This window comes from Natrix helvetica, assembly GCF_964273705.1.
Source record: "Natrix helvetica genome assembly, chromosome: 5".
NCBI classification, from domain to species: Eukaryota; Metazoa; Chordata; class Lepidosauria; order Squamata; family Natricidae; genus Natrix; species Natrix helvetica.
In genome coordinates this window covers 83,426,743-83,570,921 of record NC_138551.1, presented here as the reverse complement: position 1 = coordinate 83,570,921, position 144,179 = coordinate 83,426,743, and positions in this window count along the sequence as shown.

Here is a 144,179-nt window from a genome sequence, read left to right as displayed (position 1 = left end):
TAAATCTTAATTTTAAGCTCAATATTTATTAAGCAAAAAATATTCAGGATATGCAAGAAGAATTATCTGAAGAGAAGAAACTCCAAACATCTCTAAAACAATGTTCTAATGTTTTTATTCCAAGATACATCAGAGGTGGGTAGATCCCGGTTCGGCCCCTCCCCGACCAGGAAGCTCAGCCCAACCGCCGGGATGCTTTTGCGCATGTGCAGAAGTGTCACGCACATGCAAGCATGAGCAAAATGGTAGCGCCAGGATTTGCAACCCACCTCTGAAATGCAGGTTTGAAAATCTTGTTTGCTCTCCTTAAAATTCTATGATCAACTTAGCAAGCTAAGTGTTTCTTTCCCCAGTAAATTACAGAAGTCTATAAAGAAATAATTGTAAGATTAGCCAGCATAAAACAAAGCTGTCATTCCTAGACCTGAAGCCTTTGGATTAATTTGCTTGGATTTTGTTAAAAGATGTTCCACATTTTGACTTCAATATTGTTAAAATCCATAGATGTGCTCAGCATGTATTTCTCTCACTAGTGAAACAGGTAACCACAATATATAATAACCATCAGCTTTTGAAATTAACTTATTCAGCCATTCCTCATTTGGTGACTATCTCAGTTAGTGACCATTCTCAGTAATAAACAGCAATAAAAATTATTTTCTGATCAATGTGTATAATTTAGGTCAAATTTTGTATTCCTGACAACAAAAGCTTTCAGTAAGTGAAACTGATTAAGTTCTGGTCGGTTTCAGGCAACAGAGCAGCTGGCAGGACGGTTCTAGTTAATTAACTAAGGTCAAAGAGATTTGCTTGTTAACTTGTGATTAGCACTTTTTAAGGATCTGATTGCATTGAGGAGAAAAGCAGCTCAAGAAAAGATAATTTGTTAAGCAATCTCTCCACTATGTGAGGGCGGGGGGGGGGAAGAGGGGAGAATTGCACAGGACACTGTACAACTTTATTTAAATTAGATAGCAGCAGTCAGAGATCTTTGCACCACCAGCCCTTTCTCTCTGTCTCTGTCTCTCTCTGTTTCTCTGTAACCACTTTGCCTAACAACCAAGCCATTGGAACATGACATGGTTGCTAAATGAGGAGGGGGTGCATTTCAAGACAAACTTACCCATGCCAAAAGACGCATTTTAAAAATTGTATATCTGTCTAGTAAAATAACAGTATGGATGCCTACTTACACTAATAGGTTCAATGGGATTTACTTCTGTGCAAGCATATAGGATAGTATTCTTAACCTCACTGGGCATGTGGGATTATTTTAATAAAATGTTTTTACAATTTATTCTCCAGTTTTCTTCCCAAAAATTCAGAATTGTGTGTGGCATTTTCCTCCTCCCACTCTATTTAAACAAAATCCTTGCGAAGTGCATAAGCCTAGCACAGAGTGACTGGAAAGATGGGTAAATATTCTGTCTGGAGATCAGATTCAAAAGCCATTCAATTAAATCCTTGAACTGAACTGACTTTCCAATCTGAATTGGATTTGAATCACTGAGTTGAACTAAACGTCTCCACGCTGATTTAGATACCGGCTCAGAAACAGCTGTTACCTGGTAAATTCAGACATACAAGACAAATCCACTTAATTTGGTCCTTTGATTCTGGGTCAATTTTCTGAACTGAAGGAAGGATTTAAATTGGATTTTGAATGGCAGACCAACGTTTTAGAATTGTTAGGCGTGTGTTCCCTTGCAAGCTGTTTAGATAAGTAGGGCAAATACACGTTCAATTTCATTCAGACATGTTCATAAACTCATCTTATAGAAACCTCAGCAAAGTCAGAGTAGGAACTTGACTATTGGTTATTATTATTAGCATACGGCATTGTTACAGTAGCCAGGAGATAATCATGCTACTGCAGAGTATTTATTTGGCTTGCCAAGGTACCAGCCCTGTTATAGTAAATGCTTGTGTACTTTCCAAGGTGTGCCACAGAAGGGCGAGCTGACTCCACACCAGATAGAAAGATGAGCAGCTCTTCCTGCAGCATCACCCAAGGCCCTCTCCCTTCCCGGAGTTGCCTCACAAGTGGGTGCTGCAATTGGGAAGGTTCAGAGCCATCAAGAATCTGACTGCCTGCACAGAACACCAGCTCATCTCCCCACCGATGTAGTGCCTATTATATCTTACTTGCACAGAACATGCTTTCAAACTGCACGGTGGTCAGAAGCTGAGGTAAGGGATGGGAGCTCACCCTACCATGTAGAGCTAGGGTTCGAAACGCGAGAGCTGAGACCATCTCTATTATCATTGAGCCAGTGAGCCACAGTGCCTATTTTAACTATTATGATTTTTTGGACAAGCCCATGTAATCCTATTTGCAGAACTGTGGAGATAGGGTGCCATTGCCTTTTTCTGCACCTTTTCTTTTCATTTCCCACCAGACATTTCCTGTGCAGACAAGACTAACAGGTCTGATCCTGTTAGCTTTTTTAGATTAAGCAAAATCATGTCACCATTTAGCATTAAATTAAATGATATAAAATGTGTAATATGGTTTCCCAGGGCTGTATATTTTTCTTTTTATATAGTTTATTTATACATTTTCAATTAACATATTTAAGTGCTTTGTGTCTGGGTCAGTTGCTTACATAATAAAGTTTTCCAGCTCCTAATTTCTATTTCTACTATCTAGCCATTTATAAAACAAATCCCATATTTGAAAATACTCTGTATTGTCCTTCTCTTTTATCTTTAATGTCAGTCTATCCATTTCTGCGCCATCTAATATTTTTTAAAATTGCATTTTCTTTTCTCTGTGTGTCCTATGCTCCGAAAAATATGGTACTTTTAATATATGAATTTTGGTTCAGATTGGAGCAGTTGATGAGGAAGCCTAGTCCTTCACAGCACAGTTAAACATAAAAGCAAGCAAAGCAAAACAATCCAATGGGTGCAGGGGTGTTGAACTTTCTAAACAAAGGGAAAAAGAGGAAGGATTATTAAATTCAGAGCAAATTCTGCTACAATGTAATCTGTTAGCATTGGAATAATAGGTTTAACTAATGTTATTCTTTGCCATTTCTTTGTGGATTTGGTGAACCAATATGTCCATTTAGAGACCTGAAAAATCTATGCAATACATGAACAGTTACTGTTCATATTTAAATGATGGATTGCAAAGACTATATTCAGGAAAGATTATATTCTAAGCTTAATCCTTTGATTGTTTGGGGATAGCATTAGCCATTCACTGTATTCATTCTTAACATTTGCTAATCGGTTGAAAATAATATTGAACATTTCAGTAAACGACATTGCATTGTAGAATATTTTAGAATTTTTCTTGCAGAAAATGTAGCTACTTTTTATATGCCCTTTAAAGAAAACTCAGTCATGAATAGAAGCTTTGATCACCAATGGTTGAATATTTATTGAGTTGAAACTCTTCCAATTATGCAAGAAGTAGAAATGGCTCAAAACCAAAATGCTTAATAGATTAAAAGTGAGTAAAAATATTGTTTGTTACCACTTTCCTTCATAAATTTCCCCAAATTTGGAGATGGGACAAAAGAATTGGAGATCAAACAAACAAACAAACAAATTAAAAACATAAAGGAGAGACCTGAGAAAAGAAAGGTTTGAGCATTTCATACAATACCCTTTCACACAAACACACAAACTTGCAAAACCCTATTATTAAGTGCCAAGGAAGACATGGAGCGATGAGATCTGAAGAAAAAAAAAATAGATCTGAGAAAAATAGATCTTCAAAATCCTCTTTATCCCACCCTATTTTATATAATAAAAGCTCTTTGTTCACACCAACAGAGGGAAACATTCATTTTGATCTTCCGGATATTTATAGTAGGGGAGAAAACAGCTTGTTCTGATCTTGTGACTGGATGAAAGACAGAAGACATCTTCTGGCTCAAATCTGGTCTAGATGAAAATGTGGGTTCATTCATTTAATAACTAGCTAGAATTTAGCCTGTTTAACTGTTTACTGATATCTTACATCAACAGTGTACTGTAACTTGTTTCCTGCTACCCTATGAATTTGTGCCCTAATCTTTATTTAAACAATTTTTATTTGTTTTTTAAACAAGGACAAACAAACATTAAAAAAATCCCATCTTCCATTACAAGTTGTAGAAAGTGTGTCAGTTGGTTACAATATTTCCATGCATCTCTTCCATAGTCACCACCTGCTTTTCATATCAAATCGCATATTTTAAATTCACCTATATTCATGTATATCACAATTATTATATTTCAACCTTAATTTGACTGTAATTTTTGACGTCCTTTTATATATAATATTCAAAAACTAAAATAGGATGATATGATAACATTCCATTAAATCATCCTAAAATCATACAATCACAATACATCTTTATAACATATTCTAAATAAAGCTTTTAAACCTCCTCTCATAATCTCCATGTGTTGTTTATATAAAATTTCATATTATCAAACTAATATATCTATATGTATTGTTATCATTATTAATCATTATTTAACTGTAGCTATTGTTGCTTCATTTTATACATTCTACTAGTAAACTAAATTTTGCTTAATTTTTATTATACATTTTCATTGCATCAACCTGTATCCCTCAAGCAATAGTACGGTCTTATATCTCTTGCCATTTGTAGCATTAATGTTCTAGTTATTTTCTTAATAAATCTTATATAAACCTCCCTTGGCAACATGCTGTTCCTTTTGTATCTCACAAAAGCTTGAAACCCAACATCTGCTCTTTCCATCAGCTTATCTTTGGTTATCACGAGTGCTTCTATCAAGATTTCTCTCCTTATCTCTGTCAATTTTTCTCTCGTTTTTTCTTCTGTGCTTTGAAGTCTGGGGTAGAGTTCCAATCCATCCATCTCCCCTTTCCATATTCCGCTCTTGCCATTGCCAACCACGCTCACTTTGTTGTCAGTATCCACAGTTTTCTTATCTCTTTGCTCATTTTTTCTTCCATCTTTTGAACTCTGTCCTCCACTTTCTTCATTTGGTAAACATCCTCAGTTTCTCCATCAGATTTTTCTGTTTTGTATTCCATATTCTCCAAACTCTTTTCAACTCTCTCTGTCACAACTAATAGATTTTGAATTTCAAACATAATCATTTCCAATGTTACAGTTTCTTTTTCCTGCTGGGCCATTCTTTCAATTTTGCAGATACTGCCACTATAGGGTTCAAGGCTATTTTAATAAACTTCAAACAGGTTCATTTAGGTTCATTCATTTATTATCTTTCAAGTCAAAATGTTGTCTTCCCTCCAATAGCTAGTGATAGAACTTCCGAAAAGCACCTGTATAAACAACTTGTGCTCTTCCTATTATCACTGTCAGTAAACAAGCTGAACGAACCTTGAATCTCAAGTGATCCAAGAGAAAGAAGAAAAAACAATGTATCCAGCCTCCAGCCTCTAAGTGGCAGTGTAACTGCCTTTCCTCCTGTTGTTACAACCCTCTTTATAATCCTTCTTATTTTCTTCTTTATATTCCAAGCTTAAGAAAAAAAAAGACCTTAAATGGAGGTAAAAAACAATTCACTCAATCAAATCAAGCAATATAAAAAAAAGAAGGAGAATTTTAATCCATAGGTATAAGCAAAAGTGAAAAAAGAAGAAGAAAGAATTAATCCATTCAATTTTAAAAAATAAGGAGCCCCTGCAAAAGTTCCATCTGTGAAAAAAAGAGAAATTGGAAACTGGATAACACATTAAGTTCAATGCAGATCAATCTCACTGCCTACAGTCTTTTGTCTTCGATCTTAACTTAACTTAATTTTTTTTCTTGGGTAGTCTCTTCCTCTAATAATAAAATTTCCTCACCAATTCGACACACTTTCGCTTTCTGCTTTCTTCCCGTTCCGGAGCTGTCCCAACTTCAGCAGCTTCATTAGCTGCATTTCTGTCACCGGAAAAAAGGCTATTCCTGGATCTTTCTGGGACTTTGCGGTGTCCCTGAAATCAGCAGGAGGTGCCCTTCTCAATCACCATCTCTGCGGTACGGTTTAGGTACAAATGTACCATCCAGCGGCAGGAACTCGCCTGCGATCTCGGACCACCAAGATTGCACGTCGTGCCTTCACGACGTCAGCTCTCTTCTCAATCTGTGCCCTAATCTTAACATTTGCAGATTATTATGGAATCATAGAACATAGTATAACATAGAACTATAGAATTTGATTAGCCAAACTGATTAGAAGTTGAAAAGGGCTATTTATACTGTCATTTTCACCCTTTTTATCATTTCAATTCAAGGGAAGCTGGGCCATTCATTGTCTAGAAAGCTTCTCAGATCGTCCTTCCAAAAGTCTATATTGGAGACAAAGCAAAGAGTTGAACATGCTATCACTGCCTACTTGTTTTAAAAGCAGGCAACACAATTCTGAACTTCTTTTGTTCATTACCTTTTCTCAAACTTGGCAGTGTAATTATGAGTTGGAATACGCCATAAAAACAAGTCAGCCAATGTGAACTGTTTGGTGACTTGAACCATGTCCGACAGCTTGGAGCCTGGGTGTGGCTTAGCTTCACATGTCTGTGTATGTATTTATGTATGTATATGTGTGTGTATATATGTATATGTATATTATATGTATGTACGTATATGTGTGTGTGTGTGTAAACACACACACACACACACACACACACACACACACATATTCATAGATTTTCACGGGTGTCGGTATGCTGGTCTTGTTGTATTCGGGTCTTTTCCCATGTAAGATTGAGATTGTCTTGGCAACATTTTGGTGAGGTCTCACTCGCCATCTTCAGGCTGGGTTTTGGGCTTAAAGCTTTAAGCCCAAAACCCAGCCTGAAGAAGGCGAGTGAGATCTCACCAAAATGTTGCCAAGACAATCTCAATCTTACACAGGAAAAGACCCGAATACAACAAGACCAGCATACACACACACACACACACACACACACACACAATTTTATTGCTTCTGATGTTCTTTGCTTCTGGATTCTGTTTCTGGCTTCTGCTGCATGGGTATTGTATACATGCACCATGCTTTATATTGTTGCATATAAACAAGTTTCTTCTATAAATGAATCCTGCTGAATTATTTACTTGTGTGATGGTTAGAATGCTGCAAACGCTAACAAAACTATTTTCACATTTTTTGAAAAATATTTGTTGCAAAGAGTTTTCCTAGGGTGGACACTTGTCTTTCACACCAGATTCACTGAAAATCCTTTTTTTTTCATGCTTGCTTCCAGTATGGTTTAGAGTAAGAACTGTGCAGTGGAAAACTTGCTTCCATTGTAAATATCACAGTTGATTGACTCTCAGTCTTGTGGTGCAGAAGGAAGCATACACAGGAGTAATGAAAAAGCCCTCAAGAATGGTTACCTTACAAAGCCACAAATGCTAAACAGAATTGCTTACCAAATCAATTGTTTTCTGTGGTACATATTTAAGCATGTAAGCCTTCATTCAGGCACAAATAGAAAAAAAAACCCAAAGCAGATTGAAACTATGAAAACATTGTGAGAAATTAAACAGCATCAATCCTCTTGTAAGACATAGATAAAATAGAATATTTTTTTTAAAGGAAACCATTCTTGTTTTTAAGGTATGTTTGAGTGAGACAGAGAAAATTCTTAAACGTACATAGATGAAATAGGAGAAATCTTTTCATTATTAATTAGAACTGCAGAAAAAACAATTACTACCAACCTGCCTTCCATTGAGGACCTGTATACTTCACAAGTCAAAAAGAGGGCTGTGAAAATATTTACAGACTCCTCACATCCTGGACATAAACTGTTTCAACTCCTACCCTCAAAATGACACTATAGAGCACTGCACACCAGAACATCGAGACACAAGAACAGTTTTTTCCCGGACGCCATCACTCTGCTAAACAACTACCATATTTTTCATACTACAAGATGGACTGGTGCCTAAGAGACGCCAAGATTTTGAAGAGGTAAGTAAGAAAAAAAGTTTTTGTCCTCCCCAGCCCCCAGGAGTATTCTGCAAGCTTCAGCAGGGCAGGGAGAAGGCAAAAGCGCCCCTGTTTTTGCAAAAAACGGGTGAGAAATGGGCCATTGTTTTCAAAAACAGAGGTGTTTTTGCCTTCCCCCAGCCCTGCTGAAGCCCGCAGAGTGCTGCTGGGGGCTGGGGGAAGGCAAAAATGCCTCAGTTTTTGCAAAAAAAATGACCCGTTTTTTGCAAAAATGGGGTGCGGGTACGGGGCTTCGGGAGGCCAAAAATGGCTGTATTCGGTGTATAAGATGCACCATTTCAGCGCTCGTTTAGGGGAGGAAAGGTGCACCTTATACTCTGAAAAATACGGTAATTCCTGCAACACTGTCGAACTGTTCACTAATTACTAATCAGTAAATACTATTACTATTAATCTTCTCATCATTCCTATCACCCATCTTCTCCCACTTATGACTTCATGACTGTAACTTGTTGCTTGAATTATATTGATTGTTTCCTAGTATGATTCAATTGATTATTTGTACCCTATGACCATCATTAAGTGTTGTACCTTATGATTCATGATGAATGTATCTTTTCTTTTATGTAGAGCATATGCACCCAAGACAAATTTCTTGTGTGTCCAACCACACTTGGCCAATAAAGAATTCTAAATCTATTCTCCCCCCTCCCCCCAAAAATCTTCATAGGCTATAGGGATGGATACATGTAAGAAATCAAATGATTACCATCTTTTGTATGGAGAAAAACAGAGTAAAACATTTAAAAAAAATCATTGGATCAAACACTGCTTTTCAGCAAAAGCTTAATGGGCAAACTGCAGCGAACTGTCTGCTTTCTCAAACAAACCCAGTCGGTGCCCCCTCCAGTGTTCACATTCTCACATAATAATGGCAAGCAGAAACAACACTTGCAGACAGCTTGAAAAGGGCAGCATCTCCCACGGTTCCGAAAGTATTTCTGGGAGAAAACTCACTGATCAAAGCCAAAAACCGATGACCCTGGTAGCTCTGGTAGTCTAACTTGTCTCTACTCAAGATGAACACGATGATGAGCCCTTTACATGAAAGGTAGAAGGAGCACATGCTGGCTGCTGCTCATTCAGTATGAACTCATCAAAGGGAAGACTGGGTTAGAAAGTCTTCACCGCTCCTGCTGATTTAACAGATGCAGATTTTTCTGGGGTTCCCCCCCCCTCTTTTAATATAGAGCATAGTCAAAGAGGCACAATATTTGCATTTAGGAAAGAGATGAGAATGCTCTACTCTGTTGGAAAATACATTCTTGAATATTAAAACCCTTGTCTCCTAATCGCAGCAGTGCAATTAGATTTTAGGGTTTGGGCTTTGGTCTCTGTCCTTTTTAGATATTACATGTGCTGCCCTGTCTTCACAAAATAATAGTCCAGATGCATTTTGTGGCTGCCTGTCAGAGGTGGGTTGCTCATGGTTTTACTACCAGTTCACTTCAGACATGCGCCAGACACGCGCTGCGTGCCGGTGCATGGTTCAATGTAAATTATTCTTTGCACGTGCGCAGAACAATCTACAGTGAACTGCACACGCATGAGTGCTACTAAACAACATACCAGCAATGGCAGTGGTGACCAGGGAACTGGTTTGGGGACATGGCCAGCCTGGATCGCTGCTGGTTCTGTGACCCTGGCCAAAATGCCACTACCGGTTCGGCCAAACTGAGCCAAACCGAAAGCAACCCACCTCTGGTGTCTCTCTCTGTGTAATTGTGGTTGCCAAGATGTAAAAAAGGTGTTGATTTCAGAGAAGAGCAACAAAGATGATTAGGGGACTAGAGGCTAAAACATATGAAGAATGGCTGCTGGAATTGGGTATGTCTAGTTTAATGAATAGAAGGACTAAGGGTGACATAATAGCAGTGTTCCAATATTTCAGGGGTCAAACTATTCTCCAAAGCACCTGAGGGCAAAGAAGAGGGAGTCAAGCTATTCTCCAAAGCACCTGAGGGCAGGACAAGAAGCAATGGGTGAAAACTAATCAAGGAGAGAAGCAACTTAGAACTAAGGAGAAATTTCCTGACAGTTGGAGCAATTCATCAGTGGAACAACTTGCCTCCAGAAGTTGTAAATGCTCCAACACTGGAAGTTTTCAAGAAGAGATTGGACAACATTCGTCTGAAATGGTATAGACTCTATACTATAGAGTTTCCTGCTTGAGCAAGGGGTTGGACTAGAAGACCTACAAGGTCTCTTCCAACTTATTCTATTCTATTCTATTCATGTCATTGGATTAAATTTGTAGTCATATTGAGATGGCATGATGATCCCTCCCATTTGTTGATTCTCTATGATAAAGAAAAGGAACTCCCCATTTCTCCAGGGGCTGAAATGAAACATCATTGATCACATTGATTCTTATTAAACACTGGTCAGAGGACTGTCCTTCTGATTTTTGAAATGGCAATGTGGCTGCAGGGATGTTGAGAATAATACCTTTTGGTGGGACTTAGTGCTTTAAGTTCTAGTTCTACTCACAAGAATGAACAGAACCATTGCCAAATATTGCGGGATTGCTATTAAACTGCCAAACATCATCATGCATTGAAGCTACTGTAAAAATTGAAGGGATTAAAGAAGGCAGAGAAAAGACATTAGACCAGTGTTTCTCAAACTTTTAAGAAATGTAGATGTCAACTCCCAGAATTATCCGGATATTCTAGGAATTGAAGTCTAAATAACTTTAAGTTGCCAAGTTTTAGAAGCTGCATTAGTCCACTAAAAATATAATTGAATCTAGAGCACCACTGGCTTTTAAACATTGCCGGAACAATCTCTTTCTGTGGACAAAAATTTGTAATATATGAGAACTAGTGTACAAAAAAGTAACACAAAGATGCATTGAGGTAGAATTAGAAACAATTTGGGGGTGGTGAAAAATACTGTAGTTTTTTCCCCAGTTTGACGTTGCATTACCCAGAAAGCTTTGAGGCAACTTACATTATAGCACAGAAGAAAGCAAGTTTATTTTGGAAGACAGTTGTGGCTCTGCTTGAAGTTTGCTAGGAGACCATTCAAGGTGATAATTTTGGGGGGGGGGATTATCTCACCCCTAGGGTGAGACACAAAAGTATAAGTGGGATTGTATAAAATCTGTCCAATTCATTCTGAAGGTCAGATCTGGAGCTCCAGAAATAACTGTCTGCTTCAAGTCACTCATTTTAAACATTATTTGATTTAACCTGTCCTGGATTTAGTATGTCATTCAGAAAATGGACTTCAGTTTCCTTGGAGAAATTTTGCCATTTTGGTTTCTAAAAGCTAAAACGATGTCATTGTTTTATTTCTTCTTATGAGCCACCACCAAGTCCTTTTTGACTGTAGTAGTATATGCATTTGATACATAACTAAATCGATAAACAAATAGCTTTCTATCCAGGCTGGTTATAGAGATGTATTGTCTGCCAAATAGTACAATATGAAGACTGAATGGAGAGGCCTGGCTAGAAACCAAATTGGTATCATACAATTTTTCAGAATTCATTCAGTCCAGTAAAGTTTGTGTGTGTGTCTGTGTGTCTGTCTCTGTGTGTGTGTGTGTGTAAACACACACACTAGGAGTGACATGATAGCAGTGTTCCAATATCTTAGGGACTGCCACAAAGAAGAGGGAGTCAAGCTATTCTCCAAAGCACGTGAGGGCAGGAGAAGAAGCAATGGGTGAAAACAAACCAAAAAGAGAAGAAAACCTAGAACTGAAGAGAAATTTCCTGACAGTTAGAACAATTCATCAGTGGAACAACTTGGATCCAGAAGTTGTAAATGTTCCAACACTGGAAGTTTTTAAGAAGACGTTGGATAGCCATTTGTCTGAAATGGTGTAAGGTTTCCTGCCTAGGCAGGGGGCTGGACTAGAAGACCTCCAAGGTCCTTTCCAACTCTGTTATTCTATTCTATTCTATTCTGTTCTGTTCTGTTCTGTTCTATTCTATTCTATTCTATTCTATTCTATTCTATTCTATTCTATTCTATTCTATTCTATTCTATTCTATTCTGGTCTGGTCTGGTCTAGTCTAGTCTAGTCTAGTCTAATCTAGTCTAGTCTATGAGCAGTTCAGAATAGTTTTGAATGTTGGATTGTGCTGTAATCAGTTGCTCCCAAACCAGAGCTGGGTTGCTCCTGGTTCGGCCTGGATCAGGCAAACCAGTAGTAATGGCGGCGGAAGGCGCCGCCCACCCACCCAGACTCTTCTGTGCATGCAGCATGTGTGGGAGTGCACCCGAACCGGTAGTAAAAAAAAATGGCAACCCACCACTGTCCAAAACTATCCATGTATGCTTTGTCTTTTGACTTTTGAGCATTTCTCTCTTTTTGTCTCTCTCTCTCTCTAGTCCTTCTTTAATGACTGCAATTGGTTCCAGTGACTCAGTGATGAAGCAAAATGGCTGCTAAGTCAACATGTGAGAGGGACATGTGAAATAACTGTTTATTGCTGCCTCGTTTAGATGAAGTTCTCTGTACAGTGTCCTGTTGTCTGACCCATCTTTTTCTTTTGTTGCCAACTCACAGGGTGGAGAGATTGCTAAAACAAGCTCTCTCCTCCGGAGCCGCTTTCTCTATAGTTTAGTGCCAACCACAAGTTAACAAGCTGAACTCTCTGACCTTAATTAGTTGATTAAAACCCTCCTGTGGGCTGACAGCTGCTGCCTGAAACTGATCAGACCTTAATCAGTTTCACATCGCTGGTTTTTGTTGTCAGTTTTGTGTGCAGTGGTCAGAAAAAGATTTTTTTATTACTGTTTATTGTCATTGTATTTGGGACAGTCCCTATCTGAGGCAGTTGCAAAAATGAGGACTATCTATCCAATCTATCTGTCTGTCAGTCTGTTTGTCTGTGTGAGTGAGTTAGTGACAGAGGTTGAAGTAACCAGAATAGCAGCCCTCAAATCTTCCGCTCATCAACCTTTTCATTTATTATTATTATTTTTTTAAGCACAAATAATACAAACAATACATATACATCTGAATACAAAAAACAAACAAACCAAATTACAGTTCACCCCCACCTCCTGGAGACCATTTTCCCCTCCTTGTATTTCTTTGTCTACAACACCTAAAAGATATACAATATATTCCAATTGTGCCCTTATCCCCTCCAAAACAATATTTATTCTTGGGGTTTATTCCCTTTGCCTTCCACCAACACTGATTTTATAAAATCCCCCCCATATTTCATTCTAATTATTTGCTTTAATCATCCCTTTTTAAAATTTCATTTCTGTTGTTAATTTATCATTTATTGCCATACTCCAAATTTCATTATACCACTCATTTCTTTGAATATCCCAATTTCATCCCCAATTTTTACGTAGCCATCACTAATCCAGCTACCATTATCAAATTTACAGTAAATTCCTTTTTTTAAAATTATATCCTGTTTTTCCACCAGCAACAGTAATGCAATCTTCAGTGACATCTCTAAATTTACATTCAGCAGTGCTCTAATTTCTCCAAACACCATGCCCCATATTTTTTTTTGTGCACCATCACAATCCCACCACATATGTTTATATGTTCCAACCTCTTTATTGCACCTCCAACAAATATGTATATATTTACCATCTATTTGATTTAATTTACGTGGTGTTAGGTACCACCTCCATATCGCTTTATATCCATTTTCCTTAACTCTCACTGACATATTCCTATACACTCTTCTATTCCAAATATTTTTCCAATCATTATCTTTTCTCCCAAATCTGATTCCCCAATTAATTGTAAACCTTTTGCCTGCTCTTCTAATTCAGTTAATGTTCTATATGTTTTCCCAATTTTTCCTTTCCCTATATATTATTCACTCACTCACATTCTTTTACAATCATTTCAATTTTTGTTAACTGTCTATCTTTTCCCTTGAATCTTTCTTCTACTTTTATCCATTTCTCTAATTGTATTAAATTCAAACAATTTAATTTAATATCTGCTAAAATGTTTTTGGGTTGTGTTATATTCTTTATCTTGTTCTTCCAGTCTTCCCATTTATATATCTGATTTTCTTTTAGTTTACTAATCCATTCTTTCAATTCAATCTTAGGGAATTTCTCCATTTCCACCACCATACCATAATGCTTTACTTATTCTTTGCTCTCTTACCTCCATTACAATCCACCTATGGCAGCTTTTTTATTTGCTTTAATTCTTGATCCGAGAATTTAATTGGAATCATCCAAAACAAAAAATTAATTTTTGGTAAAACTTTCATTTTTATCGTTGCGATTCTTCCAAACCATGATAATTTTACTTTCTCATATTTATCTATTTTATCCTTTATATCTTTCTTTAACTTTTCCTAATTTATTTTCTTTAACTCTTGCATATTTTTTGGGATGTCAATACCTAAATATTTAATATTATCTACTATTTTTAATTTATATTTCCCTTTCAATACCTCCACTTCTTTTTTACTATGGTTATATAACATCATTTCTCATCAACCTTGTCATGAAGTTTCAGATTGTTCTTCAACCCCCAAACATTCATTATACGAAAATAATTGAATACATGATATTTTAATAATAGTGCTGCAAATAAGAACAACATCAAACCCTTGATTGGTCCCACTAACCCTTGGAAATTGATATTGAGGGCTTTGGGGAACCCTGAGCCAGCAGAACCAATAAACAGGATTTCAAGAAGAGATTTTCCAGTTGAGAACATACACAAAGTTTCTAAATCTAAGGAAGAAGTTTGCACTATTATATGAGTTCATGACTGTGAGAGAGTCTCTAAGTTAGGGTGTAGTTAGTAAAATCTCATCTGAAGGGGGAAAAAAGCTCTTGAGATCTTATTAGCTGAAGAAAACTCTCTTATGTTTTAGGAATAGTAACCCCAAATAATTGGCATATGTGTATATTTAAGCTATCTCAAGTTGTTATTTGTAAAAAGAGATATTTTAATTCTGTTAAATTATACACCTCATAGGATTGTCTCTAATGGTAACATCAATTCCATGCTTACACTATAGAGTTCTATAAGGTGTAGACATTGTTTTCGTGATAATGATTTAGAATTGTATAAACATGGTGTTTATTTGGGATTTTTTTCTTTTCTTTTAAGAAAATCACCTTCAGCTAGAAATGTCTTAGTCCCGATTTTCGGGACCTTCTGACTATCTGGATGTTATCCAGAGGTACAAATGATGGCATACATCTGCCAAAAAAGTTGGATGTCTTTGAAGAATGACTTAAAGATAAACCTCTCCTTGTGAGAAAGAAGGGATGTTACTTGCCAATGGACAATCCACAATTGTTAATTATCTCCCACCCCTGTTTTCAATATTGCAGATCTACATCCACACACCTCTATAGGATATGTGTGATGATCCAGGGCAAGGCATGGAGGCAACACAGCCAGCTGATAGTTCAAACTCCCCTCCCCTCCAACTTCCCCCCAAACGCTCCCACATTTATGGCAAAGCGCTCACGCACACCTCCAGCACCCTTTGGTTGCCAGTAGTCCAGCAAAACACTGTTAGCACAATGACTTCAAGTCAAGAAGTCCAGCGAGAGAAAAGAACAAGACAGTAATAAGACAAGATGTCCAGCAAACTCCAGATGTTGGCAATGACACACAAAACTCCATGAATTCAATGCTTGTTCCCGACAAGTGCCTCTCCCCGCAGTATCTCCTTAAGTCTCAGTCCCCAGGTGTACCTTGTGAAGAGGCCCGGGGCATTCTCCTCCTGAGTCATTGGGTTGGCCTGCGCTGCTCCCGCCTCCTCTCCACTCTCTGTGCTTGGGGATCAGGAGGGGGCGGTACTTGCTTGTCACCACATCTCCACTGCCTGTTCTCTCTTCCCACTTCTCTCAGTCACCCTGCCCCCATTCCTCCTTGCTGGCAAGCTGTCCCAAGCCCGAGAGATCCGGGGCTGCCACATCCTGCTCCTCCCTGCATTCCTCCAAAGTCGATAAAGCTACCCACCTTGATCTCAGCTCTAGCTTCTGCTCCTCTGTGGACTCAGGCTCCAATGGGGCCATGACAATATGTTAAAAGTCAAGCCCCTTGGGGCAATCACAATATGTTTTACTATTTTTTAGAGAAAGCTTTGAAATGTTCAAAAGTCATGTGTCAAATGAATAAGGGAATTGTTAGAAAATAAGTGACAACCAATTCAAACATTTAATGTAACTTATATAATAAATTGTCAATGAGGCCTGATTTTGGCTACACATTTTTATCAAAGAGCTGACATTTCTGCAACTCTAGGCTGCTATCTAGTGGTTTTCTGGATTTCTATAGACCATATATGATTTATTGCTTATTCTAACTCTTCCTGAAGAGATGGAGATCCTTTCACCAGGAGTGTTGCCAATAATTACTTCATTGAATTAGCCCTAGTGAATACAGCACTCCTAGGACCAACGTTGCCGATTATATAGCCAGTTACAGATTAGTTTTGCTTGATTCTGATATATTGGGAAATGAGCTATCATTATTAGTGTTCTGGTTGCCTAGTAACATCAGCTGAACACAAGAAGCCTTTATCCATTATTCTAAGCTATTGTAAAGTTGCTTCCAATTTCAGATGTTGAAGGACATCATTTACAAGAGACTTTTGGCAGATATGGCAGAAGAAAACATGAAGCAGTAGTCTTATGTTCATGAAGAGCCTCTTAATAAGACAGATTGTACCCTATCTACTAAGCTAACCGCTACTGGGACATATTGTGGCTGAAAACTACAAACGAAGCTTGGCTTTTTCATGGAGTCAAAAAAAGGAGAAGGAAAGAAACAGGCAACTAACAATTAATGACTGAGTGCACTTTTTTGAAAGAAGGTTTCAACTTTCAGATCTCATTAGAGATATTACCCAACATGATTTTGCCCTGTCCTGTTGGGACCTTTAGAGAAAGTCCCACTCTGGCAAGAGGAAAGACAGATATGGATTAGAAGACAGGCCTTCTCTCTAGATCAGGACTGTCAAACCTGTGGCCCATGGGCCAGATGTATCACATGCTGGCCACACCCATGCCTGGTGTCAGGCCTGCAGTTACAATACATCATGTGACAATGCCATGAGTTTGACACCCTACTGTAGATGCTTCCATCACTCCAACTAGAGGTACATATGGCTTCTCCTCTTCTGGCATTCTAGAAGACACTAAAAACTACTATTTCAACCATACTTGGGTTCTTAGCCATAATGGACAAATTACCTTGTCATTTATGCTTGTCTTTCTAACTTAAGTAAGGAGAAGATTATCTCTTGATATTCTGTTTTATTTTAGGGTTCAGTACACCACCAAGAGTTGGAATGATTAGGGCAGCATAGACATACTATGTAATCAATCAATCAACAACAACAATTGGGAGCTAACTGCAGAACTTATATTCACTACTAGAAGTAGAGATGAGAATCCAAGTTGCCTGATTTATCAATGATCCATTGTAATACATATTTGTTAGACTCTGATTAATCTGCTAGCATTATTTGTATATTTTATATTTTATTTATTACATTTATTATGCCACCCATCTTGCAGTCACACTACTCTGGGTAATTTGCACTTCTCCCAAATCTGAAATTACTGAAACAAAGTCTGGTGATTCTGTCTTCACACTTGTGGAAGGAAAAGCACCATGGTGAGTTAATATGCCTTCCTTTTGCAATTTGAAAAAAAGACTGTCATTGCAATGCAGGACATGGGAAAAATGAATTCTCATCTCTATGACCAGAGAAAATTGTGGGAACATTTTTATTTTTAAATGGACTTTGCCAAACCAAAAAAAAAAACAAAAAACCTGTTCACACAAAACCAAATCCCTTTAATTTATGGTCGGTAGTCTTTCTGTATTTTCACCTAATCAAATCCTGAATAAAGCTTCTATTAAATCTATCCATGTTGATTTACTATCTGGTAACTCTCTGGCTAGCTATGAACTCATTGTAATAGCTTCATAGGATGAAAATAATAGGATGATGATCTACGTAGAATTATTGGAAGAAACTCTCATCTCTTGCTGTAATGGGGTAGATGCAATGAGTCAAACATGTAATATGTATCTCCTGTTTCAAGTGGAAGCAACTGAGAAGACATTTGGTCCCCCTGCTTCAGTTGATTGGCTGATTAAAGTGCTTAGAATTGTTTACTGATAAGGAATCAGATATTGCCAATTCCCAACCATCCAAAATGAGCTTTACTGTAGTGTAGCATAGTATACCTTAGATAGTTTAGTACGCTGTGTTGCAAAGTATATTATAGATAGTATAGTATTATAAATCCTCTAACAACTTTTATGCTCTGCTCAAATTCCTAAAGATGGTTGTGATTTCTGAAGCTTCTTTCAATGGAATTCTCCCTTCTTTCTCATTATGACAAATATACCATATTTCTGGGAATATAAGACACATTTCCTGCCCCCCCCCCCCAAAAAAAGTGGGTGGAAATGTCTATGCATCTTATACTCCGAATATTGCAGCAGGGGGAAGGGGGTGCTGCACCGATCAGCTCTTCTACAATGGGCCGCGGAAGCTGCAGCAAATGGGCCGTAGTGGCAGCAGTGAACGGGCTGTGGTGGCAGTGATGAATGGATCGCAGTGACAGTGAATGGGTCGGGGCTGCAGTAAATGGGCGGTGGTGAATGGGAGGCAGTGAATGGGTGGTGGCAGTGAACAGGCGGTTTTGTTTGTATGTGACTCCAACTTTGGTGCTGTCTGTTAAGTGACAATTGTAGTTTTGGTACATTTCAAAGCTCTGGCTATTTATTGGTCCTTCCTTCCTTCCTTCCTCCCTCCCTCCCTTGCCTAGGTCCTTGTATAATGTGTTCGAAACATGGTCATTTGAGCCAGGTCTTTTGTACTTCGAATGACAACTCTGGGTTAAGTTGACTTGAGTTATTTAATGATCCATTTGCTTATTTATTTATTTTTTTGGCTGCCCTGGGTATTTTCAGAAGCCTTCTCCAACAACAATGTTTTTTTCCCCCAAAAAAGCCTCAATACTCTTTCAGCTTCTTCAGAATCCAGCTTTCACTTCCAGAGAAAGTGTCATAGAGAACAACCACTGTCTGCACAGTTCGGATCTTTGTAGATATAAATACATCACAGCATCTGAGTTTCTTTCCCAAGGCCATCATTGGCAGCCTACCAAGTGTCAATCTGCAGCATATTTCTTGACTGCTGTTTCCTTTACTGTTAATAGTCAATCCTAAAAGGCAGAAGCTATCCATGCTTCGGCGTCCTCACCGTCAGTTCTAAGAGTGGCTTCCACCGTTAGAATGATAGAAGTTGTCGTCTTTATATTTAACCTTATCCTATTTTTTTTAATTGTACACCTTGACTTTCTTTACTAAGAGCTTCTAGATCGTTCAAACTTTCAGGTATCAAGGGAATGTCTATCAGATAACGATAGATATAATCTAACGTACAATTCCCCATAGTGATAAAAAACATAACTGCTTAAATTATATGGGTTAGTGGATGTGGGAAAAATTAACCACTTAAATTAAAACAAATTATCGTTGGATGCACACGGGCCACATAATGTCACTTGAAAAAACAAGGGTCATTAGTGTATACTTATCATGATTAAAAACTGGTTGGCTCTACTCTTTCCATGCTAAGTTGAAAAGTAGAGAGTAATTAGCAAGAGCAGGCTCTGCCAAGTTCCCAGGAACATACTGAGCCATAAGATAAAAGATTTTAGAAAATATTAGGAGCAGCAAATAGGTTAAAATTGCAGGCAGCACTGGGTGAAAAAATGGGAAAGTAAAGGGAAGGTATTTCAGAACAATTGCTTTCCACTGGCTGTAACCTATTCCTTGACCCAAATTTCCATTTGAATATTTAGGGAAAAAAAACCACCCAAAGATTGTTCTGACCTAGGCTTCCTGAGATAGTAAAAATCACATGCTTAGTCCCCAAACCCTCTTTTTATTGAAACAGCTGTGAATTATGTTCATTCACAGCCCGTAATGATTCACAAACAGTCTGTAAAGAGTCCGACAGATCTCTGCCACAGTCTTTTAGGGTAATGCTGATAAGCACCCACCTTTATCTCCCTTGATAAAGAGAGACCTGCCAGAGACCTAATTGCCAATTAGTTTTGCAAGGCCAAATGGAGCACAGAATCCAATGGAGCTTCTCAGAGTTTGAACCAACCAGAATGAACAAAGTTGTTCCTTGCAAAGGCTCATGTCTGTTTGCTCCCCTTTTATGTCTTATGGGAGGGGCCAATCAGGGACGTGCGGTCAGGGGAGGCAGGGGAGGCAGAGCCTCACCTCTCTTCGTGAAATAATAGTATATAATATTACAGTCGCTTTCATGCCTTCATCATCCGGCAGCGCGGACAACATTTCTGCCTCCGCCCTCCGCAGCTCCCGGGCGCGCCCAGCGGAGGTAGCCAGAATGGCGCCGAGGCAGTCCGGCGGGCGAGCGACCGAGGATCAGGCTGCCTCACTTGCTCTTTCGTCCGCCTGGACTGCCTCGGCGTCTCTGTGGCTACATCCGTCCGGCTGCGCCCGGGAGCTGCGGAGGGCAGAGGCAGAAATGTTGTCGGCGCTGCCGGGCGGATGTAGCCACGGCAACGCCGAGGCGGTCCAGGCGGACGAAAGAGCGAGCGAGGCAGCCTGATCCTCAGTTGCTCGCCCGCCGGACTGCCTCGGCGCCATTCTGGCTACCTCCGTCCAGGCACGCCCGGGAGCTGCAGAGGGCGGAGGCAGAAATGTTGTTGGCGCTCCCGGATGACGAAGGCACGAAAGCAACTGGGGAACGACGAGAACCTTCCTGCCTCTGCTGGATTTCACGCGCTCCTCGCGATTGCAATATGCAGTCGCGGGGAGCGCGCAAAGTCCAGCAGAGGCAGGAAGGTTCTTGGCGTTCCCCTGTCGCTTTCGAGGACTGTGGAGCACGAGCCGGTGGAGCATGCTCAGGGAGGCGGGGAATGGGATCACCTGTGCTGGAGGCTGAGGCAGCCTGAGCCTCCAGCACACGTGGTCCCATTCCCCGCCTTCCTGATGACATCACCAGCCTCACCAGCCATAAACCTCACCGCACGTCACTGAGGCCAATCATCTCCAAGCCTTACTCCCCAGTTGCCCTTTTTGTCTTAAATGTTCTTATCTTCTGGAAGCTCTGTGCATGCACACAGTGGAAACAGGCTCATGCTGTTCTTCTGCCTCACTGATGTCAAACTCTGGAGGCAGCACATAACTACCAGATGCCCTGGCCTCTTCTCTGCCTCCGTCCAAGCCTTCCCCAGACTCCAGGACTGGCCCATGTTCCTGCCCAACCTCCTCACTGTCTGACTCTGCTACCAGCTCTACAGGCCACCAGCAGACCACAACAAAGATATAATGTCCTATATTTTACAAACTAATCTGTACCCTCACTCCCTTATCTTGTAGATACAGTGTGCGTACACAAAATTTCCATTCCCTCCCCACTTCAGGGGAGGTTTACTGCAAAATCCCCATTCCCTCTCGATCAGCTGAGACTCGGGAGGCAGAGAATAGATGGGGGCGGGACCAGTCAGAGGTGCTATTTACTGGTTCTCCAAACTACTCAAAATTACCACTACTGATTCTCCAGAACTGGTCAGAACCTGCTGAATACCACCTCTGCTCTCAATGCATCAGCAAAGAACATGGAACACTAACACTGCTGTCTATTGTCATTTCTTTGCAATAATTCTTTGGCCCTTGAAGAGTAGCAAGGATTGTTGCTAAAAGAAATCAAATACTATCCAAGCTGCTCGTATGTATGAAAGTTATATACCTAAAAACCTCCTAAAATTCTGACACTTCTGACAATTTTTCTTATAATAAATAAGAATAAAAATACCTTATTATAAAACAAGCTGCACTCAGCATTTTTATTAATTCATTCCTGAAGGCACATTTACTGTGGGAGATGCTTCCTTAAGGTTGTTCTGTACCTGAAGCTGGAGGGAGGTGAGGACGTCAACTCTTTGGAATTGCCTGAACTAAATTTTGCTTTCATTTTAAGTTTTTATGTGTTCTTGGCATTCTATCCTTTAATTTGTGGTAAGAGCTGCATTGTTGCAATGGTTAGGAGGCAGTATCGCAGGCTAATTCTGCCGATTGTCAGCAGTTCAATTTTTCAATCCGCTGGAGGTTGATTCAGCCTTCCATCCTTCCAAGGTGGGTAAAATGAGGACCCAGATTGGTGGGGTCAAGAGGCTGACTCTATAAACTGCTTAGAGAGGGCTGTAAAGCCCTGTGAAGTGGTATAAGTCTAAGTGCTATTGCCATTGTGATAGCTTTCCTATCACTATGCTTAATATGCATGTTTTATTTTATGTTTACTTTTAAATCTGCTTGCTTGAATTAATTATAAAGCTTATACTTTCTTATTCCCTGGCATGCTCGTTCTTTCTGGATCCAAAAGAACTAATTGCCTGGCCACCTGGTCATTGTTCTGACACTTGAAAAAACAGCAATCCATTAATAAATCTCTGCATTTTACAGCCAGGGTTTTGGGAACGGTAATAATTTGGGATGACCTTTCTTAACATGTGAAGATATGGCAAATAGGGAAAAGGATCACATTCTGGGTGAAATCCAGCAGGTTCTGACAGGTTCCAGAGAACCGGTAGCGGAAATTTTGAGTAGTTCAGAGAAACAGCAAATGCCACCTCTGGCTGGCCCCAGAGTGGGGTGGGAATGGAGATTTTGTAGGATCCATCCCCTGGAGTGGGGTGGGAATGGAGATTTTGCAGTACCCTTCCCCTGCCATGCCCACCAAGCCACACCACGCCCACCAAGTCACGCCCACAGAACCAGTAGTAAAAAAATTGGATTTCACTACTGATCACATTGCATGTGGCATCTTCCTTGAAACAAAGTTTACCTCACCCATAAATAGGAAGTCACAAGGCAAATTTTGGTTTCCCCAGGTCTCGTGCAACTGATTAAGTTCACTGCATATTATATTGTGATGAAGTTATTCAGATTGTGGCTGTAGTTAACCAATGGCCATTCCTCTGCTTTCCTAAAATTCTAATGTGGGTTGAGCTTGACCTTACATGCCGAATGTGTCTCTTTGATTATACACTATAGTTACTTGAGCTCCAATTAATGTGTCGGAACAAAGGCTGTGTGAATTACTAATGGCAGGTTTGCAAAACTGAGTGAGACACTTTGCCAGACACTTTTGGCTTCCTTTTATACTTGTGGTTTTCCATGCAATTCATTTAGAGACTCCATTTAGACTCAATACTCTTAATAAATAGGGCAATTAAAAAGTGCACACTTCAGCAAAATGAAGACAAAATTAAGCATATCTTTAAAAAGCAACATTCCAGGTCTTACTAAGTACAGCGTTTGATGCTACTCAAAAGAAATAAGAATACCCATAGGTTCTACATTCAGCCTTCTTTCCAAATTATATTTTGTAAGGTGACCTGGAAATGCGGGCAAAAAATCAGAATATAAAATGTAAAAATAAATAAAATTTGCAGACGTATACAGTTTTTCCATCTTACATGCCTCATTCCTCTGTAAAAGCTAACAGATGAGTTCTCTTAAATACAGCACACACACACACACACACACACACAGACAAATACACACTTTCCTTTATTTTTAAATATGGAATATTTATTTAGAAAGACTGATATCTGATGTTTTTATTTTGGCCCATTTTATTGACTGTTTGTTGCAAATATGTTTTGAGATTTTGCTCAAAACAGGTTTATTGCCTGTCTAATTCACAATGAATGGAATTCATCAATCTATATATATAAATGTCAAATACCACTCAATCATCATAAAATCTCCAGAACCATAAAGCCTACAAACTTGAAATTTGGCACATATGCTGTTCTTGGATTCTAGGTACTCACTAAGAAAGGAGTTTTTGAAATGACCATCAGATCCTTAGTATTTCTTTTACAGTAATTAACATGCTCTGATGCTAAGGAGTACTGCTCCCTCTCCCCACCTGAAAAGCACTCTGTTCCAACTGCCAGTTGCCTCACGTTCCGTTACCTCAGTTCAAACTGCCAGACATTCCACTCCTTTACCTCACCAAAGTGTCTATACCTTCCACCTATGGAACTGTGTGTGTGATGTATTTAAGAGAACTCCTTTACCTCACCAAAGTGTAGCTCACCAAAATGTCTACGCCTTCCACCTGTGGAACTGCTTCCAAACTCAAGGCGACGGGAGCGATATTCCCTTATGGGTTTCAATCACTGACTACCACTGAGCAAATGGATTGAACCGGAGTGAACTGGATTTCTCCTTCATTGCCCAATCACATAGTTTCGTCGTGAAGCATGAGTACTCAGCTAGTTTGATATATTTTAATCTGAATGTTCAACTGAAGCCTTGGGAGGCAATAAAAATGTGTGAGAAATTAACAAGCTTGGTTTGACTGAAATAAACACTTACAGTACGAACCTCTCATAAAGACCCACACTATCCCTGTTTGTGAAAACCAGGCATAGGTCTGCAAATGTGCAGAATATAGTTCTTTTAAAACAAGATTCATGGGTTTCATTTCTTATTTCTCGTTCTTGAAACTTTTGCTCTACAGGAACCATTATCAAACTCACCAAAGCTCAGCTGATCAATATTGTGAATATGGGAACCACGGACAATAAAACCTTAGGAAACAATCAAGTAAAGTGTTGTTGTTTTAAACTGTATCTTGCACAAGAAAATTGTAGTTATTGATTCTGTCTTTTTTTAAAATGGAACCGTGAAGGCCTTCATTTCTAGCATTGAGGTTCTATAGATCTTAAGACATGCAGGGTTCATAATGTGCTTTTTTGCTACTTTTTTGGCCTGTTTAATCAATTTCTACAAATAAATGACACTATACTTTTAATTGAATGGTTTCATTTTTTTTTCTTCCCAGCTTAATATGCAGATTCAAATAAGGTTACTCTGTGGATTATAAACTTTCTGGAAGTGTATGATTCAGGTTACATTTCAAGAATGGGAAAACAAACACGCAGAAGTTAAGAAGAATTAATAGGAGAAATTCTGTACCCTATATAACCATAATTGTGAGAGTTTATAATTCTTTGTTTAAACTACAGGCTGATTCTGTAAGTGGGATGAAATAGATTTATATTTGCTCCAGTGATATGGGCCAGAACTACAACGATTTGTCCATATATAAAGCTTAGCTTTTGTTGCTATTGTTATTATTATTTCATTTAGATTTAAGCTCTCTTTCACTTGTAAAGTATAGGTATGAAACAAATGAATTTAACTAATATTACTGCATCTTTGAGTAGAATAATAGCAATAGCATTAGCATTTAGACTTACCATGTATACCAGTGGTGGGATTCAATTTTTTTTTACTACCAGTTCTGTGGGCATGGCTTGATGGGCGTGGCATGGCCTGATAGGCATGGCTTGGTGGGCGTGGCAGGGGAAGGATCAGCTGGGACTCAGGAGGCAGAGAATAGATGGGGGCGGGGCCAGTCAGAGGTGGTATTCACCGGTTCTCCGAACTACTCAAAATTTCCGCTACCGGTTCTCCAGAACTGGTCAGAACCTCTGATGTATACTTACAGCCCTCTCTAAGTGGTTTACAGAGTCAGCATATTGCTTTTTTGACATGGCCTTCGCAGAAGCAAGAAACAGACTCCTCGCAAAGAAAACCCCTCTTTAATTACACCTTGGGAATTAACTGCATTCACCAACAGAAAGTCCAGGCAAGAGTTCTGCAAAGAGTTAACTGAAGCAATATTCCTTATCAGCTCATTATGATAAATGCAAGGCCGTGAGCTCCCAGCTGAGAGGCTGCAAATTAAGTCAGAGAAATAGACAAACCTCAGTTCTGGCAAGGCAGACTTCGTCCCATGAAACACACAGGGAGTAAACTTTCTAGAAATGTGAATGGTTGTCTGCTACAACCAAACCACTCCCCTTTCCTCCTATTTATTCCCCAGCTAGGGAGGGACCAGCCAGTGTCCATGTTTGCTTTACTTCCTGAGTTGACTCATTGTCCTCTGTTGCTCACCTCTCCTATCTGCTCTGTGCATTTGCGCATCTGGAACAGGCCCCAGCTGTTCCTCCTTCTCACTCATCACTGATCCTAAAGGCAGCTGCCTTTCAGGCTGGGAAATGCCCTGGCTCTAGCTCTGTGTCTGATGCTGAGCATCTATCAGAACCTTCCCCAGGCTCCAGAACTGGCACAAGTTCTTCCTCATTATCCGATTTTGCCACCAGCTCCACTGGCAGCTGGCGGGCCACAACAATTGCCCCCAACAATCTGGGTACTCATTTTTACTGATTTCGGAAGGATGGAAGGCTGAGTTAACCTTGAGCCTGATGAGATTCGAACTGCCAAATTGCAGGTATCCTGGCAGTCGGCAGAAGTAGCCTGCAGTACCACAGTCTAACCACTGCTCCACCACGGCTAAGCAGACTGCTGTCCAATATACAAATATAGGTGACTGGGTATTTTATCAAAGGGAGTTAAGGTTTAGGAGTGGCTAGTCTGATGGTTGGGGAAAATTTGTGAGATTTTGAGTAAGCTATTTCCAAAGTTTGGAGACTGTGACACCCTTCCAGCAGATTTAATTTGGCAGATGTTGATAAATAAAAAATGAGCAAACAAAAAGGAACTTTAGCTAGAAGCTTTGAAAAGAGGATGCCAAAGCTAGAAAGATTCATTTTTGAATATGTCTATACTGTGGAAAGTAGAAATGCTTCAGAATCTAATCTGGGTCAGTCACTGGGACTAGAAGTTTAGTCTTCTGAGCTTTCAGACTTATGCTGGAGATGATGCTGAGGAACTTCTCTCTACCAGAATGTTTTCCTCTATCAAATACCGGTAGAGAGAATTTTCCAAGGATGGGTTCCAGCACAGGTGTGAAAGTTCAGAGGCTAAACCTCTAGTCCCAGTGACTGACCCAGATTGGATCTTGCAACACTATACTGGGACACGTACAGTCTATTTCAGTGGTGGGTTCTGGATCCTGTTGCAACTGGTATGGTGCAATGTGAGCCGGCGTCCTCCACATGAACGTGCATAGCGCATGCATTCATCCTTACCTCCTGTGATGTTCTGTGACATCTCCATGATGCTCCAGCTGCTCAGCGGATGCTCCGTGCACGGAAGCCCTGATGAGCTCAAATACAGGCAAGGATGGCAGGTGGGTGGGTGGGCCCTCTGGAGCACCATACCGGAACGGTGCCCGGTGCTCCCAGCAGTCACCAGTACACCCGTACCAGGGTGTATCAGTCATAACCCACCAATACTGTCTATTTTTCATGATACTTTGTATCTCTCTCTCTCTCTCTCTCTCTCTCGCACGCTTTCTGTTTGTCCGTCTGTCTCCCTTTCTCTGTGTCTCCATCTCTAGCTATGACAATGGTATCATCAATCTTCCGTGTAGCGTAAACTGAGATCTTTTTTTCTTTCTCATAAATACAAAAATAATTTTTTACTTCCTGTGAAATGAGATTATGATGCAGGATATTCCTGTGCTGCATGTGTGAATTAATGTGTACACTTAGCACATCAGTTTTATGACAGTCTTTTATGACAATTAGAAGGATCTGCATGGTTAAAAAACAATTGAAAACAGAAGATTTTGGTACATAGTTGCTATCATGGAACATCTCTCCACTTCTGGACTGATGAGCTTTGCTTAAAGATTCAGGATATTTCTAAGAGTAAGTAAATGGTAGCTCCAGAATATAATTCCTGAATCCAAAGCTTACCATGTTATCTAGAATTCCAGGATTTTGTAACTGCTAACTGCAGAGACTGAAGAGAAACATAGAAGAGACAATCCAAGACAATCTAGAGCATGGGTGTCAAACTGACGTCGTCATGGCATCATCACGTGACTATTGGGACTTCCCCCCCTTCGCTAATTTGGGCATGGGTGTGGCCAGAGTGTGATACATCTGGCCCGTGGCCCAGGAGTTTGACAGCCCTTGTCTAGAGCAAAGGGACTTCTAGAAGACTGGCACTCTGACAAATTAGTCATCAATAGAGACAAAGACATAAACAATATCTACAAAAAGACCAAAACGCCTCCCACTAGCAGACCAACAATCAAGAAGCAAATATTAACCCAATAAAGGAACTACCAAACAAGGTAATGGTAAACAGCCCAAGTAAAGAACTTCCAAGGTCATTCCCACCAACATTGACAAGGCAAGTCACTAGAATATAAACTGAGAGTAAACACACTCCTTACTAGCACTGAAGATGTTACCTAGTTTGGGTAATGAATCTTTGCAAGAAAAAAACCAAGTTCAGAGAGCACTAAGGACCCCTCAAGTCTAGAGCTGTTTGACTATGTGAGATAAAACATAGAATAACAGAGTTGGAAGGGACTTGGAGGCCTTCTAGTCTCCTGTTCTATCAGGAGACCCTATACCAGTGATGGCTAACCTTTTTGCCATCGCATTCCAAAAGTGGGGGAGCACAGGGGGGTAATGTGCATGAGTGCCCACATCCATAATTCTATATTGACTTCTGGGAGAGGGGGCGGTCTAGAAGCACAAATAAATAAATAATAAATAAATAAATATATGAATTCTAATTCAAAGCCTCCTGAAGCCTCCGGAGAGTGAAAAATGACCAAAAATGAAGGTTGAAATCAGCTGGCCAGCATGCTCATGCACACTGGAGCTGAAAAGGCAATGCCCCGGGTGCCCTAAGAAATGGCTCCACATGCCACCTGTGGCACACTTGCCATAGGTTCACCATCATGGCCCTATACAATTTTGGATAAATGGCTGTCCAGTCTTTTCTTAAAAGTCTCCATTGATGGAGCATCCACAATTTCTGAAGGCAAGTCATTCATTGTTCTCGCCGTTAAGAAATTTCTCCTTAGTTGTAGGTTCTTAGTTCTTGATGAAACACTCCTTTGTACTGTATCTTTCAAATGCACGACACTTTGCAAGATTCTTCAATCTGCAGTGAAGAACTTTAGGAAAACTACTTAGAGAGTGAGTGATACAACAGGGCTGGCTCAGAGATATATGGCACCTCTAGGCCATATTACTGACTGTGCCACCAATGCAAAGGTTCACATTTTAAAAATCATTTTGAAAGATGGGCAGCACTGATGCACCCAAGGCTGGAGAAACAGTGTTGGACGTAGTTTAAAATAAAATGCAAAAGAGGAAATACGAAAGTTACTCTGTTCTTCAACCCAAAACTGTCTGGTGCTTTAAGGCAGGGGCTATATTTTGTGCTAGCTCGAACTAGGGAGGTAGTTTTCAAGGGGAAGCAAAGTTTAACCAATTAAGAAGGAAGAGTGGAGGCTAAATGTTAAATAAAACATCCAGGCAGATGAATTTACATGTAAGGTAGCCAAAAGTAATTCTAACATTTCTGCCTAATTAGCCTGGATAAAAAAGCAAAGCTGAGAATTCTGTATTTTTCACATGAATATTTAAAAATTCTGATCAGCCAGGCAAATGCTCTACTGAAAATAACTCCAGCCGTCTCAACACTTGGTGCAAAAGCAAACTGTCAGTGGCCCTCCTCAACTGACAATGATTAGTGGAAATAACACTATCATTAGGAAAAGGGGCTGCTCTTTTCTGTTTATTTTCTTTGTTTGTGGAAAACTCCAGGCAGATGAATTATTTACGCCCTGAGTTACCTTTCAAGCAACAGGTAGCTAGAAGCCTGTATTACAGGATAATTAGAAGCCTATGAAGGAAACTCTGGGATGAAATAATCAATGGTGTCAGATCATGTTTTTGGTACTGGCTGAAGCTGGAGAAATGACCAACGAAGCCATCGCTTTCCAAAGAACATGATTAGGAAGTGAATTAGCAGCTATCTGAACATACAGACGAAGAGAAATCAGAGGTGGGTTGCTCCCAGTTTTACTACTGGTTCGCTTTCTGCTTGCTTTGGGCGCTGTGCACGCTTGTGCAGTTCAATGTCAATTGTTCTTTGCGCATGCACAGAGCAATTTACAGTGAACTGTGCACAAGTGTGCAGTACTCAACAACATGCCACCAACAGCAGTGGTGACCGAGAACCAGTTCGGGGACATGGCCAGCCTGGGTCACTGACGGTTCTGTTACCCAGACCAAACTACCACTACCGGTTCAGCTTAACCGGGCCGAACCGGGAGTAACCCACCTCTGAGAGAGATCTCTTCTTGTTAATGGCATGTGAAGTGAAATGATGCTCTACTTTAATTAAGTTGCTCCAGCTCTCTAAAATAAGCTCCTCCCTACGATTTGGAGCTTTCTCTAGGAAAGCCATTAAGACTTGATGTGCCCAGTAATATGTCTTCCAAATGCTGGAAATGTAATTAGACCCTAGTCACTTAGTATCATATGTGGTGGACTTATATGAAAGTGAGAAAATATTGGAAGAAAATTCACACATGGTTGGAAAAGATGATTAAACAACATATAGACCTGAAACCCAAAATATTTCTGTTGGGTATAATGCCTGAGGGTTATGACAAAGGGTCCACTTATCTAGTTTTGCATGTATTGACTACAGCAAGGATTGTATTTGCAAAATATTGGAAAAACGAGAACACTCAATCAGATAAGGATATAATTCAGAAAATCTAAGATTGTGCTGAGATGGACAGACAAACTTTAAAAATAAAGGACAAAGAAGACACAGAATATTATTTGATAGGGAATAGATTTTATGAGTGGTTAGAGACAAGAGGCAGAAATTAGATGAAGAAAGATCACTGCTATGTATGAATTAAATATAAAGATGATTCATAATTATAAATACGCCAATATAATCAACAGAGGTATAAATAAGCCAAGATATAAAAAGAAATTTAGCTAAAATTACTCTCTTACATTACTACTATTATTACCAGTATATGTATATTATTATTTTTCTTTACTTCTCTCCTGTAAATGATATACCCTGACAATGCACTGTATTCAGTGGTGGGATTCAGCGAGTTCCCACCTATCTGGGGGAACCGGTTGTTAACTTCCTAAGCAGTTCGGAGAACCAGTTGTTGGAAGAAATCTCATTTTGGTTTTTTTCCACTTTACAGGGCTAATCCTGTAAGGAAAGCATGAAGGAAATATTCTGGTGGTGTTTCTAGCCTAATCTTTATTGCCCTACTTACAGAAACTGCCTCTCCGGTTAACCCTTATTACATTGTAACAGCTAAGGTGAAGTGCCCATCGACGTGAGTGATGTTGAGTTGGCCATGCCCACCCAGTCACATGACCACCAAGACCAGGCCTACCCATCTTGTCATTAGGGCAGAGAACCAGCTGTTAAATTATTTGAATCCCACCACTGATAGTATTCAAAATGTTTATGAATAAAATAATAATAAATAAATAAATAAATAAATAAAAACTTGATATGTCCAGGAGATTCATGGAGAATGTGGATCTTAGCATGAGTGCTTGAACTGTGGCTTTAGTTTCCATTTCATTCCAAATCTGAGTTTCATTTTAATGAGCCGGATTGGAGGTTGTGTCACATCTTATTTATTATGCTTGAGTCTGGCCTTTTTTTTTTTATAATGTTGATGATTAAAAAAAAATTGGGCAATAAGTACATCGAGATTGATATTCTTGGGCAGGTACATGACAGCGGGAAGAGAAACTGCAAACCTGCCAAGTCAGTGTTCCACTCCAATAAAAGAAGAAGGTATAATAATCTTCACTGACATTAAAGGACAACTGGTATCCAAATCATAACATTCAGGATTTATGACTGAACCCCCTGATTTAACACTTGAGTTCACACAGGATAAGAAGTAGATGTCAAAGCTGACTTGAGACACAGAACGGTTGTGTTTAGTGGGTTTGGGTTTTTTTGGTTGTTTCCTCTTTACCTCGCACACATGAGAAAGAAAAACCCAACAATAAAACCTGCTAGGAATTCTGGGTGTATGAGATGAAAGAAGAGAAGTTTTTGTTTATTAAAAGAAGTCCCATCCCTACTTGATTTGCATGATCTGATGGGCTCTTGAGGACAGTGTAGAATGACATAGCAATAGCACTTAGACATATATCACTTCACAGTGCTTTACTGCCCTCTCCAAGCAGTTTACAGAGTCTGTATATTGCCTGCAACAATCTGGGTCCTCATTTTACTGACCTTGGAAGGATGGAAGCCTGAGTCAACCATGATTGGATCAGGATTGAACTGCTGGCCGAGTTAGCCTGCAATACTGCATTCCAACTACTGCACCACCACCATATCATCTCCTTCCATTGTAGGGGAGAATTTATTGTATCAAAATAATATGTCCACTTCTTTTCTAAATGTTCTCTCTCTTTTGAGATCTCTTTTTGTAAATTTTATTTATTCCATCATCTCATTTTTGGGTATTCTTACAAATTTGCATCTTGTGTTCTAGCTGTGCTTGCGTAATTCTCTGAGTTTATTCTTAGTACTTTCTAGGTCTCTTATTACATATCTTATAGGTTTCTAGGGATCTACTATTGAGCCTTTATGAAGAAAGTCAGAAAAATCAACATGGTGGCCATGACTGTATAAACCAGTGTTTCTCAAACTTGGCGACTTTAAGTCCTGTGGACTTCAACTCCCAGAATTCCCCAGCCAGCTATGCTGGCTGGGGGATTCTGGGAGTTGAAGTCCACAGGACTTAAAGTCGCCAAGTTTGAGAAACACTGGTATAAACGAACCCCTTTTTATATCCATCTTCACCAGTGGTGGGATTCAAAATTTGTTACTACCGGTTCTGTGGGCATGGCTTGGTGAGCATGGCTTGGTGGGTGTGGCAGGGAAAGGATACTGCAAAATCTCCATTCCCACCCCACTCCGGGGGAAGGTTACTGCAAAATCCCAATTCCCTTCTGATCAGCTGTGACTTGGGAGGCAAAGAATTGATGGGAACAGGGTTAGTCAGAGGTGGTATTTACCAGTTCTCTGAACTACTCAAAATTTCTGCTACCGGTTCTCTAGAACTAGTGAGAACCTACTGAATACCACCTCTGATCTTCACACACACATTCACAAGAAGTATGGCTTTATTGCACAGCCATAGCTGCCATCCTGACTTTTTGGAGTACGACTATCTGTGGATGCCCTTGTTTACTATACTTGTACCTATACTTGTACCTATTCTTCCTCTCCCTTCCCCCTGCTTTAGGAATAGGCTTGAATTACTTATCCTGTGTTAATTTAGGACTTGGCTAGCACTGTGCTTGGCTGGTCTCCCAGCTGTGGAGTCTGGAGAAACTAAGCTCCCTCTCTACACACCCCCAGTTTTGGCTGCTGTTTTCAAGGCTTTGGGGGGCCAGGTGTCTATTGCCTCTGGCTTGAATTGCTGCAGAGACTTTGGTGTCTTTCCATTTCTGGCTGGGAGGGAGATAAAGTTTGTTCCTGGCATGGTCTCCCACTTGGCTGTTGGCATGCTGGACAAGTTGGCATGGCTGTGGAGCTCTGTCTTTCCATGCACTGGCAGCTGTTCATGCTTCTGAACTGGCTCTTCCTTTTTCCTTGTCTCCAGTCAACTACTGCACACTGGCTGTGGTCCCTTGGAGTCATCACGTTGGTTTGTGTTGGCCAAATTGTTCTCTATGCCATCCGTCTGGTAAACTCACATGATTCGTTTTTGTCACCATGTATGCATCTGAACTAGATTGTATTGTTTCTCTGTGTCATATAATATATTTATTTATTTATTTATTAATCCAATTTATAGGCCGCTCCCTCTCCACCAAGGGACTCGGGGCGGCGTACAATTCATTACACAACAAATAAATAACGAGGAGGAGATATACAAAAAACATTGTACAATACATAATAAATAAATAATCAATTAGTTAAGAACAACATAATGCAATTAAAAACAATTAAAATACCCAAAGTCAAACTTAATTTAAAATTTAAAAATTATCCAGGGGGATTAGAAAATATAGTTATAATTCAGGCCAGGCTGGCTAGTTGGAACAGGTGGGTCTTGAGTTTCGTGCGGAAGGAGCGGAGATCGGTAGCTGTCCTAATGTCGGGGGGGAGGTCATTCCAGATATATGTGAGTATATGCATATTTATTTATTCATTCATTCATTCATTCATGCTTATGCAATGCATACCAGTGCAAAAGCTCCTTCCAACACACCAGGGGTGGTATTCAGCAGGTTCTGGCCAGTTCTGGATAACCAGTAGCGGAAATTTTGAGCAGTTTGGAGAACTGGTAAATACCACCTCTGACTGCCCCTCTCTCCATCTATTCTCTGCCTCCTGAGTCCCTGCTGATCAGGAAGAAATGGAGATTTTGCAGTAACCTTCCTCCGGAATGGGGAGGTAATGGAGATTTTACAGTATCCTTTCCCTGCCAGGCTCACCAAGCTACGTCCACAGAACTGGTAGTAAAAAAAAATTGAATCCCACCACTGCAACACACCCAACTTTGATTGTACAGAGGCTTCATCACACCTGGACTACAGATGTGGCTAATTCAGCTCCTTCAAAAACCTTGAAGGAAAAAAGAAAAGAAAATGAGAGATTAGAGGAAGGAATGACTCATGCAGATTTTGTGAGGTAAGGATTTGTGAAGTCATACTGATCTGTTAAGGTGTGCAAATTTCCCAAGAGAGCAGTGGGAAAGTAACTTTGTTCTTATCCAACACCAGGCCTCTCCGATTGCATGCTTAAAGTGCAGTGAAATCTTCATGATCTAAGGTAGGGGCAGGATATTTTTTTTTCTTTCATTGCTTCCTTCCTTCCTTCCCTCCCTCTATCCGGCCTCCTCCTCCTCCTCTTCTTCCTCCTCCCCTCCCAAATATTTTCAAAGGGGGAAAAAAGCAAGAAAGTGCCTTTGGAAAAACACACCTTTGAGACAATGGGATCTTGGAAATTTTTGAAAAGTGGCAGAAGTAAGCGTGGGAGCAATGTGCAGAGAGCAAATTGCTCATCTCTGATATAGCATATACTTATATCATAGCTAACACATCTTCTTCACTTGGTAAGATTGTTAGAATCCTGTTTCATATGACCACCAAATCAGGAAGCTTTTAAGTAGAAGAGGGTTGTTGGTTTTTTTTTTTTGGAAATGTCTCTCAATACTATGGAGAATCCACCACCCAATTATTTTGGGATGAGCCGTGGCATCCATTCCATTTATTTATTACAGCTCAGAGATTGTATTAGGTGGAGAAAGTGACCAAACATGACTACTTGCTTATTGCACACTCCTGCCTTTGCTTATTTGATTCTCTTTCCCTCTCCCTTGAAATGTTATATGGTCCTCTACTTGAGCAAAGGGTTGTGTTAGAAGATCTCCAAGACCCCTTCAACTCTTGTTCTTCTGTACTTCTATTCCTCTTTTTATCCCTTCTCATGGCTTTCTTTTCTAATGAAGTGGTAGTCAAATTCAGCAGATAGAAAAATTGGGTAACCATACCTATTTCAGGGATGGCGAGTGCCCAAACTGGAATGTGCATGCATGCATGCACATGTGCGTATGCCGGAGCCTGGGAAATCTGAAGATCAGCTGGTTGGTGTGCATACGCAGGCTGGCCAGCTGGTCTTTGGATTTCTGCCATGCACATGCATCATGGCCAGCTGGTCTTTGCGCACATCAGAGCACCAGAAACCCAAAGACCAGCTGGCCGGTGTGCTCATGCCTGCTTTTGGGGTATTTTCAGGCCATTTTCCAGCGCCCTGGCACCCGTAAAGACCAGCTGGCACACATGTGTGCACCCAGAAACCAGAAGAGCACCTGATGACGGCGCACATGCCCACAGAGAGGGCTCTGTGTGTCGTCTCTGGCATGCATGCCATAAGTTCACCATCACAGTCCTATTTGCTCTGAGCGGAACCTTCTGGATTCAATGAGATTGATCTGTGGCCAGCCCTATTAAAGACTGCCGTGTTCTTTATTTGTCTGAGCATTCCACAATGCTCAGTTGCTGCTATCCTGCAACAAAACCATAAAATAGAGTAACATTAAATCACAACCAACGATATTCAATTAAAAAGCCGACAGCAGCATCCTTCAGAACATAAATTAGGACATATACCTATTCACAAAGGTATCCTGGCAGACTTTTTTTCTGAGTTTAACTGTGAAATGCAACTTAGAGAAGGGGAGATTGGAAAGTGTGTGTGTGTGTGTGTGTGTGTGTGTGTGTGTGTGTGTGTGTGTGTGCGTGTGTAAGAGAAATTGCTCTTGTCCTTCATCACCCTATTTATTTTAGCCACTTACTTCACTTCAGGAGGTGATTGTCTCTCCGGGAATGCTTCCTTGGCAGGTAACTTTCTTTCAAGTAAAGGACCAATCCAGTGGTGAGATTCAAATTTTTTTTACTACTGGTTCTATGGGTGTGGCTTGGTGGGCATGATATGACTTGGTGGGTGTGGCTTGGTGGGCATGGTAGGTTAATGCAAAATCCCCATTCCCTCCGATCAGCTGGGACTTGGGAAGCAGAGAATGGATGGGAGTAGGGCCAATACTTGTCAGAATCTGCTGAATACCACCTCTGGACCAATCACATATAAAAATGGGGAAATAATCACCTAAACAAATTTATGTTAATTTTCCCTGGAAAATAGCTCTGTTTTCAGCATTCAGAATAAGGCCAAAAAGCATGAGTTCTAGCCCAAAAGTTACCCATTCCTCAGAAAAAGAGTCTGTTGCTTATCCTAGTTTTATAACACATTCATGAGTTCGCTACAGGTTTCCAAGGTGGATTTCAAAGGCTCTCATTAAAGTGAAGAAAAAAAATATATTAAGCATATGCCTCAGTAGATAATGTTATAACTTATATGTGTTTAAATTTATCTTATCAAAAATATATTATACTGTATTTAGTTTTATACATTGGCATAAGTGAATTTGATTTAGTGGGACTTGCTTCGGATGAGTTGTGTATATGATCGTGCAGGTAATCTAATATATTCTTTGATTATCTTACTGCAAAGATATTTGCAGCCTGGATTATGGATGCCTTCGGTGGCAGTAAAAATTCATTATAGCTGCAGGTACCCTAAGAAAGCTGACTTTTTATATATACCTTCACACATCCTTTCCCAATTTGCCTGCAAGTGAAAAAAAAGTTTAGGGTTAGCATTCTTTTCTTCTCCCAAAAGGGACTTGGCACACATTCCCACACTTTTTTGAATTCTCTAATTGAGAGTAAAATTTTAAGTTGGCAAAAGATTTTCCATGGAAATCTCATTAACATTAATTTAAAAAAAAAATCTGCATAGAAGGAGATTCTATCCGGTAAGGAGAAAATTTGCTTCTTGCTTTGATGTCTGCGTTTCAAATTGGTTCCTTTGCAACTGAAAGTTGCTTAATTCTAGCATGAGAAATGGTTACTCCTATGGGAAGAAAACAACTTCAGTTGTGTTAGGTTTCCCCCACCCACCCAATGTTAGAAAATTTATTTTCAGTTTTGGATCTTTAAGGATAAAAAATATTTCTTTTCCCAAACATTTAGTAGCATAAAAAGTACATTAAGAGTGTGTTGTCTATTAATAGGCAATTGCTAGCAAAGATCTAGGTATAGTGCAGCATGTACAAAACTAGAATTCCAAATCTAGACTTCATTGTCTCAACTTTCTAAGACAAAGAAAAGTTTCACCAAAATATCCTGCTAAGTAGAATTTGATCCTGAGTCATGTGTCCCCTTGGGATTATTGCCCAATATCTTCCAAGAGAGGCCATCAAAGTAGTATTTTAATATGGCAGATTGGGAAAATAGTTAAATATGTCAAGAAGAATCTTCCTAATGCATCTTTATTTTCATTTGGTTTTATTCATAATCATAACCTCTTCCCATTATTTCTTTGCTTTGTATTCATTTTAAGAAAGGGCAGAACACATTTCATTAAATTTATAGAATATTAGTATATTAACAAAATCAAGTTCTTTTTTTTTAACCATCAGCAGTATTTAATTTTTATTTTTCCATGGTTTCTGTTAGAGATGTAACACTAAGCTTGGCTTGACAATGTATATAAACTATGATTATTACAAATGTTACTGTTACTTTAAATGTTAGAGAAATGTAATTGGCTTGTTACCTCAAGCAGCCATAAGAGGGAGCCAGAATGGTTGTTAGATCTCTCTCTCTGTTTTGTTAGAAGCTGGTTGGTGTATACTGAGGTATTGTGGTTTGCTACTGTTTAGCTATATTTTGTGTGCTAGACTGACTATTTGATAACTGAATTACCGAAGCGTGTATGACTTGGACTGTTAACCGGACTCTGAATACTTCTATATTTCTACATAGTAAACTACTATATTTTTATACTATTCAGTGTCTCTGTATGCTGGTTTGTGTGTGTTATTCCATATCACTCTCATTATGCTTCTCTGCGTACTCACTCTCCCAACGGGGAGCTTAATTGCTTAACAGTTTCTATGCTATAACTCTAGCTCCATAATTTCTTTTATTTTTTTGCCTTCCCATTTCTTTTGTTTTCCTTTTAAAACTGTCCTTGTTTATCATTTTTTTTTATTTTATTCCTCCTTTTAGCTAGTCCCACCTATTGGCCCCTAGAAGTTAGGGTCTTGCTCATTTAAACCAAAGTACAAGTTTAACTCTCTAATTTTATCATTAATGTGTTGTTTCTGCAGCTAGAAATAGTTAAGAGTCTATATTTTGATTACTGCTTCTATAATACCTGGACACATTGATGCATCAACTTGGTCCTCTTTTAAACTTTCAGTAGACAGAAATTGAATTTAATATTGTATGTGATTTAAAATTTAGAATTATCAATGAAGGTCTCTTTGTAGGATTAAGAATTATATTAGTCTCGACTTCCGGTTCCGGCGGCTACGGCGACGGGCAAGAACTTTGCCCGCTCCCGCTCTTCGGTGGGCTTCCCCCGTCTTCGGGGGGGCACAGGACGCCCCGGAGAGGCGCCCTGCCGAAGGAGCAGCTCGCAGAAGGCTCTGGCACCAGCGGCGGCTGGTGGGGGCTTTTCCGCTTTGCTCCAGGCACCGGGGAGCAGTTTTGGAGGGCGCGCCTGCGTCTCGCCCCATGCTGATTGGAGAACGTAAAACTGAAGGAAGCAGCGGCGGTGCGGTGAGATGCTTCCTCTCTTCATCCCCTTACTTTTAAGTTGATGGACTTTTCAGTACTTTAAAAGTTAATCTTTCGGATTTATTCTTGGAGGAGCGGCTAGAGGGGAGGGGGATTTCCCCCCCCCTTGGACAAGCGGCTTGTAAAAATTCTGCTCTCGCCCCCAGGGGAAGGAGGAGGGGGGAGAGCCAACTAAGGATGCCTCACCCCAGTAAAAGTGTTTTTCATGGGACTTAGTTCCAGAACTTATTGATGACCTGAGAACTTTTTGAACTTTTAAAATTTTTCCTATGCCTCTGAGCCCAAAGCTGGCAGGGCAAGATGGCACACTTCCGTTGTCTTTATGAACTGTGAAACCTGACTCCACCTTTAAAATTCAGGCTTCCGGTCTTTGTCTCCGTGTCACCCAGAGGAATCTCTTGTGGATTGTTATTTCCTGAACTCTTTGGAGAAAAAACTTTCATCTATTGCTAGATTGACTAAAGAAACTCCCACCTGTTTGGATCCTCTGCCTTCTGGACTCATCTGCCTGCTCTACTTCTCCAGCTGCCCAGTCTCTACACTGACTGATCTCTTTGTTTCATAAACCATGTCTCCAAAAAGACCACCCCCTGGAAAACCTGGCTTTGCTACTTCTGCACCGACATCTGCAACATCAAGCCCTGCCACACAGTCAAAGATTACAGAACTGATGCAACCTAAGAGTACAGAGATGGATTTGCAACAGATGCTCCAGCAACTCATACAGGGCCAGGAAGAAATTAAGAAACAATTAAAAGAAATGAAGGAAGAAATTAAAGAGAACCAAGTTCAAATTTATAAGAACTCACAGAGACTGGACCTGGTGGAGGGTGGGGTGGCGGAGGCGAGAGGGGGGGTAGAGGCTTTACAGAAGGGAAACAAAGAACTTGACATCCAACGAATGAAAACAGAGTTTGAGAGAATGTCCTTTTATCTTAGATTTCAAAATGTAATAGAAGCAGATGGGGAAAATGTAAGGGACATTATTACTAATATTTTAGCTGAATACATACATAAAGATAAACAGCAGATGGAATGGGAGATAGATCTGGTCTATAGAGTGAATTCAGCTTATGCCAGAACACACAATGTACCCAGGGAGGTTCATATTAAATTCCTTAGGAAAAGCACAAGAGATGAAATTCTGGGTGTACAAAGGGGGCAAACATTGACATATCATGACAGGGAGATAACCATCCTGAAGCAGATCCCCCAAAAAATTAGGGAGAAAAGGAAAAATTATTCGCAATTGGCGAATAAACTATACCAGAAGGGGGTGTGGTTTAGATGGTTGATGCCTGAAGGGATGCTGATATTCTGGGAGGAGACAAGAATTAGAATCAATACACCCATAGGGGCTCAGGCCTTTATGGAAAAAAATAAAGCGAACCTAGAAAAAACAGAAGACACCACAATGGTCACACAGGACACGGGAGGGGCCGGAGCTCTGCCAGCGGGGGGTGAAGGGGCAACACCGAGAAAGCTCAGATCACAAAAATGAATAAGAAAACCACAATGTTATAAACAGACCGAAAGTTATAATGAAATTATATCTAGACTTTATATCATAACTACATAAATTGATTGAAAATTATTTTTTCTAGAATTAATATGCTGATTTTTTTATGATTATGTATTAATGTTTTATATTTAGATGTATTCTATGAGTTTGGAGGGAGGGGGCGTCTGCCACACTTGCAACTGCCAAAATTTGTAACCATTCCACTTACCCTTTTCCTTATAAATGTTTTAAAAAAACCAATAAAACTTTTTGAAAAAAAAAAGAATTATATTAGTCTCTAAATAGTCATTAACCATTTCATCCAAAACACCAGCAAATGTTTTATTTTCTGAATATTCTTTTCTTAAATACTGACTAGACTTTATCCATTTTGCAAATCAATGTCATATTTTGTATTGTACTTAAAATAATATTAGTAATAATATTACAGTGTGGATTATTGTTTAATTTGTCAGACAAATATGTGCTTTGTTGTATATTAGATGCTGATTCTCTCTTTTCAAACCTAATTTATAGGAATTGCACATTTGCAGTTTCTTTCAATTGTTATTAAGGTGGTTTGCTAATTCCTTCTTTGTGCATGCTTTTTAATCTTCTCAGTTTACACAACAACTTTGATTTTCTCAAACAGTTCCCTATTCAAGTATTAACCTAGCCTGACTCTACTTTGTGAGATTAACCAAGGTATTCACAAGTTCTAGGGCCCTTTGATCATATCTTGTAGTCCTTTCTGAACTTAACTTTATTCAATTTCAATTTCAATTGAACATAATTTGCACACACATTTTAGATCAGTGATGGCGAACCTTTTTTTGCGTCATGTGCCAAAAGTGGGGGGAGCACAGGGGGGTCATGCACAGGCGTGCCACACATGTGCATGCTTCCCACCTCTGCACACATGTGTCTGTGATTAGCACTTCTCCCACTTTTGGGGGGCTTTTTGTGCCCTCCCCAGGCTCCAGAGGCTTTCTAGGGTGAAAATAGCCTCCCCATCCCCCAGAGGCCCTCCGGAGGCTTCAGGGACTTCCCTGAAGCCTCTGGAGCATGAAAAACCAGCCCTACAGGCAAACCAGAAGTTCAGGAACAGACCTCCGGTTTGCTGGTAGGGACATTTTTCACACTCCAGAGGCTTCAGGAGGCTTCCCTGAAGGCTCAGGAGGGCGAAAAACAGCCCTATGGCCAAACTGGAAATCACTTCCAGTTTGGCTGTGGTGCCATTTTTTGCACTCCCGAGCCTTCAGTAGCCTTCAGGAGGCTTCCCTCAATGCTCCGGAGGGTGAAAAATGGCCTTATGGCCAAATTGGAAGTCACTTTCTGTTTGCTCATAGGGTCGTTTTTTTCCCTCCAGAGCAAAAACTCAGGAGAGCAATGTATGTATGTATGTATGTATGTATGTATGTATGTATGTATGTATGTATAGAGAGAGAGTTATAGTTATAGTTGTAGTTATAGTTGTTATAGTTATAGTTATAGTTATAGTTATAGTTATAGTTATAGTTATAGTTATAGTTATAGTTATAGTTACAGTTACAGTTACAGTTACAGTTACAGTTACAGTTACAGTTACAGTTACAGTTATAGTTATAGTTATAGTTATAGTTAGTTATAGTTATAGTTATAGTTATAGTTACAGTTATAGTTACAGTTATAGTTACAGTTATAGTTATAGTTATATCCTGTTTCCCTGAAAATAAGACCTCCTGGATAATAAACCCAATTGGGCTTTTGAATGCATGCACTAAAATAAGCTCCCTCCCCCGAAAATAAGCCCTCCCTGAAAAGATTGCAACACTGTAGTAGCCATGAGGTGACCACACTCACCACCTCCTGCACCTCAAAAATAACAAGACCTCCCTGAAAATAAGGCCAAGTGCTTATTTTGGAGGTCAAAAGAAAATAAGACCATGTTTTATTTTCAGGGAAACACGGTATATAAAAGATGAACCTGTTGCTCTTCAGACTCAGGGGTAGAATCTGTCTCTATGCTATAAAAATGCTGGTAGTACACCCAATGGTGATCAGGTTTAATGTTTGTTAATAACTGTAATTGCCATTGTGACCAGGAAGCTTTTATTGTTCTCTTGGGTGGCCACTCTTCAGAAACCTCTAAATTCTTATTAACACCTACAGCTGTTAGAATCTATCCGGTTCTTTCCTCATGCTATTAACTGTTAGCTCCTAATTGTTTTAGCATTTTAACAGAAAAACAGAGTTGGAAGGAACCTTGGAGGCCTTATAGTCCAACTCCCTGATCAAACAGGAGACTTTATACCACATTCTCGTAATTTGAAAAAAAAAATATTGCATTCTGATGTTTTTGTTGTGTTTGATCATGGACTGTAAATCATTTTTGGCTGGTCATACATATGGTTCAATAAGCTGACTAGCAAATTGTAAAGAATGAATTTATTATTTGCTTGGAGGCAATATTCTGTTCTTTGAAACATCTGGAACATAATTTTTCAACAATTCAGAAATAATTGTTGTAATGTATTAACCTCTAAGCCACAACCTTTCCTCCCTTGGAGGTTAATACAACTGCCTAATATGTAAAAACAGCCCAAGTTTGAATCCCAGCAAGGGTATGGCTAGCTGATGAGAGCTAAATAGCTTGAAATAGATCTATACTAGTCTCCCTTTATTTATTTATCAGCAAAAATTTAACACAAAATGGTGTGTTGTGTAAGCAAAATGGTGGGTTCTGGAGTGGGGCTGAATGACGAAAGGGAAGCAGTATGCTTCCTCCCATATTTGGGCACACCAGGTGCTTTGACAAAAAGAAAAAAAATCCTTAATTACTCCCCTGGCTCAGCTAATAAGGGAGAAGAGCTTGTAGCTTAGAGGTTAATACGTATAATTGCCTAATATGTAAAAACAGGCAAAGTTCGAATCCCAGCAAGGGTATGGCTAGCTGATGAGAGCTAAATAGCTTGAAATAGATCTATACTAGTCTTCCTTCATTTATTTACCAGCAAAAATGTAATATATATAATAAAAATTATAAGCATATGTTGCAAATTATATATTTGCAAAATATGCTTATATTTTTTTTTGAAAAAAATGAAGAAATTATGGGACTAAAAACGCTCAAACCATATTTCTTGGATTAATAAGAATCACCTACCATTTCTCCTATCTATTTGCACTTTATTCCACTTCCAATTTATTGGAATAAAAGCAGAACTTCTAAGAATATATTTATTCTTAATATACATTTTGGCTATTATTAAAATCAATTTCATTAATTTTTTCCCATTTTTTCATTTTTTAATAGAGAAAATTAAAATACAAATTTGAAAGAAGAAAAATTGACATTTTACAAGAACAAAACAAAATTAATGTCATTAAAAATGTCGATTAAAAAGACAACCAAGTTGATTTGTTATCCATCTAGCTATTATAATATTTAACAGGTTAATCAACAAATATTTAACAGGTTAATCAACAAATATTTAACAGGTTAATCAACAACAAAATTAAACTTCAGAGGATTGTTATCCTCTGTAAACAATCTGTTATTGTAATTAGCTTGTAGAAAGTCTACAACAGTTTACTATCTACCATAAATCACCCCAATTGTTATCCCTAATCCATCCAGGATCAAATATCCTTGTTTAACTCTTAATAAGAAAACTATTTCTTAGAAGTTTTGCTGTGAAGCAAAGCAAGTATCGTGCCCCTTAATTGCAGAACATGATCAAGGAAACAAGATTCATACAAGACTGTCTAAATGAGTTTTAAACACTAAACATTACACATTAAAGTTTAGCATCTTGAGAACTGAGAAAGCAACTTTTCACCTCTTCTTGTTTTAGTGAGCTCATTATGATGGCGCCTCTGAATCTCATTGTCTCAGAATGTTTGCACAACAGATTTAAATGGGCTCTCCTCTCTGCTGATTGTGTTTAAGTAGGCTCGTCTTTCTTTCTCGCCCTCGGCACAGTTTCACAATAGCAGAGCTTCTCAGTGCTTTAATGGACAACCCTCACCCACTCTCCAGTTTGAGCAACTCAACACCAGCCTTGACTGACTGCTAAATCTAGTTGAATCCAGCCATCTGTTAAAAACCATATGCACCACATCAGTGTTGTAATGGTTGTGGATGGTTTCCTGCCAGGCAGAAACATTGAGAAATGGGGAGGGCAACAGAAGTAATGAGAACATCACCATTTGGTGGCAAATCAAACATAATCATTAGATGGAGAATAGAGAATGTTATTTCCCGAGGACTTGAAGATAGCTGAAGATTTTAATTCAGCAGCAGGAGAGTCTCTCTGTCATCTGACAGACAGCAATTCTGGCTATTCCCTCATTCCGTGCTGCTATAATCATGATTAGGGGACTAATCATGATTATCAGAGGCTAAAACATATGAAGAACGGCTGCGGGAACAGGGTATGTCTACTAGGGTATGTCTAGTTTAATGAAAAGAAGGACTAGGGGAGACATGATAGCAATGTTCCAATATCTCAGGGGCTGCCACAAACAAGAGGGAGCGAAGCTATTCTCCAAAGCATCCGAGGACAGGACAAGAATCAGTGGGTGGAAACTAATCAAGGAGAGGAGTAACTTAGAACTAAGGAGAAATTTCCTGACCATTAGAACAGTTAATCAGTGGAAAAACTTGCCTCCAGAATTTGTGAATGCTCCAACACTGGAAGTTTTTAAAGAAGAGATTGGATAACCATGTGTCTAAAGTGGTATAGGGTTTCCTGCCTAAGCAGGGGGTTGGACTAGAAGACCTCCACGGTCCCTTCCAACTCTGTTATTCTATATTCCTATTTCTCTCCTACAGAATTTTACTCAATCACCTGAGGATGCACACATGATCCACAGAAGGACATTTGACAATCATGGTATTTTCAAGTGGCAGGGAAATCAGGAGATCCAGGAAGTTCAAAGGGGTATAAAGATTTATTGTAAGCTTAAGCTCTCTACAAGAATCTGAACTACTAGTGGTCAAAGCAATTTGGCAGTAGATAAAGAATTCATGGTGGGCTGGACTGAGATCTCTTGTGGGCATGAAGGAACTCATGACTGATGATGCATTTGACCCCTCTCTCAGGCTCATCCTACAGCTCATCTCCTACAGCTATTAGTTTCTAAAGTGGTGTATGATTGTTATTGTTGTCAATCATGCTTTTCTGCAATAAAGTAATTTGACTTTGGGGGTGTATGTTCTTAAGCTTTTTTAGACTTTGGGATCAATGTGCGTGAAGATCTAGAAAAAAATATAACAAGAGACATCACATAATGGGAGTATTCTGGGAGGAAATTTCATGCATAATTCAGTGAAATTCTGGTATATTTTTATTCCTTTTGCTTTACTCCAGAATGGAAAATGTTATGTTTTCAGCTGCAGCAAGGACAAGTTTAAAAAGCAGATCAGCTTCTGACACAACCTAGCGAAGTTCAGATTTATAATTGCATTAAAGAACTGTTCAGAGATCGGTAATTCCAGATAGGCATCGCAGCATCAGCTAAATCAGAACATTTAGAAGCTGGTTCACCTAGCAGGTTTCAGTTGATGCATTGGCTTTAGTATTTTAATAAGAGAGTGATATTTCATATTTTAAATCTCTCTGTGTGTCAGTTAATTCAACCAATATTTGTCACCATTTATCACTATTTAAATGGCATGTCTTCAACCCATGTTTTGTGTGTTTGTGTGTGTTCAGGCCAGATCCTGAAGTTGAAACTCAAATACTTTGGCCATCTAATGAGAAGAAAGGACTCACTGGAGAAGAGTCTACTGCTGGGAAAGATGGAAGGCAAAAGAAGAAGAGAATGAGGTGGCTGGATGGAGCACTGAAGCAGTAGGCGTGAGTCCTAATGGACTCCAGAGGATGGTAAAGGACAGGAAGCCCTGGAGGAGTGTTGTCCATGAGGTTGTGATGGGTCAGACTTGACTTCAAAACTAACAACAACAACAGCCACTATGTAGGATAGGTAGAAGAGTGGCAAAATGTGATCATCCTCTTCATCCTCTTCTCAGTTCTTAATCTCTCAACAAAAATTCCAACTACAATTTCAACTGGGGAACCTGTTGGTATTCTAGTCCTAGCCAAATCCAAAAAGTGCTTCAGAATTCCTGGAAGTGTGAAATTCAGACAGAGATAAACCCCATCTACTGTACATATCATTTAAAAGATACAAACAAAAGTCAAGAAAGGAAACTAATACATCAAAGAAGAATTTCTAGATAAGCCGGAAATAGCATTAGATAACAACCAAAAAGTAATATTCAAGGAACTGAAGAAGCTTCTTGGATGAGGACTGAAATGTTTTCCAAGAAAAAAAGCAACTACGTCCAGTTGCCTTTTGGAAAAAAGCACATTTGCATGACCTGGATGACTGAGAATCTTCATAGACAATAATCAAGGAAGCATTAAGGAAGGAGCCACATCCCAACCAAGACTGTCAGGGCAAGCTGCTATATGTAAACAGTCAGCAAACTCCATCTCCTATGGAGTCGCATGACATAACGTAGACAGATAATGAATTGTTGGCGGAAAAAATAACCAATCTTAAGGTAAAAGTAAAGGTTCCCCTCACACATATATGCTAGTCGTTCCCAAATCTTACCAATTTATCTAATTGTATTTAAATTTAAATTGTATTTAAATCTAACCAATCTTAGAAGACAGCAAGAATCTAAGAGATTTCCAGTTTGAGGAGAGGAGAGGTAGATATAGGAGTACCAACAATAATGGGCATTTATGGTGATTCTCAGTCATCCGGGTCATGGTTATCCCCAAAGTGCTTTTTCAAGAGGTAAGTGGACTTTTTGGGTTTTCTTTGAAGACGTTTCACTTCTCATTAAAGAAGCCTCTTCAGCTTCTTCAGCTCTGAGCTGAAGAAGCTTCTTGGATGAAAAGCAAAATGTCTTCAAAGAAAAATCAAAAAGCCCAGTTGCCTTTTGAAAAAGCACATTTGGGATACAATAATGGGCAGAGTCTAAAAAGACCTGCTTCGTATGTTATTTGACAAGGGCTGCAATTGAGAAAGTATCTCATATGAGAAGAGATTTTTAAGAAGTGATTTTCAATTGAAGTAATTTGATGTAGCATAGAAAGGAATATTTTAATGTCCTACTTACAATTATATTAAAAGGAGGTCAACTGCATACAAATAGCTCCCTGATAGAAAGAGTGATGGATAAGACCATCAATTTGCATCCTTTTCTCTTGAGTTCACCCATAAACCCATTCCATTATATTTTTAAATTGATCTGCATTTTTAAAAGTACCCATATTAAGCTCAGAATTTCATGATTGCTTACTTACACCTTTTTTACATGCATTTTATCTCAAATGTGGTTTTGTAAGTGATTTTTTTTTCCTAAATCAAGAACTACCTCATAATCTGCAGGGCATATTAAAAACAAGGCACAATCTAATCAGTTAAAATGTGGAATTGGCAAATACCAAATCCTTCAATCATCTCTAATTGGAACAGAGATGGCCATTTATGTTCTTAGCAGCAGGAGTTCTGAAGATATTTTTAAAACTGACATGTATAAATGTTTATTTGCAAATAGTGTGATTGAAATTGTTTGGATATATGGCCAGATAAATGTGATTGAAAGTGCCCGTATTCTATTGGCACGGTACCAATCTACTGGGCCCAATTTATGAGCAAAGTTGCAAGCTATGAAGGGATGCTTAACAATAGAGTCTTTTAGCCCATTTCTGCTGCAAACAACTTGGACTTAATTACAGCAAGCCCTTGGACTGCATAGCTTTTATTGATTTAACACAGCTCTCAGCTGTTTAAAATGATCATATTTACGTATGAAGAGAGAGAGCTACCACCTTTAAATCTTTAACTCTAGTGTATGCTTATCTTTGTATTTTGAGAAGGATTTAAATGAATGGCTCCTCTTAATGCAGGAATGGAACAAAACATCAGATAATATCAAAGTAATATGGGCATATTTGCCCTCCTCTAAGAAGGTTGTGACTTTTTCAAGTACAATGTGGGGATACAGTAGTTTGGCATATAATTTTTCACATTTCTGTACATCTCCCTCAAAGTGATTACCATATTAACATGGATTTTAATTTAAGAAATTGAGATTCAAATCCACATTTGACCACAGATCTCATAGGTGACTAAGACTAGTTCCCTATTTTCAGCTAACTCTACTTCACTGGGTTATTTTATGATTAAACTAACTGATAACCCGGTGTGGTTCGGGTATTTATTTATAGAAGGAAAATGTCTGTACCAAATATAATTTGTAATGTTGGTTTTTCCCTGTTACCAGAGGGAGCTCCCTTCTGGAGTACTGTGAAGCCGTTACCATGGCAACTCCACTGCACTGTACAGTAGAAGCCATTTTACAGCAGTACAGAAGAAATCATTTTAAGGCACAACAGGTAAGATACCCCTAAAACACTGAAGGGTTTTAGGGGTGTCTTACCCCCACAGTATTTTTTTTGCAGAGAGTAAGTCATCTGCGTACCAAGTTTGGTTGAAATTGCTCGAGTCGTTCCATTATGCTGGAATACACTCACACGCACGCACGTGCACACACACACACACACACACACTTTACCTCTCCTCTCCTCTCCTCCCCACCCCTCCCTTTTTCCTTTTTGTAGATGGTCTAAATGAGAAAGAGAGAGAGAGAGAGAGGGAGGGAGAGGGAGAGAGAACCTGGAGCTCCCTTGCAGCTTAGAGAGGAAGACAATAGAAAGGAATCTAAAGTACCCCAGGATCATAGGCCTTATACTTAAATGTTGAAATATGACTCCTAGTGTGCACTGATAGTCTTTAATGATCATGTTCCGGTGGTCCTATTCCACCAATCATTTACTTAAGGCTAAGTTCAATTATTTATATTCTTCTGGCCAGGGATAGATTACTAGCACCCTTCTTACCATCTGAAAGTAACCCCATCAATCATTAGTATGTGTTCAATCTCTGCCTGCAGTGGTATTCTTACCGACTCCAATCGCTACTGGAAAGCCATTTATCAAAGTGAAAACATTCTCTTTCAGCAAAGAAGGTATGCAGGCTTACTAAACACTGGAGCACCCAGGACAAAGTAAAGAGTAATTATTTATATGTGAACTATCACATCACATAATTAAATTCTGGAGAACTGTTTTCACATTAATATTCAACAATGAATGAGGTCTTTCATTACTCAGGGAAATTGCAGGTCAGGTTAATCACTAATCATGAGTGCATTGGAAATGAAGTTGGTAATGCAGCTTTGCTTGTTGCGTGGCTTAATTTGATAGTTTTAAATTCACCACATTTAGTCATTGCTTTCTAATTTCTCAAAACACTTAGGGCCATGATTCTTACTAAAAAGCAATTTAAATATAATGGGTACATATTTGTATATAATGCAAATTTGCTTTAAAGGGATTGGAAAAGGAGAATACTTCCATTAGTTCAAATTTGTCTGACAAAAGCAGCATTAATCCCATTGAGCTTCTGAAGAAGACACTTGTGGGCTTTGTAGGGTTCTTTATCTTGCAGAGGTAAATCTAGAAAAGCAAAAATCAGAAGCTTCTTGTTACCAATCTCAAAGTAGGATTTGATGAGACTTAGATGATTCCCTTTCCTAAATGTTAATTCCTGCTGTCTCTAAGCAATCCAAATTCATAATTGGAACATTAAAAAAATAAGTAGAAGTCAATTGGTTTATTGATTATCTACCATCAAGTCCTTGCCAACTCTTAGTAGCTACCTAGTTACTTGCTGTTGTTAGTTGCAAAGTCATGTTCGACCCATTGCGACCCCATGGACAACATTCCTCCAGGTCTTCTGTCCTCTACCATCCTCTGGAGTCCATTTAAGCTCATACCTCCTGCTTCGGTGACTCCATTCAGCCACTTCATTCTTTGTCATCCCCTTCTTCTTTTACCCTCAATCTTTCCCAGCATTAGGCTCTTCTCCAGTGCTTCCTTCTCATTAGGTGGCAAAGTATTTGAGTTTCAACTTCAGGATCTGGCCTTCCATGGAGCAGTCAGGGTTGATCTCCTCTAGACTGAGTGGTTTGACTGCCTTGCAGTTCAATGGACTTGCAGGAGTCTTCTCCAGCACCATAGTTCAAAGGCCTCAATTCTTTGGCTCTCAGTCTTTCTTATGGTCCAATTTTCACAGCCATACATTGCAACTGGGAAAACATAGCCTTGACTATATACACTTTTGTTGGCAGGGAGGTGTCTCTAGTATGCTGTTTAGATTTGCCACTGTATCCTAATTACTAGACTACAGAATAACAAGTTGGTAGGGACTTTGGAGGTCTTCTAGTCCAACCCACTGTTCAAGCAGGAGACCCTATACCATTCTGGATAAATGACTGTCCAATCTAATAATAATAATAATAATAATAATAATAATAATAATAATAATAATAATAATAATAATAATAATAATAATAATAATAATAATAATAAATATTTATTTCTTAGCCGCACCCTCTCCCGAAGGACTCGGGGCGGCGTACAATGAAACATATGAAATAAATATGGACAAAACAAACATATAACAGAGACATATACCGAGACATACACAAGGAGGAGGTCGGCTGATAAATAAAACAATTAAAATACAGTATTTAAAAACCCCTAGATAATTAAATATAATTAAAATACCCAGTAAAAGCCCGTCAGGAGCGATATGGTTAGATCAAAGTTGAGCCAGGCCAGCTGCTTGGAATAGGTGGGTCTTAAGCTTAATACGAAAGGAGCGGAGGTCAGAGGTATTCCTAATATCCGGAGGGAGGTCATTCCACAGGGCTGGGCCCGCCACAGAAAAGGCTCTACTCCTAGGCGCCGCCCCCCGACACTGTCTTGTGGACGGCACCTGGAGGAGGCCCTCTCTGTGCGAGCGGATTGGTCGCAGGGATGTATGGGGCAGAATACGATCCCGCAAGTAACTAGGTCCTGAGCCATGGAGCGCTTTAAAGATTATTATCAAAACCTTGAAACGCACCCGATAGACCACAGGAAGCCAGTGCAGCTCGCGCAGGAACGGTGTCACATGGGAGTACCTAGTACTCCCCATAATTACCAGCGCGGCTGCGTTCTGGACCAACTGTAGCCTCCGGGTGCATTTCAAGGGAAGCCCCATGTAGAGAGCGTTACAGTAGTCCAAGCGAGACGTCACCAGCGCATGAGTGACTGTGCGTAAGGCGTCCCGGTCCAGTAGGGGGCGCAATTGACGCACCAGACGAACCTGGTGGAACGCCCCCCTTGCCACGGCTGTCACATGGTCATCCATGGACAGCCGGGCATCCAGGAGGACGCCCAAATTGCGCGCCCGCTCCACGGGGGCAAGTTGAATGCCCCCAATGGCCAATGATGGAATTAATTGGCTGAACCGGGGAGCTGGTACCCACAGCCACTCCGTCTTGGAGGGGTTGAGCGTGAGTCGGTTGTCATCCATCCAGATCCGTACGGCTTCCACACACCGGGACATCACTTCGATGGCCTCGTTTGGGTGGTTCGGGGTGGAAAAGTACAGCTGAGTATCATCAGCGTACTCTTAAAAACCTCCAGTGTTGGAGCTCCCACAACTACTGAAGGCAAGCCATTCCACTGATTAATTGTTCCCACTGTCAGGAAATGTCTTCTTGATTCTAGATATGAATTGCTCTTTCATAAGTTTTCATCTGTTACTTCTTGTCTTGCCCTTGAGTGCTTTGGAGAACAGATGTCCTCTTCTTCTTTGTGATATCCTCTCAAAATTAGAAGATTGTTATCATGTCATCCCTAGATAGATTTTCCTCATGGTGATCTGTTCCTAACCTGATTAAAAAAAAGATGCTGAGACCCTGGAGCAAATGCAGAGAAGAGCAACAAAGACGATTGGGTGGCTGAAGGCTAAAACATAGGAAGAATGATTGCATGAATTGGGTATGTCTAGTCTAGTGAAAAGAAATATGGGTGACATGATATCAGGTTCCAATATTTGAGAGGCTGCCACAAAGAAGAAGGGATCAATCTATTTTCTAAACCACCATAAGGCAAAACAAGAAGCAATGGATGGAAAATGAACAAAGAGACAAGCAACCTAGAATCAAGAAGAAATTTCCTGACAGTGAGAACAATTAATCCGTGGAATGGTCTGCCTTCAAAAGTTGGGTGTTCCAACATTGGAAGTTTTTAAGACATAGGACAGTCATTTGTCCATAATGGCATAGGGTCTCCTGGGTGGGCAGTGGGTTGGACTAGAAGACCTCCAAGGTCCCTTCCAATTCTGTATTCTGCATTCTAACATTTCAGGTTATTCCAATAGTCATCTTTTCCTGTTTCCTTCCATCTTTGCCAGCATTAGAGCTTTTTCTAGAGAGCTAAGTCTTCACATAATATGTCAAAAGCAGAATAATTTGACCCTGGTCATTTGTGAGTGACTGAGAATTCCATGATGATTTGACTATCTGTTCATCTTCTTGGTTGCCCATAATATTCTCAGGAGTCTTTTCCAATGGCAAAATTCAAAAGAATCAATACTCTTCCAACCCTGCTTCTTCAAAGTCCAAGTTTTATTTCCATAGAATGTCACAAGGAATACAGTGGATTGACATATTCTTATCTTTGTAAGTATAGGCACATCACAGTGTCTAATTTTTTCTCTCCCTCAAGGCATTATGCTTACTTCATCAAGTGCTAATCATGTACTGTATTTTGACTGCTTGTTCCATTACTGACCAATGGTTGGAGGCAGAAAATATCTTCCAATTCAATGTTTACAATTCTAGAATTGTTCTTTGCACTTGTTGCCATTAGTTGGTCTTGAGTTGTGGTGGTGCAGTGGTTAGGATGCAGTATTGCAAACTAATTCTGCTCACTGTCAGTTCAATCCAGACTGGCTCAAGGTTAACTCATACTTCTATCCTTCTGAGGTTGATAAAATGAAGACCCAGCTTGTTGGGGGCAATATGCTGACTCTCTAAACCTCTTAGAGCAGGGGTGTCAAACTTGCATTGTCACATACTTTTCACCTGATGTATTGCAATTTTCTCCCCCCCCCCCCTCTGCTAAACCAGGAGTGGGCATGGCTCATATGTGATGCATCCAGCCCATGGGCTGCGAGTTTGACACCCCTGTCTTAGAGAGTGCTGCAAAGCACTATTAAATGGTATATAAGTGCAATTTATTTTAATTTTCATTCCATTTTTTCACTGTGCTTCTGGATTGCTATTACTAGTGCTTACACATGCTTCGCAGTAGTGCCATTAGTGTAGTATGACTTAATTATGTCTCTTCCTCTAATTTAAAGACATATGTTCATCTTCTTATCCCAAATCAACCCACTGTCCAAAATGGGCTACAAATGTTGATCCTGTCACTTCTGATAATCTCTTAACATCACAGCACTGCCCACTATAAATAATGGGACACCAGCTTAATTTAAACTGTGGTCTCCAGCTAAATTCAAGTCCAGGTAAAAAGTTGTATCTGAATATAGCTAGCACTATCCTACTCAACACCTATGATGACAGGAGCTGTTTTGACACCAAAGGGGCCTTGCTAGTTATCCCATGATCTTTGTGACGTGGGTTTTTGGAAGTGGATTTGTCCTGAAGTGACCACTCATTCTAGTAAATCAAGGAAAGGAAATCTTCTAAAGAGAACAGCACTAGGTATTAATTGAACTCAGAGTGCCCTAAATGGGTTGCTCGGTGTCAGTTGTGTGCTTAACAAACAGGAAAGAGAACTTAGAATGGGTTATGCTGCAAAAGAAGATTCCCATCCTGTTTGGAAAATTCCAAATCACAATCACACTTAAATAATAAGTCATGTTATTGATTGATTCTTAGCCTAATCCTCAAGGGGGAAGATATACTGTATTTCCTCGTAAAAGGAGCTGCTTGAGTTGCCACATCACTCTGGACTTACCCATTGGTTGATATCATTGAATATTATTTTAATGATTGTGCAGTTTTGAACTGTCAATAATTTCATGTACCTTGTTTGGTACACTACTTGGAAGTCTTTCTGTCTGTCTCTATCTCTGTCTCTATCTCTGTTTCTCTCTGTCTTTGTCTCTGTCTCTGCCTCTGCCTCTGTCTCTCTCTCTCTCTCTCTCTCTTTCACGCACACACACACACACACATACAACTAATAAACATAAATATATGTTCCTGATAGATTTCAAATATTCCCAAGTTTCCTGATTTTGGTTGTGGCGATTCATAATTCTCTAAAGCATGGGTGTCAAACTCAATTGCATCACATGACATATTGAGATGTACGGTGACCTTTTTTGCCTTTGCGGAGCCAGGGTGGGTGTGGCCTGTGTGTGATGCATCTGGCCCAAGGGCTGCCAGTCTACTAATCTACTAATCAGTGGATGCAGAAAATGGACTTGCTCCTTGGTGAAGCACTTTTGTCCCCTCCAAAAAATTGCTCTCTCATAGGCTTTCATCTCACCAATAGAATGAACATTAGGCCTGTGTGATGAGTTACGCCTGCCCTAAGAAAGAGCTTTATGTTCTACAAGTGACTTCAAAGAAGCAATATGATTTGCCTTGATCAGGTGTTTTGATTTGCTGTGGAAACGTCCTCCAAATATCTCTTATATCTCAGTTCTTCTCTTTGAGTTTCAGGAGCAACCTAGAAAAGAATTTTTTGAAGTTTCTGCACATATGCAGTCACCTAAACAAATAATTCCCTCAAAATTATTCACCAAGGCTGCATTACTATTACTATTAGTTTTCTCATCCTTCCTATCACCCACCTCCTCCCACTTATGACTGCAGGACTGTAACTTTGTTGCTTGGGTCCTTATGATTTATATTGATATTGATTGTTTCCTGATTGCTTATACACTATGACTATCATTAAGTGTTATACCTTATTATTCTTGATGAATGTATCTTGTCTTTTTATGTACACCGAGAGCATATGCACCAAAGACAAATTCCTTGTGTATCCAATCACACTTGGCCAATAAAGAATTCTAATCTATTTTTTCTAGATTCCTCAAATGTTAGATACCAAAGAGAGGAACGACTGAGTTTCAAATGATATGAATTGCAACTCATAATTAAATGAAATCCTGTGTTATTTTCTATCTGGTTCTGCCAATTTTTAAGTAAGTGAGTGAATGAGTGAGTAAATGAGTAAGTAAGTAAGTAGGTAGGTAGGTAGGTAGGTGGGTGGGTGGGTGGGTGGGTGGGTGGGTAGGTAGGTAGGTAGGTAGGTAGGTAGGTAGGTAAGTAAGTAAGTAAGTAAGTAAGTAAGTAAGTAAGTAAGTAAGTAAGTAAGTAAGTAAGTAAGTAAGTAAGTAAGTGTTGTGGCCCAACAGCATCGAGCTGAGCTTTTGGTAGAATCTGCAAGCGATGAACACTATGGGACTGCCCTGTAGGCTGAGGAAGACTCTGGGGGGTATTTGGAGTCAGAGCAGGGACTAGAGAGGCCTGTTGGCCACCAGATGGCGTCTGAGTCAGGGAGCAGTGAGGAAGAACAGAGGGAGGCTGTCCCTGATGTACCTATGCATAGGGCTGCAATGAGGAGGGAGCAGCTTTGGAAAAAGGGTCACAGAAGGAAATAGGAACAGGTGGCTACTGATTGGCCCCTCCTGGAGAGCTTATAGGTGGGGCAACGGGAGGGGAATTTTGCAGGAAACAACAAGGGAGAAATTTTAGCCCCCTCAGAGAAGGCTCGCAATCTGGGAGTCCTCCTGGATACGCGGCTTAGTTTAGAAGAACACCTGACGGACGTGACCAGGGGGGTCTTTTACCAGGTTCGCCTGGTACATCAGTTGCACCCCTTCCTGGATTGGGGTGCTCTGTGCACAGTCACTCATGCCCTTGTCCTTTCTTGCCTGGACTACTGCAATGCTCTCTACATGGGGCTGCCCTTGAAGAGCACCCGGAGGCTTCAGCTGGTCCTGAATGCGGCTGCGCGGGTTGTCATGGGGGTACCTAGGTGCTTCCATGTTACACCTCTTTTAGGCGGCCTGCACTGGTTGCCGGTTGTTTTCCGGGTGCGATTCAAGGTATTAATTATGACCTTTAAAGCGCTCCATGGCTTAGGCCCAGGGTACCTGCGAAACCACCTACTGCCACCAGTAGCCTCCCACCGTCCAGTACGATCCCACAGAGTTGGCCTCCTCAGGGTGCCGTTGGCCAGACAGTGTCAGCTGGTGACACCCAGGGGGAGAGCCTTCTCTGTGGGAGTGCCTTCCCTCTGGAATGAGCTGCCCCCGGAGCTTCGCATAATCCCTGACCTCCGGTTCTTCCGACGCACCCTAAAAAGTTGGCTTTTCCAGCAAGCCGGCCTGGCCTGTTAATTTTAACTCATTTTTAAATGTATTGTCTTATAAATTCAGTTTGTTTGTTTTTTGGATATGTATTTAATTTATTTTTAACTTTTGGGATGTGTGTTTTTTAATGTTGTACGCCACCCTGAGTCCTTTGGGAGAAGGGCGGTATATAAATCCAATAAAAACAAACAAACAAAACAAACAAAACAATTTACTGATCCAGCCATAGAGAAAGATTGGGAGATTTTCATGAGTTCAAGCCTTGTTTCATAGAGACACCTTTCTGGGCTCCCAGCCAAGGGGTTGTTTATCTCCCTCCTTAGTTGTGGCAGACAGTCAAGTCTGCATCCATATATATTGTAGAGGCTTGGGACAGAATAGTAAGTAAGTAAGTTAGTTAGTTAGTTATTTTGGGTTTCCTTTAACTGAAAATGGTTGCACACAAAGGCCCTGCAGATTCCTAGGTATTTCGAATGGTGCAGACACTTTCACATTGCAATTGACTACAACTCTTTAAAGCAGCTGCATCTTTTCCAGGATTTTTGCAGTCACCCTCTGCAGTTTCTTCTTGGAAAAAGGTTCCTTAATTTTCAAGAGTTGCAGATAGGCATTATGCTTGTGTCATTGTGCACGCAAGGGCATCCTTTTGCCTTTGAATCAGAACCTCTGCCCAGCCCTCCTGTGTCTCTTACTCTAAGCCTAAATTAGCTCTGATTTAATATGTGTTCATACAGCATCCATGGTGTTTTGAGTTAACATTTCTGTCTCAGGTCCATATCCTGGCAGTAAACTCCTTACCAGGCATGAGAATATAAGTATATGCATTATAATGTGTGTTGGAATACTGGTAAGCAAGGTACTTAGGTTGGGAAACCAACAAGTTCTTTTGCTGAGAATCTTCTAGGGAGGAAGCTGCAGCAAGGCAAACAATCACACGAGTTGCGTGTCAATTTATCACTGGAGATAATGGAAAACAACATTGAACCAATGTGAGGTGGGAATGATCTGTTCGTTTTATTAACTAGAATTGGTAGAAAGGAATTTATATTTTTAAGCAGCATGCAAAAAAGTTTAATGACTTTTAAAAATGATTGTTCCTTACTGCAATAACAATGCCTTTTAGAAACTTTTTTTTTTAATCTAGGAGGTTTGGTTTACAGCAGCGAGCTAAAAACAGCTCAAGAAGGCAAAAGTGCAGCTTTTTGAAAGGCGAAGAATATAAAAAAGACATCAGCAAGTACTTTGCTGGCTTAATACAGGAGCACTTTATTAAGTTTAGCTATGCAATACAGATTGAAACCAAATAGTTCTGGTCTGTGTCTAGACAATAATGAGCATTCAAAGATACTGTTGTGGCCTAGGCTTCCTGATACAGTAAAAAGCAGGTGCTTAGTCCCAAAAAAATCCTTTTTTTTATTTTGAAGGCTGTGACTTATGTTCATTTACAGCCTGTAATGAGTCCCAAATAGTTCGTCAAGAGTATGACATTAGGCTGCCAAGGTCTTTCGGGATAAGGCTGATAGGCATCCACCTTTATCTTCCTTGAAACACTGCCAAAGATTGCATTGGCAATTAGCTTGGCAAGGCCACACGGAGCAAAGAGTCAAAATGGAGCTTCAGAATGTAAACCAACCAACATGAAAAAGTTGCTTCCTGCAAAGACTCATGTGCCTTTATTGTCATTGTATGTATATACACAGTATACCCATACAACAAAATTCACATAAAACCCAGAGACCAGGCCCAACACACATGACCTTATATCCTATAGGAGGGGCCAATCACCTCCAACCTTTACTCCCAAGTTGTCCCTTTTTTCTTAACTATTCTTGCCTTCTGGCAGCTCTGTGCATGTGCGCACTGGGAACAGGGTCCCCCTGTTCCTCTGCCTCACTGATGTCCGATTCTGGACCCTCTGGAGGCAGCACATATCCCCCAGATGGTCCTGGCCCTTGCTCTGCCTCCAATGCAGAGCCCTCGTCTGAGTCTTCCCCAGACTCAAAGTCTGGCCCATGTTCCTCCCCAACCTCCTCTATTTTCTACATAGTGGGTTTTTTGTTTGCTTGGTTGTTATTGGTTTTTTGGGGGGCGGGAGGGAGTATTTGACTCTATAGATATGGGTTACATATCTAATTGCTTCAGGATAGTTTCTTATTCATTCTTTCTTACTCAGAAAAATAATACTTTTGTCATTTGACAGGAGACCAACTTCTATCTAAAAGAAACCCTTTTTAAACTGAATTAGAAAGTTCCTGGCTGGATAAAACCTCAGGAAAATTTTTTAATGAAAAGTTAACAATTTTTCCCAATGCATTGTTGGAGATGTTAAAAAAAATGTGCCATGATTTTTCTTCTTTGTTCCTTTATAGAAAATGCCATAATTCACCAAAATTGGTTCTTAGGGGAAAAAAAGTTTTTATCGCATTTATGTCCTGCCTTTATCTCCAGAAGCTCAAGGCAATGTATGTGGTTCTCGATTCTCATTTTATTCCAATTTCAACTTTGTCAGAGGAGTTAGACTAAGTGATGGTGACTGGCCCAAACTTAGCCTGAATGTTTTATGGTCAAGTGGAGATTTGAACCTAGATTTTCCTAGCCTATTGTCCTTTGAAGAACAGCCTGTCATAATGCAAATCACTGGCATTGAAATAGAATTGCATGGTGGTTTCTAACCTTCCACCTGAGATGAGGTCTCTGTCAGATGAAAAAAGACTATTTCAGGGGTGAAATGCTATGAAGTCTGCTACTGGTTTGCTTCGTGCGCACATGCGCGCTACCAGGAGAACTGGTAGTTAAAAATGCTTTTAAAAGTAACACAAAAGTTCTGATGATCGTGCGGCACAGCTGATTGTCGCACAGCTGATCATCAGAACTTTTATTTAAAAAACCTTTTTGGCATTTTCAACTACCAGTTCAGGCAAACCAGTAGCATTTTTTACTACTAGTTCAGGTGAACCAGCCCAAACTATTTAGAGATTCACCATCACAGAATATGGTTTTAGCGAAAACACGAACTCCTGATTGGCAACATGTTATTACCAATGGTGAAATTCATTTTTTTTATTACTGGTTCTGTGAGTGTGGCTTGGTGGGTGTGGTGTGGCCTGGTGGGCATGGCATGGGGAAGGATACTGCAAAATCTCCATTCCCATCCCACTCTGGGGCCAGCCAGAGGTGGCATTTGCCAGTTCTCTGAACTACTGAAAATTTCCGCTACCGGTTCTCTGAACTACTCAAAATTTCTGCTACTGGTTCTCCAGAACCTGTCCGAACCTACTGAACTTCACCTCTGGTTATTACTAATATGATGTTGAATTAATAACAATGTTCCGTATGAATGACAGGCATCCCTAGATATGTCCTTTATCTCCCAACTTTATCCCTATTGTTTGATAATTGCCTGATGTGATAAAAGATGGAATGATTAGTCATTTTCTAATTGATGATAGATTTCTGCACATTTAGGTTTTTATATGACACACACTGTTATCAGGATAATTAACGGCATGTCACTCTGTTGATGTTTGAAGTCAACGTGGCTGTTAAAGCATGCCCGCTTGAAAGCGTAGACTGGTTTTTCCCCCTAATGTAGAAAGTTAGCACCCACCCCTCTCCTAGAAGAATGAAATATTTTGAGAAATTTTAAAAAGGCAGAATATTATATTCCACTGAATAAAAAAAGGAAACATGCTCTTGGAAATCAGCCTCCACCTGCCTTAATAGCCCACAGCAGATGTCAGCACTTAAGAGATAAAGAAATAGATAGCTCTACTCATAAGCAAATACCCTCACCCAAGATACAACAAAGGTAGGATTAACCCTCAGCCACAATAGGAATTGCCCAATGCCTCTTCATTGCATCACGCTCAGAAACCTCAACCAAACCTAGCTCAGACAGATACCTAGGATTTCTACTTTGCATATAGAGCCAGCTATGACCCCTACATAACCCCTACATGGCTCCATGGGAATCTACAACAGCTAATAGAATACACAGGACCAGGAAGTTCAAGTGCAAAGCCCAAGAGAAGGTATAACCCCCACTCCTCTCAACTCCATGTAGTCAGCTGCATCAGAACTATGTGCTTGGCGGTTTTGCTTCATCATTAAACCATCTTTCCAATCAGCTTCCATGATTCCAGTGTCTTTCTCCTGGCTTGGAACTGAACCAGATGGATATTTCTTCCAACACGAAGAGCTATATTTTCTTTTTTTCTAAGACCAGATATTCCTACAACAGGAATGGCCCAGCCATCCCTTTTTCCAGTTAGTATCAGTGGTGGGTTCCAGGTGGTACAGCTTGATACAGCCGTACCGGTGATAGCTGGGAGCAGTAGCCACCATACCAGTATAGTGGCTCGTTTGGCCCACCTGCCCGCGTTCCTTACCTGTTTTTGAAGCAACCAGGCCAACTGCGCATGCACGCACAGCACCTGTGCGGCACCTGTGCGGTACCTGTGAGACCTCCGCCGAGCAGCTGGATGTTGCAGAGTGGAGGACACCCGGCCCCATGCACACGTACCAGTTGTGATGGGAGCCGGAACCTACCACTGATTAGTATATTAACCGTACACCATCCAAAATAGTGGATCTTGGTTGTGTGGGTCATTTCTATAGTCCTTGCTGGTTTTGCCAAGGACTTTGTAAGGCTGTCATGTCCTGCCCCTTTCCTTTTCTCTTTTCTGATTTTTTTAAAATCCCTATATGGCACACGGTCAAGTTATTTGGTGGACCACCAAAGCCATCTCTTCCTATCACATGGGGTCAACAAAATGGACATGCCCCGACTTCCCTTTCTGAAGCAATGCTGGCTAATAGTGACTACCTTTTCTATTTCTATTGCTGGTCTTTTGCAATGAGTTTCCATGAGTTTAGATGGCCCCGTTTCTACTGGCGTTCCAAAGAGCTGTAAAAATCTGACTTTTCACCTGTTCACCAAAAAGGAATGGATGTCCCTATTTAGTTGTGTGTTCATGCTGTAGAAAGTTAGCACCCACACCTCTCCTAAAGGAACGGCTTCCGGCTGCTGCTACTGCTGGTTTCCTCAGGGATGTACTGTGCCGTACTAAAAAAAAAAAAGAGCAAAATACAAGTTGGTGGTGCCTATCGCGCCGCCAAAAGAACTGGTTTAGGGGCATGGCAGGCCGAGTTATTGCCTACTCAGCTGAACCTATCTGAATTGGTAGGAACCCACCTCTACTCTCCAAGAAGAATGAAAAAAATTGAGAACTATTTAAAAAGGCAGGATAAAATATGTCCCCTAAAAGAGAAATGAAAATCTTAAGGGAGAGAGAAACTCAGAGCCCCAGTTCCCTGCCCCCAAGCAGGTACTAAGCTGAGACCAGCTTTTAGAAATGCAGATTTGGTGATCCATTACTCCCTGCAGCAAGGTCTGAACAAAGGTAGGCTTAGCCCTCAGCCACAATAGGAATTGCCCAACAAGCCCCTTCATTGCATCAGCCAAACTTCAACCAAGCTTAGTTCAGACAACCTCCTAGGATTTGTACATGGACCCATGGGAGTCTGACAACAGCCAATATAATACATGTTCTTGCACAGGAACAGGGAGCTCAAGTGCAAAGCCCAAGAGAAGGTATAAAAACCCCTCACTCTCAACTCCATGTGGTCAGCTGCCCAGAATCACACGTGCTTCATCAGCCTCCATTTTGTCTCCAGTGCCTTTCAGTCAGCTTGGAACTGAACCAGATGGACATTTCTTCCATCAATGCTCTTGTCTCCACCCTTCTTTATGTGCAGGTTATATTTGGATGTTGCTACTTTGGAGAGAGCTTGTATAATATTTATGGTTCTTGTTTATTTTTTGTTTTCTGCAGAATGTTCAGAGTCACAAATTGTGAGGGGAGGGGCGACCTTATATGTCTTTGAAATATTTAATATAAATACCTCTATTTCTACATGTCGGTGTTAGTGGATGTTTGTATGTATGTGTGCCTACATAAACATATACCTACAGACATATATGTTGAAAGAAAAAGGAGGGAGGTAGACTCATAGATTTTGTTGTGAATTAAGTGTGTTCCATGGATACACACTATGGACGGATTATTGTATGAAAAGGGAGAAATGGAAAAAGAATATTATAGAGGGTGTCAGAATGCCCGATGACTGGCTAGTTAGACAGTAGATTGGGAATACTTTATAACTTTTTTTAAATTGCAGATTGTATTTAAACTAAGGAAAAACCTCAATTAACTAAGGAAAGAGGATTTGTGCCTTTCCGGGAGATATTTCTTCACTATCAATCCAGCAATATTAGTAAGTCCTTCTGAAACGAGAGGCCTTGACTCACTTAAACCTCATTGATCTCAGTAGCTCTTCAGCTACGGTATACTATTTGAGCTGGATGGCAACGAGGAACAATCCATTAATCTCTATAAAAGGCACACGTTGTGTGCATGTCAATTATTTATCACAGCAGACTGGAGTAAAATTAATGTGCGCAAAAGAGACTGATTACTTGCCCCGATGTTAGCTTTCTTCGAGGGGAAAAGCAGCTCCTTCACTTCTCCGCTTCTTTTCCGAGGAGATAATCGGCAGTCAGCTGTCATATATTTGCATAACAAACAATGACATTGCTGGTAGAAAGGATCCCCATACATGCAAAGAAGCTTTGTTTACGTGGTGGGGCAAGGAAGCCACCTGCAAGGACACCTTGCATTAATTCCACAAGGTGCTTGAGCTATGGAGCTTACTCTTGAATAGTTATAAGTGCAAAACAAAACATAGCATTGTGTTGCGTAGCATTGAATCCATGAAATGCATCCTTGCATACATTTTGGTAAATGACAAACGATAATCAAAATGTATCTCAGACAGTTTAGGATCTGGCCAGAATTAGAGATCAAGTTTATTTATTCATTGCTTGTTTTTTTTTCTAATATATGTATTATGATAATGTTTGTCTATTGTGTTCAAAGAGGACCTTGACATCTAACAGGTTGTGGGCTGTCCACAGTGTGTCTGCAGATGGCTGGTAAGGCCTATACAGGCATGAAATGTTCTGCCACATCTCAGGCAGATATGTGTGGGCACCATTGGTGCAGCATTTGCAACTCTGGCTTTGCAGAGTGCTCCCACCTCTTGTGCTGTGGTTGTTCTTCTGTCCTCAGATGTCTGGCAGCCTTGGTAGGTCAGCGATTGGTCTTGTACCAGGGTTTCCCAAGAGGTGGTGTCAATATCCAGGGACTTGAAGGAGGCTTTCAACTTGTCTTTGTATCGTTTCCTTTGTCCCCTGTGCAATCACTTTTCCTTGAGACAGCTCACCATAGAGGAGCTGTTTGGGGATGCAATGGTCCGGCATCCTTGCAACATGGCCTGCCCAGCCTGTCTGGGCTTTTATCCGCAGGGTGTGAGGTGATGGCAGACCTGCTCTGGAGAGAACTTCTGTGTCTGGCACCTTGTCCTGCCACCGAATCCTCAGAATTCTATAGAGGCAGGTCATGTGGAAGTGGTTCAATTGCCTAGCATGGCTCCTGTATACAGTCCAAGTCTCATTGGCATACATCAAGGTAGTCGGCACGACAGCTTGGTAGACTTTGAGCTTTGTAGCAAGGCTTATTTATATATGTATTATGGGAAGCCCCTCCCCACCGGAAGAATGAAATATTTTGGGAAATATTAAAAAGGCGGAATATTATATTCCCCTAAAAGAGAAACATGTTTTTAAAGACAGAAAGCAGACTCAGTCTTCCTGCCCCCAAACGGAGGAGGCCAGCTTTTAGAAATGTCGATTTGGCAATCCATTCAAGACAGGATATTTTGAAACTCCTTGGCAGAATGGTAGTGTAGTAAGTTAGCACCCACTCTTCTCATAGAAGAATGAAATATTCTAGGAAACATTAAAAAGGCAGAATAGTACACCTCCATGGATGAAAAAAGGACAATCATGTTCTTGGAAAGCAGTCCCCACCTTTGTTAATAGCCCCAGAAAGACTGAGCCAACCTATCTACAAGACAAAAGACCTTCACACTCAGGGCATAATAGGATTGGCCCTCTACCCATCACACCACATAGCACCTGGGAAGATTGCATCTCCCAGCAAGATTCAACCAAGCTTGGGACTCAAGACAGCCTACAAAGTTACCCCTGCATGGCCCCATGGGAGCCTGACAACCAATCAGAATACATTCCAGGAATACAGGAACAGGAAGCAAGTTCAAAGCCCAAGAGAAGGTATAAATCTCTCTCTCCCATGTGCTCAACTGTCCAGGACCTCAAACTATGTGGCCCTGTTCACCATTAAATCATCCTTCCAAACAGCTTCCATGTTTCCAGTGTCTTTCTTCCCACATGAAACTGAACCCAGATGGACATTTCTTCCAACAGTAGGATTAGAAATCAGCCCCTCAACCAAGACCCAACACAGGACAAAAGCCATTACCCACAATAGAAATTGCCCAGTACCCTTTCAGAACACAAGCCCTTCATTGCACACACACCCAAGAGCAGTCCAAGCTTCGAAGTCACAGAAACCTGGGAGCTCAAATAAACAAAAATCCAGAGGTTGACCAGATTAGCTCAGACAAACACCTAGGATTTGCATGTCCTCTTTTGACTATAGAGCCAGCTAGGACCCCTACATGACCCCTACATGACCCCATAGGAATCTGACAACAGCCAATATAATATTTAAGGACATGTTCTTATACAGGAACAGGAAGCTCAAATACAAAGCGCAAAGAAGGTATATAAAATCTCTCACTCTCAACTCCATTTTGTCAGCTGCCCAGAAACACATGTGGTTCTGCTTCATCATAAACCATCTTTCCAATCAGTCTCCATGTTTCCAGTGTCTTTCTCCCAGCTTGGAACTGAATCGGATGTATTATTTTTCCTTCCCGCAGTATCTTAAAAGTAACTTAAAACGAAGAAAGAAAATAGATAGAAAGCTTGCAGAGTTGATGAGGATTTAAATTCTCTTTCTCCATCACAAAAGTTAAGCTCTCCACCCCAACATTTCATCTCCAGCACTGATGACAAAGCAATTAGCTTTGCTCCTGTCTCTACTTATTGGACCCAAATATAATAGGAAACGAAAGTTAAACTTCATGCTGGAAAATAGAGAAGATTATTTTAAAGCTTCAGCTTTGTATTCATTCAACTGGGAAGACATTCCTTGATATAGTTTGTGTATATAGCATCTTTAATATTTTATTAAGCTTCACAGCTGCACATAATAGGTTATATCCACTTATGCCCCTTTGCAAAACAAAGAAGTTCAATGAAGAGTCTGGTGGAGGTCTTAGCTAATAGGGGAGAGGACATTTGTCTTATTTCTTATTGTATGCTAAGCCAGGTTACCTTCCACTTTTGTTCTGGAGGGTCTCACAATCCTCAGAAGTAGGTTTTCAAAGAGAATAAGGAAATGCTGTGAGAGGCAGACATGCTTCCCTTTCACTTTTAATAGTAGAGAGGTTCATCGGATCAAAGACTTTCAGGAAATAAAACAGCACAGCTGGATTAAATACTCTGAAATGTTGGTAACTGGGACAGCAGGCAGCCCGACAATTCTTTCTGTCAGGCTCCAAAACCAAGAGAGACACATTGAGATTTTTCTAAGCACTTTCCTTTATTGTTCCTCAATGATAGACCGAAATCTTGCCAAACTAAAACAGATGACTTGCACCGTTAAACATATACTCTGGGTACTATTAAGGAGGAGCTGCCTTCACCCTCTTTCTCAACTCAAGCTATCTAAACTGTTCTGTCTCTTGTTCCCCTAGAATGCTCCCCTCCTTCCTGAAGACCTGGACCACATTCCATTACACCTTCCATGGGGTGGGATCAGAGGTGGGTTCCTACCAGTTCGGACCGGTTCAGCCAAACAGTTAGTAACTTGGCGGCCTGGGTCACTGGAACCAGCAGCGACCCAGGCCTGCCACATCCCTGAACTGGTTCTCCTACGGTGGTGCCATTTTGTTTTTTGGTTCTGCGCATGCACAGAACAATTTTCATTGCAAAAAATTATTATTTTTTCATTTTTTTAATGTTTTGCGCATGCACTGACCTTTTTATTTGCAAATGCGCATGCACACAGAGCAAAATGTTTGCGTGCACCAAAGTGGCAATAATGCCGGTCACAATCCACCCCTGGGTGCGATTCTACTGGTTCGGCCCAGTTTGGGCAAACCAGTAGCTCTGAAGATCAGCTGAGAGGAATTGGTTCACCTTGAATTTCAGCCCACCCACCCCTGGACTATACCTACATGTATTTCCTTGTTTTTTAGCCCAGCTGATTGGTGCAGCACAGTGGATTGCCGTGCAATCAGCTGTTTTCCTGGGAATCTGATGTGCCTGACAGCACATGGTCAGGCACATCAGATGCATGCTCAGCAAACCGGTTGTTAAACCGGTAGGATCTCACAACTGTACCTTCCCTACCATTGAACCTGGCATTTATTCCAGGAAAGCTGATAACCCTTGTCTGTAAAGAGATGTGTGGTGATCTCCTTGACAGAAGGGCAAGGACAGCTCATGTCCTCAGAAATATTGGAGCACACATAAGATACTAGATTAGAAAGTTCTCAAAACATCTTCTGAGTTATCTATCAGGATTGGTTTTGATTAGGTGAGGGATGGAATTGATTTTATGACTGAAGAGCACAAGAACAAAGACAATTATCTATACTTACCCAACCAGTTTCTTTCTTTTCTTTCAGTAACATGGTGCTGATTGGCAATGTTTAGACACTTTTGAGCAAAAATGTGACTGTTTGTGGCACAGTTGGGACTGACCACTCTGAAGTACCAACTCTTGTGAAATTTGGGAAAAGGTGAAAATATAAACCCCTAGCATTGGTTTAATGATCTTGGAGTTATTTATGCTTAATGAAAAAAAAAAAGGAAAGCAAAGATAAGGTAGCTTCACTTCTTGAGGATAAAGTTTCTAACCAGTGGTGACATTTATTTTTTTTAACTACTGGTTCTGTGGGCGTGGCTTGGTGGGCATGGCAGGGGAAGGATACCGTAAACTCTCCATTCCCTCCCCACTCCTGTGAGAAGGATACTGCAAAATCCCCATTCCCTCCCCACTCCAGGGGAAGGATACTGCAAAATCCCCATTCCCTCCCCACTCCAGGGGAAAGTTACCGTAAACTCTCCATTCCCTCCCCACTCCTGTGAGAAGGATACTGCAAAATCTCCATTCCCTCCCCACTCCAGGGGAAAGATACTGTAAACTCTCCATTCCCTCCCCACTCCTGTGAGAAGGATACTGCAAAATCTCCATTCCCTCCCCACTCCAGGGGAAAGATACTGCAAAATCTCCATTCCCTCCCCACTCCAGGGGAAAGATACTGTATAATCTCCATTCCCTCCCCACTCCAGGGGAAGGATACTGCAAAATCCCCATTCCCTCCCCACTCCAGGGGAAGGATACTGCAAAATCCCCATTCCCACCCTACTCCAGGGGAAGGAGACTTCAAAATCTCCATTCCCACCCTACTCCAGAAGAAGGATACTGTAAAATCTCCATTCCCTCACCATTCCAGGGGAAGGATACTGTAAAATCTCCATTCCCTCCCCATTCCAGGGGAAGGAGACTGTTAAATTTCCATTCCCTCCCCACTCCAGGGGAAGGATACTCCAAAATCCCCATTCCCACCCCACTCCAGGGGAAGGATACTGCAAAATCCCCATTCCCACCCCACTCCAGGGAAAGGATACTGCAAAATCCCCATTCCAACCCCAATCCAGGGGAAGGATACTGCAAAATCCCCATTCCCATCCCACTCTGGGGCCAGCCAGAGGTAGTATTTGCCGGTTCTCTGAAGTACTCAAAATTTCCGCTACTGGTTCTCCAGAATATCTCAATATTTAAAAGTGATTAAGAATAAAACGATAGGAAAACCATGTTTTGTGATGGCCAACAGCTTGGTCTCTTAGTTAACAGTGTTAAAATCCATGGCTGACCTATAAATAACATTCCTATTATGCGTGGAAAAAGAAGGCCATCCCACAGATTTATTTGGCTGGTGTTTTGCTGCCAAAAGTTGGTAGTGTAACTGCAAAGTTCTAGAAGTATTTTGAGAGATCTTCAGTGCAGAAATGATCACCCTAATAATAATTTCCACTTTTATTTTAATTCTTCCTTTCTCTCTCCCCTGCTCTCCAATTTGGCCATCAAACTTGTCCATCTTTAGGGGGTTGGGGCAGGCTAGAAGGAATCAGAACATGATCCATGTAACATTGAGTGGCTGTCTGTGATTTAAGGGTACACAAGTAGATTGGATTTATAGGCTGGAGTTTCCCCCCCCTGATTCACATGTGTGTCATTTAAATTTGCTGTTCTTATAGTTTACTAGCTGCTAACCCGGCATTGCACAGGTATTATAGGGGGGGGGGGGAAATGTTCGGATCATATGTAGTTTCTAATGTTGGATTTTCCCCCTTACCAAAGGGAGCCCCCTTGTAGAGTACTGTGAAGCTGTTACCATGGGAACTCCACTACGATGTACAGTAGAAGGCAGTACGGCACAACAGGCTGTATCTTAACAGAACACATGCCCCTTGGGGTGTTAGGGGAGTCTTACCCCCACAGTATTTTTCTACAGAGAGTAAGTCATCTGTGTACCAAGTTTGGTTGAAATTGCTCAAGGCAATCCCGAGTTATGCTGGAATACACACACACACACACACACACACACACACACACACACACGTGGTGGGTTGCCAATTTTTTTTACTACCAGTGTCAGGCGCGTTCCCATGACGCTTTTGCACATGCAGAACCGGGCCGAACCAGAAGCAACCCACCTCTGAAGCACATACACACAAACACACACACAAACACACACACACACACACACACACACAGAGCAGTTTTTTAAAATATATTTCAGGGTGCTGTAAGGGATTTTTTAAAAAATGAAATAAGGGTTATTTTCTTTTTGCATAGAAGAGAGTGGGGTAGTTTAAAAGCTAGCCTATTTCAATATGGACAATTCAAAGCTAAGGGAAGTGAAATAACATGCTACAATTTTAGTGGACTTAATCAGCTTATTGATTTGGACATTTAGCCCATTTAAATGCTTGCGCACCACATCTGAATAAATACAGTTAAGATCAGCATGGGAAAAAAAAAAGATTTAGGTAAATTAACCTAGTGCCAAAAGAACAACAGTATTAAAGCAATGTTAATAATCACGAAACTTCCAAATCCCCAGTCACAAGCACACACAGAAGAAGGAAACGATCTCATCCATAGTTCTGCTGTTTTGTTTTCTCAGGTTTTTGGTTCTTCCCATTCGCTAATCAGAAAACAATTGTCCAAGCATGGAGCATAGTCACAAAGGCAGGGATTGTTTGAGATAAGAATAGATAACAGGTTCCAGTGTTTCTGTTTCCTCTACTTCCCCTGAAGGATTAAGGACCACTATTTAGAACAGGGGTGTCAAACTCGATTTCATTGAGGGCTGCATCAGGGTTGTGTTTGATCTTGGGGGGCTGAGGTGGGTGTGGTCAGGGTGGGCCTGGCCAGCTCGATGTCACTCGTGTTGGGGGCACCTGTGGGGGCCCGTGTGCTCTGCCAGTGATAATGAACTCCTGAGCTCCGTTTTTAGCTGTGACTGCCTCCTGCAACCTTCAGCCAGCAAAAACGGAGCTATTTCCTTTGCTGTTTTCAGGCTGGCCCCACAGGCAAGAACTAAGCAGCCCATGGGTCAGCTCGGGCCCGTGGGCCTTGAGTTTGACACCCCTGACTTAGGATAATAAGGAGGTATATCTCCTGACACAGAGTATATCAACTGATGCTCACCTAGAGTTACTACATATTTGTCCTGGACAGATTCCAGGGTATGTTCCCTGCTGAGTTGAGATTGTAACCATTTGGCCTGTTTTTTTCTTTTTTCTTTATTTATTTAAAGTACTGAATACAAACTTCCAGGTGGGCTTTTATTTGTTGATAATTGTACTTTATTTTTAATCTTTTGGTTATAACATGGCTTTATAGTTCATATCTTTTAGCATAAATTAGCTAAGTAAGATCATGCTACTTTGGATACAAAACCAGGTAACCACCAGACAACAGAGATAATGTTCTGTGTGCCTTAACCCTCATCTAGTGATCGGGTGGATTTTGCAGATATTCGTGTAGAACCAAATCACTTGTGGTCTTTAAGTGAGATGTTGCATGATTGCAACTTGCAATTTTATTGCCGGTTTTTCGATTAATTCTATTTGTCAGAAGACTGTGAAGGGTGCAAGTGGCAATCCCATGACTGGAGAATGCTATGATGTTATAACTGTGAGGACCAGTTATAAAATTTTCCAGTATCATTGTTATTTCAAGTGGTCACTAAACAGGACGGTCATTAAGTGAGTGAAAATAAAATAAGTTGTGCCTCCAGAAGTTGTGAATGCTCCAACACTTGAAGTCTTAAGAAGACGTTGGATAGCCATTTGTCTGAAATGATATAGGGTTTCTTGCCTAGGTGGGGGGTTGGACTAGAAGACCTCCAAGGTCCCTTCCAACTCTGCTACTGTAATTGTAATTGTAAAAGATAAAAATAAAAAACTGTGCAAGTATTAATTGCCATTTACAATGTCTGTGTTACAAGCATAAGATAATGTAATTAAATATAAGAAAGAATCACATCAAAGTATAACTTTGAAAAATGGTCACGTCACATTTTTCATTGCCATTGTAACTTTGAACGGTCACAAAATGAACTGTTGTAAAATGAGGATTAACTGCTTAATAGGAAGAATTCCATTCTAATGCTACTTAAGGTGTGTGTGCTTGTGTATGTGTGTGTGTGTCTATGTTTATATGTTGATAAAATAAAATAGACAAAGCAAATGTAATAGAAGTTAAAATACATACAAGTAAAATACCTAATGTGTAGCAAAACCAGAAAATAATATTTTTTTTTAACTGCAACATATCACACAGCATGGTAAATTAACCACCTACAGTCTGGCTTTGAAGGGGGTCTGGATGTTGACAAATATTGCAAATTAGCAAATGTTTAAAATGGGGGAGAACCAATAGGTTTTTTTTCCCTTTTAAATTATTATTACTCATAATCTTTTCTTGTAAGGTGCTGTGGGACCAATTAATTTGACAATAAATAAATAAATTTACTAGACAAACAAAGCAAATGGAATCACACTGAATTTAAATAGGTTTGTGGATCAGTAAACATTTTGTTTTCATTGCTTTGTGTTGTTACCAAAAGAATTTCTTCAGAACTTTTCAGTATTTCACAGTTTGTTTGCAGTGAAACACCTGAGTAATTTTTCATCTGCCATAAATGATTTCCCAAAGTTTCAGCAGCTGAGGTCCCTGGTCTCTTTCATTTGCTTTCTTTCTCTGATTACAGCCCCTTTTATGTTCCTCAGTTGTCCAAACCTACTTAATTATCAGCATGCCTAGAAAAGTAACATTTAATCAAATGTCATTGGGCTCTATGGAGTTTGTACTGCAGCCGTCTTTCAGGAATTCAACTGGAGTTGCTGCTGGAAGACTCCTTTCTATACAGGAAGATCACTGAAGTAGGAAATCTTCAGATCAGTGCCTGGATTGTTACTTGATTTAGCCTGCCTCCCAATATTGTTACAAAAATTAAATGTGGGAATTGGGAACACACACACAAAAGCCAGTGCAATACAATACAATACAATACAATAGCAGAATTGGAAGGGACCTTGGAGGTCTTCTAGTCCAACCCCCTGCCTAGGCAAGAAACCCTATCCCATTTCAGACAAAAGGCTATCCAACATCTTCTTAAATACTTCCAGTGTTGGGGCATTCACACCGTCTGGAGGTAAGCTGTTCCACTGATTAATTTTTTTAACTGTCAGGAAATTTTTCATCAGTTCTAAGTTGCTTCTCTCCTTGATTAGTTTCCACCCATTGCTTCTTGTTCTACCCTCAGGTGCTTTGGAGAAAAGTTTGACTCCCACTTCTTTGTGGCAACCCCTGAGATATTGGAACACTGCTATCATGTCTCCCCTAGTCCTTCTTTTCATTAAATTAGATGTACCCAGTTCCTGCAACCGTTCTTCATATGTTTTAGCCTCCAGTCCCCTAATCATCTTTGTTGCTCTTCTCTGCATTCTTTCTAGAGTTTCAACATCTCTTTTACATCTTGGTGACCAAAACTAAATGCAATATTCCAAGTGTGGCCTTACCAAGGCATTGTAAAGTGGTATTAACACTTCACGTGATCTTGATTCTATCCCTCTGTTTATGTAGCCTAGAACTGTGTTGGCTTTTTTGGCAGCTGCTGCACACTGCTGGCTCATATTTAAATGGTTCTCCATTAGGATTCCAAGATCCCTCTCACAGTTACTACTATTGAGCAAGGTACCACCTATATTGTACCTGTGCATTTTGTTTTTCTTGCCTAAATGTAGAACCTTACTCTTTTCACCATTGAATTTCATTTTGTTAGATAGTGCCCAATGTTCAGGTTTGTCAAGATCCTTCTGTATCTTAAGCCTATCTTCTGGAGTGTTGGCTATTCCTGCCATCTTGGTGTCATCTGCAAATCTGATGAATTCCCCATTTATTGCCTCATCCAAATCATTGATGAAGATGTTGAAGAGTACTGGGCCTAAAACAGAGCCTTGGGGTACTCCACTGCATACCTCCCTCCATGTAGCTGCAGTTCCATTGAGGACTACATGTTGAGTGTGGTTGGTTAGCCAGTTAGGAATCTATCTGGTGGTGATGCTGTCTAACCCACATTTTTCTACTTTATCTAGTAGTAGGTTATGGTCTACTTTATCAAATGCCTTGCTGAAGTCCAAGTAAATTATATTGACAGCATTCCTCTGGTCCACTAATTTTGTCACTTTGTCAAAGAATGCAATAAGATTAGTCTGGCATGATCTGTTTTTGACAAACCCATGTTGGCTTTTGGCTATTACTTTCTTTACTTCTAGGTGTTCACTAATTCGTTGCTTAATTATCTTTTCCAAAATCTTACCTGGTATTGAGGTCAGGCTGATATTGAGGTCAGCACAGTTCTAGGCTGCATCAACAGAGGGATAGAATCAAGATCACGTGAAGTGTTAATACCACTTTATAATGCCTTGGTAAGGCCACACTTGGAATACTGCATTCAGTTTTGGTTGCCACGATGTAAAAAAGATGTTGAGACTCTAGAAAGAGTGCAGAGAAGAGCAACAAAGATTATTAGGGGACGGGAGGCCAAAACATATAAAGAACGGTTGCTGGAATTGGAAATGTCTAGTCTTACGAAAAGAAGGAGGGGAGACATGATAGCAGTGTTCCAATATCTCAGGGGTTGCCACAAAGAAGAGGGAGTCAAGCTATTCTCCAAAGCACCTGAGGGCAGGACAAGAAGCAATGGGTAGAAACTAATCAAGGAGGGAAGCAACTTAGAACTAAGGAGAAATTTCCTGACAGAACAATTAATCAGTGGAACAACTTGCCTCCAGAAGTTGTGAATGCTCCAACACTGGAAATTTTTAAGAAGATGTTGGATAACCATTTGTCTGTAGTGGTATAGGGTTTCCTGCCTAAGCAGGGGAGTTGGACTAGAAGACCTCCAAGGTCCCTTCCAACTCTGTTATTCTATTCTATCATGAGTTCCTGGAAACAAGAAAGAATATTGTGGGAAAGCATAGGAATGAATGAATGGATAAGCATTTTTGATCCTTTAGTTACGTCAGACGATCAATTCAATAACGTTATTAAGCAATGACAGCAACCTCCCAAATCCTACAGTTGGAAGGGAGTATTTAGATCAGGGGTGTCAAACTTGCATCATTACAGCATCATCACATGACATATTGAGACTTTCCCCCTCTTTGCTAAATTGGGCATGGGCGTGGCCAGCACGTGCCACATTCAGCCTGCGGGCCGTGAGTTTGACAGCCCTGATTTAGGCCAATAAATCCAACCTTTAACTTAGTGCAGGAATCCCAGTTAAGTAGTCAGATGCACTTCAGTTCAACCAGTGAGAACATGGGGGGAAAGAGAATGAGAGGGGAAAGTGATGGAGATCTCATGACCTCCTTAGCTAAATACAAGTGGTCCTCATCGTACAAAAGTTTATGTAATGATTGTTTGAAATTACAACGGCATTGAAAAAAGTGACTTTCAAATGGACTTATGAACATTGCAGCATCCCTCTGTCATATGATCAAGATTCAGATGCTTGGCAATTGACTTATATTTATGACAATTGCCATGTCTCAGGGGCATGTGATCCACTTTTGTGACCTTCTGACAAGCAAAGTCAGTGGGGAAACCAGGTTCACTTAACTACTGTGTTACTAACGTAACAATCGAAGTGATTCACTTAACAACTATGGCAGGAAAGGTCGTAAAATGAGGCAAATCTCATTTAATACATGTCTCGCTTAACAACAGATTTTTTTTGGCTCAATTGTGGTTGTAAGTTAAGGACTACCTCTACTTCCTTATTGAACTAGTTTTACTATTCCCTAACAGAATCTGGCCTCCTGCATTCCAGTTGATCATATCCTTCCAGGTCTCTGAAGTTTTCTTTTTCTCTTAACTGTTTTCAAGGTAAAATGTTCACAGTGCATTAATCTCTCTTCGCTGGTTTACATTTTTAATCTCCAATCAATCAGCATTGATTGATCTGGTTAGAACTTGTTCCAGTTTATCTGAATCTACCTTAAAAAATGAGGCACAATCATCTGATGAGATCTGGCCAACTCAGAATAAAATGAGACCAATTACTTCCTATTACCGGAAATGTCACTTAACCTGAAGTAAAGAAAATCTATAGGGACAGTTTTGCAATGTTTCCTATTGACAAAAGCTTCCACTTCATTCCACTTCCTGGATAATGGGATTTCCATCCTGAGTTAAGTAAAAAAAATGTTATGGTAAAATGTTGCTCATTGGCCATATTAAAGTTGATTAACTAACCAAGGTGCTATGGTGCCTTGGCTTTTCTTCACAGGATTACCCAGAAAACTGGCTTTATCACTGCTCTTGCATGATCACTATGTGTTGTGGCCTGCCAGTGGCCAGTGGAGCTGGCAGCAAATTCAGACAATGAAGAGGTTGGGGAGGAACATGGACCAATCCTGGAGTCTGGGGAAGGATCTGACACGTGCTCTGCATCAGAGGCAGAGATGGGGCCACAGACATCTGACAGTTATCAGCTGCCTTCAGAGGCAGACTTCAGTGAAGCAGATGCATAGCTGGCGACTGTTCCCAGTGTGTGCATGCACAGAATTGCCAGATGAAGGGAACAGCTAAGGAACATGGGTCGACTTGAAAGTAAGGCCACAGGTGAATGGCCCCTCCCATAGGGAATAAAAGAGGAGTGAAAGGGGAGGGGTATTTGCAAGAGACAATTAGTTCATTCCTGCATTCTTGCCAAGTATTGCGGTGTCTAAGAGATATTGGCCTGGCCACTCTCCAAGCCTGATAAAGGTTAGTAATTGTGTACTATCTTGAAATAATAATAATAATATAATATATTTATTTCTTAGCCGCACCCTCTCCCGAAGGACTCGGGGCGGCGTACAATGAAACATACGAAATAAATATGTAAACAAAACAAAGACTGAAGGAGAGGAAAGACTTTGCTGGGGAGGAATTCACTGTAAATTAAATAAAAGGGGTTTATCAGGACGAGGACTCAGCTTGATGATGCTGGGGAAACCTAGGTCAGAACACTATGAAAGAAAGCAGAGAAAGAATAAGGAAAGCAATAGCAACAGCACTTAGACTTTTATACCGCTTCACAGTGCTTTACAGCCCTCTCTAAGTGGTTTACAGAGTCATCCTATTACTCCAAACAATCTGGGTCCTCATTTTACCAACCTCAGAAGGATGAAAGGCTGAGTCACTCTTGAGCCTGATGAGATTCGAACTGCCAAATTGCAGGCAGCTGGCAGTCAGCAGAAGTAGCTTGCATTAATGCACTCTAACCACTGTGTCACCATGGTTCAGAAAGGGTGCTGGCTTTATGACCAACGTTCAGTTATTAGGGATGTGAGAATGACCTTTAGAGACAAGAGAAAGAGGTACATTCTAAAGAATGGCTTGAAAAGAGAAATCTGAACCCAAGCAGAAATGTAATTTGAGAAAGCATCTCAGAATTAACCTCCCTAGATGTAATGGAATGTCAAAATAACCTCGAGAAATAGGAGAGGAAGAGTCACAGCCTAAAGTACAGTCTGAAAAACAGAGTCCAAAGAAGGTATGAGGTGGAGAAAGTGTCTTAGAACTGACCTTTCCTAAAGGCAGAGAAAGGAGAAAATTCCTTTAGGTATGCACAATTTGTCACTGCAATATACATACATATGTAGATTCATAGATACATAGATACATAGATACATAGATACATACATACATACATACATACATACATACATACATACAAAAATACACATACACATACACACATACATATATATGGCTCTGTGTGTGTCTGTGTGTGTGTGTGTTCCGGTATAACTCTTGAATGCCTCAAGCAATTTCAACCAAACTTAGTACACAGATGACTTATTCTCTGGAAATAAAAATACTGTGGGAGGAAGGCACCCCTAACACTCTTCAAGGTATGTGTGTTCTGTTAAGATATAGCCTGTTGTGCCTTAAATGTCTTCTACTGTACAGCACAGTGGAGTTGCCATGGTAATACAAAACTCCACAAGGGGGCTCCCTCTGGTATGGGGGAAAATCCAACATTAGAGATTACGTTTGGTCTGGACATTTCCCCCCTATACATAAATACCCAGACAACACCGGGTTATCATCTAGTCTTATAATGAGAGTAGCATTAATATTCATGGTTTTAGCCACCTCAAAGGGCAGCTAATACAAGTTGGCCAGCAAATGGCCCTTCATTTTTCTCCTTTCTTCATTTGACAAATTCCTGGGATAGCCAAGATGTCACTTGAACAAGGTAGCAGAAGCTAAGTGAGATCATTGTATGAACAAATATATTTTCACTCACTCTTCACAAAAATTGTTAGCTGAGTTATTCCTAAAGATGCTTTTTAAAAAAAAAAATCCTTTAGGATAGTAGATGTCTCAGAATATTTACATGATATGCTTGTGATTTTTTGACTAAATAACTATTTTTAGTAGAACTGAATGGACTCTAGTAGTTGATGGAAGTTAATAGAATAAAAGAATATTGGCCGGCTTAAACCAGTGAGTTAACCTTTTTGGCACTGAGTGCCAAAACTGGAGCATGTGTGCATGCATGTGCATGCAGGCGCATGTGTGCTGGAGTGCCGGAACCTGGAAGAGAGCAGCTGTCTTCATGCAAAGACTGGCTGGCTGGCACACATGTGCTCACCGGAACCAAGGAGAGAGCAGCTGGCTGGTGCACATGCGCGTGCTGGAACCCAGAAGAGCAGCTGGTGATGGTGCATGTGCCCACAGAGAAGGCTCTGTGTGCCACCTCTGGCACATGTGCCATAGGTTCGCCATCACAGGATTAGACATTCTTGGTTGCAAAGACTAGCATGAGTGAGGTTGGGACAAAACTGAATTTTGGCTTTGCTTGTGTTATGCTGCCCAGTATTACTTTTACCATTAGCTGTGCTTGTAGCACAGATAGGGCATGAAGAGCTGAGGCTGGTCACGGAAACAACACAGCCAGAAAAAAGGCTTAACTCCCCTTTATTGTTCCAACTCCCCTCTCCCAAAGTCCCATTGTTCACTGCACGTCAGAAGCCAACCTCTAAACTGCACGTCAGAAGCCAACCTCTAAACATGCACCTCAGTGGTGGGTTCCGGATGCCATTGCAATCGGTATGGTATACTTTCCATCTGCGATGCTCCTCGATGCCTCCATGATGCTCCAGCTGCTTGGCAGAGCATCACGCAGGCACCTTACGCTCCATGTGCTGCGCGGAAGCCCCAAACAGCTCAAATGCAGGTAAGGAGTGCAGGCAAGCGGGCCCTCCGGAGCACTGTACCCGAACGGTACCTGGTGCTCTCAGCAGGCACTGATATGCTCGTACCAGGGTGTACCAGTTGTATTCCACCACTGACACATCTCCAACAGGTCCTGGCTGCTATTAGTTTGGAGGAGCAGCACAGTTCTGAGAGTAGCCACAGTTCAAGCAATTTGGCTTCAGAAATCCTTGTCACAGGAAAAGTTCCTTGGGACTGCAACACCACTCAGAGTATAACTGTGTGACCTCACATGTAGCCAGGCCACACAAGCAAGGGCAGATGGCAAACAAACCAAACAAAGCAAGCACAGTAAAGTATCCAGATGTCAGTAACAGCCTGTGAGACTGGAAAAAGCAATGCTTGTTCCTGAGAAACTCCCCTCCCAACAGTGTCTCTTTAAATCTCATTCCCCGGGTGAGCCTTGTGAAGAGGGGTGAGGCGCCTCCCGACTTGTCAGGTTGCCCTATGCTGATCCTGCCTCATGCTCGGGGATCGGGGGGAGGTAATTGCTCATTGCCAGAGCTCCATTACTCCTCTGCTCTGTTGCCTGTGCTGTCCTCCCCACTTGTGTGGTCCTCCTGAGCTCTCCTCTGTCGCTAATGACCCTTCCCAGGCCCAAGGGACCCAGGACTGCCTTGTCCTGTTCCTTCGGTCCTTCTTTTGTTGGCCCTAGCTCCATCATGTCCTCCTCCTGAGACTCAGGCTCCAACTGGACCATGACATCTAGTATGACAAAGGTGGCATTCAACTGTCTTTATCTTACTAAAAAGAATAATGTGAAACTCTTGATTCACCAAAGCCATATTGGATGGTATACAGTACATCATTTTTAATGTGTTCCTTTGGTTATGAACATGTGACTTTGAAGGAATTGTAAACTGTATGAAATACCCAATGAAATGGAGGAAAGAAAACATTATTCTGTTAGATAGCATGACAGTGGTGGGTTGCAGGCCGTACACCCTGGTACAGGTGTACTGGTGCCTGCCGGGAGCACCAGGTATTGTTCCGGTATGGTGCCCCGGAGGGCCCACCTGCCCAGCCAAGCTCCTTAGCTGTATTTGAGCTCTCGGCACTTCCGCGCATGGGCATGGAGCGTAAGGTGCCTGTGCGACGCTCCACCGAGCAGCTGGAGCATCATGGAGGCATCGTGGAGGTAAGGATGCATGTGCGCATGTGCCCGTGTGTGCCTGCATGCTGCACACTCGCACGTGGGGGATGCCGGACCCCGTTGCACCAGGATCCGGAACCCACCACTGTGGCACGAGTACATGATTAAGGAGACAAGAAAGTGAAGAAAAAGTGCTTCTGCCACATGGAAATCCAAGAATAAACAAGAATGGTAACTCTTGTTAAACTGTTATTAATTATACCACAATTTTACAAATAGTTTACAAATAATAGCAAGGTTCCCTTCACACATATGTGCCAATCGTTCCCGACTCTAGGGGGTGGTGCTCATCTCCATTTCAAAGCCAAAGAGCCAGCGCTGTTCGAAGAAGTCTCTGTGGTCATGTGGCCGGCATGACTAAACACCAAAGGCGCGTGGAATGCTGTTACTTTCCCACTAAAGGTGCTTCCTATTTTTCTACTTGCATTTTTAACATGCTTTCAAACTGCTAGGTTGGCAGAAGCTGAGACAAGTAACGGTAGCTCACCCCGTTACGCGGCACTAGAGATTTGAACCACCAAACTGCCGACTTTTCTGATCAATAAGTTCAGCATCTTAGCCACTGAGCCACTGCAACCCATAAATAATAGCAAAACACAGTTCTGAAATAGCAATAACAGAATGAAATCTGTGCACTGTGTTTGCACAATTTGAGTTATTTTACATAATGTATATATCCCACGGAATTTATCTTTTCCTGTTCTTTCCAAATAACATCTAATAAAGCATAATTTCATTACTGGATTTGTTTTTTCTTTCTTTCTTCTCTTTTTATAATGAAAGACAAGTGGAAGAAGCAGCAGTTCCTTCAGTTTCCCCTCTTACTGCTTACTATTCTATACTCTAATATAATGACATGAAAAATAAGTATTACATTGGAAATAATATAACACTTTCCAAAAATGCCAGCAACATTCAAAATAAGGAAATTGTGTTTTTTTTACATCCAATGAATATTTTTTATGCTTCAGTTCCCCTTCAGCAGAAAGGAACTTTCTTTAAAATAAGAGTGTCTCAGGTTAGCGTCTTTGTCAGACCTTCCAGTACAATATCTATTTTAAGCTTTTCTTTATTAATCTTCAAAGACATAACTACTGAACTTTTTATTATTGCCATTTATTTGAGTGGTGTCATACTTGTGGATTGCTTTGATGATGTAGTAAATTATATACTAACGCTATCAGGATAACGTGTTAAGCATGCAGCCCCTGATGGAATATTTTAGGAAATTCAAATACAAACCTCAGAACAGATTTATGGAACATTCCCTGAGTGGAATGGAGAAATATCAGACTTTAACATCCTTCGGTTGCTACAGCCATTTAACAAAATCTAGAGAAAAAAGATACAGGCATTCTCCTAACCAATCTATGCATGGGAGTGCACACGCCTGTATGGATGAAAAGTAAACAAGATTCTGTCACATCTGAGGGGGATTGAGAAATGCCAAAAGGGTAAAAACCAGAATGTCAGGCTTGGAAGCCATCTTTTACATTTGGGCCTTCAGCCCTGCCACATTTTCTGCTGTGGGAAAATGGGAGGGGGGATTGTATGGAGTATGGGAGATATATAGTCTAAATAAGATTCCTTTCTCAGAGAGTCAAGGACACTTTGCTCTGCAGCTGCGATGGAGTGACTGGGAAGCATCTCCTGTTTTGGATGGTGCCTGATTGGATCATGTGATGGACATGTGGGTGCTGGGCAAGGGCGTGAACTTTCACTTGGGAGGGGAAAACCTGGAAACTTTCAGATTCAGGGTTTCCCAGATGTGCCAACTTGACATTTGTAATAAAATGGAACTTTGAGGAAACTCAAGTCTTGGAGTCTTCTTTCGTTGGGGCTGTTACTTGGAATCCTGACACAGATTTGCTGAGATTATGCTTATAAATCTTGTGGGAATACAACAAATGTGCTATTATCCCCAGTGGTGTTCAGAAAAGCATAACCTCCGTCACAGACACTGAGATTAATCAGAAGGTGGATAAATGTAGCCATTAACGCTTGTGTGACAGATATTATTGGCATCTACCAAGGCCATTACAACAGCAGAGAGTTGTCTGACTATCAATGATGCCTCTCTGCTTCTCTATAGTTGTTCATTTTGGCTATCTCTGTCTATTCAGTTGACACTTATAAACAAGAAAGCAGAGATAAGGCCCAGGAGAGTGAAAGGCAGTTTTATTTGCTTTCTTTCTTTATTTTTTCCCATTTCCAGGCTGACTCCAAAGAAAGACATTAAATGAAAGCTGCAATGGTGATACCGGTCCTGAAGACGATGTCCATTCAAGAGGAAGTGTCCTTGGGGCTATCTTGTCAAATAGCTTCCTAAAACTGTCATTGCAACACGCACATATGTGTCCAGAAAATCGAGACACAGTCGCTATCCCAAGAAAGTCTGGTTTGTAACCCTTCTGCCTACTAGAAATTCCATCCAGAAAACAGAATGAAGATGATTTTTTAAAGCAAATCTGTCAAGAAATGTCTGTTTGATCAGACGTGCCAAAGACAATTTAGGTTTTATATTTATTACATTTGCTTTGTTTTCCTTGTTCTGGGTGGCCATTGCTGGTTGGTTATAAACATGGAGCCTACATAAATACTCAAAAACTTGACAATAGATTATTTTTAATTTTAGTTATTCTTGACCTTCATCAAAACATTTCTACAGTGATGTAGATCAAACAACCTCCCTGTCAGTGTTGGGCAGCTTTAGAGTGGTTCTTAGGGTGAAAGCCATTGGGATTCTATAGAGCTCAATGATAAGGCAATGGTCCTTAATTTAATTAAAAGTGTTACATTAAAGTTCCTGTAGCTCTGAACTATTGCAAAAATTTCATCTCTGTATAACACTGTACCTTTTTCTTTGGTAACCTTTCAAGGCTTAGACTACCAAAGAGCAAGCATTAAAATGTTTGAATATATATATAAAACCTAAGTAAATTTAAAGTAGGTTTAGAAGTGGGGAAGGCATTGAAAGCAATCGATATCTAAAAGACACAACACAACAATGATTATAGGAATAAAAAGGGGTTCCATCCTTATATGCCCCATCCCATTTTGTGCCCATGTTGCTGCTTCTTATTCCTACTCCTAATAGCAATAAAGAAATCAACTGATTCTGAATCAGATCACTTGGTCTAGCCAACCTAAGTGTAGGTGATTTGATTTCCTTCCTTCCTTCCTTCCTTCCTTCCTTCCTTCCTTCCTTCCTTCCTTCCTTCCTTCCTTCCTTCCTTCCTTCCTTCCTTCCCTTTTGAGTCGGTGTTAAGTCCTGGCAACCACTTTGAATGGTCTGCAGTTTAATTGGAAAGATTTTGAAAGGGGTTTACCATTGGTTCCTTCATAGAGTTAGGAGAGAGTGATTGACTCAAGGTCACTCAGGTAGCTGCATGCCTAAGGCAGAACTAGTACTCCTGGTGTCCTGATGCCTTAATATCTATCTCAATTTGATTCTCCGTTTCATGTCTTACTCTTTGCTATTGAACTCACAGTCAAGCATTTCATTTATTTCCTTATTTATGCCTTACTTCCACATATACTCCTTTTATTGAAGTCTTTCATACCAGTAGATAGAGACAGCAAACTAAATGTACTGTGCAATATATAATATACATTGGAATTATTTGGTCCTATTGGGAAGAAGGACAAACAACCTGCTTCAAAAAGAACAATGGCATAAAAGCAGTTTTATGACAGTAGGGATTACTCTCTAAATGGGGCAGCTACAGTATTAAAACATTGGCCATGTTGGATTGGATAGGCTCCATTTGGGCTTCTTTCATGGACTAAAATCTTGAGTTGGCACCAATTATTGCAGACTTGTCACTTGGATTGAAGAAACAAGCTAGAACCAGGAATATAGTAGGGCATAATGTATCTGGGATGACGTTATATTTCATGGTTTTCAAGAGGAAGGTAAAAGACTTCAATCAAATAAAAGTAAACTAAACCTTGAATGTCTTCTTGCATACATTTGCCCGAGAACGCAAAATCTTGCCAAATATTTCATCCACCCAAGAAGGGGTTTATTTAAACAATCAATGTGATGTAAATAATTATATGCAGAGAGAGGAAACTCACAGCAGCATAACACTTTTTTTTCTGCCTCCTCAAACAAATGTGAGATTTAAGATGGCAAGGGCTGCCGTTAAGGTTTTTTTTTTTAAATCTTCAGTGGTGTTTGATAGCAAACCAAACAACATGTCTATTTTATCTGGCAAGCATATAAAAATAGGGAAAGCATGCAGAGCATGGCTTCCAGTTTTTAACCCCCAACCCCTTCACCAGATGTAGCCATAAAAGGTACCTCTGTTTTCTTCTTTGAAATGAAATAACATTCCCCGCCTCTCCCTCTCTATCTCTCTCCCTCTGTAAGGTGTGAAAGATATAATTAGACTTGATATATATGCAGTATATCTCTGTGCAACTTCGTACGCTTCCCCATAAGTTGTAATTCTGTACATATGCATACAGAACTGGGAAGCACATGACAAGCTCAATGCAGTCCATCTTAATATTATTTGTTACTTTAATTGTTACAATTGCAATACCACTATCACAAATTTTATTTGTACATACAGGCGAATTTGTCCATTTTCAGGTTTGATCTTACTCTTGTTTATTTCTCCCACCCTATCATTTTGGTTCTTTTCTTGTTCTGTGTTTGAAGAGTATATTTATTGTATTCCTTCCTTCCTTCCTTCCTTCCTTCCTTCCTTCCTTCCTTCCTTCCTTCCTTCCTTCCTTCCTTCCTTCCTTCCTTCCTTCCTCCCTCCCTCCCTCCCTCCCTTCTTTCCTTTCTTCCATTTATAAGGCCATCATCTTATCATAGTGATTTGTGATGGTGGTGCAGTGGTTAGAATGCAGTATTGCCGGCTGACTCTGCCCCCTGCCAGGAGTTCGATCCTGACCGGCTCAAAGTTGACTCAGCCTTCCATCCTTTCGAGGTCAGTAAAATGAGGACCAAGATTGTTGGGGGCAATGTGCTCACTCTGTAAACTGCTTAGAGAGGGCTGTAAAGCACTGTGAAGTCATATATAAGTCTATGCATTATTGTCATTGCTATTCTGAATGGCTAGAACCACATATAAACACAATATAAAATAAACATCAATAAAATATGTATTCATTGACTATGGGATATCAAGTAGTTTTCAATGCTTAACAATCACACACACACACACAAACAAATATGTATGTATGTATGTATGTATGTATGTATGTATGTATGTATGTATGTTCTCCATGGCAATCCCTGTCTGGATCTTTTAAGGCTCCAATGATTCACTCTTTACCCCTGGTACTATCTCTATCTCCCTTGTCGCTGGATGTTCTTTTCTTCTCTTTCCTTCCACTCTTCCCAGCATTAGAGCCTTTCCCAGAGAACAAAGTCTTTCAATAATTGTCCAAAGTAATATAATTTGAGCCTGGTCATGTGGCTCAAGGGAGAATTCTGAATTGATTAATTTGAGGAGCCATTTGTTTGCTTTCTTGTCTTTCATTCTCCGGACTCATCAATAATCATTCTGTTCTGCTTCCTCAAAGTCCGATTCTTTTGCTCTCATAAAAAGCAAAAGAATCGGACAGAGAATACCATGATTTCATGATTCTGATCTTTTTTAGTACAAAAACATTGCTGCATTTGAGTATCTTTTCCAAGGACTTCATATTTGCTCTACCAAATAGCAATAGAACTTAGACTTATATACTGCATCAAGGTGCTTTTACAGCCCTCTCTAAGCAGTTTACAGAGTTAGCATTTTGCCCCCAACAATCTAGGTCCTCAGTTTACCCACCTCAGAAGGATGGAAGGCAATGGTGAAATTCATTTTTTTAATACTGGTTCTGTGGATGTGGCTTAATGGGCATTGGCAGGGAAGGATACTGCAAAATCTCCATTCCCACCCCACTCTGGGGCCAGCCAGAGGTGGTATTTTCCAGTTCTCCGAACTACTCAAAATTTCCTCTACCAGTTCTCCAGAACCTGTCAGAACCTACCGAATTTCACCCTTGATGGAAGACTGCATCAACCTTGGGCCTGGTGAGATTTGAACTGGCAAATTGCTGGCAGCCGGCAGTCTGCAGAAGTAGCCTGCAGCACTTCACTCTAACCACTGCACCACTGCAGCTCTAGTTGCAAATACTAGTCTGCAGCATATTCTTAACTGTTTGCTCTTTTACTGTTGAGGTTTGATTCCAAAAGGCAGAAGCTATTCACTATTTCAGCATTTTAAGCAATGCTATGTAAGCCTCATAATGGCAGCTGAGGGGAAAAGCTAATCAATAGTAAACTAACATATCAAGGCTTCCAGCTAATTTCCCAGTCCTCATAAATAGGAACACATCCAAATATAAAACTTTCTTTAAAAAGCCAGCAGAGCTGGGTCCTGATTGTGATGGTTTTTAAAAACAGGTCACCCAAGTCCTAGTCTCCTCAACTGCCATTATGAGGCTTATATATCATTGCTTAAAATGTTGAAATGGTGGATAGCTTCTGCCTTTTGTAATTAAACCTCAACAGTAGAGGAACAAACAGTTAAGAATATGCTCCTAGACCAAAAAGGATGTGCCAAAGTTTTGCATCTTTTTTCCACCCCTAGTTAAGAACATAAATTATATATTTCCCATATTTTACTCTGCATGAATCTTAAGCATTGGACAATATGTATAACATCTGCACATTTATCAAATGTTGGACAAGATTTACACCATAAGGATAATCAGTTCAGGTAGATACTGAACTGTAATTAGAAAAGAATTCTGTCTATGAACCTAACAATACTGCCCTATGAAAAAAAGTTCAAGTATGCTAAAACCAGTAACTATAGATTCTGAATAAGAAAGATATTGATAGTCCTTAATTTATAAGTGATCATTTAATGACCCTTCAAAGTTACAATGACCTCGGAACAGGTGCTTTATAGCCCCCAAATCACTTCCAGATATTGTAAATGGTTGTGCCATCCCTCTCCCCGCTTCATAATCACATAACCAGTAGTGGGTTCCTACCAGTTCAGACTGGTTCAGCTGAACGGGTAGTGGTTTGGCGGCCTGGGTCACTGGAACAAGCTGGGTCCTGCCACGTCGCCAAACCGGTTCTCTGGGTGGTGCCGTAGGTGCCGCCATCTTGGTTTTTGCTTCTGCGCATGCACAGAACAATTTTTGTTGCACTGCGCATGCATGCATGTGCGCAGCACGCCCACAAGCAAACTTTCAGTAGTGACTGCCGGAACCCACCCCTGCACATTACAACATTTGGGGCACCTTGTACACACTTACAACTGATTACATGTCATCTCACTTAATGACTGCTTCATTCAACAACTGAGATTCTCATCCTAATTGTGGTTGTAAATTGAGGACTACCTGTACTATTAATCTAGTCTTGAAGTATTAGAATAACTTCTCATTCGGGGTCCCTGTGTTTAAGGCAAAATAATACATACATGTCATAAATAAGGGCGTTTTGCTTATTACTTACCATATTTAAATCAGTTGTATTTCCACTGTTTTGAGCAAGATACACTATCCTAAAATTGTGAGACGTGTCACCAAAGTATGATGGTGTTGCTATGCATACCCTAAATAGAAAGCAAATTTTCCTAAACCCGATTGATATTCTAAAACAAATTCATTTGACTGAAACTCCTTCACACATTTTCAATCTTTAAAGGCACAAGTAAGGTCACATTTGAACTAAATTAAGCTGACAATGATACATCCATATTAGGATTGGGGTCACAATAGGGAAGTGGTTTGTCTTTCCCTTCTTCAGGATGTTTTTTTTGTAATGGAGCCTTGATGAGAAAGTCTAAAACCTTGGTTAGGTGCCAAGTTGGGTACCTATGAATAATGGGAGGATGAATGTTGGTCACTCCTTGGAGGAACCATCGAAGGTGTGTCTGGTGAGAGATAGGCTCACCTGTAGATAGTGTTAGAGCTGCCACTTGATGTCTCAACATGTTTGGTGAAAGACCTTTGATGAGGCCCTGTTGGAGAAAGTCCAAAACATTAGCCAGAGAGGCCGAGAGAGGAATAATATCAGAGGTGGAACACTACTTGGTAAATGCAGTCCAGGTAGCATCGTATTTGCGAGTCGTAGACTGGTGTTGCAAAGCTTGTATGGTCTTAATGACACTGTCCGACAGACCGTCTGCTCTCAGCACCTTCCGCTCAACCTCCACACGGTTAGCTGCAACCAATGCAGGTCTGGATGCTGGATTGATCCTTGTGAGAGGGAGCACTTGTGCAATGGAATATGCCATGGAGGTATTACTGAAAGTGTCATTAGGTACCTGAACCAGGAGCACCAGGGCCAATGTAATGCCAGAAGGAGAATCTCCTCCTCCTCCTCTAGCATTTCCCACACCACTCTCTGTATTAGAGGCAGAGGGGGAAATGCGTATAGAAGGCCCGGGGGCCATGGGCACCACAAAGCATCCACTCCCTCCAACCTCGGAGCCGCATACCTGGTGAAGTACCTTGTGAAGTACCTCCACAATCTTGGCTTTCCTAATATCTTCCATCCAAGAATTAACTAGGTTTGATCCTGCTTAGCTTTTCAAGATCAGTCAAGTTTATCCTGCTGCTTCACCTAGCTTTGCCTAATTGTTACTGAAAAGCAGTGGAAGCTAAGAAGGAGGCCAGAGACCATACAAAGATTTGGGAGGACCCTGGAGTTTGGGGGCAGTACAATATTTATTTGGAATTGATGTGAAATAATTCTAGATCTGTATGTATATACTGTATGTCAGATACCATTTCCTTTGTATCAGATATTTATTTGTTTGTTTGTCTGTCAAGCATGTACAAGATAACAAGTATAGGCATGAACATAAACATGAACAAAGGAAGTAAGTACAGATAAATGAGGACAGTAAGACAGGTAGGCACACTCGTGCGCTTATGCACGCGCCCTTTACAGACCTCTTAAGAATGTGGTGAGGTCCACGGTAGGCAGTTTGGGATTGAAACTGTGAGGGTTTGAGGTTGTAATAACGGAATCAGGTAGAGCATTCCAGGCGTTGACCACTCTGTTGCTGAAGTTGTATTTTCTGACATCGAGTTTGAAGCGGTTTACCTTGAGTTTATATCGATTGTTTGCCCATGTATTATTGTGATTGAAGCTGAAGAAGTCATTGACAGGCAAGGCATTATAGCAGACAATTTTGGGTACTATGCTTAAATGGGACCGCAGGCAGTGCAGTTCCAGATTGTCCAAAAAGATATACCATCTTTCTCTAAACTTAATTGTAAGGTTAATATAATTTATACATCATGCCTAATACAGTTTCTCAAAGGTTGGACAGGTAGGGAAGGAGCAACTAACATCCTTCATGATTCAGGGCCCAACACACGAGGGAGGACACACTCTGGACCTTGTTTTTGTCTCTGGCCAGTGGCTGAGTGATCTGGGAGGAGGGGACTTAACCATCACTCCCCTGTCATGGTCAGATCACTCACTCCTTCGTCTTGACTTCCCTGGTGCTACCCCCCGCTGCGGGGAGGCGGAACCGGAAAGTTCCAGATGGTTCCGCCCCAGGCGCCTGATGGAACCTGATAGGTTCCAGACGGAGCTTGGGCCACCTCCTGTAACCTTGATCCGCCCCCGGGTAAAGGACCTGGTGGTTGCGTGGAATAATGCAACTACCGGGGCCTTGAACCGGGTGGCGCCTTTGCGGCCTCTCCGGCGGCAACGATCCACCCTAGCCCCTTGGTTTACCGAGGAGCTAAGGGTGATGAAATGCCACAAGAGATGTCTAGAGAGTCGTTGGAGATCCTCTCGCTCCGAATTTGATCGAACACAGGCACGAGCCCATTTAAGGACGTACCTTGTGGCATTGAGAACGGCCAAACGCCAATATTGTGCCACTCTCATTGCATCCGCAGAGAACCGCCCTGCCGCCCTGTTTCGGGTGTCCCGCTCCCTCTTGTTTCAGAGGCCGCGGGAGGCCCCCCTACAGGGCAGGGCAGAGGAATTTGGTAAATATCTGCAGGATAAAATCGCTCAAATCCGGAGAGATTGGGTTCCTGTCAGTGATCCAATGGAGATGCCCATGGCGAGTCTTGAGGAATCGATCTGGGAGGAGTTTGACTTGGTTGCCATCGAGGATTTGGACAGATTGCGTGGACGACTGCGACCCACCACATGTTTATTGGACCCGTGCCCCTCCTGGCTTGTACTGGCATCCTGGGAGGTTACACGAGACTGGCTCCTGGGCCTAGTGAATGCTTCGCTGAGCGAGGGGTCTCTCCCGGCCGCCTTGAAAGAGGCGGTGGTGAGACCCTTGCTCCAGAAGCCTTCCCTGGACCCTTTGGAGCTGGCCAATTATCGTCCTGTCTCCAACCTTCCCTTTCTGGCGAAGGTTGTAGAGAGTGTGGTGGCCTACCAGTTTCCACAACATCTGGAGGAAAATGATTATCTAGACCCGCGCCAGTCTGGCTTCCACTCCGGTCACAGCACGGAGACGGCCTTGGTCGCGTTGGTGGATGATCTCTGGAGGGCCAGAGATAGAGGTTGTTCCTCTATCCTGGTCCTATTAGACCTCTCGGCGGCTTTTGATACCATCGACCATGGTATCCTGCTGCGCCGGCTGGAGGGGTTGGGGGTCCGGGGCACCGTTTTGCAGTGGTTCGGCTCCTACCTTTCTGACCGGACGCAGCGTGTGTTGGCAGGAGAAGAGAGGTCGACCCTACGCCCCCTTACTTGTGGGGTGCCACAGGGGTCGGTCCTCTCGCCACTCCTGTTCAACACATATATGAAGCCGCTGGGTGAGATCATCCGTGGTTTCAGGGTGGGATACCATCTGTACGCTGATGATACTCAGCTGTACTTTTCCACCCCGAACCACCCCAACGAGGCCGTCGAAGTGATGTCCCGGTGTGTGGAAGCCGTACGGATCTGGATGGATGACAACCGACTCAAGCTCAACCCCTCCAAGACGGAGTGGCTGTGGGTACCAGCTCCCCGGTTCAGCCAATTAATTCCATCATTGGCCATTGGGGGCATTCAACTTGCCCCCGTGGAGCGGGCATGCAATTTGGGCGTCCTCCTGGATGCCCGGCTGTCCATGGATGACCATGTGACAGCCGTGGCAAGGGGGGCGTTCCACCAGGTTCGCCTGGTGCGCCAATTGCGCCCCCTACTGGACCGGGACGCCTTACGCACAGTCACTCATGCGCTGGTGACGTCTCGCTTGGACTACTGTAACACTCTCTACATGGGGTTTCCCTTGAAATGCACCCGGAGGCTACAGTTGGTCCAGAACGCAGCCGTGCGGGTAATTATGGGGAGTACTAGGTACTCCCATTTGACACCGTTCCTGCGCGAGCTGCACTGGCTTCCTGTGGTCTATCGGGTGCGTTTCAAGGTTTTGATAACTATCTTTAAAGCGCTCCATGGCTCAGGACCTAGTTACTTGCGGGATCGTATTCTGCCCCATACATCCCTGCGACCAATTCGCTCGCACAGAGAGGGCCTCCTCCAGGTGCCGTCCACTAGACAGTGTCGCGGCGCGGCGCCTAGGAGTAGAGCCTTCTCTGTGGCGGGCCCAGCCCTGTGGAATGACCTCCCTCCGGATATTAGGAATACCTCTGACCTCCGCTCCTTTCGTATTAAGCTTAAGACCCACCTATTCCAAGCAGCTGGCCTGGCTCAACTTTGATCTAACCATATCGCTCCTGACGGGTTTTTAACTGGGTATTTTAATTATATTTAATTATCTAGGGGTTTTTAAATACTGTATTTTAATTGTTTTTATTTATCAGCCGACCTCCTCCTTGTGTGTGTCTCGGTATATGTCTCTGTTATATGTTTGTTTTGCCCACATATTTATTTCATATGTTTCATTGTACGCCGCCCCGAGTCCTTCGGGAGAGGGTGCGGCTAAGAAATAAATATATTATTAATACAATCTGAAAGAAGCCATGGTTACAAAAGAGAAACATTTGACTCCTATCATATATTACAAATGGCCAAATGTTCACTTGGGATGCTCTGGTTAATTTTTTTAAAAAAGCATCCGATTTGTCCGCTGGTTATTTGACAGCAGATGTTATAATTAATTTAGAGACATCCACCTCAGGAAAAGTGCTTTAAGGCTGCATCAATATTTCATGCTAATGTATTTTAATTCAAATATGCTTTCTTGTTATCCATCCACTTGCTGACATGTAGAAAGAAAGGGTTAGTTGTTAACATGAAGGTTAAAGAAGACACCCTTGAAGAGACAAAAGTTAGGAAGAAATCCAATAATAATAAATTCATTGTAAGTTTAAAGATGACTTAGCAGAATCCTTTCAGTCTAGAAACCCCATGTTGACCTAAAACTACTTTTTATTAGAATAGCTATAATAATAGAAACTTGGAAATCTGAATATACTTCTCTTCCTCCCTCCCTTTTTTATCTTCATGTATATGTGAGGTGTCTGAGGCTTTTCTTGGACTGGGCTGAAGACTTGTTTATCTAGGACCATTCTTTAGATTCACTATAAGCCCTAAGGATATATGTAATGGTATGTGGCAATAGCTTTGGGAGACAGGAAGAGTAGTCATAGTGTATTACAGTCTGATAAATGAAATTTGAGTCTTACGGAAGAGAGGTGGAGGCAGCATCCTGCCCAGTTTTGGGAATAGTAAACTTGAGGGACTGGAGCAGTATTTTCAGGCTTTCAAAATTCTGTTAATGTAACAGAACTTTGCAATGTAAGGGACATGGTGGCTCAGTGGCTACGATGCTGAGCTTGTCGATCAGAAGGTTGGCAGTTCTGCAGTTTGAATCCCTAGTGCTGCATAACGGAGTGAGCTCTCATTATTTGTTCCAGGTTCTGCCAACCAAGCAGTTTGAAAGCACGTAAAAATGCATGTAGAAAAATAGGGACTGTTAGGGATGTAACCCTAGGCTTGGCTTGGCTCTCTGTTTTGTTAGATGCTGATCGGATACTGCTCGTGAGTTACTGAGTCTTGCTACTGTTAGTTACTTTGTGGGTTAAACTGAGATTATTGATAACTGACTGACTGAAGCGTGTATGACTTGGACTGTTAACCGGACTCTGAATACCTCTATATTTCTACATAGTAAACTACTATATTTTTATACTATTCAGTGTCTCTGTATGCTGGTTTGTGTGTGTTATTCTATATCACTCTCATTACGCTTCTCTGCATACTCGCTCTTCTAACGGGGAGCTTAATTACTTAACTGGGACCACTTTGGTGGGAAGGTAACATTGCTCTATGTGCCTTCGGCATTTAGTCATGCCAGGCACATGACCATGGAGATGTCTTCGGACAGCGCTGGCTCTTCAGCTTTGAAATAGAGATAAGCACTGCCCCCTAGAGTCAGGAATGACTAGCACATACTGTATGTGCGAGGGGAACCTTTACCTTAACCTTACATTAAAGATAGAGTTAGTATTCATTGTAGTCTTCTTGTCTGGATTACTTACAATATACTCAACTCTATAGGTTATATTACTCTGAGAAAGAGAGTGAATGCTGCAGAATCTCCCAGGGAATGGCACCACTGAGTGATAAGATATTCTAAAACTGCACAAAAGTAAGTTTGCAGTATCAACTAAAATTGTATTGCTGTCATCCATCTCTCTCTTTTCATTTCCCATCTTTGTTAATAGGAAAGGGATGGAAAGGGGTGAAGTAAACACAAATTCTTTAAGTATTTTGAAGAGGTGATGCTTCTATCTTTTTCTAAAACTGAACCAAGTAAATTAGCAATTAAAAACAGTCTGGGTAGCTCTACAAACACTAGATAATGTATTCCTTCAAAGAAAGTTGATATGTAATTCTTTCATGGGATTTCAGTCAATTAGATTATATTGATGCCCCATGGAAAAATTAAGATACCTATTCAAAAAGTGTTATCATAATAACAGATACTGTCAACAGCTATTGTAGTGAGACTTGGCATCAGTAAGTACCCCAAAAAAGCTTTGCAAAATATCTTCCCTTGAGCTGCTAAGCCATTATCTTTTTGGGTTTTTTTCCTTCTGAACTAAAATAGCAGTCTGAAGAGGTTGCCAGCCTCCCCAGGTGGAAGTCAGCACAAGCTACTCAGACTCTTGACATGGCAAACCCTTAAAGCATCTTTGTTATGGATTAAAAGGAAACAACTTTAAACAGTTTGTATGCCTTCTGTCAGAGTGAGAGTGCAGATCTTTTTTATATCCACCTAAATTGAAATACGTTATTCCCACTCTTTTTTTCCAGCAACAATGGGCTTAATGAGGGACGCAGTGGCTCAGTGGCTAAGATGCTGAGCTTTTCGATCAGAAGGTCGGCAGTTCGGTGGTTCGAATCCCTAGTGCTGCATAATGGAATGAGCTCCCGTTACTTGTCCCAGCTTCTGCCATCCTAGCAGTTCGAAAGCACGTAAAAATGCAAGTAGAAAAATAGGGGCCACCTTTGGTGGGAAGGTAACAACGTTCCATGCACCTTCGGCGTTTAGTCATGCTGGCCACATGACCATGGAGATGTCTTCAGACAGTGCTGGCTCTTTGGCTTAGAAATGGAAATGAGCACTGCCCTCTAGAGTTGGGAACGACTAGCACACATGTACGAGGGAACCTTTACCTTTAATGGGCACTTTGCTGTAAATTTCCCAGGCTGAGAAACCTGCTAGGTCAGCGATGGCAAACCTTTTTTGGCTCGTGTGCCATAAGTGGGGGGAGAGGAGGGCGGTAGTGTGCACTCATAATGCAATGCGCAAAGCCCTCCCCCAGCGTGCATGCAGGCAATACAGGCGCTCTCCCCATTTTTTGCATATTTTTTTTGCTCTCCCCAGGCTACAGAGACTTTATAGGAGCCTGGGGAGGGTGAAAACAGACTCCCCACCCACCCGGAAGCCCTTCGGAGGCTTCAGGGACCTTCAGGACGCGTCTCTGAAGCCTCCGGAGCAGTCAAAACGACTCTCCGAGCAAACCGGAAGTACGTTCTTGAACTTCCAGTTTGCCCATAGGGCCATTTTTTTGCACTCCAGAGGCTTCAGGGAAGCTCATGAAGCCTCCGGAGGGCCTCCGAGAGGAGCGGGGGAGGCTCTTTTTGCCTTCCCCAGGCTCCTATAAAGCTTCTGGAGCCTGGGGAGGGCGAAAAATGGCTTTAAAAAGGGTGAACTCAGCTGGCCAGCATGCACATGCACGCTGGCCAGCTGATAGGGCAACGCCTCGCGTGCCCTGACAAATGATTCCGCGTGCCACCTGTGGCACGCGTGCCATGGGTTCACCATCACTGTGCTAAGTGGTTGTTCATTTTTTAAAAAACCATGATTGTGGATCTTTCTAGCTCTCAACAGGACTTCCATCAAGAACAAACAACCCTGTGAAGTTGGAGAAAGTTGATGAGGGACTGTCATCTCTGTTTTTAAGTATTAGCTGGGTGGGTTTTTTTCTGTCCCTTGTCAGAACCACCAGAATTGGAAGAACACCAAGAACTAGAAAGGAATTGTCACTTTTTTTTGTGGAATCCTGGATGTTCTTTGTTCTTGGTTGTTTTAGTGCAAATATTTCATTACTCATCCAGGTAACATCTTCAGGGCTAGAAAGAAGCACGGTTTGTTCTCTGTTCATAGAAAGTGGCTTGCCCTATCAGTATTGGTTAGAGTGTTGTTTTCTTCTTGATAGTTCCTTGGTGTTTACTGTTGGATGGTTTGCCTGAGTTGGTGGGGTATTGTTTACCACTGGTGGGTCTAGTAATAATCCCTGCTTATCTGGGGAGGATATGTTTTGGTATTTTACCTAGCTGGGGAGGATATGTTTTGGTATTTTGTTTCTTTTTTTAGTTTTTTGATTGTCTGTTTTGAATGTTGTGTACATGTTGCTTATCTTTATGTGCCAGTTGGTGGCGGATTTGCCTGAGTGCCAGGCTTTTGGGAATTCCCTAGTTCTTTTAATTTAGCTTGATCTATGAATGCTCACAGTTTACCAGTTAAAAATACAGTTTATCCATGTGTTTGCACTTAATTAGCTTTCATTATGTTTTCTGATTGCTAGTTGGTAAGTATTTTCTTCTCAGGCTACAGGGTCTTTTGGTTTACTTAAAATGTTTTGGAGGTTTTTAATTGGTTTGTGTGCTATGCTAAAAGACTATTGGTTGTTTCTGATATGTTTTTGATGTATGGAAGTGTTATGTTTCTCAGAGATTGTCATTTTCTTTGGTGATGTTCTTACCAGGCTGGGCTTCTCAAACAGACCCTCAGCAAAAAATGACTAGTACCATCAATTCTGAGTGGAATGTCATTCTTAATCTTCTATGAGGACCAAATGGAATATTAATGAAGTATAAACCAGTCAGCCTAACTGAGTACTGTAAAAGCAATTGATTTATTAGTGCCTTGGAAACAATAGCGTTATTACCAGAAATCAACATGGACTTCTTGACAACATGCTATAGTGATGGATGAGAATGCTGTTTATTAAAGGATCTTGATTTCAGGAAAGCATTTAATAAACACAATATGACATTTTGCTTAATGAGTAAGTCAAGTGTGGGCTAGATGGCATGAAAGGAAAAGATACCTTTTAGTGAAGCTGAACCATGCGATTTTATAGACAACAGTGCGAAAATGCTTTGCCACAGCCATTTTCAGGGATAATTTTTAACTTCTCATTCTAGTCTACTATTTCTCAGTTCTTCTGAAGCTACATGGTAAACTGACCCTGCTTACTTAGCTTTGGGGCTTGGTGATTTCAGCCGGGTGATGATGCCACCTGCATGACAATTGATTGCATACATGACTGGTTCAAAAGTTCCTTATCATTCAATAGGGGGTACTGAATGTCCATGGCCTCAGTCTTGTAGAATAGGGAAAAAGAAAGCTTATCATACCTGTAGATGACAGAAAATTGTGGTGGGAAACCAATCTCCTGAAAGGTAAAAAATACTTTCAAAATGTTTTGATAGGTGGGAGAAATGGTTTGAAAGTAACAGAATAACAGAGTTGGAAGGGACCTTGGAGAACTTCTAATCCAATCCTCCGCTCAAACAAGAGACCCTATACCATATCAGACAACTGGTTGTCCATCTCTTCTTAAAATCCTCCAGTTTTTGACCATATGTTCAATCATCTCTTTTACCACTTTCTAATATATTAACAATTACAATTATATTTCAAATACATTTATTTTTGTGACCTGAGTCTTTTCAATATTGCTCCCTCCCCCCATCCTCTGGTGGAGCCACAGCCCCTCCCTCCCTCATATCTTGTGTATTATCACCTTTTTCACTACCTCTTATGGTTTCGTCCTCTAGGAGGGGACTGTGTTTTTTCATGAAGGCCTCTGCCTCCACTACAGAATTGGTTCTAATTCTGTTTCCCTCCCATAAGATCAACATTCCTTCTGGCAATAACCATCTAAACCAAACTCCTTTGTTATATAATTTCTTTGATAAGGAGGAATACTTCCTCCTCTTATCTCTTATTTTTTTCGGAATTTGTTTAAGAATGGCAATTTCTTTATCTTTATATTTTAGTGGTCCCCTCCTTTGGGCTCCCAAAACCTCATCCCTTGTGGTCTTCCTATGAAATTTAACATGGACTTCCCTTGGAACATTATGTTTTCTGGCATATTCTGAATTGATTCTACAAACCAGGTCCATATCCCACCACAACTGTTCTTTATCTCTCTTAATGTATTCTGCTAAAATTGTACACATAGTATCCTTAAGATCTTCATCTTCTGTCTCGGGTAGGTTCTGGAATCTGAGAAAAAGGGACATTCTTTCAAGTTTCATCTTTACCATGAAGTTTTCCAATTCTCTATTCCCCTTCTGAGTTGCCTTCACCTCCTCCCTCAACCCACCCACGCCCTCCTCCAGTATACCAACCCTCTGTTTATTTTCTGTTGTTTGCTGCTGTATGTCTTTGAGTTGTTCTTTAAAGTCTGTCAGCTCTTTTTTCAGTTCTTCTTGTCCCTTCATAATAGCCTGGAACATTTGGGTAACTGATAAGTCCTTTGAACTCTCTCCAGCCCCTTCTTGTTGTAAGAATGATGAAATTTTTGTCTGTTGTGTCGTTGGGCTGGATGTAGAGGAGGTGGGTGCCGAAGCTGCCTTACCCGGTGGTGGTTTTCTAGGCCCCATTTGTTAAGTTCAGAGATAAGTGTAAGTCTTATACAAAAGAAATGGTGTCTGTGGAATGCACAGCTGGGTGATGCCGAGGAGGCAGACAAGCCCAGAAGTGAATGTTAATCCTTAGTTACAGTTCCAAGCCAGAAGAAGAAAATCAAATAATCCTAATCCAGAAAGACAACAAAACAGGGAGGGCTCCAGGAGACCTTCGGGAGGTAATAGTAATATAAAGCCAGAAATTCCTTCAAAGGTAGTTCCAAAAGGCTAGTTTCATTTATAAGAACGAAGAAGAAGACGGAAGTGGGCCATCTTGGCTCCCCCTTTCACAGGGAACCAGAGAGCAAAGCATCCAAAGTTTCCATAAGACTTTTAAAACGGCTCAGGAATCACTTCTTGCAATTGTGATGTAAATCTTTCTCATAGTTAGTACAAGTGGGTAATTCAACGTTTTACTCTCTCACTCCCTTCTGAGATCGAGAGATAGTCCAAATGCAACTTTAGCCGAGGGGGGTAAAAAAAAAACCTCCAATCTTGCAACTTCAAATAGATTGAATCCACAACTTGCAAAAAGCTGTTGCTCATCAATTAAATGGTGTTAAAAGAGATTAGAGTAAACCTATCACCTCCAGCACTTCTACTGCAACTTCTGGTTGATTATTTCCTTCCGGAATCCATTCGGCGAAGGTGCAGGCCGCCGACAGCTCCGCTATGTGCTCCCCTTCGCTCCCCGGCTCCTGGGGCGAGACTGGAGACCCCCCGATGGCTGCTACCGCTTCCGGGGGCTCCAGCAAGCTGCCCTACAGCAGGTGGTCCCTCCAAGACTCCCTGTGCTCCTAAAAGGAGCCCACGAGATGAGCAGTGGACGGCAATGTCCATCGCCTCCGGGGACCGGAAGTGATCTCCCCAGAAGTTATGCTTCCAGAACCTCCGAAAACTGGAAAATGCTCCAGTTTTTGGAGATTCTGGAAGCATAACTTCTGGAAGCAACTCATTCCACTGATCAATTGTTCTGCCAGGAAATTTCTCATTAGTTCTAGATTGGTTCTCTCCTTGGTTAGTTTCCAACACTGGAGACCTGTGGTGGTGCAGTGATTAGAATGCAGTATTGCAGGCTAACTCTGTATTCCATTCCCAGCAGTTCGATCCTGACCACCTCAAGCCGTCTATCCTTCTGAGGTTCGTAAAATGGGGACCCAGATTGTTGGGGGCAATGTGCTGACTCTGTAAACCACTTAGTGAGGGCCAAAGATGGGTTGCTCCTGGTTCATCCCAGATCGGGTGAACCAGTAGTAGCGGTGGTGGGAAGCACGCACGCAGGAGCGCACCCAAACTACTAGTAAAAAAAACTGGTAACCCACCACTGGTGAGGGCTGTAAAGCACTATGAAGTGGTATATAAATCTAAGTCATATTTCTATTGCAGACCAACTCTGCCCACAGCCAGGAGCTCAATTTTTTTTCCATAAAGTTTTTTAGTTTTCATTTTAATAACATATATGCATGTATACTATTACAGAGCCAACATCGTATTGTATTATTAAATGTTTATATCAATTCATCTTACCATCAACTCCCCAAAAGAAAAAGAAAAAAAAAAACCAGTTATTGGCTCTTCTGCTCTCCATACACTATATTTGTGCGTTCACTTTCTTCTCCCTCTCTTCTCCCCCTCCCTACCTCCTTTCTTCTCTCTGTCCTCCTTCCCTTCTCTACTTCCCCTTCCTCTCTACTACTCCTCTCTCCCCTTTCCACTCCTCATTTCTCTCCTCCTCTTCCCCCCTCCTACCCTCTCTCCTTCCCTTACCTCTCTCCTTTTCTTCCCATTCTTCATCTCATTTGCTTGGTGTATTTCAGCTTCTGAGCAAGCTCCATTTTATGTTGATGGTATTTATAGTTCCTTTTCAATATACATATTTAATTTTAAACATATATTCTCCTCCTTTTTTAAAAAAGAAAAATAGAACAAAATGTATACATATATAGTCATTGTACCTTTAAGCCCCTCCCCCCCAGCCAAATTTTGGTCGAGATGTCAATCTGGTTACAATTCCCAGCTATTCTCATCATTATCTTTATATTTATTTTTTTATTTATTTCTTAGATTTTTAGACCGCCCCTCTCCCAAAAAGGGACTCGGGGCGGTGTACAGTCAATACAATAAAACCAGTCATAATAATTAAGCTACATTTAAAATACATTTGGAGGGGGAGATAGGCTGTACTAAGAAATAAATACCTAAAAACATCACAATTAAAACCCCAAACCCTAAAATAAAATAAATCCCTGGGAGGTAAAACTAAGAAAGTGCCAGGCCAGCTGATTGAAATAGGTGAGTCTTTAACTTTTGCCGGAAGGAACGGAGGTCGGTGGTAGTTCGAATGTCTGGGGGGAGGTCATTCCAGAGGGTTGGGCCCATCACAGAGAAGGATCTACTCCTAGGTGTCGCCCGCTGGCATTGCCTAGCAGACGGCACCAGGAGGAGCCCCTCCCTGTGTGAGCGGATAGGTCGCAGGGACGTATGTGGTAGGATGCGATCCTGCAGATAACTAGGTCCTCTGCCATGGAGCGCTTTAAAGATGGTGATCAATACCTTGAAACGCACCCGAAAGGCCACAGGTAGCCAGTGCAGCTCGCGCAGGAGAGGTGTTACGTGGGAGTAACGTGTACGTCCCATAATAACCCGCGCGGCTGCGTTCTGAACTAGCTGCAGTCTCCGGATGCGTCCCAAGGGAAGCCCCATGTAGAGGGCATTGCAGTAGTCCAGGCGAGACGTCACCAGCGCATGAGTGACCGTGCGCAGGGCACTCCGGTCCAGTAGGGGGCGCAATTGGCGCACCAGGCGAACCTGGTGGAACGCCCCCCTTGCCACGGCTGCCACATGGTCCTCCATTGACAGCCGGGCATCGAGGAGGACGCCCAAATTGCGTGCCCGCTCCACAGGGGACAGTTGTTCGCCCCCTATGGCCAGCGATGGAGTCAGCTGGCTGAACCGAGGTGCCGGTAACCACAGCCACTCGGTCTTGGAGGGGTTGAGTTTGAGTCTGTTGTCCCCCATCCAGACCCCGACGGCTTCCAAACACCGGGACATCACTTCGACAGCCTCGTTGGGGTGGTTTGGGGTTGAAATATACAGCTGAGTATCATCAGCGTAAAGATAATTATACATCCTTACGTGCCCCCAATTTGTAATTCTGCCTTTAAGTTTCAATAGTTTCCCATTATAAGTGTATTTCATGTTCCCTCTCCAGTTTTTCCATGTTTTGGATTAGATTACCTTTAGTTGTCTATGAATGGCAAACCTCTCTGTTCAATATTCATTTCAATTCCCTTAATCTATTGTATAGTATAAGAAACGGTAAACATCTTGCTTTATTTCATCATCTTAAAAGTTCAATGTATATCCATGTTTCATATATTTTAACCCATGCTTAATTGTCCTTCTGTTGTCATTTCTAGTCAATTTGCCACTTAGTTTAATAATCATGTATAAAAGTGAATTGCAAACCTCTGCTTTACAACCTCCCCATGTCAGTTTCATATTTATCCACATTCCATATATTTTGGCCTTTGTTTAGTTATCTTTCTATTATTATATTCAACCAGTTAGCAACTCCATTTTATTGTCATGTTTTTCACAACCGCCCCACATCAATATCAATATCATATTTATCCATATTCCATATATTTCAACCTTTGCTTAATTATCTTTCCATTATTACATTCAATCAATTAGCAACTCCATTTTATTGTCATATTTAGAAATAAAACCCTTATCTTAGTTTTATATTCTCATAAAAATTTACGGTTGTCTGATTTTTTCCTAGTAAGTCTTTTGTCCCACTTCTCGGCTTCTGCCCTCTCCCTTCTCTTTGCTTCGGCACATCCACTCTCCCCAACTTTCCCCAGGTCACCACCAAAAGTATGTTTTTTATTTCTCTTTGTTGGGGTGAAGCCTCCCCCTTCAATTTCCCTTATACTACTAACAGCCTCAACCTCTTTTGTCTGCCTTTTGTTTCCCTCTGTTTCTACTCCTTCATTAACTTGCCCCCCTTGCTCCCTTTTTTCTTTGAATTCTTCTTTAGATATCTGCTTCTCTGGGTTCAGAATTCTATTTAGGCTTGATTTTAATGCTTTTAATGATTTATGCATATTTTTTATAATTTCACGTAATTCTTCAAATTCCCAACTTTCCATGATGTCCGGTTCCAAAGTTAGAATTAGCTATACAGTTCAAAGTTCTGGTCCACCTTAAATTTGTCCACTTCCACTGTTGTAAAGGAGAATGATGGGAGCCATCTTGGTCTTTTGTTCTTCCTTAATATCCAGTTCCAAGACTGCAGTTAGTTATATCAAGTCTTATTTTGAGGCTCTGGTCCACCTTAAGTTTTAGCTACCGTGGGACTGGAAGTGAAGTCGGGGCCATCTTAATCTTTGCAGTAAAATAAAAAGATGAAGGAGGGAAGAAAAAAAAGAGAAGGAAAAAAAACGTAGTATTTTCCAGTTCTTATCTCTGTAATAATTCTTCTCCCTGTTACCTTCCGTCTCTGATCAGCCACAGCTGCTTAAAACATATCAATTAGAACAAACTTATAAAGAGTTAGATTCAGGTACGTGTCTCTTTTGCCTCCTGCTCTTGCAACTTCTGATTTATGGTAGTTGGTTAGTTAAAAATTCTCACACAGTCAAGGTTAGGTTGTCCATTATCAGAGAAAAAGAGATCAAAATATTTGGTTTGTATTTGATATCCGAGACCAAATTAGAGTTTATATTGAGTGGGTTCAGAAGATGTTCTTTTTTCTTGATTATTTTAGCTGGAAGGAACTCAAACAAAGTTAAAAATATCCCATCTTCTTTTTAAGATCCAAAACCAAATTTAATGTTTATAATTATATGTGTTTGTAGCTGCTCTGCTTTCTGTTCTTATGTTCGAAAGTGCAGACAAAGAACTTCCGGGGAGGGGGAGGCTGGTGTTACAACCCTCAACCTTCATTTCTTCCTTTTATTTTAGGGGGAAAAAAAGGTCCCGATCTGACCATCAGTATTATTTATGTTCTCAAAATTTCTTTGACTTTTCCAGTTTTAATTTATAGTTGTGGGTTAGATAAATTCTATTACCAGGTCTTTTATCTCTCCCAGTCTCTGCCTGTTCCAAACTTATTTTGACAAAAAGACCAGCATTTTGTCAGACATGGAGGCTGCCGCCCCGACTCCGATTCATAGGCAAATCTCTTCTCTCAGGGTCTGATGAGATGCTGCCCTTCTTTGCCCCCACCTCCAGTGGGGGTTCTGATTCAAAAGAATCTTCGGAGATGGCTTGTCAGACAGGGTTCGTGTGAGACTCTTAGGAGCCCACATCTCCTACACCTGTCCAGCTGGAGCACTTCCTGTCGAATCCTAGCAAGGAGCTCAATTTTGACTGGCTCAAAGTTGACTCAACCTTCCATACTTAGTGAGGTAAAATGAGGACCTAGATTATTGGGGCAAAATGCTGACATTGTAAACCACTCAGAGAGTGTTGTAAAGCATAGTAAGGTGGTATATAAGTCTAAGTACTTTTTGCTCTTGCTAATGCTATTAGTTTCCATCCATTGCTTCTTGTCCTGCCTTCAGTTGCTTTGAAGAATAGATTGACACTCTCTTCCTTGTTGCAGCCCCTTAGATATTTGAACACTGCTGTCATGTCATCCTTAGTTCTTCTTAACAGCATGAAATTAATAGAGACAAGTGTAAAATTATTCATTTAAAAAATGAAAAGCACAGGTGGAGATGTGCATCTTTAGTTCACCAATGGGACAAAAAGATCTTGGAATAACAGCTCCCTAGACATGGCAGCAGTGCAAGGTGACTGGAAAAAAAAGCAAATGACATTTTAGACTGTATGAACAAGAATTTGGAAGCAAAAAAAAAAAAAAAATTCCAAAGCATCTGAAGCGAAAGTTCTATTTCATTCTGGGCTAGTACAACCCAAATCGGCCTTGCATCCTGATCTGTTGCCATGTTTTAAGCAGGGGTGAAATACTACCAGTTCGGGCCAGTTTGCCTGAACCAATAGGAAAGATGCTACTGGTTCACCCAAACCAGTAGTTAAAAAATGCTTTAAAAAGTAAAAAAAAAAAAGTTCTGACAATTTTTTTTAAAAAGCATTTTAACCATTTGTTCGGGAGAACAGGTAGTTAAAAATTCAGGGGTGAAATTCAGGAGGTTCTGACAGGTTCTGGAGAACCAGTAGCAGAACTGGCAAATACCACCTCTGGCTGACCCCAGGAGTGAGGAGGGAATGGTGATTTTGCAGTAACCTTCCCCTGCTACGCCCAACAAGCCATGCTCACGGAACTGGTAGTTAAAAAAAAATGAATTTCACCACTGCCAAAAATGCTTTAAAATGTTTTTAAAAACTTGGCCACACCCACCCAGTCACATGACAACACCCCCCCCCCCCCAAGCCATGGCCACAGAACCATAGGGAAAAAATTGAATTTCACCACTGGTTTTAAGAAGCATTTAGAGAAACTGGGAAAGTATGTTCATGAGTGTAAAGAGTTTTATGTAAAGGGACTGAAGGAGCTAGGCCGGCTTCACCATGACAGGAGAAGACTGAGAAGGGATATGATAGCATTCTTTCCATAATTGAAAGGATGTCACACGGAAGAAGATCACATTTTCTTCTCTCTACTCGTGCTAGGCAGAATCCAAAATGATGGATTCAACTTACAAGATGGCAGATGTGGCTGAATGTTAGGAAAAGTGTAAAAGTTAGACCAGTTTGTCAGTTGGAGCCAATTATCTGCAGAGTTCATTGCTTTTATAGTATAAAGCTGTTCTGGGACTGTTCAAACACATACCAGTTATGAATAGTTGAACAGATTAAATTAAATAATCCAAGGGAGGAAAAACAATGATCCATGCACACTGTCCAGCCATCGGTCACTTAAAAGTAACACTGGAAAACAGCCTGCCCTGTACTATGGAAATGCTACATGCTGCAATTGCCACAGCCCACACTGAAGACGAAACATGGACATATTAAGTAGGGATAGTAATATATTAATGATGGATACTATTGAAATAAACTGTGAGTAGTTAATCACTCAGAAGTCTTTATACATCCCTTCCACAAAGTAATAAAGAAGGCACATACATACGAAAAATAAAAGATTGGGTGGGTGATATTCTAATAGCTACACATGTCCATCGGAGTGGTGCAGTGGCCTAGAGGTGGAGTTCTCGTCTCACAATCAGGAGGTTGTGAGTTCGATCCTAGATAGAGGCAGATATTTCTCTCTCTGGACACACTGAGGTTATATCTGCTGAACAAAACTCTGCATTGGCGACAGGAAGGGCATCCGGCCATTAAAACGCTCTGCTAGCTCCATTCAGTTGCCCAGACTCTACTCTGCAAGGGATTATGGGATCATTAATGACCTTCACATCTCCATCATTAGGTATGCACTTGTGTACTGTATGTTAAGGTTTATATTGATGGATGATGTAAGCTGTCAAAAATCTCCTTGATTGTGACAGCAACAAATCCAATCAATCAATCAATCAATCAAGCAATCAATAACACTCAATCATATAAATATAGAGGAAGCAGGGGGGGCAGCTACATTGAAATCACAGGCAGATGTTCCCAACCAAGCCTCCCCACTTCTTGTCCCAACATTTTCAACAAATCTGATCATGAAGAATGGGGAAATTGATAGCCACCAATACATTCAAAGAATTAGAAATTTATGCATTTGTATTGCTGCCCACTAGTGTTGGACTGGTTGAGCTCAGATATGGTAGTCCCACCTTGAGGGTCAAGTCGCTTACAGTAGAACAGAATCACAGAAAAGCCAGATTTCTCTGGAGTTTTCTTAACCAGGGGTGAAATCCAGCACGTTCTGACAGGTTCTGGAGAACCGGTAGTGGAAATTTTGAGTAGTTCAGAGAACCAGTAGCAGAAATTTTGAATAGTTTGGAGAACCGGCAAATGCCACCTCTGGTTGGCCCCAGAGTGGGGAGGGAATGGAGATTTTGCAATATCCTTCCCCTGGAGTGGGGCGGGAAAGGAGATTTGGCAATATCCTTCCCCTGGAGTGGGGTGGGAATGGAGATTTTGCAATATCCTTCCCCTGGAGTGGGGCGGGAATGGAGATTTTGCAATATCCTTCCCCTGGAGTGGGGAGGGAATGGAGATTTTGCAATATCCTTCCCCTAGAGTGGGGCGGGAATGGAGATTTTGCAATATCCTTCCCCTGGAGTGGGGCGGGAATGGAGATTTTGCAATATCCTTCCCCTGGAGTGGGGCGGGAAAGGAGATTTGGCAATATCCTTCCCCTGGAGTGGGGTGGGAATGGAGATTTTGCAATATCCTTCCCCTGGAGTGGGGCGGGAATGGAGATTTTGCAATATCCTTCCCCTGGAGTGGGGAGGGAATGGAGATTTTGCAATATCCTTCCCCTAGAGTGGGGCGGGAATGGAGATTTTGCAATATCCTTCCCCTGGAGTGGGGCGGGAATGGAGATTTTGCAATATCCTTCCCCCGGAGTGGGGCGGGAATGGAGATTTTGCAATATCCTTCCCCCGGAGTGGGGCGGGAATGGAGATTTTGCAATATCCTTCCCCTGGAGTGAGGTGGGAATGGAGATTTTGCAATATCTTCCCCTGGAGTGGGGCGGGAATGGAGATTTTGCAATATCCTTCCCCCGGAGTGGGGCAGGAAAGGAGATTTTGCAGTATCTTTTCCCTGAAATGGGGAGGAAATTGATATTTTGCAGTATCCTTCCCCTGCCATACCCACCAAGCCACACCCACCAAGCCACACCCACCAAGCCACACCATGCCCACCAAGCCATGCCCCCAGAACCAGTAGTAAAAAAAAAATGAATTTCACCACTGTTCTTAACCACATTTAATATCAAGAAATAAGGGGTTAAAATTCAGAATCCTGAAAATGTAAATGCAGTTTGCATCAAAAGTGACTGAAAGAGCTTGGGCTTGCTTCACCATGACAGGAGAAGAATGAGAAGGGATGTGATAGCATTCTCTTTATACAATTGAAAGACTGTCCCACAAAAGACCATGCTGTCTTCTCTATGTTCCTGGAAGACAGAATCCAAAATAATAGATTCAAGTTACAAGAAGGCAGACTCTGATTGAATGTCAGGAAAAACTTCTTAACGGTAAGAGCAATTTGTCCATTGAGCCAATTCTCTGGGGAAGTCATTGCTCTTATAATAAAACTCTGACTTTCACTTGCTATTAGAAGCAAAACTCTGACCTTAAAAGTGAATTTCTTAAGGGAGGAGTGGCAACCTCTGTGTTGCTTAAACCTCCTTTTTCCAGTATATAAAACTAAAAGGTGTACATAAGCCTGGCACGGAAACATCTCTCTTATCTATGTGCAATTCTCCCATTTCTTTTGCAGTTTCAGTATTTCTCTGGTACTTGGGCTTCAAAGGTTGCTCTGTGGAAGGGCGAACATGGAGAAAATTTCCAGATAACATGGCTATCATAACAATTCTCTGAAGATCTGAGTTATAAAGCTTGTACTGTCACTGGTGGCTCAGTGGCTAAGATGCTGAGTTTGTAAATCAAAAGGTTGGAAGTTCAAATCCCTAGCACCGCATAACGGAGTCAGCTCCCATTACTTGTCCTGGCTTCTGCAAACCTAGCAGTTCAAAAGCATGTAAAAATGGAAGTAGAAAAATAGGAACCACCTTTGGTGGGAAGGTAACAGCGCTCCGTGTGCCTTTGCCATTTAGACATGCTGGCCATATGACCACAGAGATGTCTTCGGACAGCGCTGGCTCTTCGACTTTGAAACGGAGATGAGCACTGCCCCCTAGAGTCGGGAATCACTAGCACATATGTGTGAGGGGAACCTTTACCTTTACTGTCAAGTACAAGAAACCTGGAGCCAAAATAAGAGATTAAAAGCACTGCAAATATATTCCATTCAACTATACATAAGAATCTGATCTACTAATGATCAATGCAAATTGGCACCAGATATTAGTCAATGGGCTTCAAGGGGTGGCTAGACTTAGGGGATGTAGGGACTCCAGACTCCAATTACCCTTAGTCCCTTATTTAAAGCTAACATCAAACATCCACATTTTTTTAAAAAAAATGTTTAAACTATTATATTTATAAATTTAAGCATAAATTTATTTTGGAGGAACTGTAAGTCCATTTGCTCATTCTAAGTTACAATGCTCAAGATATGAAGCAAGGTAGTCTTCCAAATCACAGCAATTGTCTGTTAACATTATCTTAAAACATGGAGAATGTAAAACGGTGTTTCAATACGACTGATGTAACAGACAAAAGTATGTTCTTAGGGAGAACTCAAAGCTGGAAAAATAACTGGGTGAATTAAATGCTCTCTAGTCCATTAAACAAGGTGATGGCACAATGAAAGTCTTCAGTAGAAAATTTTAAGATTTTGAACATGGTCTCAGAGTATTAACCAGATTCTGAAAAGTCATCAGCTGTTAGAGCCATCACTCCCCTTTGTTGCTGATCAGAAAAGTATTCATCAGTCTAGACTAGTGTTCCTCAGCCTTGGAAGTGGAAATTTGATTGTGTTACCACAACCCTAAAGATGAGTGGACTTCAGCTCCCAGAACTCCTCAGATAGTTTAAATTGCAAAGGTTAAGAAACACTGCTAAAAAGCAGAGACATCGCCCTGCCAACAAAAGGGCGCATAGTCAAGGCTATGGTTTTCCCAGTTGCAATGGCTGTGGAAGTTGGACCATAAGGAAGGCTGAGCACCAAAGAATGGAGGCCTTTGAACTATGGTGCTGGAGAAGACTCCTGCGAGTCCCTTGGACTAGAAGGCGATCAAACTGGTCAGTCCTAGAGATACAATACAATACAATACAATACAATACAATACAATACAATACAATACAATAGTAGAGTTGGAAGGGACCTTGGAGGTCTTCTAGTCCAACCCCCTGCCTAGGCAGGAAACCCTATACCATTTCAGACAAATAGCTATCCAACATCTTCTTAAAGACTTCCAGTGTTGGGGCATTCACAACTTCTGGAGGCAAGCTGTTCCACTGATTAATTGTTCTCACTGTCAGGAAATTTCTCCTCAGTTCTAAGTTGCTTAGATCAACCCTGACTGCTCTTTAGAAGACCATCCTGAAGATGAAACTCAAATATTTTGGTCACCCAATGAGAAGGAAGGACTTACTGGAGAAGAGCCTAAAGCTGGGAAAGATTGAGGGCAAAAGAAGAAGGGGCCGACAGAGAATGAGGTGGCTGGATGGACTCACCGAAGCAGTAGGCGTGAACTTAAATGGACTCCAGAGGATGGTAGAGGACAGGAAGGCCTGGAGGAATGTTGTCCATGGGGTCGCGACGGGTTGGACACGATTTCACAACTAACGACAACAAACAAGAAACACTGTTCTAAACAAAAGGCATAGACCTATTATTCTGTGTCTGAGAACGTTCCTGGGAATTTCTGTGGCTGAAATCCTGAGATGGGATTGTTGCGAATCTCTTTTATCGCAGTTGGGTTTCATACTGATTTAGTCTATATATAATAAAACCAGGTATTCCCTGCATGATAACACAATCAAATTTCCACTGCAGAAGGCAGAATACTATCAAAAGCCGGGATTGACGTCCTGTATATTCAAGCTTGTAAGTACAAAAGCATCTTACAAACTGATTCTATAAATGTTTATTCAATAACAAAGTCCACTGAGTACAAAGATATATTCTTATAAGAATAAGAATATGACCTTGGAGAAGAAAACTCTATAAATGCAGAAAGCTTCAAAATTGAAGGGAGAAAAAATATACCTGAATGGTATTAGATCAAATATTTCAAACTTTATCTTTCCCAACAGCATAATGAATCTGGTACATTTACCGTACTGAAATTTGCAGTAGAAAAAGAGCTTGTCCTATTATAAAATATTAGACGCTGGCAATATGCATTATTTAAAGAGAGGATCAATGTAGAAATGAGAATTTTCCTGACAGTTAGGACAATTAATCAGTGGAATGGCTTGCTTTCAAAAGTTGTGGGTGTTTCATCACTGGAAGCTTTTAAGAAAAGACTGGGCAGTCATTTGTCTGAAATGGTATCGGGCAGGGATGGCAAACCTTTTCGTAAAGGCGTGCCAAAACTGTGTGTGTGTATGTGCTATCACCCGTGTGCACGTGCCCACACCCACAATGCAATGCACCTGACCCACCTGCATATGCGCACCCGATCCCCACACATACATGGGGGGAGTTTTCACACCCCCAGGCTCTGGAGGCTTTCCTAAAGCCTGGGGAGGGTATAAACGGCCACCCCAGCACCCCAGAGGCCCTGCAGAAGTCAGAAACGGATCATTTCCAAACTTCCAGTGGACCCATTGGTCCTGTTTTTTGCCCTCGTCAGGCTCTGAGGCTTTTCTGAACTCTGGGGAGGGTGAAAACAGCCTCCCCCAGCCCTCTGGAAGCCGAAAATCAGCTGGCTGGTGCACAAGAGCTGACAGCTCGCGTTCCAGCAAATATGGCTTTGTGGGTCACCTGTGGCATGCATGCCATAGGTTTTTCATCACAGGTATAGGGTCTCCTACTTGGGCAGGGGGTTGGTCTACAAGCAGTGGTGGGAATCAACCAGTTTGCACCACTTCAGGAGAACCAGTTGTGAACTTTCTGAGCAGTTTGGTGAACCCGTTGTTGGAAGAAATCATTAGGGCAGAAAACCGGTGGTTAAATTATTTGAATCCCACCACTGACTACCAAGACTTCCAATGTCCCTTCCAACTCTGTTATTCTGTATTCTGTTGTTCAGCTCTTTGGTTTTATGAAATGAAATAATTTTAGAATATCTATAATTTAGACTGGAATCTTAAATTTACTTACCTGGGAATAGCTACACTAAGTCAGAATGTGCTTCATTTGGTTGTTGCTTAGCATGTTATAAACTCAGTCAATTTATTTTGTAAACTATGTAAGATTATAGCTTAGTGTGAAGTATGAATTATATCATTATAGCTTGTTGGCCAAAAGGTGTAAGACAACTCCTGGCTTAGAGCAATATGCAAATCCAGTCAAAGGCATTCCTTAATATTCAATGGTATGCCCTGTGAAATGTGAATTGGTACACATGCAGAGATTATACATATGTTGTATTGTATTAATTTCAGATGATGTTCTGCTTCAGTTCAGATATCTCCCAAATCTTTCCCAGTCTCCCAATTCATCTGAATCAGTTGTACAACCCTACTTATATATCAGTCTAAAAATGCAATGAATGGGAAATGTTTTACACGAAGCTTTGGTGTAAAAATATTACTTCAAACGAGAGTTATCCAACTCTGACTATTGAATTTTATGATTAATTCTACTTTATTATAAGGACAGAGCAATTAAATGCTTACTCACTTATTTTGTCACAGAGATTTTGTATCCTGCCTGAGATTACCTGATTTTCATAGCTCTTTTCATTATTACACACCAGATGATTTTTTTGTTTTTTTAAATAATTTTTATTAAATGTTTTGATCTTTAAAAACAATAGGGAAGACACAGCAAAGAAAAAAAAAACACAATAAGACAAAACAAAACACAGAACATACATAACAATATACAATAATTTTACAGCTTTCTCTATCAGCTTTCCTTCTTAGCTTCTATAATTCTCCCTTCTGCATTGCCTTCCTCTTACTTTAACACCAGAGGATATTAATTTACTTGAGACATCATTTTTTTAAAAGTACATTATACTTAATTAATCAACCTCTGAGTCAAAACACAGCTTAAATTGTTTCCTTGCTTGGAATAACTTTGATTTGTTCAAGATTTTGGAATATTGTAATTATTCTTGAAGGTGAACATTAGGATTTGTGATGCCAAACCAGAGGTGGTTTTCAGCAGGTTCTGACCAATTCTGGAGAACCTGTAGCAGAAATTTTGAGTAGTTCAGAGAACCAGTAAATATCACCTCTGACTGGCCCCACCCCCATTTATTCTCTTTTTCCTGAGTCCCAGCTGATCGGGAGGAAATGGGGATTTTGCAGTAACCTTCCCCTGGAGTGGGGAGGGAATGGAGATTTTACAGCATCCTTCCCCTGGAATGGGGATTTTACAGTATCCTCCCCCTGGAGTGGGGAGGGAATGGGGATTTTACAGTATCCTCCCCCTGGAGTGGGGAGGGAATGGGGATTTTACAGTATCCTCCCCCTGGAGTGGGGAGGGAATGGGGATTTTACAGTATCCTCCCCCTGGAGTGGGAAGGGAATGGGGATTTTACAGTATCCTCCCCCTGGAGTGGGGAGGGAATGGAGTTTTTACAGTGGCCTTCCCCTGCCATGCCCACCAAGCCACACCCACAGAGCCAGTAGTAAAAAAAAAATCCCATCATGGTGCTACGTCATCCTGATCTTCTCATAGCCTATAAAAATTTTGAATTTCTTGTCTTGTTTTGATTTAGCTCAAGCTACCACAATTTTCAGAATGTATTATTTATTCCATTGGTTTCTCAGTGTGTGGTTCTTTTACCAAACCACCATGCTCTTAATTTTATGGCTACAAATTACAAATATGAGAAAAAGGGATTGCAACATGACCAGGTGGTTTTCCTGTACTACAAGATCATTACGGACACCATATGGATGGAATAAAGAATTCTTCTTTTAGCAGATGGGTCACTGCAGCACATAAACACACCCCTATATTCGGTAGAAAGCCAAATGTTCTACTGTAGTAAAACTCTGCAAATTCATACCAAGAATCTTAACCAATAATAGTCATGAATCCAAAAATGTATGAGAAGAAAATAGATAAGTGATATTCTTATCTGTGGACATAATACTATTGGAAGAACATTTGTAAGCCTCCCAAAGGCACTTAGGTATGTTGCTTGGCTATAGAGGTTGAATAGATAAATAAAATAAACCACAGGTTTATTGTAGACTGGAGATAGGTGGTGTCTTACTCCTCAGCCTCTGTTGAGTGAGGGGCATTCAGTTCTAACATAGATGGATTATTTCACCCCTCTTTCAAACCAATGGTCTTCTCTATCCAAAATGTGAACTCATAGGGCAATCTATCTCAAATAGATTAATTTACAAAATGTGTCCAAAATCTGGAACTCATGGGTCCTGTGGGATTGCAAGTTGTGGCCATTTCAGTGCTGCATGCTGTTCCACTGCTGTAGTTAGCCATGGCTGCATGATCTTCATTTCCAAAAGTTCCAAGGCAACAATCTTCAAGGAAAGTGAATTGGAACGTCAGCAGGAAGTTGGAAGTTGCACCCACTCCCTCAGCTTTGTGGTCATTCAGTTTCTCTGTTTGGGAAATGTCTCTGAAATGACTCTCGTCTTTCTTCTCTTTGAAGAGTACGGGAGCTGCTACTTTTGACTTGGCTGGTTGGATATAGCCTGCTCCAAATTGGCATCGATATATTTCCTTAATCCTGCCATTTCTTTAGGAGCCATGGAGTACATCTTAGGCTTCAATAGTTTTGCCCCAGGCACGAACTCTATTGCGCAGTTGGTGGATCAGTGAGGGGGGAGATTCAGGTTAACGTCAGGGTTCCAAATAGAATCCAAAAGTAAATCAGAGTCCAAGGCAAAGTATTGCTCAAAGTTCCAATTTATTAAGAGAGCCATGTTGGCACACCTGGGAAAACCCGAATCTGAAACCTTCTCCACCCAGTTGAAAGTTCAAGATCTTGCCCCTACATCCACAAGTCCATCACATGGTCTAATCTTCCACTGCCATGCTGGCAGTTCCACCCATCCAGTTCCGGTCAGGTGCAGAGATGCAAAGACAAAGGATGGCCTTGGCTTTCTAGAATTTTTTTTGTTATAGCTACATAGCATCTAACTCCTACAATCTCCCCCTCCCATTTTCCCACAATAGAAAATGCATACTAGAATATTAGAAAGTGTGGCAGGCCAAAGATCCAAAAGAAAAGATGGCTGCAGGCCTGACACATAGATCATCATCAGACTTGGAAGAGACCTTGAAGGCCTTCTAGTCCAACCCTCTGCTCAAGCAGGAGACCTTTTCAGACAAACAGCTGTCCACTCTCATCTTAACAGCCGCAAGTGATGAAGCACCCACAACTTCTTTTTTTTAAACAATTTTTATTTATTTTTGAACAAAGACAAACAAAATAAAAATAAAAAAAAACATTTTCCATTACAAATTGTAGAAAGCGTGTCAGTTGGTTACAGCATTTCCATGCATCTCTTCCATAGTCATCCCCTGCTTTTCATATCAAATCGCATATTTTAAATTCACCTATATTCATGTATATCACGATTATTATATCTCAACCTTAATTTGACTATAATTGTTTTTTGCATGTATAATATTCAAAATCTAGAATAGGATGATATGATAACATTCTATGAAATCATCCTAAAATCATCCAATCTCAATACATCTTTATAACATATTCTAAATAAAGCTTTTAAACCTCCTCTCATATTCTCCATGTGTTGTATATATAAAGTTTCATATTATCAAACTAATATATCTATATGTATTGTTATCATTATTAATCATTATCTAACTATAGCTATTGTCGCTTCATTTTATACAAGCACCCACAACCTCTGAAGGCCTGCCGTTCCACTGGTTGATTGTTCTCACCATTAGGAAGTTTCTGCTTAATTTCAAGTTGCTTCTCTCCTTGATTTATTTCCATCCATTGTTTATTGTTTTGCCTTCTGATGCTTTGGAAAAAAGTTAACCCCCTCTTCTTGTGGTAGCCTCTCAACACTTCTATGATGTCCTCCCTAGCCCTTCTTTTTCACTAGACTAGACATTACCAATCCCTGCACTCGTTTTTCATATGTTTTAGTCTCCAGCCCCCTAATCAACTTTATTGCTCTTTTCTGCACTCTTTCCAATGGGCTCTTTAGTCCCATATAAATGGGTAAAAGGACACTCTTGCCATGCCTAATTTTCCAAATATCTGTATTGATTTCAAGAATAAGTAAATTGAGTTTGGTTACTTGTATAGCCTATAGCAATTGTCCTTTTCTTTCTCACAGCAATTGGTAATTGGTAATTTTATCCCTTGGGGAGAGTATTGATCGTAGTGTAGAAAGTCAGATACTTTGGTCTTCTCCCCTGAAGTTACATAGTCAGAAACAGTTCCATCATCCTGTCTTGAATTGCAAACAAGTTTCCTTCTTTGACTTTACTTAAATCTCAGTAGCATTTAGGGGTTTTTGTTGTTGTTGTTTGGCAATAGTTAGTATTTGAATATAAAATTTAATTCTGAATGCAGAGAAAAATGTATGTATGTTCCTAAGTGATTGACAACACAGATGGTTTGTTTGTAACACTTATGCTATTGTTCCATTTTATTTCTATGCAGTAATAGGACTCATAAAACGGGGCAGTGAAGCAGAGAAATAAATTAAAGGAAACCCAACAACCTGGGAAGTCAGTGATAAATGGCACTTATATTACTCAAACTAATGTGAGCGAACTAGTAAACATTGAAAACGTCACTGTCAAATTATTTATAGAGCTTCCTTTCCCATTTCCCCCCTTGAACATTGACTGCTTATAACACATGCAGTTGTCAATAAGCTTCTGTGAATCAAGGCACTTAGAGATAAAGAAAAACAACTCAAGCTCAGGATTGTTGCCAGTAGAAAATTACCAAGAAAAAAATAAAATAAAGTAGGGGGTTGGGGAAGAGAAAGCATCTCTGGGTCTACTTTAGTTCAGGCTGAGTGCCTTTGACTTCTTAAAGAGATATCTCCTTTTTGCTACTATTAAATAGATGACAACAGAGGTGGGTTCCTATCGGTTTGGACTGGTTTGGCTGAGAAGGTAGCAATTTGGCCTACCTCCACCACCCCGAACCAGTTCTATCGCTGGCGCTGACATCTTGATTTTCGGTTCTGCGCATGTGCAGAACAATCTTAAATGCAGAATTTTTTTTTTCCATTTTAAGGTGCAAATGCACACACGCGTGAAGCTGGCAGTAATTTTTGGGGTGCTAAAACAGCAGTAATGCCAGTAGCAACCCATCCCTGGATGACAACACGACTTAGATCAGGGGTGTCCAAACTTGGGAACTTTAAGACTTGTGGACTTCAACTCCCAGAATTCCCCAGCCAGCATGGCTGCCTGGGGAATTCTGGGAGTTGAAGTCCACAAGTCTTAAAGTTCCCAAGTTTGGACACCCCTGATTTAGATAATCCCCCAAAGTTGACTGATTGAAACATCAAAGAGAGCCTGAAGATGGCAGGCTGGTGTTTTCTTATGGAGCTGGGGAAGACAAGTTGTCCCTGAAGCAGTGGTGGGATTCAACCAGTTCGCACCTATTTGCTAGAACCAGTTGTTAACTTTTTAAGCAGTTCAGAGAACCGGTTGTTGGAAGAAATCATTGCATTTTAACTATTTTAAATCCTTAAGGTGCTCTGGTACCCTGCCTGATTTGTAACTCTGGGTTGCAGGTATTTCAAATCCAACGATTGGTATTTAGGGCAGCTTTTTGCAAGCAAAGATGCTTTTTGTATTTTTCTACTGGTAATCCTTGACTTACAACAGTTCATTTAGTGACCATTCAAAGTTACAATGGCACTGAAAAAAAGTGACTTATGACCGTTTCCCCACATTTATGACCGTTGCAGCATCCCCATGGTCAAGCGAGGCCAGGCGAAGAGAAGTGCCCCTCAACATGAGTGATGTCGAGTTGGCCATGCTCACCCAGTCACATGACCACCCAGCCATGCCTACCCAGCTGGTCATTAGGGTAGAGAACCGGTTGTTAAATTATTTGAATCCCACCACTGCCCTGAAGGGAGCGTTCCACTGCACACAATTCCCTATGTGTCGATGCAGTGAGTAGAAAGTGTGATATTTCAAAATTGGTATGGGAAGAAAATATTTAACAAGGCTTTCTCTGAACGGAGGGCACAGCTTTGCATGTCTCTGAATCAGTGAGAGGACCTCAGTGATCTCTGAGCTTGGTTGTTTTCTTGCAGATGTTTCATTACGTAAACTAGGTAGCATCATCAGGATTCTAGCTTGAAAACTGCTTTTTGCTCTTCTTTTTTTCAATCCACCTTGGGAAGAGACTCGGAAGCCACCTTTGCAAACGCTTTCCAAATGAACTTTTGAATTGTAAACCAGACTTGTTTTCTGTATTGTGAGGATTAAGCTATTTGGGTTTTACATCTCACATCCCCAACCACTGCTCCATGGAGGCAGGCAGCATGTAAAACCATGGCCCCTCCAGTCCACGAAAAAAAAAATTCTTCGTGAAACCAATCCTTGGTGCCCGAAAGGTTGGGAGAGCCACTGAACTACAACACAGTTTCTCGCCACTACTGTTGTTTTCCTGAGTTGAAGCTTATTGAATAGAATGTTGAGATAATTTATATAGCTAACTCTGAACGGAGATTTCCAGATTCAATCCATGCTGCTTTATTACCAGTGTTTCACAAAAAAATATAATTTATTGAACTCTTTATCTGTAATTGTCATGGTATAAGTAGAAGGTTTATAAATGATTAGCTTTATCATTGTGAGTTAGGAAACAATGTCATAATACATAAGCAGCTGTATCTTTTATAAGAGAAGATGAATGTTTTACATAAAAACAAGCTATTAAATATATGTAACAAAAATGTAAATGTTAAGAAAATGCCCGTCAAAATGCAGACAGTGACTCCATAACAAAGGGGGAGCTATTGATCTGTGACACATAAGGATAATGAAGCTGTAAGTGCTTAGAAAATAATATCCTATTAATCAATTTGCATTAAATCTGCATATGTAAAAATATTTCCCTGCTATGAGCTGTGGTGGTGCAGTGGTTGGAATGCGGTATTGCAGGCTAACTCTGCTCACTGCCAGGAGTTTGATCTTGATCAGTTTCAAGTTGACTCAGCCTTCCATCCTTCTGAAGTCAGTAAAATGGGGACCCAGATTGTTGACTTTGTAAATATGCTGATATCAGACCTAGAAGCCATCTTTTACATTGGGCCTTCAGGCCTGCCACATTCTCTGTTGTGGGGAAATGGGAGGAGGTTTATATGGCGTATGCCATCTTGACTTATTTATAAAAAATGAATAAAGGCAGGATAAAAATTGAATGAATACAGATCAGGTTGATCAACGCTTGCTCATCTGTTTATTATTCTGGGAGGTTGGAGTGAGCCAGGTGTTCTATGCCCCTACTAGCCCCGTCAGGCCTGGAAGCCATCTTTTGCATTGGGCCTTCAGGCCTGCCATATTCAATGCTGTGGGAAAATGGGAGAGGGGATCATATGGAGTATGGAAGATATATAGTCTAAATAACATTCCTTTCTCAGAGAGTCAAGGACACCTTGCCCTGCCGCTGTGATGGTGTGACTGGGAGGCATCTCCAGTTTTGGATGATGCCTGATTGGACCATGTGAAGGACATGTGGGTGCTGGGCAGGGAGTTGAACTTTCACTTGGGTAGGAAAAAAACCTGGAAACTTTCCCCAGATGTGCCAATATGACATCTCTAATAAATTGGAATTTTGAGGAAACTCAAGTCTTGGAGTCTTCTTGGGAACCCTGACAGCTGAATTTGTAAACCACTTGGAGAGGGCTGTAAGGCACTACAAAGCAGTATATAAGTCTAAATGTTATTGCTATTGCAATGTTGGCTCATTATGGTCAGCATGATGGTAAGATGTTCCTGAAAGGGATAAGCCAAGAAACCAATTTCCACACACACACACACACACACACACACACACACACACACACATCAATTTCATTCATTCATTCATTCATTCATTCATTCATTCATTCATTCATTCATTCATTCATTCATTCATTCATTCAATTTGTATGCCACCCATCTCACCACAAGGTGATCTTAGGCTTGAAGGTCATCCCCACTGCTCAGTTAAACCAAGCAAACACTTGCACCAGAAAGTAATGATATAAGAATGTGTTGGAGATTGATGATCAGTATAATGATGACTCCAAAGAAATTATTTTGCACTGCATGGGAAAAGGTATATCTCTTCTATATTTTACCAAGAAAACAACATAGATAGACAAGATAAATAGCTGATGCCTTAGTATTGGATGATGGATTTTCAATTTATCTTCCAGGTACCACTGAGGAAGAGCTGAAGATTTTCTAGACCTCTAGCGTGTCTATAACGATTAGCAGAGCACAGATTACTGCTGGTTTTTTCCTCTAGTACCAAATTAGTGAGAGTTTCCAGAAGAGGCAAGAAAGAGTATTATATTGACATCTGTAAAGACATAAAAAATAGGAATAGACATAGAAAACCAAGTTTTTTTTCCAAAAGGTCTCCAACTCAGAAGAAGTTTCAATCACCAATGGTAAGATAGGAGCTGTTTTAAAGAAATCCAAACAAAGATAGAAAACTATCAAATTGGAAGCCTTGGGATTGATGGTCTACAGAAATATGGCAAACAACAACAAAACAAAACAAATCAGGAAAAGTTCTCACCAAATGATGCCGCAAATCTGGAGAACAATACAATGGCTCACTGATTGGAACAAGTCAGTGTATATACCAAAGACAAAGGCAAAAGATTTAGCTGAGCACGCACATAATATCTTTAATTTCATTTGCTGGCAAAATACCATTTAAAATCATCCAACGTGGATTAAAGTCCTCCATAGAAACAGAGATGCCAGGTGTTCAGATTGGTTTTAGAAAAGACTGAGAGCAAGGGACATTATTTCTGAAGCATGCTGAATAATTCACAAGGTCAAAGAATTAAAAAAAAGTTCATATCTGCTTTGTTGATTACATCTGTATGAATGTGTTGGCCATGATAAAGTATGGAATTAGGAATCCAGCAGAGGTATTATTCACAGCAGGTTCTGACCAGTTCTGGAGAACAGGTAGCAGAAATTTTGAGCAGTTCAGAGAACCGGTAAATACCACCTCTGACTGGCCCCGCCCCCATTTATTCTCGGCCTCCCGAGTCCCAGCTGATCAGGAGGAAATGGGGATTTTGCAGTAACCTTCCCCTGGAGTGGGGAGGAAATTGATATTTTACAGTATCCTTCTCCTGCCATGCCCACCAAGCGACACCCACCAAGCCATGCCCACAGAACCAGCAGTATAAAAATTTGAATCCCACCACTGGAATCCAGGTATTCCATTGTCCTCCCATAAAACTTTTTTATAGGACAGAAAGTTACAAACTAAATAGAACATGGTGAAATTGTCCAAGGAGTGTGACAAGACTGTACACCTCTCCTAATTTATTTGTTCCATCTTTATGCCAAATACGTATTGGGGAAGGATGGCCTGGGAGAAGGGAATCATAATTTTAAAAGTGGGGAAAGATCTCATAATGAAAATCAAGGAGCACAATGAAAAAAATTAAACTTAGATTAAATATAAAAAGACCAATCTAATGACAACAGACTTAGAATTTACAACTAAGCTGTTGAACTGGTAGACAGCTTCTGTTTTTAGAATTAACTATCAACAATAAAGTTAAGAAAAATGGTGCAGACTAGCTCTTTGGAACTAGCAATGAAAAGCTAGGGAAATATACTGAAATACCATTATAGGTTTATATTTGCAAAAGCTAGAATCATGCAGGCAGTGGTTTTACATTCTATGGAAGGGAAAGTTGGACTTTCAAGAAGCAGGATAGAAAATAATTTTGAATTTTGGGGTTGGAGAAGACTCCTATGAATGTCATAGGAAAGTCAGTTTAATAGACCAAATGAATCCAGACTTTTTATTTAGGCACAAATTCCCAGATCCACTTATCATGTCTGGGACTTATTGTGCAAATCTCTATCTTACTTTCCAAGTTTATGTTGCTTGGAAAAATTGAAAGGAAAGAAAGGCGGGTGACCCACAACAAGATGGATGGACTAGATTACGCAGTGATGGTTGCTTTGTTGGAAGACTGGAAAGGCCAGATTGGGGACAATTCAAAACTTCTGGAGAAGTTTTATCTATATTGTTGCTAAGAATGGACACTAACCATATCATGCATAATCAAGTAATATGTATGGAATTGCTCTGGATAGTGTGATGGGCAGCATATAAATTTAATAAATAAATAAATGAAAGCCAATTTTAAAGACCTTATTACTCTTTCCATGCAGTGTACCTTACCAATCTGCTTCTCTTTGACTTTTATTTCTGTCTTGGAAAGCATTTTGTTACCCCATCCAATGTTGTGTTACTTGCAGATTTGATAAGCCATCACTCCACTTTTTGGTTAAGATTATTAACACAAATACTGAAGAACTAAAAATCCAGGGCCGATTCTTATGGTACCAGACTTGCTGTTTCACTCCAATTTGATGAGGAACCATGGATGAACAGTTTTTGAAAGCAGGATTGGGCTCCACTATGTATTGACTTAGTTATTATTACATCCAGATAGCATTTAACTAGCACTTTACAGAATGTCATGTATACTTTGTCAGTTGCCTTGTTGAAAATCACACACACACACATATACTCTACACACATGCATGCATGCATACATACATAGATCTGCAATATTTCCACACACTTATCTATTGATTGCAAGTTAATCAGAATGTTTCCTACAAGGAGATTATCAATAGTGTCCATCAAATAATGCTGGGTTTGTCAATATTTATGGGTAAGCATACATATCAATTTTGTGGATCCAAATATATTATGTTTGCAGAACTATATTAAAGACATTCATGATCAGATTAATTCGTACTGATAGACTTCGTCTAGGTTGCTGTGCATGTAAATGTTTGCTGGAAATTTATGTTATTTTTTGTGATGACATGAGTTATGTTGATTAATTCAAAGCACAGAAAAGAATATTGATGTGATTACACAACCGGATTCCTCATTAAAAACCAATTTTAACCACAATCCAAAGTCTAACATGTCCTGGTCTTATTTTTCTGTAAATATGAATCTGTAAGCCATAAAGCTAGAGACATCTTAGCTTGAAAGAGAGATGCCTCTCTTTAGATGATTAAGATGTACAGTATTTAGCTTTAAAGGTATTAATGCAGAACACACATAGCTGTTAATTCTGATGCTGGAAAACTGCAAAATTATACTTGCTCTCTTAAGAACCTAATCAAAAACGGCTTTAATTTGTCTCTTCCACACTGACGTTGGTGACAAATGATGCATAGGTATCAACTTTCTTGAAGCGGGTATTTGTTACTTCCAGCAATTGATGTAGTACATGTGCCTTCCGGTGAAGACTAATATTTAGTAGTCTTCACCAGAAAGCACATGTACTGCATCAATTGCTAAAAGTAACAAATACTGCTCCAAACTCAACTGCAGAAGATATGACTTCAGCAACAGAGTGGTCAATGCCTGGAATGCACTACCTGACTCTGTGGTTTCTTCCTCAAACCCCCAAAACTTTAACCTAAGACTGTCTACTCATCCCATTCCTAAGAGGTCTGTAAAGGGCACGCATAAGTGCATCAAAGTGCCTACTGTCCCTGTCCTAATGTTTCAACTTTTCCACTGACCAACTCCATTACTATTGTCCATGCTGGTTGGGCTTGCTGGGAGTTGTAGTTTAACTATTTCTGGTAAACTAGTTTAACCACTCCAAACAGCATCCTCCCTCTTAAAAGCCGGACGGCTGTTCTTTTCTCCTCCTTCATGCATATTTGCATTCAATCAACCTGAGAAATGGAACATGATGTAAGAGGGGATGAATGCGAAAAAGACTGAATTTAATGAGGATTAATTTTGAGAGAGGAAGCTGGAAATGAAGAACATGGGGATTCAACACTGAGAACAAAGATTGCTATGAGCATTTTAGATGTGCAGGCACTGGCTAATTTATTGAGAGCCACCCCAGGATATGTTGACTTGCAATCTTTTAGCCTGCAGCTAAATATTTGCATAGCACTGGAGCAAATGTACGCACACATTTTAATTTCATAAAATAGAATACGGAAGAAAAAAACTCACTAGCTCAGATTATAAGGTTTCTCTATGCAAATGGGAAATTCTCATCCTGAAAGGTTTGCTCAACTTTCTTATATTCAAGGATAGAATAGAATAGAATAGAATAGAATAGAATAGAATAGAATAGAATAGAATAGAATAGAATAGAATAACAGAGTTGAAAGGAGCACCTTGGAGGTGTTCTAGTCCAACCCCTTGCCTACACAGGAAACATTATTCCATTTCAGACAAATGGTTATCCAACATCTTTTTGAAAACTTCCAGTGGTGGAGCATTCGCAACTTCTGGAGGCAAGTTGTTCCACTGATTCATTGTTCTGTCAAGGAAATCTCTCTTTAGTTCTAAGTTGCTTCTCTCCTTGATTAGTTTCCATCCATTGCTTCTTATTCTACCCTCAGGTTCCTTGGAGAATAGTTCGACTCCCTCTTCTTCGTGGCAACCCCTGAGATATTGGAACACTATTATCATTTCTCCCCTAATCCTTCTTTTCATTAAACTAGACATACCCAGTTCCTGCAACCATTCTTCATATGTTTTAGTCTCCAGTCCCCTAATCATCTTTGTTGCTCTTCTCTGCACTCTTTCTAGAGTCTCAACATCTTTTCTACATTGTGGTGACCAAAACTGGATGCAGTATTCCAGGTGTGGCCTTACCAAGGCATTATCAAGTGGTATTAATACTTCACGTGATCTTGATTCTATCCCTCTGTTTATGTAGCCTAGAATTGTGTTGGCTTTTTTGGCAGCTGCTGCAGACTGCTGGCTCATATTTAAACAGTTGTCCACTAGGACTCCAAGATCCCTCTCACAGTTACTACTCACAATTAAGAAATCTTTTCTAGTGATACCCTCACGCACATTTTTATACTTCTCTGTTTTGGCCCTAATAACATATGTTTATTTGCCCTTTCTTTTTCTTACCCCGGATGATCCACAAGTAAGTATTGAGGAAATGTAACTGTAGGATCTTGGTGAAGAAAAGGCAGCCATTTGTGTTTAAAGGATTAATTATTCCCCAACTCTTAGACGTTTTTAGACATGATTAACAAATTTAATTGAGCAATTTATCTGTTCACTAAAATATCTGCTTCAGGACCGTATGGGAAAATGGGATTCCTCTCTGGATAGAGAGAGGACATGGAGTTCCCCCATCAATGTGCCAGAGTTCCCCATGAGAAGACTACAAGACAGTGATCTTTGGTGGGTTTAGAGCAGTGATGGCGAACCTTTTCGGCACCGAGTGCCCAAACCAGAACGCACATGCATGCATGCATGCCAGAGCACTGTAAACCCAAAGACCAGCTGGCTGGTGCACATGCATGTGCTGGCCAGCTGGTCTTTGGGTTTCCAGCGCATACATGCACACCTGCCAATTAGTGGCGATAGAAGCGGCAAAACGGCAATATTTTTCCGCTCTTATCGCGTCCGCAGATAACCTCCCAGCCACCCTGTTTAGGGTGACCCGCTCCTTACTCAACCAAGGAACTGGGGAAGACCCCTTGCAGGGTAGGGCTGAAGAATTTGTTCAGTATCTGCAGGATAAAATCGCTCAGATCCGGACAGCCTTGGACTCTGACTGGGTAGATTCGGGCGAGCCGACAGGGATGAATCTTGAGGAGACAATCTGGGATGAGTTTGACCCTGTGACCCCCGAGGGCATGGACAGGATTATGGGGAGACTCAGTGCTGCCACTTGTGTGCTGGACTGGTGTCCCTCTTGGTTAGTTTCGGCTTCCCGGGAGGTGACACGAGGCTGGCTCCAGGCGATTACCAATGCTTCATTGAGAGAGGGGTTCTTTCCCACTGCCTTGAAGGAGGCAGTGGTGAGGCCCCTCCTCAAGAAACCTTCCCTGGACCCAGCTTCTTTAGCCAACTATCGTCCGGTCTCCAACCTTCGCTTTGTAGCAAAGGTTGTCAAGAGTGTGGTAGCACGTCAACTTCCCCAGTACCTGGATGAAGCTGTCTACCTGGATCCGTTTCAGTCGGGTTTCAGGCCCGGGGGCAGCACGGAGACGGCATTGGTCATGTTGGTCGATGATCTCTGGCGGGCCTGGGACAGGGGCTGTTCCTCTGTCCTGGTCCTATTAGACCTCTCGGCGGCTTTCGATACCATCGACCATGGTATCCTACTGCGACAACTCGGGGGGTTGGGAGTGGGGGGCACCGTTTTACGGTGGTTCTCCTCCTACCTGTCAGATTGGTCGCAGTTTGTGTTGACTGGAAGGCAGAGATCGACCCCCAGGCGCGTCACTTGTTCAACATATACATGAAACCGCTGGGCGAGATCATCCATGGTTTTGGGGTACGGTATCATCAATATGCTGATGATACCCAATTTTTCATCTCTACCCCAAACCACCCAAACAATGCCCTCGACGTGATGTCCCGATGCCTGGAGGCTGTGCGGATCTGGATGGGGAGGAACAGGCTCAAGCTCAATCCCTCCAAGACTGAGTGGCTGTGGTTTCCGTCATCCTGATTTGTACATCTTGTTCCATCTTTGATGATAGGGGGATACATTTTAGCCCCCTCAGAGAAGGCTCGCAATCTGGGAGTCCTCCTGGATTCGCGGCTTAGTTTAGAAGAACACCTGATGGCCGTGACCAGGGGGGGCTTTTACCAGGTTCGCCTGGTACATCAGTTGTGCCCCTTCCTGGATCGGGATGCTCTGTGCACAGTCACTCATGCCCTCGTCCTTTCTCGCCTGGACTACTGCAATGTTCTCTACATGGGGCTGCCCTTGAAGAGCACCCAGAGGCTTCAGCTGGTCCAGAATGTGGCCACGCGGGTTGTCATGGGGGTACCTAGGTGCTCCCATGTTACACCCCTTTTAGGCGGCCTGCACTGGTTGCCGGTTGTTTTCCGGGTGCGATTCAAGGTATTAATTATGACCTTTAAAGCACTCCATGGCTTAGGCCCAGGGTACCTGCGAGACCACCTACTGCCACCAGTAGCCTCCCACCGTCCAGTACGATCCCACAGAGTTGGCCTCCTCAGGGTGCCGTCGGCCAGGCAGTGTTGGCTGGTGACCCCCAGGGGGAGAGCCTTCTCTGTGGGAGCGCCTTCCCTCTGGAATGAGCTGCCCCTGGAGCTTTGCATACTCCCCAACCTCCGGTCCTTCCGATGCACCCTAAAAAGTTGGCTTTTCCAGCAAGCCAGCCTGGCTTGTTAATTTTAACTTATTTTAAATGTATTGGTTTTTTTAAAAAGAATTGGTTTGTTTTTTGGGATATGGATTTAATCTTTTTCAACTTTTGGGATGTGTGTTTTTTAATGTTGTACGCCGCCCTGAGTCCTTTTGGAGAAGGGCGGCATATAAATCCAAATAAACCAAACCAAACCAAACCAATTGGTCTTCACACACATGGGAACACCATAAACTTGAAGACCAGCTGCCTGGCATGCTCAAATGCTGGCCATTTTTTCAGCCAAAAACAGCATGAAAATGGCCTGGAAAATGCCCCCCAAACAGCCCCCAAACAGCCCCCAAACGGCCTGTATTTTTGGCCATTTCCAGGCCATTTTCCAGCACTCCAGCACCCTCAAAGTCCAGTTGGCCAGCATGCATGTGGCTAGAAGAGCAGCTGGCGATGATGCATGTGCCCACCGAGAGGGCTCTACCTGCCACCTTTGGAAGGCATACCATAGATTCACCCTCGAGGGTTTAGAGTTTTGGGAAGTGAAGGAAATTTGATCAAACGCCAATTGATGCCTTTTTGGACCCTTGAGTTTACGTACTTCCTTTTCTAATCAATTTTGGAAATTGCTGTTTAATTGCTTCTCAGAGATCAGGAACTTTCAGAACATCAAGTGTTATTACATTGGGTGCATTTCCTTCAATCGTTAGAGAAAGAAGTTTTAATTACAAGTTTAAGAACTTCAACAATTTCTTTAAAAAAAAATAAACCACAAAAGAGTGGATAAGATGTTGATTTTGGAAAGTTACAAATGAACTAAGAATCCACATGGATTTGAAATAAGAATTTGAAACTAATTATGAGAATATTTCTCATAGGAAAATGCTGTTGTTTTAAATTATATATGTATGTATGTATGCATGCATGTATGTATGTATGTATGTATGTATGTATGTATGAATATGTGTACGTGCATATGCAGTATATATATATGTATAAGTATATGTACATGTATATGTATCAAATTTTTGGCTTAGTGTGCCTTCCAGAAGTAATTGAACCATCACTATTACATTTTCCAGTTAGCTTGGCTTTGGCTTTACCAACAGCGAATTCTAAGACTTATAGTTTAATATAACATGAAGTAACCAGAATGCAGAAAACATTATGACAGATATTACTGTGATTTTTATCCCTATAAACTCACTTGTTCATTTTATTATCTATTATCTGTCTGTCTATTAACATCTATCTAACAACATCTAACATCTACACTATCTATCTATCTATCTATCTATCTATCTATCTATCTATCTATCTATCTATCTATCTATCTATCTATCTATCATCTGTCCGTCCATCCATCCATCCATCCATCCATCCATCTTTCCATCTATCCATCACATCATCCTTCTGTCATCTAACATCTACTCTATCTATCTATCTATCTATCTATCTATCTATCTATCTATCTATCTATCTATCTATCATCTGTCCGTCCATCCATCCATCTTTCCATCTATCCATCACATCATCCTTCCTTCATCTAACATCTACTCTATCTATCTATCTATCTATCTATCTATCTATCTATCTATCTATCTATCATCTATCTATCTATCATCTGTCCGTCCATCCATCCATCCATCCATCCATCCATCTTTCCATCTATCCTTCACATCATCCTTCCGTCATCCATCCATCTAGCTATCTAGCTATCTATCTAGCTATCATGTAGGTCTATCATATGTTGGACTTTTATTCTGACTTAAAGAAAACCATAAATTATTCAAAACAGGAAACAATGGGGAAAAGGCTCAGGATTGGCCTTGGAGCATAACTCTGCTGTTATGAGGGCAGATGTAGACAGTGCTGCTATTCACCAAGCCAAATACAGCAGATTTGGACTTATGGTCATAACTGAGATTAGAAGGTCGATTAGCAAAGAACTTGTAAAATGAGTTGCCTGTGATTTTGCAAACATTTTTGTCATGATTGTTAACAACTGCAATTATTAGATGAATCATGCAGTTGCTATGCAATTTCAGCTTCCCCCATTGACTTAGCTTGTTGGAAGCCAGCAGGAAAGGTTGCAATTTGTGATTTTGTTTATCCTGGCACACCACAACCCTCGTAAGTGTGCAATATGTTTGTTGCAACAGAGCTGAGCAGAAGATCTAGAGCAGTGGTTCTCAACCTTCCCAATGCCGCGAACCTTTAATACAGTTCCTCATGTTGTGGTGACCCCCAACCATAAAATTGGTGTCTTGGTTCGTAAGACCATCAAAAATATGTGTTTTCCAATGGTCTTAGGCGACCCCTGTGAAAGGATCGTTCGACCCCCAAAGGGGTCCCGACCCACAGGTTGAGAACCACTGATCTAGAGGAAGATGTATTTTGCAATGTCCAAACAGAGGCTCAGTTAACAAAGTTTTAAAAAGGACAATGAAAGGCACAGTTCAAAGTTACTCAGCCAATTCCCTTTCACCTCTCTCTCTCTCTCTCTCTGTCTCTCTCTCTCTCTCTCTCTCTCTCTCTCTCTCTCTCTCTCTCTCTCTCTCTCTCTCTCTCTCTCTCTCTCTCTCTCTCTCTCTGTCTGTCTCTGTCTCTCTGTTTCTCTGTCTCTGTCTCTCTCTGTTTCTCTCTCTCTCTCTCTCTCTCTCTCTCACACACACACACACAAATTTAAATGGAAAATTATAAAAAGTCACTGATTGAAAAAAAATAGTTAACTTTACCTCAAGTTCAATTCTTAAAGGATCAAGAAAAAAAATGAAACAAGGCTCTGCACTACCAAGCAGAAAGCACAGTGTTTTGCCACTTCAGCAACTTTAAGATAGGTGGACTTCAACTTTCAGAATTTCCCAGCTCCTGGAAAAAGAAGAAACACTGCCCTAGCAAGTTTTGAGGGACTCATAAGCCCTGGGCAAAGCAGGGAGCAAAGCCCAAATCACCTTTTAATGGCATTTCTATCTTTTGTGCACGGACCCATGTTCACTAGCTATTAATGAGATGGAGCAAAATTAATGCCCTTTGACTGTCCAACCACAGTAAAAGCATCTGCTTCCATAACAGCAACTGAATGGCTTCCCCAGAAGAGTTTATACATACTGTAGGTTTTCTAATGTAGCAGAAATCAACAGGGAATATTATGCTTCACTGAATCCTTAATATACTATAACCCAACATTATTTTATGTGACATCTTTTCATGAAAAATGGCATTCCAGATGTTTCCTCCCAGTAATAATGGACAGTGTTGTGGATGAATAATGCACAGTAACAGAAGGAGAACAATTTTTAAAGACAGGGCAGGACAATGGAAAGAGTTAAATTTGGAGGATTTATTTAGCCAAGGGGACAGCCTAGTTATATGCCTTGGTTTTAACTTATAGTGCAGCCTTGGAAAATGATATTAGAAATGTTCATCACTTGGATACTTTTTATCCCCAGTTAAATCCTCATTTCAAGGAGTTTTACATCTCAGTGTCCAGAATGATTATTTTTCTGTTACACATGATTTTGGTATGATTGCAGAGATTAAGATATTTTATTTTGCTTTCCTAATGCATTTCGGATGCAGGGCCTAGATCTTTATTTATTTAGTCAATACACAGTTTAATGCAGTTCCTGGTTAAGCAAACCAACAAGGAAACAAGGATAGTTTTAGATCATGCTTCCATGCAGCCTCCTGTGCTAAAAATATTTACAGATGAAAGTATAATTCCAAACGTTTTCTGGAATTTAGGAACTCAGAGCTTTACCAGAATGAATTAGTTATTTCTTTCTGAAACAATCTCTGTCTCTCTGTCTCTCTGTCTGTCTTTGTCTCTCTCTGTGTGTGTTTGTGTCTGTCTGTCTGTCTGTCTGTCTGTCTGTCTGTCTGTCTCTTTCTCTGTCTCTCTCTGTCTCTCTTTCTCTTTCTCTGTCTCTGTCTCTTTCTCTTTCTCTGTCTCTCTCAATAGAAGAAACAAAAGCTACTGAATTCCACAAGGACATACAGTTACTGGCTGCTGCTGCTGGAAAAGGTATGCCTCAAACTGTTGAGTGCTATTGTGATGTATTAGAACTCAATGCTGCCTAAAACAGTTGCTTTAAAGATCAAGGTTTTGGTGGCACAATATTGTGGGTTGTGGCAAAATTGGTCACAAAGGTCACAACGGGCAATTAGGCTGGAATTCAACTGCATTTCTTCTGTTTTTCCCACACACAAAAATATATTGAGGACCCAAAGCCTTATTTTGCCCCCTACCGCCCTCACACGCACAATCTTCTGAGCATTTCCAGAGCAACAATAATGACATGATCTGTTTGAACTACGGGATAATTGGCAGGCCTTCTTGCTCTGAAAATTGAATGACATAATTATGGAGCTTTCAAGTGCTGCTATTGTTTGCAATAAACTAGCACATAAGAACTCTGAGAATAAAATAAAGTTCACCAAGTGATTCGTTCTTCTTTTTGCTGCAGTGGTTCTACTTTACTCAGGCAGGTGACATGATAATTTTCCTCTGTGAATTTTTAATTATAGACAAATCAAGTTGCATTTCAGGTTTCTGAAACACAATGTGTTTTACAAGTTGAATCTCTGTGATCTTAAATAGGATGTAAAAGAACTCTTTTACAAAGTTTGCTGGCAGCAAGTCCAGCTACTGTTCTTCTATTATTCTACAATCGTCTTAGGGTGAAAAGCTTTTAAGCTTTTAATTTATTTCTAATAAGCAATTTAGATCAATTTTTCTTCAAGCGGCTGTACATTTCTGAGGTAAATCTTCTGTTTAAAGAATGGCTTCCTACATGACCTGCAATGTTTGGTGTTTGTCTCAGGATTCCAATACAGTTTCTTGGAGAAGCACGCCAAAATATTTAGAGATAAAGAAAGATGATTTTAAAAAAGGTCCTGCTTACTTGGTAAGCATCAAACCCTAAGGGCAAATCTTAAACCAATCTAACAGATTTTGCAATGGACTTTATTTTTATGGAATTCATTAAAAACATATCAAGTATGGAATATTTCCTCAACCCAAACAGGCAATAACATTGAGTGAATTTATTTTAAAAAATCCCAAGTCATAAGTAATTTCCACCTCTGGAGCATATGTTTTCCATGGTTATCTACCAACCACTTGCAGGAACTCTTACTGAATTAATTCAGAACTCCTTGGTCGATTGTTGTCAGCATCAAAATTTCTTTGCAGTGTTAGCTGGCTTTACCAGTTATACTTGTAAGTGTTCCTTCCTAGTTTATAGGCAGACTGCAGGCAACAATTTCCTTAGCCTGAACATGAACCAGCCATAAAAGCAGCACACAAAATTGTTGGTGGAGAGTACATCGAGAAAAACTGAAACTGTTGTACTGAGAGAAATATGGGAAGAGAATAAAGTACACCAAGAATTGTGCTTCATTAATCACACAATCTGACATGCTTGGAAAACAACAGCAACAACAACAAAGTTGTAATGCATCAAGGCTCCTATATCAGTATTTAGAAATTCTCCAGTTATGTGTCCATACTATCCACAATTTTACCACATTTGCCAGGGGGATGAAAACAGGGTTCATAAATGTTTGGGGCATAGTATTATTGTAAGATCCAATTTGGGTCATCCATTGGGAACAGATATTTTTCTTCTGAGCTTTGGACTCATGCTGGAGCCCATCTTCTTTGCTGTCCAGATAGGCTCCAGCACACGTCCGAAAGCTCAGAAGACAAAACCTCTAGTTCCAGTGACCAACCCAGATTGGATCCTGCAATATTATCCTAGGACACCATCATTCATTGCATTTTTTCTATCAGGGCAACCTGATCTACCCAACTATGGGATAGTGCATAATGCTTCCGCTTTTACCTTTCCGCTCCAATCCAATCCAGGGGTCTTCACAGACTGTTGCTTTGGCAAAAAACTATTCTTTGTGTTGAATTTATATTTACCTGCAAAGGAATAAAGGGAGACTAGTATAGATCTATTTCAAGCTATTTAGCTCTTATCAGCTAGCCATATCCTTCTGGGATTCAAACCCGGGCTCGTGAGCAGTTGAGTGTAAATTGTTCTGTGCATGCGCAGACCATGAAAAAATGATTAAAAATCAAGTTGGCAATGGCAGCAGCAACCAGAGAACCGGTTCGGGGGCATGGCAAGCCTGCCATCCCTGCAGGTTCAGCGACCCAGTCCCAATTTCCACTACTGGTTCACCCGAACCAGTGCAAACTGGTAGCAACCCACCTCTGCACCTGCACCTGCTTTATCCTGTCCATTATTTTTTGCTTTCTAGCTCATCTCAATCACACGGCATAGCTGATTTTCCCCCAGCTGTTTTACTTACTGTTGCTGACTTGGAAGGTAAGCAGCTGAGCTTCTAAATGCTCTACTTTCAGTGGTGTGCACACTTGCAAAGCGCACGCTCACCGAACCAGTTGTTAAACTGGCAGCATCCCATCACTGGTTAGAAGGGTAAAAATGGAAGGGATAGAAGTGGGGAGAATATGGTCAGTATAAACTACTCTTTAGACTTTGACTACTCCAAGGTTCATAGTCTGTATTCTGCACTTCCATGTCTCTGCAAAGAGAGGTTAAAGAAAAGCAAAATGAGAAGTCGCATCACCAAAGCTGATCGCAGATCTATTTGGAATGCTCTGGGTATTATTATATGCTTTGCTAATTCCCCCTATATAATTTCTGCCACCCCAATTCACACAAATAAGCAGAGAACACCATGTGACTATTGTACGTTGGTATGCTCTAGAGCAGTGATGGCGAACCTTTTTCGCCTCGGGTGCCAAAAGCACATACGTGCGCGCTATCACACGAACTCGAGTGCCGACCCACATAACGTAATGTCCCCGCTCACCTGTGTGGACCGTGCATTTTTGCACAAGGCTTCCTCGCCACTCCCTGCTCTGGCTGCTTCCCCTTGGCTAACACCCAGTGAGGGGAGAAGTTGCTCTGCCACTAACGGGCAGAGATTGGGGTGGGGGTGGGGGGATGCTCAAGTGTGCTCCTGTGTCAAAAAACCTTCCCTTATCATTCTCCTGTGTAAAGATTGGGCCCTTTTTACAATGGCAGGTGTGAGTCCAGTTGCTAAATTCTCCCCTTCTATTAAAGAGGATCCTGGGCACTACAGTCAATAGACAAATGAGGAAGGGAGCTGCTAGCACAGGGGAAAGAAAAGCAGCAAGAAAAGAAGAAAAAGCAGCTTTTTCCCCTCAAGGTAGCTGCTCTGTTCCCCCCCTCCCCCGTGCTAGCACAGAGGATCCTGCCTGGTCCCTGCAATCCAAAGGGAAATGAGGAAGAGACCAATCTGCATGAGGGAAAGACAAGTAGCAAGGAAATAAGGAAAAGCAGCTTTTTCCCCCTCAAGGGGCTGCTCTGTTGCCCTTTTCTCCATTTCAGCACCACTCCATGGAGCCTGCCCCACCCCCCATCGCCCAGGTCCTCGCTTCTCCCAAGCATTTCTTTGCCTATTTAATTTCCCCTCCGTAGCATTTTTCCATCATGTTTCTTGCCGTTTTGGACAGGAAAACAAAGTTTGTGGGACTAAAAAAAACTCCTTTCAATCAATCAATTCCAACTTTGGGAGATCTCTTCCTCCTCCCCAAGTTGTAATTGATTGAAGTTTTTTTTTTGTCCCACAAACTTTGTTTCTCTGCACACAATGGCAAGAAACGCGATGGAGCTGGAAATCAGGTAGGCAAAGAAATGTTTGGGAGAAGCGAGGACCTGGGCGATGGTGGGTGGGGCAACCTCGATGCCCTAGCACTGAAATGGAGAAAAGGGCAACAGCAGCCACGTTGAATAAAAGAAGCCTCTTTTCTTCTTTCCTTACTAGCAGGGGGGAGGGGGGAACACAGCAGGCAGCACGGGGGAAAGAAGCCTCTTTCCTTGCCGCTTGTCTCCCCCGTGCTGGCAGCTCTCTCAGCGATCGGGCAGGATCCTTTTTAGTAGCAGGGGGGAGGGGGGAACACAGCAGGCAGCAGGGGGGAAAGAAGCCTCTTTCCTTGCCGCTTGTCTCCCCCGTGCTGGCAGCTCTCTCAGCGATCGGGCAGGATGCTTTTTAGTAGCAGGGGGGAGGGGGGAACACAGCAGGCAGCAGGAGTGAAAGAAGCCTCTTTCCTTGCCGCTTGTCTTTCCCCCGTTCCGGCAGCTCTTTTTGCATTGGGCTGTTTTTCGCCCTTTGGAGGCTTCAGGGAATCCTCCGGAGATTAAAAAAAACTATCGAAAATCAGCTGGCCAGCGGGTGCATGCGCACTGGAACTGACAGGGCAATGCCTCGCGTGCCCTCAGAAATGGCTCTGCGTGCCGCCTGTGGCATGCGTGCCATAGGTTCGCCATCACGGCTCTAGAGTCTAGGTGCTTGTCTTGCTGAATGAAAACGAAATCATTGGAACTTGAAATCCAGTTGAAAGCTTAATCATTGCATCTGTCACTCAGTAAGGGGCTCAAAATACTGGCTTGCCAGTTTTAAAAAATGTAGCATTTCTATTATTTTGCAAGTAATTGGCAATGACCTGTTGCCTTCCTCAAACTGGGGGATTCTGAGTGTGCTATGTTTACAAATGCTGTCATTTTCAGCTGGCTGGTTTTTGTGCCCCCCCCCCCCCCGCGATTCTTGTTGACTTTTGATTTATAAATGGCTTTTAACTTGCTGTGTATTTATACATTTCATTCTGCCTGGGCAAACCTAGAAATGTCTTTTTTGTCTATCTTTGTATAGACCAGCGGTTCTCAAATAGTGGGGCGCGCCCCCCTGGGGGGGCACGAGGCTCCGGAAAGGGGGGCGCGAAGGCTCCCTTTCCATCTGGGTGCAACGGCGGCGAAGGCATGGGCGAGGCATAATATATCCCGCCTGGAAGTGGCAGCACTTCGGACTGTGGATTTTCATTGGAGCCGCGGGCTGGAGCTGTGCAAGAAGCCTGCTCGGGCGGAGGTGGGAGGGAGGGAAGCATGGGACCGCCTGTCTTCGCCACCGCGTAGCTCACCTCCCCGCCAGCAGCTCCACCGCCAGCATTCCGTCTGGAAGCGGAAGCGCAACAGCCGCTGTTGGGGAAGGGACAAAGGGGCGGCGGTCGCCCGATCTTGCCACCGCCACCCCTTCGCCCCTGGTAACGGCGACTGTTGTGCTGCTGCTTCCAGCTGGGATGCTGGAGGAGCTGCTGGCAGGGAGGGAGGGAAGAAGGGGAGAAGGGAGTCGTGCCGGGCGCCGGTGCTGCATCCAGGCAGGAGCTGCTCCCCCAGCCCACCCCGACACACGCACACACCGGCTGCTTCCCCCCCCGCGCCCCCAAGCCGCAGAAACGTCAGAGCTGCGAGTGCGAGCGCGCCCCCCCCAGATGTTGCGCCCGGTGCGGCCGGCCCCCCCTGCACCCCCCACGCTACGCCACTGGGCAGAAGGGAGGTGGAAGGAAGGAAAGAAAAGCAGACACGCCGGAGGGAAAGAGGAAAGAAGGCAAGCAGGCAGGAAGGAGGCAGAAGGAAGGAGGGAAGAATGGAACTGGAAGGGAGGCAGGGAAGGAGGGAGGGAGAAAGGAAGGATAGGAGGATAGGGAAAGAGGAAAGAAGGCAAGCAGGCAGGAAGGAGGCAGAAGGAAGGAGGGAAGAATGGAACTGGAAGGGAGGCAGGGAAGGAGGGAGGGAGAAAGGAAGGATAGGAGGATAGGGAAAGAGGAAAGAAGGCAGGCAGGCAGAAGGGAGGGAGGTGCAAGGAAGGAAGAAAGCATAGATAAGCAGGAGGGAAAGAAGGCAGGCAGGCAGGGGGAAAGTGGAAGGAGGGAACTGGAAGGGAGGCAGGAAGGAAGGGAAGGAGGAAGGGAGGGTGGAAGGAAGGATAGACAAGTAAGAGGAAAGAAAGCATGTGACTACGGTGGGAGACGAGGAAAGACCGGTGTGCTATGTTATGCAGAGGTGTATTTATAACAATTTTATAGACAAATGATACTATTTACAGTCGCGTGCGGGGGGGCACAAAATGTTTTCTTCTTCCTAGGGGGGGCATGACAGAAAATAATTGAGAAGCACTGGTATAGACAAAGAAAGATCTGAGGGGGCAAATTCATGACACTCCTCTCCTGTTTTTTTTTTTTTTTACTTCCGCACATGGTAAAACAAGAAATGAGTGGGGAGCGGGGCTTGACGTCACAATGACACGACCTTCAATCTTGGATCTCCAGGATTGCTGTTGATATCTCTGTTTCTGGACGGTCCTTTTGGACCTAAACTGTTCTGAAGGAACAGTGATAGAGAAGAGCATGTCCTGCTGATCCCAGAGTCATCGCAAAGCCCCTGATTGATCCAGGAGAAAGTTCTTTTTGCCAGCTACAAGAGAAGCAACCAAAATGGCTGCCAAAGGTTGGGACAAGCCTCTGAAACAGAAGCTGTGCAGGAGTGTGTCGATTTGGTGTGAAAAAAATTATTATTAGAGAAGGGAAAACCCAAAAGAATTCAAATTTAAAATAAAATTGAACACAGAAGAAAACAAGCGGTGAATCAACTCTGGTTTAAGACGATTGTGTTATCTTTTCTACCTTAACTTTATTTGTTTTCTATGGATGGACTCTTTACAATCTAATCTAATCTAATCTATAAATGCCTCTTACTTTTAAATTGGATTGGTCTCTTTTTCTTCCTTCTTCCTTTATAATTTCTCCATTTTTTGTATTCGTGGACTAAAAGCTTCTTCTCTCGTAAGGCTGGGACGCAGTGTAATTTTTACAGAGTTTTTTTCTCTCGGACAGAGAGGCAGAAACAGATGGAAAAGAGATAACACTGCCATCTAGTGGCTAGAGGCTTGGCAATATCTGATAAAGTTATAAGCTTTGTTTACTGAAAGGCACAGTGGAAAACATTTTGTTGATACAGGTATTCCTTTGAAGGAAAGAGAAAGTATTGATTTGAAAAGTTCCACTGAATTTGTTTGACCTAAAAAGTCTCAGATGTTTGGCAGTGTTTATAACCTGGAAAATGGCACAATGTGAAGAAGAAAAGGCACTAACTTTGCAAAGAATATTCTTAGAAATTCAAAAAGTTTTAATAATTACAGAGAGAATTGAAAGAGAATTTGAAATTATAGATCAAAATACAAAAAGTATGGGGACAGCGATGAAGTTTGAGGACAGAGCTGAAAAAATAACAGAGACATATGAAAGTGATAAGAAAATTGTTGACACTGACAGCAAACTGAGAGTGGAGGGAAATGACTGGTGTGAAATATGGAAAGGAGAAATTGATGAACTGGATCTTCATCTTGGATGTCAGAAAATAGATGAAGAAAGTAGAGAACATTTGGCAGAAATAATGAGAGTAATCTCGGCAAAAGCTCTAATGATAACAAAAGTGAAGCTGATAAAAAGAGCAGATAAAGGGTTTCGAATACTTATAAGATATGCAATGAACAACAAGTTCTTAAGAGAAGTCCACATAAGACTTATCAAGAAAACATTTAGAATGGCAAAAGATATTGGACTACACTATCTCTGGAAGGATACAGGATGATGAAATGAAATGTCACAATAAATTTTAGTTAAATGTAGTTAAATTTTGAGTGCTATGTACAACGTAATAATAGCTATAGTCAAATAAATGATTAATAATGATAACAAAGCATTTATATGTACTGGATTGATAATATGAAATTTTATACAATACTGTAACTGAGGATATGGAGATGATGTTGAAAAGCCTCTTTAAAAAGTTAAACAATTTTATATAGAATAGAATATAAAGATGTAATATCATTGGATGATTTCAGGGGTGATGTAATAAAATGTCATAATATAAATTTACTTTAAATTTAATATGCTTTAAGTTGAAAGGATGTAATAATAGCTAGGCTTAATGGACATTTAATAATTATATCAATTTGTATACAAGTATATTAAATTGATGATACTAATAATGGGGAAAACATGGAATTGAAAATTATTAGATAATGTTATCAATGCTAAAATAATAGAATGATGTCACAATAAATTTAGTTAAATATAGTTAAATTTGAATGCAATGTACAACGTAATAACAGCTATAGTCAAATAAATGATTAATAATGATAACAAAGCATTTATATATACTAGATTGATAATATGAAATCTTATACAAACTGTAAATGAGGATTATGGAGATGATGTTGAAAAGCCTTTTTATAAAAGATAAACAATTCTATATAGAATAGAATATAAAGACGCAATATCATTGGATGACTTCGGGATAATGTAATAAAATATTATAATATACATTTACTTCAAATTTAATATGCCTTATGTTGAAAGGATGCAATAATAGCTAGGCTTAATGGATGTTTAATAATTATAACAATTTGTATACATGTATACTAGATTGATGATACTAATAATGGGAAAAAAACATGGAATTGGAAACTATTAGAGAATGTTATCAATGCTAAAATGATTGAATGACTTAGACTAGGAGGAAGCATAATAACAATGTGTTATGTATCACAAGTTTTCCCTCTGGTCCGTTTCACTAGGGGGCGCTGTGCTAAATGCTGATTGGCTGGCTGCTTGACAGCCGGCATATATAAAGGCTGTCAAAGCAGAGCTCAGCTGTTGCCTGTTAGCTAAACGCGCGAAATGTGAATTGCCGCGTGGGCAACCTGTTAGCAATAAACTGTTAGCATTTTGTTAAGTCCTGGCTCGCCTCCATTTGTCCACCTATGTTCTCCGCAAGATAGAACACAATGTATACAAAGATATCTTGTCAATATGTGAATTTTGATAAAATTCAAGTGAGGACCACGGAAAGGACATAGAAAGAGTTTGTAACCAATCGACACACTGTGTGTAATTGAAGAGGCTTTAATGTTATATGTGTTGTGTGTTTGTGTTTGTCTGAAAATAAAAAAAATATTTAAAAAAAAGAAATAAGCGAAAAAATAACAGAAGTGATTCAGATAGAGAATTGACACACATATATATATTTATATGTATCCAAGTGGTTTAAATTTACTAGAGGTAATTAGCCAATATAGCAGACAGATGAGTAAAATAAGAGGGTTAAGAATGGTGAAATGCAAATGAAATATAATAGAAGGGGAAACGATATAAAGTGAGAGATATCGATTGGCAATTGCTATTAGAAAGAACAGGAAGCTCCTGTTCATATTGTATTGTGTAAATTTGGTGTACGTCTAAGTTTTTTTGTGTGTATTTTACATGTTTGTAAATAAAAAATTTAAAATGTCTTTAAAAACAGTTTAAAAATGCTTTAAAAACAGCCTTTCAGGATGTTTTTCACAGCCATATGATCTAAGGTCGGTGGGTGAGTAGGGGAGGGGCAAGGACAGCAAGGACAAAGGCAAAATGGACTGCTAAATTTGCCACACCCACCCAGTCACATGACCACCTAGCCACGCCCACCCAGCTGATTGCCCCCCCCCAACAGTCTGAGGGACCATGAATCGGCCCCCTGTTTAAAAAGTTTGAGGACCCCTGTCCTAACTGGTGCTATTCTACTGAACTGGATACAAGAGGTGATGCAACCAGAAGAAGAAACCTCTCAAAGAAACGATCCGAAATGTCGCTTCTTTGTCAAGATGAATATGCCCATGTACTCCAGCAGCTTATTTAACACACAATGTTAAAATTGGATATTCAGATGCTGTGAACATGTTTATATCGACAAATATCAGAATAGTGAAAGCGATGGTTTTCCCCATCACATGATATGGAACTGAAAAGAGTGGTGTGGTGGCCTAGAGGTAGAACTCTTGCCTCACAATCAGGAGGCTGTGAGTTTGATCCTAGGTAGAGGCAGATATTTCTCTCTGAGCACATTGAGAATTTATCTACTGATTAAAATTCCACATTGGTGACGGAAGGGCATCTGGCCAGTAAACACTCTGCTCCATTCAGTTGCCCTGACTCAACCCCACAAGGGATTATGGGGTCATTAAAAGGAGATGATGATGATGAAGAAGATGATGATGATGAAGATGTGGAACTGAAAGTTGTACTTTGAAATAATAAAATAGAAAGAGTATTTACACTATTGAATGTTGGTTTTGGGGGAGGCTCTTTAGAATTTTGTGGATAGCCAAGAAAACCAACAAATAGATCACAGAACAAATCAAACCAGAGTTCTCACTAGATGCATTAATAACAAGACTCAAACTTTCATAGTTTAGGCACGTTATGCAGAAACTCAGTTCTGACAAGTCCATAATGCTGGGAAAAGTGGAAATAGACAGAACAAGAGGATGATCAACATCAAGGTACAGGTAAAGGTTCCCTGCATATACTGGATGTGCTAGTCATTCCCGACTCTAGGGGGCAGTCCTCATCTCCTTTTCAAAGCCCAAGAGCCAGCATTGTCCTAAGATTTCTCCGTGGTCATGTGGCCGGCATGACTAAATACTGAAGGCACACAGAGCTTCCCACCAAAGTGGTCCCTATTTTTCTACTTGCATATTTTACATGCTTTTGAACTGCTAGGCAGGGACGTGCGGTCAGGGGAGGCAGAGCCTCACCTCTCTTCATGAAATAATAGTATATAATAGTTGTGGACCTGCGGAGGCAGAAATATTGTCTGCGCTCCCAGATGACGAAGGCACGAAAGCGACTGGGTTCCCGGACAGAGGTAGCCAGAATGGCGCTGAGGCAGTCTGGTGGGCGAGCGACCAAGGATCAGGCTGCCTCGCTCGCTCTTTTGCCTGCCCGGACCGCCTCAGCGTCGCTGTGGCTACATCTGTCCGGCCGCGCCCGGGAGCTGCGGAGGGCGGAGGCAGAAATGTTGTCGGCGCTCACGGATGACGAAGGCACGAAAGCGACTGGGGAATGATGAGAACCTTCCTGCCTCTGCTGGATTTCGCGCGCTCCTTGTGACTGCAATATGCAGTCGTGAGGAGCGCGCAAAGTCCAGCAGAGGCAGGAAGGTTCTCGTCATTCCCCAGTCGCTTTCAAGGACTGCGGAGCGCAAGCCGGCGGAGCACGCTCAGGAAGGCGGGGAATGGGATCACGTGTGCTGGAGGCTGAGGCAGCCTGAGCCTCCAGCACACATGGTCCCATTCCCCGCCTTCCTGATGACATCACCAGCCTCACCAGCCATGAACCTCACCGCACGTCACTGCTGCTAGGTTGGCAGAAGCTGGGACAAATAATGGGAGCTCACCCCGTTATGAGAAGATATGGTGGCTAAGAGTTGAAACTGATGTGATTGGAGACTTGGGGATGGAAACATGGTGCTAGAACTTTTTCAAAAATTGGTACGATATGGATTTCTAAGACTCTTGCAAATAAGATCTCTAAAATGGAGGATCTACATAAAATATTTTCTGATCATGATCCCATGAGCATGATACTTAAGAGAATATTTAAAACTTTTTTTTTGAAAAGAATTTTATTGGTTTTTTTAACATTTATAAGGGAAAAGGTAAATGGAAAGGTGTACAAATTTTGGCAGTTGCAAAGGGTGGCAGGCGCCCCCCCCTCCAAACTCATAGAATACATCTAAGTATAAAACATTGATACATAATCATATTATAATCAGCATATTAGTTCTATTAATATTTTCAATCAGTTTACACATTGTAGTATATGTTCCACATATAATTCCATTACTACTTTCGGTCAGTTTATAATATGAAATTTTCTTGTTTATTTTTGTGATCTGAGCTTTCTTGGTATTGCCCCTTCTCCCCCCGCTGGCAGAGCTCCGGCCCCTCCCGTGTCCTGCATATCCGTTGTGGGATCTTCTGTTTTTTTCTAGGTTTGTTTTGTTTTTTTCCATAAAGGCCTGTGCCTCTATGGGTGTGTTAATTCTAATTCTTGTCTCCTCCCAGAATATCAGTATACCTTCAGGCATCAACCATCTAAACCACACCCCCTTCTGGTATAATTTATTCACCAATTGCGAATAACTTTTCCTTTTTTCCCTAATTTTCTTGGGGATCTGCTTCAAGGTGGTTATCTCCCTGTCGTGGTATGTTAGTGCCTGCCCCCTTTGTACACCCAGAATTTCATCTCTTTTGCTTTTTCTAAGGAATTTAATATGGACCTCCCTGGGTACATTGTGTGTTCTGGCATAAGCAGAGTTCACTCTATAAACCAGATCTATCTCCCATTCCATCTGTTGTTTTTCTTTGTGGATGTATTCAGCCAAGATGTTAGTCATAATGTCCCTTATATTTTCCCCATCTGCTTCTATAACATTTTGAAATCTAAGATAAAAGGACATTCTCTCAAACTCTGTTTTCATTTGCTGGATATCAAGTTCCTTGTTTCCCCTCTGCACCGCTTCAACCCCCCCCTCACCTCCGCCACCCCACCCTCCACAAGGTCCAGTCTCTGTGAGTTCTTGTAGATTTGGACTTGATTCTCTTTAATTTCTTCCTTCATTTCCTTTAATTGTTTCTTGATTTCTTCCTGGCCCTGTATAAGTTGCTGCAGCATTTGTTGCAAATCCATCTCTGTGCTCTTAGGTTGCATCAGGTCTGTGATCTTTGATTGTGTGGCAGGACTGGATGTTGCAGATGTCGGGGCAGAAGTAGCAAAGCCAGGTTTTCCAGGGGGTGGTCTTTTAGGAGACATAGTTTATAAGATAAAGAGATCAGTCAGTATGGAGAATGGACAGCTGGAGAAGCAGAGCAGCCAGATGAGTCCAGGAGGCAGAAGAACCAGGCAGAGGAGAATTTCTCTAGTCAGTCTGGCAGTAGAGAAAATTTTCCCCCCCAGAGAGTTCAAAGAATAACAATTCACAGGAGATTCTTCTGGGTGGCACGGAGACAAAGACCGGAAGCCTGAATTTTTAAGGTGGAGTCAGGTTTCAGAGTTCATGAAGACAACGGAAGTGTGCCATCTTGCCCTGCCAGCTTTGGGCTCAGAGGCATAACAAAGTTTTAAAAAGTTCCCAAAGTTCTCAGATCATCCATAAATTATGGAGCTAAATTCAGTGAAAAATCACTTTTGCAGGGGTGAGGCATCATTAGTTGGCTCTCCCCCCTTCTCCTTCCCCTGGGGCTGAGAGCAGAATTGTTTCAAGCCGCTTGTCCAAGGGGGGGGAAATCCCCCTCCCTCCAGCCGCGCCTCCAAGGAAATCCGAAAGTTAAAGTTATAGAGTGCTGAAAAGTCCTTTAAATCCAAAAAGGGAATGAAGGGGGGAAGCGCCTCACCACACCGCCGCTGCTTCCTTCTATTGTTTCATCGTCCGATCAGCCTGTTGCGAAGACGCGATGCGCCCTCCGAAACTGCTCACCGATGCCTAGAGCAAAGCGGGGGCCCCCCCACCAGCCGCCGCCGATGCCAGGATCCCCTGCGAAGCCGCTCCTTCAGCAGGACACCTCTCCGGGGCATCCTGTGCCCCCCAAGAAGTGGGGAAGCCCACCGGGGAGCCGGAGCGGGCAAGGGACTTGCCCGTCGCCGTCAGCCGCCGGAACCGGAAGTCAGAATATTTAAAACTTTTAAATGCAGCCTAAATGAATGATTTGGATGAAATGAAAACTTTTCATCACATTGTAATCTGTTGACCAATAGGAGCTCTGCACTATTTATGAAAGTTTCCTTTTTATATGTCCTTTTTACTACTTTTTATTATGATTTTACTGTTAAGAATACTCCCTTCCTATTTTTGTCATCCCAATATCCTTGTTCTCCCACTTTCTGTTTGTAAGTTAGGAGAAAGCCTTTATCTATTGCCACCACCTTCCCATTCCATCCTGCATCTATTTCCTGTAGTGATTTTTTTTTTGTTAAAGTTAGTAATGGCTGGTCCATTAATGCTGCTGAACGTAGATTCTTGCTTTTCATCCATACATCCAGATTGCTTCTTTTGACAGGTCCAGATCAGCAATGAGATTAGGTGAAAGATGAATTATCCTGAAAATGAAAGAAGATCTGGAGAAAGAAAGCCAATTGGAAGGACCAACATTTTCCCCTTTGATCTTTTAAGCTGAAAGTGCTTCTGAGGTCTTAAGAGGTGATTTTTGAGCTGGACAAAGAGAGATGCATGAATATGAGAGAGAATCAGAAAGCCTGTGATGGCCAAATATGGTTTTTTTCAGGCTTGTCCCTCGGTGTGTATATTTTCCAATGAGACAAACCGAAGATCATTTTATTACAATTTATCAGAATATTCAGGCAAAAGGGATTCCTCATTCAAAGAGGGAACCCCGATCTTTAGCTTACATCCCCTTTTATAGTTAACATAACAAAGAAACCTGAAAGAGGAAAGTTGATTGGACAGGATAATACCATACATGTTTATTAAAATGAAGTCTGAAGGGGAATAAATTGTAAGGAGAAAGGTTGCTTAGGGTTCACAAGAGATAAGGCAGACCCCAATTTGTACTAAAAAACTTTTCTTATCTGGAGCTAGTCTCCAACTTGTTTATCAGTTT